At 44.1% G+C, this 140042-nt stretch overlaps 10 protein-coding genes across 22 annotated transcripts; 6 read left to right on the forward strand and 4 right to left on the reverse strand.

The window, feature by feature from the left end:
- Positions 1–1053: 1053 nt before the first annotated feature.
- On the forward strand, positions 1054–4738 carry ubxn1 (UBX domain protein 1). Of its 2 annotated transcripts, none has more exons than XM_024383299.2 (10): positions 1054–1176; positions 1798–1860; positions 1942–1995; positions 2139–2278; positions 2438–2522; positions 2756–2947; positions 3320–3371; positions 3473–3592; positions 3738–3921; positions 4160–4738. In XM_024383299.2, the coding sequence occupies exons 2-10, from the start codon at positions 1802–1804 to the stop codon at positions 4198–4200; spliced, it is 927 nt and encodes a 308-aa protein (XP_024239067.1). In that variant the 5' UTR covers positions 1054–1176; positions 1798–1801; the 3' UTR covers positions 4201–4738. The 2 variants fall into 2 exon arrangements, with proteins under 2 accessions (XP_024239067.1, XP_024239068.1); XM_024383300.2 differs by having other exon boundaries at positions 1102–1176; positions 1802–1860.
- A 506-nt stretch (positions 4739–5244) lies between these two features.
- Positions 5245–20873, reverse strand: LOC112221158 (pre-mRNA-processing factor 39-like). Of its 3 annotated transcripts, XR_006079578.1 has the most exons (15): positions 20792–20873; positions 15449–15699; positions 15163–15288; positions 14880–14998; positions 12854–13021; positions 12096–12258; positions 11786–11890; positions 8507–8782; positions 8295–8421; positions 7899–8170; positions 7253–7437; positions 6358–6432; positions 6009–6186; positions 5737–5817; positions 5245–5640 (listed from the first exon to the last, which is right to left on the reverse strand). XR_006079578.1 is itself a non-coding variant. In XM_042303277.1 (14 exons), the coding sequence occupies exons 1-14, from the start codon at positions 20853–20855 to the stop codon at positions 5566–5568; spliced, it is 2184 nt and encodes a 727-aa protein (XP_042159211.1). In that variant the 5' UTR covers positions 20856–20873; the 3' UTR covers positions 5245–5565. The 3 variants fall into 3 exon arrangements, 2 of the variants coding, with proteins under 2 accessions (XP_042159211.1, XP_042159212.1); XM_042303277.1 differs by lacking the exon at positions 5737–5817; XM_042303278.1 differs by lacking the exons at positions 5245–5640; positions 5737–5817; positions 6009–6186; positions 6358–6432 and adding an exon at positions 6993–7024.
- A 265-nt stretch (positions 20874–21138) lies between these two features.
- ganabb (glucosidase II alpha subunit b) lies at positions 21139–41397 on the reverse strand. 3 transcript variants are annotated; one of them, XM_024383296.2, is made up of 22 exons: positions 41245–41397; positions 40088–40189; positions 38333–38441; positions 38056–38183; positions 35778–35957; positions 31425–31494; positions 31123–31186; positions 30813–30909; positions 30397–30577; positions 30078–30231; positions 29703–29938; positions 28205–28331; positions 28033–28112; positions 25632–25772; positions 25287–25485; positions 24747–25055; positions 24539–24615; positions 24353–24427; positions 24074–24187; positions 23851–23963; positions 23658–23758; positions 21139–22722 (listed from the first exon to the last, which is right to left on the reverse strand). In XM_024383296.2, the coding sequence occupies exons 1-22, from the start codon at positions 41262–41264 to the stop codon at positions 22613–22615; spliced, it is 2787 nt and encodes a 928-aa protein (XP_024239064.1). In that variant the 5' UTR covers positions 41265–41397; the 3' UTR covers positions 21139–22612. The 3 variants fall into 3 exon arrangements, with proteins under 3 accessions (XP_024239064.1, XP_024239066.1, XP_024239065.1); XM_024383298.2 differs by lacking the exon at positions 41245–41397 and adding an exon at positions 40750–40865; XM_024383297.2 differs by lacking the exon at positions 41245–41397 and adding an exon at positions 40338–40357.
- Positions 41398–46322: 4925 nt separating this feature from the next.
- Positions 46323–50059, reverse strand: ints5 (integrator complex subunit 5). Its single transcript, XM_024383294.2, has 2 exons — positions 49805–50059; positions 46323–49554 (listed from the first exon to the last, which is right to left on the reverse strand). Exons 1-2 carry the CDS (start codon positions 49882–49884, stop codon positions 46593–46595), a joined length of 3042 nt encoding a protein of 1013 aa, XP_024239062.1. The 5' UTR covers positions 49885–50059; the 3' UTR covers positions 46323–46592.
- Positions 50060–50153: 94 nt separating this feature from the next.
- On the forward strand, positions 50154–52923 carry LOC112221156 (phospholipase A and acyltransferase 4). The gene is made up of 6 exons (XM_024383295.2): positions 50154–50254; positions 50592–50666; positions 50889–50997; positions 51151–51287; positions 51562–51693; positions 51914–52923. Exons 2-6 carry the CDS (start codon positions 50652–50654, stop codon positions 52046–52048), a joined length of 528 nt encoding a protein of 175 aa, XP_024239063.1. The 5' UTR covers positions 50154–50254; positions 50592–50651; the 3' UTR covers positions 52049–52923.
- Positions 52924–58960: 6037 nt separating this feature from the next.
- rarres3l (retinoic acid receptor responder 3-like) lies at positions 58961–63979 on the forward strand. Of its 4 annotated transcripts, none has more exons than XM_024383291.2 (7): positions 58961–59035; positions 60219–60400; positions 60726–60800; positions 61634–61742; positions 61896–62032; positions 62324–62455; positions 62672–63979. In XM_024383291.2, the coding sequence occupies exons 3-7, from the start codon at positions 60786–60788 to the stop codon at positions 62792–62794; spliced, it is 516 nt and encodes a 171-aa protein (XP_024239059.2). In that variant the 5' UTR covers positions 58961–59035; positions 60219–60400; positions 60726–60785; the 3' UTR covers positions 62795–63979. The 4 variants fall into 4 exon arrangements, with proteins under 4 accessions (XP_024239059.2, XP_024239061.2, XP_024239060.2 ...); XM_024383293.2 differs by having other exon boundaries at positions 59021–59035; positions 60216–60400; XM_024383292.2 differs by lacking the exon at positions 58961–59035 and adding an exon at positions 59055–59275.
- Positions 63980–64024: 45 nt separating this feature from the next.
- On the reverse strand, positions 64025–82160 carry scyl1 (SCY1-like, kinase-like 1). 4 transcript variants are annotated; one of them, XM_024383288.2, is made up of 18 exons: positions 81770–82160; positions 80273–80413; positions 79817–79939; positions 79032–79252; positions 78551–78641; positions 78236–78391; positions 77913–78071; positions 72314–72421; positions 72085–72198; positions 71752–71907; positions 71381–71569; positions 68829–68904; positions 67528–67734; positions 67181–67326; positions 65498–65593; positions 64869–65174; positions 64593–64668; positions 64025–64459 (listed from the first exon to the last, which is right to left on the reverse strand). In XM_024383288.2, the coding sequence occupies exons 1-18, from the start codon at positions 81875–81877 to the stop codon at positions 64335–64337; spliced, it is 2598 nt and encodes an 865-aa protein (XP_024239056.1). In that variant the 5' UTR covers positions 81878–82160; the 3' UTR covers positions 64025–64334. The 4 variants fall into 4 exon arrangements, with proteins under 4 accessions (XP_024239056.1, XP_042159213.1, XP_024239055.1 ...); XM_042303279.1 differs by having other exon boundaries at positions 64025–64462; positions 80259–80413; XM_024383287.2 differs by having other exon boundaries at positions 64025–64462; positions 81770–82159.
- An 18518-nt stretch (positions 82161–100678) lies between these two features.
- LOC112221150 lies at positions 100679–108774 on the forward strand. Its single transcript, XM_024383286.2, has 7 exons — positions 100679–102633; positions 102774–104346; positions 105791–105819; positions 106176–106304; positions 106438–106504; positions 107038–107145; positions 107353–108774. The coding sequence occupies exons 1-7, from the start codon at positions 102338–102340 to the stop codon at positions 108016–108018; spliced, it is 2868 nt and encodes a 955-aa protein (XP_024239054.1). The 5' UTR covers positions 100679–102337; the 3' UTR covers positions 108019–108774.
- Positions 108775–109449: 675 nt separating this feature from the next.
- Positions 109450–115216, forward strand: LOC112220550 (RDS/peripherin-like protein xRDS35). The gene is made up of 6 exons (XM_042303286.1): positions 109450–110305; positions 111902–112144; positions 112445–112632; positions 113304–113550; positions 113693–113854; positions 114437–115216. The coding sequence occupies exons 1-6, from the start codon at positions 110156–110158 to the stop codon at positions 114497–114499; spliced, it is 1053 nt and encodes a 350-aa protein (XP_042159220.1). The 5' UTR covers positions 109450–110155; the 3' UTR covers positions 114500–115216.
- An 890-nt stretch (positions 115217–116106) lies between these two features.
- On the forward strand, positions 116107–138084 carry ccdc88b (coiled-coil domain containing 88B). Of its 2 annotated transcripts, none has more exons than XM_042303284.1 (28): positions 116107–116404; positions 119795–119943; positions 120194–120302; positions 120992–121061; positions 121169–121227; positions 121557–121640; positions 121770–121910; positions 122162–122310; positions 122568–122649; positions 122749–122907; positions 124035–124181; positions 124306–124498; positions 124687–124817; positions 125022–125093; positions 128353–129069; positions 129605–129784; positions 129911–130251; positions 130541–130700; positions 130770–131105; positions 131602–131763; positions 131895–132172; positions 132592–132735; positions 134628–134814; positions 135175–135320; positions 135613–135717; positions 136078–136235; positions 136426–136740; positions 137032–138084. In XM_042303284.1, exons 1-28 carry the CDS (start codon positions 116345–116347, stop codon positions 137109–137111), a joined length of 4914 nt encoding a protein of 1637 aa, XP_042159218.1. In that variant the 5' UTR covers positions 116107–116344; the 3' UTR covers positions 137112–138084. The 2 variants fall into 2 exon arrangements, with proteins under 2 accessions (XP_042159218.1, XP_042159217.1); XM_042303283.1 differs by having other exon boundaries at positions 116108–116404; positions 136426–136755.
- The last annotated feature ends 1958 nt before the right edge of the window (positions 138085–140042 follow it).

A 140042-nucleotide genomic window follows, 5' to 3' on the forward strand; every position in this document is an offset into this window, starting at 1 on the left:
ATGTGATTCACATGCATTTATGTGCCAGACCACGCCGGCATGAACGTTTATTGGCCAATACCAGCCATGTTGTTTTAGGTTCTAGTCTGAAAAATATTGCTTTGAGAGACCTTTGACCATAGATATCACATATCAAGTTTGGTGCAGATCGGTCATTAGGTGCCAGAAGACTATCATCAAAGATATTTATAGGTTTCCACTTCTGTCTGTGTTAGCGTTTTAATCGTTTTTTCACAAAATTCAAAATGCCAGAAAATCCATAATGAAAGACGTGTCCCAGAGGCAAATTTGTTTCATGTGGGGGGAGGGACCGTTCTTTATATACCTGAGGGACCTACAGTATATACGAATTTCAGGACTTTAGGTCAAACGGGCTGAGGGGCGTATCTTTTTATTGCACCACCATCTGCCCAATCAGTAACAATTTTGTAAATGCATCATTCACCTAAATTGAGTCCAAATCGGGCCAGTGCTGTCTGATATATCAAGTGTGAATAACGTAAGAAAGAACATCCTAACGGACAGAGACAGACCCACAGTCTCCTCACAGATTTTATCTTCGGGGACGAGCAATAATGTATACAAACCCTGGACTGCTGTTGCAATGTATTGGCCATTGAGAGTCTTTGAAGCCACCGGTTGGTCATATTGGAACTCCAGTAGGATCAGTCCTCCATAGGAATGAATGGAATTCTACAGTACTTCAATTAAATGTTTCTAGAACAAAATTACATGTATTTAAGTATGTTTTGTTGTAGTGGGGAAAGTAACATTAGTACTCAAATAAAATACTTAAAGGAAAATGTTTTAATTTATTTTTTATTTGTATGTTTGGCTCACATAATGTCATTTAAAAGTATGCAATAAGGTTTTCTGTAATATAATAAACATGTCAAAAACGAATGAATAAATGCATTTATGTAGCGTTCAAGATGGCTGCGCGGTGGCATCATTACAGCACCCCCTGTCAGTCATCCAGGGTTTATACACACGACTGGGGACAACTATAATGCAAACTGTTATACGCAATACTGCTAGTGTAAGGTCCACTAGATGGCAGCAATTTTCTGTGAATGAGAATGTTTGGAAAATGCGGTCATTTTGTATCCTATTGGGCCTCCATACATGCTCGCATGTGACAAGATTGGAAGCGGTGTTTGTTGACTGATTCCGAATGTGAGTTGCTAATGTTTCTCAAACAAATAATGCTATTTAGTAAAATAACGTTTATGAAATTGTTGATCTCTATCATTTTCGCAAGTGTAATGCAATAGTCACCCTCTATTGTACAGAGCATCATCAATTTACTTTGCAAACAGTTTTTCTTGTTACAGCTAGCAGGAGAGGCTAACTGAAATGAGCCATCTCATTCGTCCATCAAGCTAACGTTAGTTAGCTGGCTAACAATAGCTAGTCCATATGTAAACATAGATAATACGGCAAAGTTACTAGGCAATTCGTCTTTGGTTTATGAATGATATTCATGTGGTGGTCTGTGTAGATACTAAAATGTTTCCTGCGGGACGTTACCTAAGGGATGCTGCTTTGTTATCTTCATAGCCAGTTCAATCCAGTCAAATAACTACACAGCGAGCACATTATGGAACTATGTCATAACAACCCATGTAACTAGCTCACGAGTTATTCGGGTAACATGTAATTGGTTCAACCTGATTCTAAATCATTTACACTAGTATAGTTAATACCTGTTTAGGGCTACTTTACATGCTCACCTCCTTGCCTACAGTATCTGACTCCAAAGTGAAACTTGTCTTCTTAACTTCCATGTTCTCTCAGCAAGATGGCAGAACAAACGACGTTGGACAGCCTGCTGGAAATGGGCTTTGACAGAAACAGAGCGTAAGTAGCTAACTTAATTCATGTGGCTATTTTTCGACACACTAAATATCAACTCTGGTCCTGTTTTTCTACTGCTTTCAGGGAAAAGGCTGTGGCACACACAGGAAACCAGGGCATAGAGCGGGCCATGGACTGGTAAGTCAGCTGGCAGAGGCTTTGGTGAGCTGGCCTCAGAGGCTTCTAAATCCACAGCTGAATTTTACAGATGGTCAGTTGAGTAATTCACATGGAATAACTGATTTGTCATTTCTTTCTTCCATTATGGCTTCCTTCCACAGGCTAATGGAACATGAGGGTGACCCAGACATTGACGAGCCCTATGTGCCTCCTGTGGGGAACGTGCTTGGTAGAACTGGAGGAAGTGACCCACAACAGCCCAGCCCAGCAGCCCAAACTGCAGCAGAAGGAACAGACCCTGGTAAGTGGTCAATGGTCATGGCAGCATATTGTATTGTTATTACTCATATTGTTATAACCTCATAACTATGGCTTGTACTTCCCATTACTGGTTAACATGGTTGTTGGTTTACATTGTTTTCTTGTCCCCTACCTCTTCTATGTCAACTCTACCTTTTAGCTACAGACGGTAGTGACCAGATGATCCATGACGGGGATACCAAACGACCAATGACAGAGGAGGAGAAACGTGAGCAGATAAAGAGGTCAGATAATTCACCTCTACTGAGGTTCTGTTTACACACTTGTTTTATTCTGTCAGTGGGGAAATGTCAGGTTTGGTCAATAATGATACTCAATGAGATTATCAAGTGTCAGCAAAAGCTTTCAGTAGAAAATGCAATGAGACAGCATACAATGAAGCCTGTGTTTGTGTCTGTTTCTTTGTGTGTGTGTCTATTTCTTTGTCTACTTCCATGTGTGTTTCTGTGTGTACCAGGCTAGAGGAGCTGATGCGGGTGAAGCAGGAGGAGCGGAGAGAGAGGGAACGAGCAGAGGAAGTAGACAGAGAGAAGCAGAGGAGGAGGCAGGGCCAGGAGCTGCTGCAGGTCAAACAGAAACTGCAGGAAGATGAGATGAAAAAAATGGTCGACCTGCGCCAGAGAGAGAAGAACGATGACAAAATGGCCAAGTAAGCCATGAAGTCAATAGGCTTGTTTGACATTGCAGGCGACTGCCGATTAACTGATTTACAAAATACCTTACATATAAGTATTATTATTTGTAGATCAGCTAGGCAGTCACAATTTACCCACAATGCATCACGGATGGATTTGATGCTCTCGAAATTGGCCAATGGTTGTTGTCGCAAAGAACATTGGAGGAGAGGATCCTTGAACAACCTCCTTCAATGAGCTTTGAGAGGAATTGAGGAAACAAGAATAGCTAGTAAGGTTTTCATACACAGCCAATAGTTAGTTTTTGTAAATGTCTTCGTGCAAATAAAGTCTATTCCCATTCTACAACTCTTCTCTTTGTCCAATGGATACCTTCTCTTTCTCAGGCAGCGGGTGCGAGACAAGATAGCACGCGACAGAGAGGAGAGAGCACTTAAGGTACTGACTACACCTACAGCATCTGACTCGTATGCTAAATAATGTCTCCATGTCTTTCATAGAAAGAGTTGAACTCACTAACCCCTTCTACTCCTCTCCAGTTTGGAGGCGGTTCTTCCAGTACAGCTCTAACCTCCCCTTCAGCAGAGGGCCCTCCCTCCTCTCCGCCCAGTCAGGGCCCGCCTCCTGCCAAGAAGGACTATAACGAGTGCAGAATCCAGGTAAGGGGCCATGGATGTCTACAGCCTAGTTCACATTCTGTTCATACTCACAACTGATGTACAACTCATTTTGACACAACAGATATTTTTGATGAGTTTGTCTCAACAGTCAATGTAGTTTATTTATTTATCCTCCTGTCCTCAGGTGCGTATGCTGGACGGCTCGGCGCTGACCTCCGTGTTCAAGGCACAGGAGCCGCTAGCTGCTGTGCGTGTCTACGTCCAGATGAACGGCAACGCCCCCGAAGGCCAGGACTTCACGCTGCTGTCCCCGTACCCCCGCCGCGTCTACACAGAACTGGACATGGAGAAACCCCTGCAGGAGCTGGGTGAGCAGACAGGATGCCCATCTTACTGGGCTTGAACAGGGAGAATCGCAATGGTCTAAAGGAGCTTCCTCTCCTTCATCTGCACTAATCTGAAAGGACGAGACGTCAAAACCAGCCAAAGACGTGCTACTTTCATCTATCCTGTGTTGTCAGATCAGTTTTAGAGGAATCTAATCTGATATTTAGGTGTGTTGTAGTTTGTGTCGTACTGTCTTAACTGTTTTGTGTCATTGTTCAGGTTTGGTGCCTTCAGCTGTGCTGGTCGTTGCCAAGAAATAAGGACCCTGAAGTAAAAACATGCTTTATGAGCCAACTTCAATTCCACACATCATTTATCACAACAGGACAATGACCAGGATGTCAACTATGGATTGATTCTCCTTCAACAAACATTGAGCTTTAATCTTAAATAGCAACACAAGATGGATGACCATTGATTCTCAAGGGGCCTAAAGTGTAAGACATGGCTGGTGTTGAGACACTGCGACTTTCCACTGTATTGAAGTTGTAGTTTTTATAAGTTAAACAATTTGACAGTGGTGTTATTGCATAATCATTTGGAGTTACATGGTGGACTGAACATACTTTAAAACTTCACATAATGTACTTTTACGAGAAAGCTGCAAAACTTGATGACCTAAGTCAGCTTTGTATCTCACTGACTGGTGAGAGTTGCTTATATGTGCATGACAGTTAAGAAAGATACACTCTTAAGAAATCACGTGTCATATCAAGAGTCCCAAAAATGCATTGTGCTTCACTCAAATGTTTTATTGAACAATGTAAAAGTGAAGATTAAAAGTTACATTGTCATACATTTGCAGTGTATTTGTGCATGCCTTTTTTGAGTACAATTGATTGGATGCACTAAAACAACAGAAATGGAATGGTATTTAAAAAACTGAGTGATTAAAAAAGGCTAAAGTTGTGTGGTGGATTTTGCCAAACATTTAACAGTTTTCTACTCGGAAGTTTGACCAAACATGACTGATGCTGTTGGTTTTAGACATGTCCACTAGGTACAGCACAGCGTACCTATTCAGTTATTATTCTTTACTTGACCTCCGAGTCCAGAGGCACTGGTACACCTGCATACAACATGGCTTCCCTATCTTCTGTCTGGAGGACTCGAATGGGCAGAAACTTGAATGAAGGACACAATAGATTGATCTTAACCTGCTCGTTGATGAAAAGAGCTTTAACTTCACAACTATAAAACACCATTATGTACATTAGAAAAAATTACTAGCCTATACTTCTGGAATGACAATAATACAGGAGGTATGGAGAGACGGTTTTGCTTAAAATGAAAGGGGCTGCATGTAGAAGAGAATACAAAAATAGTTTATCATTAAAACAATGTACAAGAGCACATTTTCAAAGACCAAACGAGTAGTAGACGTCACAGGTCCCACCCCTGTTCCTGATAAAAGATATGAGTTTGCACCCTATTCCCTACAAAGTTCACTACTTTTGACCAGAACTCTATGGGCCCTTGTCAAAGGTAGTGCACTATATAGGGCATAATGTGCCATTTGGGGTGCATCCATGGAGTTTAAACACGTGAACACTGGGTCGTCAATGCTGAATCATCTCTGGTAACCCCTGCTGTCAGTTGGTGTGTCACAGGAGTTCTCTTCACCCTTAGCTAGGAGGGTAGTAACCCTGATTATAGTTCCAGGCTTGCTGGTAGCCTCCGTATCCCCCATACTGTGGTTGCTGAAAGAGGAGAAGAACACTAACTTTAAAAAAGGGCAAGTGAAGGAACACCCGCTCTCTAAACAACATTTTAGTGCAGGGCTATTCAGATCTTACCCTACGAGGTTCGGACTACTTCTGGTTTTCTGTTCTACCTGATAATTGCACCCACCTGGTGTCCCAGGTCTAAATCAGTCCCTGATTAAGAGGGGAAGAATAAAATAAAAAAAAGCAGTGGAACTGGCTTTGATGTTCAGATTTGAATTTGAGAGCTTCAGTGTCTCTCCTCTAGCTGGCTCAATTTCAAAAGAGGCACTGATCGTTTAAGACCGTATGTAGACGATATTTGGCTCGTATCAGTTTGTACAGCGTAACAATCCCTGTCATACCTGATGCCAGCTTCCATATCCTCCATAGCCTGCATGAACCGCACTCATGTCCCCACCCATCATGGGTGGAGGTGGTGTCGTTATGGGGACATGGGGCATTGTGGGAGGGGCCTGTGGTGGAGCGGGCACAGCAGATACATCTTCTCCTTTACTCATCTTCTCTGGGTCCTCACTGTCTCTGCAGATCAATCAATATAACAACTGCGTCAATAACCAATCCATGAACAGTTTACCCATTTGCTTCTCCATGAACAGCTTCAGATCAACAACAAAAAAATGTGTCACAACATCACACAATTTTACAGGTATAAACCCTTGCATGATATTGATAGATACGTTATAATCTCACCCGTTCTCAGCCACTCTCTTCTTGTTGCCGAGCTCTTTCAGTAGCTTCTGATGCTCCTCATAGACTGTTAGCACACTGCAGGCCAGAGAACAGCGACAGGACAGTCATTTAAAACATGGTAAAGTGATGCTCCTCAGACTGTTAGCACACTGCAGGCCAGAGAACAGCAACAGCACAGTCATTTAAAACATGGTAAAGTGATGCTCCTCAGACTGTTGGCACGCTGCAGGCCAGAGAACAGCAACAGCACAGTCATTTAAAACATGGTAAAGTGATGCTCCTCAGACTGTTAGCACACTGCAGGCCAGAGAACAGCAACAGCACAGTCATTTAAAACATGGTAAAGTGATGCTCCTCAGACTGTTGGCACGCTGCAGGCCAGAGAACAGCAACAGCACAGTCATTTAAAACATGGTAAAGTGATGCTCCTCAGACTGTTAGCACACTGCAGGCCAGAGAACAGCAACAGCACAGTCATTTAAAACATGGTAAAGTGATGCTCCTCAGACTGTTAGCACACTGCAGGCCAGAGAACAGCAACAGCACAGTCATTTAAAACATGGTAAAGTGATGCTCCTCAGACTGTTGGCACGCTGCAGGCCAGAGAACAGCAACAGCACAGTCATTTAAAACATGGTAAAGTGATGCTCCTCAGACTGTTAGCACACTGCAGGCCAGAGAACAGCAACAGTACAGTCATTTAAAACATGGTAAAGTGATGCTCCTCAGACTGTTGGCACACTGCAGGCCATAGGACAGCAACAGTACAGTCATTTCTCCTGGTTGGTTGATTTCATACCATTAAATCAAATATGGGCAGAATAAAATGCTTGTTTTATTTTCTCCAGGTTCCTGATTGTATCTAAAAACAACAAACAATCCTATGACCCCTGACCTTTGCACAGAGGTCCCATAGTCCTCAGCGTACTGCAGGCCCCTCTGGGAGAAGAGGATCTTGGTCTGTGGGGAGAGGGGTGCGGCCAGCGCCCGCGTCACACACTGCTGCACCCCCTCGGCCGACCCTCTGGGGTCACCGGACACCTCCAGCTCCAGCAGGTTCAGGTGCAGCTTACCGTCATCCTGGAAAACAGAGGGGACATTAAAGAGGGAACAACAAACAACGATAAATGATGCTGACAGGTTACATTTTCTATGAGGTTTAGATCTGGACTATTTTCCATGTTCTCCATCCCTGATATTCAATCCCAATTGCATCTTAAATGTGATCCTTCCTTTTTCAATCGATGCTTCGAGCGTTGGGCCAGTAACCGGAAGGTTGCTGGATTGAATCCCAGAGCTGACATGTTAAAAATCTGTCGTTCTACCCATGAGCAAGGCTGTTAACCCACTGTTCCCCGGGCACCGAAGACGTGGATGTTGATTATGGCAGCCCCCAGCACCTCTCTGATTCAGAGGGGTTGGGTTAAATGTGGAAGACACATTTCAGTTGAATACATTCAGTTGGACAACTGACTAGATATCCCCCTTTCCCTAAATCTTTTCATTTTCGCCTATCTTAGATCTATCTCCCCTCCTCTCACCGGGCTAATCTCCAGCGCCTCCTGCAGGACTCCCCGGGCCTTGCTGGGGTTCTTGCAGAGCTTCTGCAGCAGCCGGGCCAGTTTGATGGAGTAGAACGCATGGAGGTGAGGTGTCTCTTTGGCCTGGGCCACCGCGTCCCTGAGCAGAGCTTCTGATTCATCTAGCCGGCCCGCCCGTCTCTCTAGCCCCGCCCTGCGCAGCCGGACCATGGCCAATCCCGGCACTGAGGTTTCCAGAGCCTCCAACACTCGCCGTGCCTCTGTTAGGTCACCTGGGAGGAGATGGAGGGGAGGAGGGCGTGAGTGGGCTACAACACTGGGTAATGGTGTCCTGTGTATCACATTTGAGGTGAAAGTGAAAAGGTGAACAATGTGACGCGTCTCTTCCTCTCTCACCATGCCTCTCCTCGAAGGTGGCCCACTGCAGGTGCATGGTGTGTTTGTGGGCCAGGTGGATCTCACAGGCTCGCCGAAACACTCCCCGCGCCTCGTCCAGACTCTGAGGTTCCAGGTACTGAACATACTGAAAAACATGCATACAGTATACATTAGTCACACTGACATACAAACATGTTACTGACACACACACCCCTGCAGCCCCTCCTTACCTTGGTCCAGAACTCCTCGTAGAGAGCGCAGGCAATCAGACAGCGCTCAAACAGGATCCGTACCCTCCGGTCTCCCCCGGCAACGATCTCACTGCTCTTTGACCCCTCCTTTTCCTCCTTTTGCTCCTCTTCCTGGCCCTCCATGGCCTCTGGTTCGGACTCGGTCTTCACCTCCTTTTCACCCCCCAGCTCGGTGAGCTCCCAGTCCAGGTAGGAGTGCCAGGCCCTCAGCTGGGTCCGGTCCAGAGGCTTCACGTGGAAATATGGACGCTTGATCTGGAAAGAAGGGAGGAATGGGAACAGAAGAGAAGATAAGTAAATGTTTCCAGCCAATGAAAGTACACTACTTGACCAAAAGAGTGTGGACACCTGCTCGTCGAACATCTCATTCCAAAATCATGTTTACTAATATGGAGTTGGTCCCCCCTTTGCAGCAATAACAGTCTCCACTCTTCTGTGAAGGCTTTCCACTAGATGTTGGAACATTGCTGCGGGGACTTGCTTCCATTCAGCCACAAGATTATTAGTGAGGTCGGGCAATTAGGCCGGACTCGCATTCCAATTCATCCCAAAGGTGTTCAATGGGGTTGAGGACAGGGCTCTGTGCAAGCCAGTCAAGTTCTTCCACACTAATCTCAGCAAACCTTTTCTGTATGGACCTCGCTTTAAGCAAGGGGCATTGTCATGCTGAAACAGGAAAGGGCCTTCCCCAAACTGTTTCCACAAAGTTGGAAGCACAGCATCATCTAAAATGTCATTGTATGCTGTAGCATTAAGATTTCCCTTCAATGGAACTAAGGGGCCTAGCCCGAACCCTAAAAAACTGCCCAGACCATTATTCCTCCTCCACCAAACTTTACAGTTGGCACAATGCATTGTGGCAGGTAGCGTTCTACTGGAATCCTCCAAACCCAGATTCTTCCGTCGGACTGCCAGATGTTGAGGCGTGATTCATCACTCCAGAGAACACGTTTCCTCTGCTCCGGAGTCCAATAGCGGCAAGCTTTACACCACTCTAGCCAATGCTTGGCATTGCGCATGGTGATCTTAGGCTTGTGTGCAGCTGCTCAGGCATGGAATCCCATTTGACGAAGCTCCCGACAAACATTTCTTGTGCAGAGGCAGCTTGGAACTTGGTAGTGAGTGTTGCAACCAAGGACAGACCATTGTCACGCGCTACGCGCTTCAGCACTCGGTGGTCCCGTTCTGTGAGCTTGTGTGGTCTACCACTTTGTGGCTGAGCCGTTGTTGATCCGAGACGTTTCCAATGCACAATAACAGCACTTACAGTTGACCGGGGCAGCTCTAGCAGGGCAGACATTTTACAAACTGACTTGTTGGAAAGGCGTCATCATGAAGTGCTTTGAGAGACTAGTCAAGGACCATATCACCTCCACCCTACCTGACACCCTTGACCCACTCCAATTTGCTTACCGCCCAAATAGGTCCACAGACGATGCAATCTCAACCACACTGCACACTGCCCTAACCCATCTGGACAAGAGGAATACCTATGTGAGAATGCTGTTCATCGACTACAGCTCGGCATTCAACACCATAGTACCCTCCAAGCTCGTCATCAAGCTCGAGACCCTGGGTCTCGACCCCGCCCTGTGCAACTGGGTACTGGACTTCCTGACGGGCCGCCCCAGGTGGTGAGGGTAGGCAACAACATCTCCTCCCCGCTGATCCTCAACACTGGGGCCCCACAAGGGTGCGTTCTGAGCCCCCTCCTGTACTCCCTGTTCACCCACGACTGCGTGGCCATGCACGCCTCCAACTCAATCATCAAGTTTGCGGACGACACAACAGTGGTAGGCTTGATTACCAACAACGACGAGACGGCCTACAGGGAGGAGGTGAGGGCCCTCGGAGTGTGGTGTCAGGAAAATAACCTCACACTCAACGTCAACAAAACTAAGGAGATGATTGTGGACTTCAGGAAACAGCAGAGGGAACACCCCCCATCCACATCGATGGAACAGTAGTGGAGAGGGTAGCAAGTTTTAAGTTCCTCGGCATACACATCACAGACAAACTGAATTGGTCCACTCACACAGACAGCATCGTGAGGAAGGCGCAGCAGCGCCTCTTCAACCTCAGAAGGCTGAAGAAATTCGGCTTGTCACCAAAAGCACTCACAAACTTCTACAGATGCACAATCGAGAGCATCCTGGCGGGCTGTATCACCGCCTGGTATGGCAACTGCACCGCCCTCAACCGTAAGGCTCTCCAGAGGGTAGTGAGGTCTGCACAACGCATCACCGGGGGCAAACTACCTGCCCTCCAGGACACCTACACCACCCGATGCTACAGGAAGGCCATAAAGATCATCAAGGACATCAACCACCCGAGCCACTGCCTGTTCACCCCGCTGTCATCCAGAAGGCGAGGTCAGTACAGGTGCATCAAAGCTGGGACCGAGAGACTGAAAAACAGCTTCTATCTCAAGGCCATCAGACTGTTAAACAGCCACCACTAACATTGAGTGGCTACTGCCAACACACTGTCAATGACACTGACTCTACTCCAGCCACTTTAATCATGGGAATTGATGGGAAATGATGTAAATATATCACTAGCCACTTTAAACAATGCTACCTTATATAATGTTACTTACCCTACATTGTTCATCTCATATGCATACGTTGATACTGTACTCTATATCATCGACTGCATCCTTATGTAATACATGTATCACTAGCCACTTTAACTATGCCACTTGGTTTACATACTTATCTCATATGTATATACTGTACTCGATATCATCTACTGTATCTTGCCTATGCTGCTCTGTACCATCACTCATTCATATATCCTTATGTACATATTCTTTATCCCCTTACACTGTGTATAAGACAGTAGTTTTTTTTTTTTTTTTTGGAATTGTTAGTTAGATTACTTGCTCGTTATTACTGCATTGTCGGAACTAGAAGCACAAGCATTTCGCTACACTCGCATTAACATCTGCTAACCATGTGTATGTGACAAATAAAATTTGATTTGATTTGATTTGATTTGATCCTATGACGGTACCATGTTGAAAGTTACTGAGCTCTTCAGTAAGGTCAGTCTACTGCCAATGTTAGTCTATGAAGATTACATGGCTGTGTGCTCGATTTTATACACCTGTCAGCAACAGGTGTGGCTGAAATAGCCAAATCCACTCATTTGAATGGGTGTCCACATACTTTTGTATATATAGCGTATCATGCTTCAATCATTGCTTCTGAGTTGCACATAGAAGGGATGTGTGTGTGTGTTCCAGGGGTAACTCACAGCTTCCTCAAAGTTCCACCTCTTCCTGACCTCTCCCTCCAGGTCTTGGTACACCTTCTCTCTGCGAGCCAATAGGAGCTCTCGCATTTTCGGAATCAGTTCTTCCTGATTGGGTGAAACATAACATGACAGTTATGATGGCAGACTGTTAAATCAGTGTAAAATCAAAGTTAAGATCCTATACCATAGCCTTACTCCATAGCTTGAAATGTCTCCCCTTTATGCTATTTTGGCAGCATCTGACACTCATGTTAAATGTCATGTTAAATCTTAATCCAACACTACTAGGGATTTGTCATTTGTAATCCACCTCTGTAGGTTCCTTCTCTTCCCCAGGTGGTAACTCCTCTTCCCCCTCAGCCAACTCAGACTTCTCAGTCTTGTGGCTCTGTTTAGATTCCTCAAGCAACCCCTCATACTCCACTGCTGAGAGGACGTCCTTGGGCGCATGGGCATTAAGATGAGTCTTGAATCTGTAAGAGAGAGATAGGAGGGACGGAGAAAGTGGATCAGATTCACCAGGTCAGCAAATATGAGGTCCATAATGGGAAGTGAGTTTGATAATTATTAAAATCTATCATTTAATAAAAGGTTACGATTTTATACTTTAGATATATTTTTTACCCCCTTTTTCGATCTTGTCTCATCGCTGCAGGAGGCGAAGGCTGAGTCATGCGTCCTTCCCGAAACATGACCCGCCAAACCATGCTTCTTAACACCCGCCCGCTTAACCCGGAAGCCAGCCGCATCAATGTGTCGGAGGAAACACTGTTCACCTGACGACCGAGGTCAGCCTGCAGGCGCCCGGCCCGCCACAACAAGTTTCTAGAGCGAGATGAGCCAAACCCTCCCGACGCTGGGCCAATTGTGCACCGCCCTATGATAATCCCGGTTACGGCCGGTTGTGATACAGTCCGGAAACGAACCCGGGTCCGTAGTGACACCTCAAGCGCCTTTGACCGCTGCGCCACTCGGGAGGCCCTATAGTTTAGAGTTTTGACTGATTTCAAGCTCTACTGTTTTTCTTAGTAGACAGAGTGTACTGTTTGTGAATGTGTATAGTCTCACTTCTCATAGTGGCTGCTGTACAGCTGAGTGGGGACTCTGAGGACTCTGTCGTAGACTCCAGTGGCAGCCTTCATGTCTCCCTGCTCCTTCTCCCACTCGATGTACAGCTCCCACAGACGGTCAGAGTGGAAGTCCAGTCCTGCTGCCGTCACCGCCTCCTCAAATGCACTGGGGAGAAGTGACAAGAGACAGGGATCAGGCTGACATCTATCTATCTGACATCTATTAAAAAAGAGTTAGGGCTCCGTATCTTTATTTGAACATTCATTCTGTGAATGAGAATAAATACTGAATTAAAACATTTGGAGTGTTCAGGCTAATATTGAAAGTAAAGGCTGGCTAGTGTTGAATGTATATACAGTGCCTTGCGAAAGTATTCGACCCCCTTGAACTTTGTGACCTTTTGCCACATTTCAGGCTTCAAACATAAAGATATAAAACTGTATTTTTTTGTGAAGAATCAACAACAAGTGGGACAAATCATGAAGTGGAACAACATTTATTGGATATTTCTAACTTTTTTAACAAATCAAAAACTGAAAAATTGGGCGTGCAAAATTATTCAGCCCCCTTAAGTTAATACTTTGTAGCGCCACCTTTTGCTGCGATTACAGCTGTAAGTCGCTTGGGGTATGTCTCTATCAGTTTTGCACATCGAGAGACTGAAATGTTTTCCCATTCCTCCTTGCAAAACAGCTCGAGCTCAGTGAGGTTGGATGGAGAGCATTTGTGAACAGCAGTTTTCAGTTCTTTCCACAGATTCTCGATTGGATTCAGGTCTGGACTTTGACTTGGCCATTCTAACACCTGGATATGTTTATTTTTGAACCATTCCATTGTAGATTTTACTTTATGTTTTGGATCATTGTCTTGTTGGAAGACAAATCTCCGTCCCAGTCTCAGGTCTTTTGCAGACTCCATCAGGTTTTCATCAAGAATGGTCCTGTATTTGGCTCCATCCATCTTCCCATCAATTTTAACCATCTTCCCTGTCCCTGCTGAAGAAAAGCAGGCCCAAACCATGATGCTGCCACCACCATGTTTGACGGTGGGGATGGTGTGTTCAGGGTGATGAGCTGTGTTGCTTTTACGCCAAACATAACGTTTTGCATTGTTGCCAAAAAGTTCAATTTTGGTTTCATCTGACCAGAGCACCTTCTTCCACATGTTTGGTGTGTCTCCCAGGTGGCTTGTGGCAAACTTTAAACAACACTTTTTATGGATATCTTTAAGAAATGGCTTTCTTCTTGCCACTCTTCCATAAAGGCCAGATTTGTGCAATATACGACTGATTGTTGTCCTATGGACAGAGTCTCCCACCTCAGCTGTAGATCTCTGCAGTTCATCCAGAGTGATCATGGGCCTCTTGGCTGCATCTCTGAACAGTCTTCTCCTTGTATGAGCTGAAAGTTTAGAGGGACGGCCAGGTCTTGGTAGATTTGCAGTGGTCTGATACTCCTTCCATTTCAATATTATCGCTTGCACAGTGCTCCTTGGGATGTTTAAAGCTTGGGAAATCTTTTTGTATCCAAATCCGGCTTTAAACTTCTTCACAACAGTATCTCGGACCTGCCTGGTGTGTTCCTTGTTCTTCATGATGCTCTCTGCGCTTTTAACGGACCTCTGAGACTATCACAGTGCAGGTGCATTTATACGGAGACTTGATTACACACAGGTGGATTGTATTTATCATCATTAGTCATTTAGGTCAACATTGGATCATTCAGAGATCCTCACTGAACTTCTGGAGAGTTTGCTGCACTGAAAGTAAAGGGGCTGAATAATTTTACACACCCAATTTTTCAGTTTTTGATTTGTTAAAAAAGTTTGAAATATCCAATAAATGTCGTTCCACTTCATGATTGTGTCCCACTTGTTGTTGATTCTTCACAAAAAAATACAGTTTTATATCTTTATGTTTGAAGCCTGAAATGTGGCAAAAGGTCGCAAAGTTCAAGGGGGACGAATACTTTCGCAAGGCACTGTAAGTGTGGTACTGTGTGTTTAAGAGTATAGGAGTGTGTACCTGCGAATGCGCTGAGAGGACTCTGGCAGGTTCATGTTGAGCGTGCCCAGTAGCAGGTTAATGTAGTGGATCCACAGATCTACACTCAGGGGAATGGCCTTCAGACCCTGAACACACACCTGGAACAACAAAACAACATGACACATGAATGTTATGGAACTAAAGCCATTACATACTCTGAGAGAGAAGAATGTGCCTTTTTGTCAATAAAAAATGTCAGTCAGCAGACCACATAACAAGACACACATCCATGTGCCAAACACACTCCACCTCATCCTCATACCTCCTGAGCTTTGTTGGTGTAGCCAGCACGTCGCTCCAGGTCGGCAAACTTCTTCCAGTATCCGTAGCACAGTGGGTACCGTGCCAGAAAGGCTACCAGCGCCCGACGTGACGCTGTCATGTGACTCTGGGGACAATTAGAAATCTGGTTAGCTGCAAATTCCACTTCAACAGTGCATATCTGAACAACAGTGGTATAGTTAGCTATGCATTATTAATGCAGAAGAGCTTTAGGCGTATGACAAAATGGCAATAGGAGTCTTGTCTGTCTCCTCAGCTCTTTTCACCTCTTGCTCACAGTACTGCAGTAGGTCAGTCCAGCTAGAGAAGTCCTGTGGATTGTCATGGGCCAGCTTCCAGAGTCGGTCAAAGTCCGCAGGGAACTCTCCGTCTTCTTCCTCCTCATTCTCTGCCAGAGGCATGTTGTATGATGTCGCAGCTGCTGCTTCTGGAGCCTCAGAGGCTCCTCCTCCACCATTCTCCTCTGATGCCTCTTCCTTCTCTGTTGGAAGTTGGACAGCCTCCATGGCTTCCAGAGCTATTCAATGAGAAATTTAGAAAGTTACACATGGAAGAATTTGTTTTATCTATAACACAAAGAAATGGCTGGCCTGCTCAATGACGCATAGTCCTAATCAAATGTAATTTACAGATTAAATGTAGATTACTGCCATTATAAGGGGAATTCCAATCACTGATGGTGTTTTTAGCCAATCATTCATGAGTATTTCTAGGTACTACACACAAATCACTACACTCATAACAATGGCCGGGGACGGAGCAGCAGGGGGCATGATGCGACTAATGTCTGCATCTACACTGGTTAGATCAGCTTACTATACCCTAATAAAAGACTCGGCCTGGCAAGTACTAGCTAGTGCAGGGATGGGTAACTGGCGACTCAGTCGGGGTCTCAACCTACTGTTGAGAGTTAAAATCGTAGAATACACAAGGCAATTTCAAAATGTGGTTGTGCATCAGCAGTTTTTCTTGTTATGTCAGTCACTCAATTAGCCCATTTTAGCTAACATTTTTTAGATTGGTAAATTAGTCTAGTGGCAAGCTATCTAAATTTGTAGTAAACGTGCCTGAAGACTCAACGTTGAATTGCATAGAATTCTATGTAGGGCAAAAATTTGCATTTGAATCAGAAAAGTTCTCTCTCACGACCTCTACAAGTCAGAATGCTGAATACAATGATACTCCCGGTTGTCCGTGTGGTTGGTCCTTTTGCAGGTAGACAAAATATGTTAGACAAAATATCCAGAGTAGTATTATCAACCCCACCTTGGGTGGTCTGTTTATCATTTGTATATCTGGTTCATATTTTCAATACTGATGCAATTCACGGGTGACCAACACTTGCATAATATGGCCAAGACTAACCGAACAGCAAACACTTCAAGCTTATTGCGAGGAAACGTGCTTTTGTTTACATATTGTGCATCACGTGCAATGCGTCAACAGATTGAAAATACAAGTAATAACCTACTGGCACCGCAAAGTTTTCCTGTGGACAGCCTATCTCCACCTCCTACCGCCAAAAGGATCAACAGCATGTACAACCGGTAAAGTAAGTGGAAATATCATTTTATTCAACATTCTGTCTTGTAGAGACTATTGCGTCTTTTTTTACAGCGACTTATTTCAGACTGATATTCATGGGATAACCATGGTAACGGGCTGATGTTTAGGCAAGTAGTAATCATGGTCAAATTATCGACCCGGGGCCCCAATTGAATTTGGTTAGTCACTTGCACTCAGATATCATATTAAAAACTGCAAACATTTTCTCACTACCCCATGGCAAAATGTGTAGATTTGCAGCAAAGTTGCTTTACAACTGCAACACTTTCTATATGCCCCCATGGCAAAATGTATAGAATTTAGGGCTGACCCCAAATAGTCGACTGGTCGATAGGCTGTTGGTCGACCAAAATATTTTTAGTCGAGCAGTAGCAAATATACAGTATACATTTCCTACATTGTAGAATAATAATGAAGACATCAAAACTATGAAATAACACATATGGAATCATGTAGTAAACATAAGTGTTAAACAAATCAAAATATATTTTAGATTCTTCAAAGTAGCCACCCTTTGCGTTGCTGACAGCTTTGTACACTCTTGGCATCCTCTCAACCAGCTTCATGGGGTAGTCACCTGGATTGCATTTCAATTAACAGGTGTGCCTTGTTAAAAGTTAATTTGTGGAATTTCTTTCCTTCTTAATGCATTTCAGCTAATCAGTTGTGTTGTGACAAGGTAGAGGTGGTATACAGAAGAGAGCCCTATTTGGTAAAAGACCAAGTCCATGTTATGGCAAGAACAGCTTGAATACGGAAAGAGAAACGACAGTCCATCATTACTTTATAACATGAAGGTCAGTCAATGCGGAAAATTTCAAGAACTTTGAAAGTTTCTTCAAGTGCAGTCTCAAAAACCATCAAGCGCTATGATGAAACTGTCTCTCATGAGGACCGCCACAGGAAAGGAAGACCCAGAGTTACCTCTGCTGCAGAGGATAAGTTCATTAGAGTTACCACCCTCAGAAATCGGCAATTAACTGCACCTCAGATAACAGCCCAAAAAATGCTTCACAGAGTTCAAGTAACAGACACATCTCAACAGCAGCTGCTCAGAGGAGACTACGTCAATCAGGCCTTCATGGTTGAATTGCTGCAAAGAAACTTCTACTAAAGGACACCAATAAGAAGAGACTTGCTTGGACCAAGAAACACGAGCAATGGGCATAAGACTGGGGGAAATCTGTCCTTTTGTCCTACCCGCTGTGTCTTTGTGAGACTCATGGAGGAAGAGGTGTGATGGTGCTTTGCTGGTGACACTGTGATTTATTTAGAATTCAAGGCACACTTAACCAGCATGGCTACCACAGCATTCTGCAGCGATACGTCATCCCAACTGGTTTGCGCATAGTGGCACTATCATTTGTTTTTCAACAGGACAATGACCCAACACACCTCCAGGCTGTGTAAGGGCTATTTGACCAAGGAGAGTGATGGAGTGCTGCATCAGATGACCTGGCCTCCACAATCACCCAACCTCAACCCAATTGAGATGGTTTGGGATTAGTTGGACCACAGAGTGAAGGTAAAGCAGCCAACAAGTGCTCAGCATAAGTGGGAACCCCTTCAAGACTGTGGAAAAGCATTTCAGTGACTACCTCATGAAGCCAGTTGAGAATGGACAGTGTGTGCAAAGCTGTCATCAAAGGCAAAGGGTGGCTACTTTAAAGAATATTAAATATATTTTGATTGAACTATTTTTTGGTTACTACATGATTCCATAAGTGTTATTGTATAGTTTTGATGTTCTACAATGTAGAAAATAGTCAAAATAAAGAAAAGCTCTTGAATGAGTAGGTTGAATGACTGCTACATATATATGGTGTGTGTGTGTGGGGGCGGCACATCCTGTATAAACACAAACTCACTCCCTTGACAACAGAACTGCACTGCTCAGCGAAGCACAAGAAGTATGAATACCCAGTCTTTTGCTGAGGCCGTATCACCGTAAACGCTGCATGGCCAATGCAGACGTCAGATTGACCATGCGCCCAGATGCACTTCTATCTCCAGAATGTGCTCACTCCCACCAATTTGTGAACATTCATTGTTTCATAACTTCATTGTGTGAATTGTTTGCATTTGATTGTTAGTGTCTGTCAATTCCCCATCATATATCACCAGTAATACATTTCTCTGTAATTCCTAATCTACAATGTTTCTTACTTTCGTTATGGTAATTTCTGTTAACGCATTCAATATTATTCCAGTCCTACAGTTCATTGTCAGAGTTGACACTGTAGAGCGCACAACCTATGCTACACATGTGAAGTGAACAACACAATTTAGTCATTGCCTTGTTTGGAGTGCTCATGTCAATGTTGAGTAAGGACACGCATGCATAGAAGTAGGCCGATAGGCTACCTGGCCTGCGCACAAATGTAGGCATATAAATGGGGTATAGTATTTTTGATTGGCTTCAAGCACCACCACTAATGAGCTGTGGAGCTTCTCAAAGTAATATTTTCACATAGTAAGCAAACGAAGACTGTTTTTACATCCATTGAGCATTACACTACTTCCTCAATGTATTTGAAAAAATCTTTCCAGCCCTCTCCCTTTCGATAACCACTCAGCGTGTAAGGGGGAAAAAAAGGTCATGCTCTGATCCAGTGGAAACGTCATAAAATAGGTCTACCTGATTACTTATCAGTGCTTGTCATGGACTGAAATAGGTTCAGGTACACATTTTGGGTGCTGGTATTGTTTATATGTAGTTGCAGGATCTCCACAAAACTTTTGAGCTAATATTCTAGAAGAGGAACAGGAGCTCAAGCAGTAAAACAGTTGAGGTGCTGGTCGTCAGCTACGGTGAGCCTACAACTGTGTCCGTCTTGAGCTCACTGGTGGGAAACTGAGGGCCCAGAATATTTTATACAATGTTACAGGTTCGCTAGTGCAAGCTACAGGCCAGACCCAAGGTGATGCAATGTTTCAAGTTTGTTGCAGACAGGCCAATATGATTTATAGGATATGTATTTTTAAAATCAGGATATTTTCTATTTTCTATCTGCAGGATGTACTGTTTTTATTTGTTGGCTTTATGTAGGCTATTTTACATAGTTGGAAATGGCAATAGAAGTTACTTTTTAGGTTATTTTCATTTGGATAGAATGAAATGATTTAGAAATATGAAGACGTTATTATAAATTAAATTTAACAGTTCAATGAAAATGTGCATATGAAAACCATAACTGGCATGCAGATCGGTAGAAATTGTAAGAAATTGCCATTCCACATGAGAAATGGTTGCCGACTCCTTGTGTAGCCTATTACCGGAAACTTCAGGAGAGTAATGGCAGAATCGGCGAAAGCCAGCAGGAACAGAAAGAAAGAGTTGGCTCAGCTTAAGGTTACCTACATCTCTGGTTCCCTCAAGGCATTGGTGTCTTATTTCATCAAAAGCTTAAAGCATCAGACAAGCTCAACACATATAGTTGTTATTTAAAACATATGGAAAAATGTTCAAAATTTACTTATCAATTGATCTTAAAAGATTGATGACTTTCGCTGGACCAATATTTTTTTTAGCAGGGGCCAGCCCTGGTAGAATTGCAGGAAATGTATTTAAAAACGTCCTTTTCTCCCCCTCTATCCACTGTCTGATGGAAAAAGTTAAAATATTTTGCTCACAAGGTGGGGGTAACAAAATGTAGCTTAGGGCCCCCAAAAGGCTAGGACCGGCTCTGACTACATGTGTAGGTATGGATGTGTGTATGCAGACCCGCGAGCCACTGGGGCCCCCCATAATGAGTTCAGATTTATTGTGGACCCCCACCCCCAATCAAAGTTGCCCAACCCTGTGCTAGTGCATTAACTCTGGTACTTGCTAGGGGGAGGCAACTTTCGGTTTCTCCAGTTGGCGCAACGTAAACTCATATTAGCCATGTCAGCTAGTTAACGTTAGCTAGCCAGCCATCTTTTCACAGGCGTAGTTGCAAATGTTAGCTGACAGTAAAGATACAAACGACTATACATATGAACCCCGCGTAACCATTGAATAACTTCGTGAATATATTTAGATTATTTCATGTTTTTACAACCTGAAGGAGCCTCCATTAGCCCGTTGGTGTTCAGGTCTTCTGAATCCGAGCCTTCTGCCGCCATGACAAAAAAAAATACGTCACTTCCATGCGACAAGTACTGTCTGCAAGATAACCGAATAAAAATTTTGCTGAGCGTTGATTCACGGTATTTTCGGCCAAATATGTATTCCATTGACAGTATTCATATGGAAATGGGTACGCGGATCCTTGATCAATGACTTTACTTTAAAATGGCTGGCATTATTGTAGGCCAAATTCGTAATCTGTATACACACACATTGCAAAGGAAAGCTTTGGGTTAACATATCTTTGGTACAATAAGAACAAAACAAGGACTCATTAGATTGGGAATATAGTTATTTTATTAACATTCCCATCTACGTAAACCGCATTAATTCATAATTAAAAACAACAATGCCCTCTCACATTTGGTCAGGTTTATTTTCACTTGGTCCGTCATCTTATCACATACAGCTGGCCTCCTTGGTTCCCAGTTCCAACACTCATCCTGAGAATGCTGCAGTAAGTTTTTGAATTCAACCACAAAATAATGAAGAAAAACTCTTCAAAATGCTTGATTACCAACGACAGTAGGGAATACAACCGCTTAACGATGCTTTGACCAACCAGGACCGGTCGCTTGTCTCCAGAGAGCTCACTGCATCTTAGTAAACATATCTTTCCTAAGTCACATTTAGACTATTAAATCAACACTATAAAGATCATATGACACTCTGAAGACAGTGGACCATGACCCTGTACCCCAACTGACAATCTAATCCCAATGCATGGCCCGAACTGCTATTAGGATGAGCATCCACCAAGTCAAGTAGTTTTAGAATAATTCCCAAATATGACCCAACTTATAAAGCCAAATCCTCGCCATTCATTAGTTCAGTCGACCATACTTTGTGTCTTTTCTCCAGCACATTTTTAAAAATGTCATAATAATGACTGAGGTAAGCGCGCACATTCTTGTCAGAAACTAAATTAGGGGCAAAATAAAAAGGAATGACTAACCTTAAATTAGGAATATCAGAGATAAGACTCAATACACCTTATGGCAATTAGAGAGATGCACATGACATTTACAGATCTTGATCAGTGCAGCATTCTTGATTGGGGGAGAGTTTCTACCCCCCCCCCCCTAATAAAACCTGAATAGAATGTGGCACATAAGCTGAAAGCAAAGGGAGCGGTTTGGCTTTCCTGTCAATTTCTCTTCAGTAATTACAGGGGGAATATGTAATGGAATAAAAACATGAAAAATATAAGAATTTAAAGTCATAAGAGATGGCCAGATATGTAATTAAACAGATACTAACTAGTCTGAATGAGTGTCTTAATTTTGTTGTCAGCAAACTTATTCAATGATCTTTTACATCTCCAGCATACTTGATGGAAAACCTAAAATAATCATCCATCAGACTTGAATGTCCGAGTACTCCCAAAACATTAACGACAATGATACCCTGATTTGAATTGAAGAATTTTGCCCTAAATGCCACTAACAAAGAACAATCTACCTAGTAACCAGTTCAGATCTACAGAGCAAATCCCTGTCCACGTGTGTTTGTGTGTACAAAATTGTTATGACAGTGTGTGTATGTGTGTGTGTGTGTGTGTGTGTGTGTGTGTGTGTGTGAGAGAGAGAATAGTACTGTATCACCTGTCCAGTCTGAGTACCACAGAGCAATCGTTCCAATATCTTGCTTGGTGCGTTACGATTGCAGCCCGTGTCCACTCAGTTCCTCCATCTCTCCCATCCTTTTCTGTTCAGTCAGGTTCAGCGCCCCCCTCCATTTCTCATCTCCATGGTTACTGAAGCACCACAGTCCAGTCCACCCCTGCGTTGACTCCTGGCTTACGAAGGGTTAACACAGACATGGAGGCATCAAACTCAAACTCCAGCAGATTCTCCTTGCCATCTACAGAGAAAAAGACATCAGAACATAGCAATAACAGTCATTTGAGTATGACCTGCCATTATACACACAGTGAAAGATACACAAAAAATGACAACAAAAATATAAATAACAAGTGTTGGTCCCATGTTTCATGAGCTGAAATAAAAGATCCCATACATTTTCCATATGCTCAAATTTCTGTGCATTCATTTGTTTACATCCCTGTTAGTGAGCATTTCTCCTTGCCAAGATAATCCATCCACCTGCCAGGTATGGCATATCAAGAAGCTTATTAAACAGCATGACCATTATACAGGTGCACCTTGTGCTGGGGACAAAAAGGCCACTCAAATGTGCAGTTGTCACATAACAATGCCACAGATATCTTAAGTTTTGAGGGAGTGTGCAATTGGCATGCTGACAGCAGGAATGTCCACCAGAGCTGTTGCCAGATAGAGAAATGCACATTAATTTACCATTAGTCACATTCGTCGTTTTAGAGAAATTTGCAGTATGTCATCCGGCCTCAAAACCACAGACTATGTGTAACCATGCCAGCCCAGGACCTCCACATCCGGTTTCTTCACCTGCAGGATCGTCAGACCTGCCAGCTGATGAAACTGAGGAGTATTAGTCTGGAATAAAGCCCTTTAGTGTGGAACAACTCATCCTGGATTGGCTGGGCCTGGCTCCCCAGTCATGAGAAATCCATAGATTAGGCCTTAATTTATTTAAATTGACTAATTTCGTGATATGAACTGTAACTCAGTAAAATCGTTGAAATTGCTGCATGTTGCATTTATATTTTTGTTCAGTGTAGTTTATTCCCAAACTGTTTCCGTCTCAAATGCCTACTTGGGTGTGAAAACCAGAAACATTCGAACACACAATGACTTACTGGCAAATTAATTTGGCACAGTAATCCATAGTATGAATAAGACATTGGAAAAACTCACCAGGAGTCTTCAGAGTGGCCTTGCTGGGCTTACTGGCCCCCAATATGACTATCTTCTCAATCCAGGAGGGAGTGATAAACTGTGAACCAGGGGCCAGGTTTCTGCAGGGAGAGAAAGGGAAATCTGCATTAGACAAAAAGCAAGGAGTAATAATGACTAAACAATTTGGAGAGAGAAAAATGATCTGACAGACCTGGAGGACAGGGCCTTATTGGCAAAGGAAAGTCTTCTGTGGATGAACTGCTTCTGTTTGTCAAAGTTAAAGGTGTGGCCGTCGTCTATGTAGAGCTCGCCCTGGGCAAATCTCTAATGGACGTAAAAAAGGTCAAATCCCGAATCCCACTTCTCCTGCTTCAGAAATCCATCTAAATGGGGAACATTTAGTGTATAAGTGATAATGTCTGTGTTTGTTTTACCTTGGGGCTAAGCGCAACAAATAAGGTGTAGGGGTCATGTTCCATGCAGGATGATGACCTTCGAACCCGGGCCTTCCTGGGAATAATTGAACCACCACGCTGGAATACCGGAATCTGGTAACGAGAGAGCGAGTCAAACAGGGAGTGTCTTTCCAAGCTTACACAATTCTCTCAACAGCACATACAGGATGTAATCTTAACTGTATGTGACTGTTTAACTAAGCATGTAGCCACCTGGTCATGACAGACTGTTTGTGAGTGTGTTGTAGAGTTTCTTACAGAGCTGATGGTGACAGGGATGTAGAGGTTCTGGGCTCCGTTGTGTTTCTGGAACGTGTGGACGTCAAACCAGACCTGAAGGACACAGAACAGAGCAGCTAGGAGAGGGTTTCAATTAGACGGCTGACATATAACCTACACAAGACATAAGTGACAATGTTATGACAGTTCCTGAGATGGACTCGCCTCTCCTTTTCCAGGCAGGTAGGCAGTAACACCCCTGCCCCCCTCCTCAGTCACAGGGTGCACCAGCAGATCTCTCCCTGAAACAGCAGGATAGATGGAATGTGACTCAGTCATGGCATCAGTCATAACGGATAAGCAAAGACAGGAATATCTATTGACAGAGTTATACTAGGGAATAACAGATAAATATAAACATGATCTCACTCACCAAGCAGGAACTGGTCATCCATGGAGAACGTGGCCGTATCCTGAGGATACTCCACCCACAGAGGTCTCATGACGGGCTGGCCAGAGTGGTGGGCGTGGTAGAACAGCTGGTACCAGTAGGGCAGGAGGGCGTAACGCTGGCGGACAGCCTCCCTGATCAGAGCAGTGTTCTCTGGGCCAAACAGCCAGGGCTCCCTGCGTGGGGTGTCCAGATGGGCATGGGCCCGGAAGAAGGGCTGGTAAGCCCCTGTCTGGTACCAACGCACCAGGAGCTCAGTACTGGGAGACTTGAAGAAACCACCCACATCAGCTAGGAGAGGGAGAAACAAGGATAGGAGTGGTACATAGATTTAACAGAGGGAGAATAACCAATAACAATGTGGTGGGGTTTAAAGAAACAGGCAACAAACCATCATAAATGTAATGTAAACAAGTCGATAACGGCAACATAAAATTGTGCAAAATATTTCCGATGTATTAATTGCTTAGTTGTGACTTTTAGTGGAGAGGAAAATAGAGGTTCTCACTAAGCCTGACTCACCTCCACAGAAAGAAACACCAACCAGGCCCAGACTGAGACACATGGGGATGGATATCTTCAGATGTTCCCACTCAGCAGTGTTATCGCCTGTCCACACAGCACCGTAGCGCTGGGAGCCAGCGAAGAAGGCTCTGGTCAGGACAAATGGCCTCTCCACTCCCCCTGAACGCTCAATCAGACCCTCTGCTGTGGCCATTTGCTGAGGGAGAGAAGAGAGGGTGGTTACTGCAAGTTCAAGCAGCAAAACTCAAACAGTCCAACAGTCATTTCTTCAAGAAAAAGTCTACCATTGCAATTGTAAGTCCCAGTTCTACTAGTGAAGATGGGCACATACAACACACTCACCACATAGAGTCCGTAGAGGTTGTGGAGGTCACGGTTCTCCCAGTTCCCGTGCAGGGCGTCTTTATGCATGGTGACCTCTGGTCCGTTAAACACTGACGGCTCGTTCATGTCGTTCCATGTATACATGTTCTCCATGGATCCCTGAGATCAGAGATGGGGGAAGAGATATTTCAGCAAAAGAACGACACAGGGAATGAGACGACATGGCAAAAGTCAAACCCGGGCAGAAGGGACTAGGGCTATTACGGTGACCACCCCACACTTTACGTAGGGCTGTTGCGGTGACCACCCCACACTTCACGTAGGGCTGTTGCGGTGACCACCCCACACTTCACGTAGGGCTGTTGCGGTGACCACCCCACACTTCACGTAGGGCTGTTGCGGTGACCACCCCACACTTCACGTAGGGCTGTTGCGGTGACCACCCCACACTTCACGTAGGGCTGTTGCGGTGACCATATTACCGCCACACCGGCGGTCACGAGTCATGAAGGGAGTCAAATGCCACGTGACCGCGTGAAAAAACAGTGATGGCCACTAATAAAAAGAGGTGCCCAACAGCTTTCTATAGGCTAGGCATACTATATTTGTTTCTCAACTTTCCTCATATTAAGCACATTGCTTCTCTTTACAACAGGAGTATAGCCTACCTGTCTGGCATTAAAATTAAACTATTTAAGTGCAGAGATGTAGTATTTCCCCTGTGCCCATTTCAAGAGGTGCATGATAATGGTCTATTCTAAATCAAAACGAATGTCACACATTATTTAGTATATGTAAAGACAAAACTAAATTAACAAGTCTGATGGGTGACAATATTAGCTTATCACTTGTGAATGATGGCCAGTTTAAGGAAAGGAACAATGCCTTGTGACTTTTTCAAATCATCATCCAACAGTCATTTCTTCAACAACTCATGTAGCCTAGCCCATAGAACTATGTTTTGATGGCTTGTATCACAACTAAAGTGTCCAAATAACTTAAAATTAAGCACATTAATCCGCTTTACAAAGGGTGTAGAGCCAAACTGGCACAAATACTGTACGCATGAGTTTCAAGTTTGGGGAAGATAATTTTCACCATAAAAATGCACCTTCATAAAAGCATTACATGCATAATTGCATTTGCAGTTACTTTTGTTAAATGGTGTTTTGCGCTAATGGAACATTCACGCTTATAGCTTACTATCATGTGTGCATTACTGTGCTTATAATGTGAAGAAATAGCATTTTAAAAATTAAGCTAAACGTTCTGATCTGTTGTGTCAGCCTCATTGCATAATTTATTTTTTGATGATGCTAGTCGTTGTATTAATTTTGGATCTATAGCATCCCACCACTGTCCCAGACTGTTTGAAATATTTATTTTTCGCACAAAATAGGTCAACTTTTGTACTGTGGGGGATAGTATATTGACATAGGCTAGTTATTTTGCTGTTCATTAGGCCTACTCATCTTGTTGGCTGATACAAAATAAATGTGGACAGTTCTTCCAATATCTTCAATATGCACCAGAGAATTAGATGAGGACGCGTGCAATTGCGTCACAGATGTGTCTGTCTTCACTTGCAGCCTATGAGAAAGACCTGATCACCTGATGGAGAGCTGTGTGAGTGAGGTGAGGTGCTTCGGAGCAGGCAGCACTCAGGGAGGAGGGCTGCAAAAGGCATGGATTATTTTAGGGTGCAATATGGCCACAAAGGGGATGCTGCCGGGAAATTCTAGGCATTATCAAGTGCTTCTCAAATTGTGAATGAGAGACTGACGTAGTGTGTAGAGGCTGTGTAAAAAACAAAGCAGAGCTCATGCCTTTCAAGCTACTTTTCTTCAAATCAGAGTCGCATCATATAGCTTTACAATGCATTTAAAATCAAAACATATAGCCCAACGTTTGGAGAACAACTAAAGTTACATTGATAACTCTAAATTTAGCATATAGGAGTACATATTTCTTTGTTAACCGCATTCCCTCAAATAATAAACGTTCTATTTTATTCAGCTTTGTTCAATTGTATTCGTCATACTATAAAATAATGCCACGGAATTCTAAGCAAATCTTGCCTGCTAAATGTGTAGCCCACAGCCATATGGCAACTCCGAGTATGCTACTGTTCTTCTGAAATAGACAATATTTCCTTCATATCATGTTTCTTTAGACCTGTCTAAAATAAATAATGGATTTATTGTTATGGTGTAGGCTATATTACATGGATTTATTAGACTTTTAAAATGTAGATGTTCCAAAAGGTCTGCATCAGTGACTTGTAAGCTATGTGTGGAAGCCAGGAGATGCTAAATGTGTTTGTTAATTAACAGTCAATTACCTTGAGACTGACCGTTATTTGCTTGACTATCAACGGCTAACGAAATTTTGTAAGCGCCACAGCCTAAAAGGAACTTACCGCATACTGATCGTAGGCAAACATACTGGCCCACCAAGCTCTCATCTCAGGATTGGTAAAGTCTGGGTAACCAGAATTACCTAGATTAGAGAAGGGAAAGCTTAGAGAGAGATGTTGAGTAACTGCAATGTGTTCTTTGATTGTGGGTCAGACTCATTTCCCAGTTTCTTACCAGGCCAGCACCAGCCCTCGTAGTCTCCACCATCTTTGTTTTTGACGTAGAAGCCTTTGGAGCGGATCTCATTGTGGATCTTGTAGCTGCTGTCCACCTTGATGTGAGGGTCCACAATGGTCACCATCTAATGGTAGAGGGGGATAATGAGGGAGAAGGAAAACAGCAAAATTGAGATTAGATGACTTGTCAACCTGTCTCAGAAACTTTGTTTTTTTTCATTCTTCAACCATTTAAACCAGTGGTCACCAACCTTTTCTGAGTCAAGATCACCGAGTCAAAATGCATGCAGAGATCTACCCTAGATTTTTTTTTTATTAACATGACTTTAAAAAAAATGTAAGCCTATGCAACATTAACCAATTAAAAACAGTCCTGTAGCAATGAGGTTTGTGCAGTAAGCTATAGGCCCAATATATTATCACTGCATACTGGCTTTGCTTGAATTGCCCTACCAATACATTGTTGTTCGAGACATGTTTTAAAATTATATTTCAACATTTGAGGTGGACAAAATGATCCCACCGGTAATAAATCCATTGTTGTATTACTTGTGAGGCACAGCTGAGTGAGCATACATTTAAAGAATTAGCTTTTTATTTTACTGGGCTGATGGCACCTGCATCTGATGGTCAGTCTCGGCGGAGGGAGAGCAGCAGACTGAGGGTCCGTCTCTCAACATCCCTCCGCTCTCTCTTTCCTCCACTGACCAAAAAGGGACATCTTACAGCTGATGGTGAAACTCAAGTCGCACCGCATTATTTCTGCCTCATGCACCAATTCATGTTGTTACTCCAATGAACAGAGAAAGTGAAATATTCCGATATTAAAAAAAGACCCAAGCTGCTAATATTAACAAGGCAAGCATATAAATACACTTTCCTACTCATTCATTACAGCTGCACTGCTTGTTGTAGTGCTGAGTAGAAACAGGAAGAACTAGCATTTTATGGTTTATAAATAAGAGTTGAATACTACAAAGTGTTGAATACTACAAAGTGTTGACAGTGCTGAGTAAGAACTGAAACATTAACTCACCCAAAAACAGCAGCTCTTTGCTGTATTCGTTGACAGTCTCTTTCTAGTCAAGGTTTAAAAAGTTTCGAAATCTCACAGTATCAACTTAACCGTAGCTTTATTTTATGCCTGCTACTTTACTGCAGACTCAGTCATCTGAGCAATCAGATTGGCCAGGAAAGGCATAGTGCACTTGATTTCCTCTCCAGGCCCACCGGGAAGGCAAAGCTTGTACCTACAGACACATGAAATGGCAACAGTTTGCCTACCCGGCACGCAGGGCAGCTGAATTGGCTGGACCAACCACCAACAGAAATGTTTGGCGATCCACTAGAAATGCCTTGGAGATGGACAAGTCGATCACTATCAACCGGTTTTGTGACCACCGATTTAAACATTTGAGTCCCAATAAGACAGAACCCAAAAATGTCTACTACAAGGGAGCCCTGGCCAGACAGCTGTAATACATGCATGTGCTCACCTTGCGTCTCTTGTCCATCAGGCCCTGCAGCATGTCTTTGGGCTGGGGGAACTTGTGAGGGTCCCAGGTGAAGTAGCGCTTGCCGTCCGTGTGCTCTATGTCCAGCCAGATAAAGTCGTAGGGGATGTCGTGCTCATCGAAGCCCTGGTCCACAGCCGCCACATCCTCCTGGTCATTGTAGTTCCAGCGGCACTGGTGGTAGGCCAGTGCAGACAGGGGAGGGAAGGCCTGGGTACCTGGAGCAGTGTGTGAGGGTGATATGAGGGAAGTAGCACGATCTGCGACACTAACCCCCACAGGGACTTAGAAAATAGACTGGTGAACTGGCAAAGTGCACAGGGAATATGAACTGGGTTTCTGTAGTGAGAGTCTGACCTGTGAGTGATGCGTACTGGGAGAAGACATCAGTGGGAGTGGGTCCCAGCATGATGAAGACGTCAATGATGCCGCTCTCTGAGATCCAACGCACGTCTGTCTGTGGCGTCTCACTGGAGCCCTGAACATAGTCTAGCATCTGGCCAAACACAGTCTAAACAACCAGAGAGAACCAGAGTAGGGGTAAGAAGGTGTGTTTGGTTTCTCTCTGACTGTACCCTTCCATGTCTATACACAGGGTGGTTGAGAGGTGTCTCACTGGGAACCATGGAGAAAAGGATTTACTGACTAAGTGTGTGTGTGTGTGTGTGTGTCTTACCTTTCCAGCGGTGTTGGAGCTGATGTCCACCCAGGTCTCAGCAGCGTTGAGCCAGAAGATGCCCATGGTGCGTTGTGCACTGTGGGACAGCATGACAGGGATGGCACCGTACAGGGCCATGGGGTTGAACAGCTCATACTGGAACACGTCTAGGTTAAACAACCGGTATGGATCCCCTCCACTGGAAAACACATGCGCATTTATTATTGTATAAGTCATATAGTCTAATTTCATCTTAATTAAAAATCTTCAACCTACAACGTTGAAAATAAAATAAAATGCATAAACAAACAGAACTAATTAGGATGTCCTGCACCGTCAGAAAATACATACAGTGGAAAGCCATGTGAAAACATGTCTTAATTAACTACAGTCTCAATGAACCAATATAAGGGGCCAATGTCAGTATCACTCACTCAGTGGTTTTGAGTTTAAGACTGTCTGCGTGTTCCGGGATGCCATAGACATGCTCTACCCCTGGCAGAGAGAAGTCCAGACTAATGGAGGAAGGGCCTGTGGGAGAAAACAGCCAACCAGGACACACTACATTCAAAACCCATTCAGCACTGGTCACTGTGCCTAAAGCAAGTCATAAAACTCATCCAATCAGAAAATAATATCTCCAGGAGATGAGGACCCAGGATCAGAATACCAAGTATTTGATTGCAAGCCTCCTCTTTCACCTCTCCATTTATCTGAAACAGGTCCACAGAGATGTATCCGTACCATTGGGTTTGTTGTCTGTGTGCGACTTGAACGTCTCCTCCCACATTCCATCCTCCTTTGCAGTCTAGGAAGGAACAAAATAACCAACATGGAGACCGATGGAAAGAGCAGGAGAGAAAGAAAATGGGAAAAGCAACGAAAAGGGGGTTGATGTGCGTTTCAGTCCGTTGGCAAGGGCAGTAAGCAGTGCTACAAAACATTTAACTGCATCTCTCGTTCTGTTTACTGATCCCAATCAAAAGACTGGGGGCAACCTTCGTTCTGCTGTTACTTCTCTTCATCCCCCCCCCCCACACACACACCTCTCCTTCTGCCGGTTCGTTGGCAGCATCAGTTTCTTCTTTCTTCTCAGCTCCTTCTGGGTCTACCTGACTGTGGGAGAGAGAAACATCCCCAAAAGACACAACTTCCTGACAACTGAGTGATTAAGCATCTAAATTAGGTACAAGAAGCACACAGGGAAGAGGGAACACACACCGGAGCACCAAGTCTGGGTCCAAAAGGCTCCTTAACAGCTTCTTCCCCCCCAAGCCATAAGTCTGCTGAAAAATTAATCAAAATGGCCACCCAGAGTATTTACATTGACCCCCCTTTCTTTTGACACTGCTGCTACTTACTGTTAATTATCTATGCATAGTCACTTTACCTCTCCTACATGTACAAATTACCACAACCTGTACCCCCACACATTTACTCATTAACTTGTGTTAAATAGTTTAACTATTTCTTGAACAGAAGTCTTGGTTAAGGTCTTATAAGTAAGCATTTCACACCACAGTCCACACCAGTTGTATTTGGTTCATGTGACAAATACAATTTGATTTGAAATAAGGAAAATCATGATGACCCCCCACACACACACAGCCTTCTCACTAGTATCAAAATACAGCTAGTGTCAAACTACTTAACCCTCTAAGATTTCACTCTAATGACAAAGGGGAGCAACTCCCTACCTTGTGGTTATTTTTTTAGCTGAACACCCCAAGGGACTAACCCCCAAGTGACAACCAGTACCCTGCCTTACACACAGACCTCCTCCGAGAACACACACTACCCCAGTGGAAGCACACACTGACTGGAACAAACAAGCCTTGAGGATATTGTTGTCTACTCAGTGCTATGGGATTAGACTAGGCAGCCACTACATATAGTGCCTTTGGAAAGTATTCAGACCCCTTGATTTTCCCACATTTTGTTACAGCCTTATTCTAAAATTGATTGAATTGTTTCTTTCCCCCTCATCAAATCAGTACACAATACCCCATAATGACAAAGCAAAACGGGTTGAGATTTGGATGCCATTTTATTTAAAAAATAAACTGAAATAAACTCAACAAAAAAGAAAATGTCCACTCACTGTCGACTGCATTTATTTATTTTCAGCAAACTTAACATGTTTGTATGAACATAAGATTCAACAACAGACATAAACTGAACAAGTTCCACAGACATGTGACTAACAGAAATGGAATAATGTGTCCCTGAACAAAGGGGGGGGGGGAATCAAAATCTAAAGTAACAGTCAGTATCTGGTATGGCAACCAACTGCATTAAGTACTTCAATGCATCTCCACCTCATGGACTGCACCAGATTTGCCAGTTCTTGCTGTGAGATGTTACCCCACTCTTCAACCAAGGTACCTGCAAATTCACAGACATTTATGGGGGTCCCAGATGTGCGCAATAGGATTGAGATTCGGGCACTTCGCTGGCCATGGCAGAACACTGACATTCCTGTCTTGCAGGAATCACACACAGAACGAGCAGTATGGCTTGTGGCATTGTCATGCTGGAGGGTCATGTCAGGATTAGCCTGCAGGAAGGGTACCACATAAGGGAGGAGGATGACATCCCTGTAATGCACAGCATTGAGATTGCCTGCAACGACAACAAGCTCAATCCAATGATGCTGTGACACCGCCCCAGACCATGACGGACCCTCCACCTCCAAATCGTTCCCGCTCCAGAGTACAGGTCTCAGTGTAACACTCATTCCTTCGACGATAAACGCAAATCCGACCATCACCCCTGTTGAAACAAAACCGCGACTCGTCAGTGAAGAGCACTTTTTGCCACTCCTGTTCAGTGACGTTGGGTTTGTGCCCATAGGCGACGTTGTTGCCGGTGATGACCTGCCTTACAACAGGCCTACAAGCCCTCAGTCCAGCCTCTCTCAGCCTATTGCAGACAGTCTGAGCACTGATGGAGGGATTGTGCGTTCTTGGTGTAACTCTGGCAGTTGTTTTGCCATCCTGTACCTGTCCGGTAGGTGTGATGTTCGGATGTACCGATCCTGTGCAGGTGTTGTTACACGTGGTCTGCCACTGCGAGGACGATCAGCTGTCTGTCCTGTCTCCCTGTAGCGCTGTCTTAGGCGTCTCACAGTACGGACATTGCAATTTATTGCCCTGGCCACATCTGCAGTCCTCATGCCTCCTTGCAACATGCCTAAGGCACGTTCACGCAGATGAGCAGGGACCCTGGGCATCTTTCTTTTGGTGTTTTTCAGAGTCAGTAGAAAGGCCTCTATTGTGTCCTACATTTTCATAACTGTGACCCTTATTGCCTACCGTCTGTAAGCTGTTAGTGTCTTAACGACGATTCCAAAGATACATGTTCATTAATTGTTTATGGTTCATTGAACAAGCATGTGAAACAGTGTTTAAACCCTTTACAATGATGATCTGTCAAGTTATTTGGACAGGGTCCTGAAAAAGGGCAGTTTCTTTTTTTGCTGAATTTACATTTACATAAGTATTCAGACACTTTACACAGTACTTTGCAGAAGTACCTTTGGCAACAATTACAGCCTCGAGTCTTCTTGGGTATGACGCTACAAGCTTGGCACACCTGGATTTGGGGAGTCTCCCATTCTTCTCTGCAGATCCTCTCACTTTCTGCCAGGTTGGTTGGGGAGCGTTGCTGCAGCTATTTTCAAGTCCGGGCACTGGCTGGGCCACACTAGGACATTCAGAGACTTGTCTCGAAGCCACTCCTGTGTTGTCTTGGCTGTGTGCTTAGGGTCATTGTCCTGTTGTAAGGTGAACCTTCACCCCAGTCTGTGGTCCTGAGCACTCTGTAGCAGGTTTTCATCAAGGATTGCTCTGTACTTTGCTCTGTTCATCTTTGCCTCGATCCCGACTAGTCTCCCAGTCCCTGCCGCTGAAAAACATCCCCAGAGCATGATGCTGCCACCACCACCATGCTTCACTGTAGGGATGGTGCCAGGTTTCCTCCAGACGTGACGCTTGGCATTCAGGCCAAATAATTCAATCTTGGTTTCAGACCAGAGGATCGCTTCTCATGGTCAGAGTTTTTAGGTGCCTTTTGGCAAACTCCAAGCGGGATGTCATGTGCCTTATTACTGAGGTGTAGCTTCTGTCAGGCCACTCTACCATAAAGACCTGATTGGTGGAGTGCTGCAAAGATGGTTGTCCTTCTGGAAGTATCTCCCATCTCCACAGAGGAACTCTGGAGCTCCGTCAGAGTGACCATCGGGTTGTTGGTCACCTCCCTGACCAAGGCCCTTCTCCCCCGATTACTCAGTTCAGCCAGATGTCCATCATTCTTAAATGGAAGATGTTTGGAACCACCAAGACACTTCCTAAAGCTGGCCACCACTGTGTTCTTGGGGACCTTCAAAATGGCAAAAATGTTTTGGTACCCTTCCCCAGATGTGTGCCTCGACACAATCCTGTTTCGGAGCTCTATGGACAATTCCTTCAACCTCATGGCTTGGTTTTTGCTCTGACATGCACTGTCAACTGTGGGATATTACATAGACAAGTGTGTGTCTTTCCAAATCATCTCCAATAAATTGAATTTATCACAGGTGGACTCAAATCAAGCTGTAGAAACATCTCAAGGATGACGAATGGGAACAGGAGGCACCGGAGCTCAATTTTAAGTCTCATAGCAAAGGGTCTGAATACTTACCTAAATGGGATATTTCAGTTTTTTTATACATTTGCAAACATTTCTAAAAACCTGTTCACGCTTTGGCATTATGGGGTATTGTGTGTAGATTAAAATCCTCAATCTGCTTAATCCATTTTAGAATAAGGCTGTAGCGTAACAAAACGTGGATGAAGTCAAGGGGTCTGAATACTTTCCAAAGGCACTGTATAACATGAATGTGTTGGGTCAACAGTGTGGTGAAATGACTATCATGAAGACGTTTGAAGTCAAAAGAGAAGTATGGGAGGAAAAAGGCTTGTGAACATCTCCACTGAAGACAGGTAGAGAGCTTAGAACTGGTTTTCATGCCTAGACAAGAAATGATTTAAGAAAAAGCTACCAAGCCAAGTCACCACATCCTTGAGCCATTTGGGCATGTCATTTTTGGATGACTATCTAAAATTTTACACTCGACTCCATACTCCTACTCAGCACAGACAAATACAAACCTACAAAGCTGAAGGAATTTACCTAGAGAATACCCACTTGATATTTTCCCACGCGCTATAAACTTTGTTTTTTATCTTATAGGAGATGCTGAGACATTGAACAGAACAGAATGGAGAGAAATTATTTCATGGATTAACAGAACACCAAGCAGTGAAAAAGCAAGAATAACAAAGAAACATGTATACTGTGAGAACATGAATAGGAACTTGCATTGTGGCGGGATATGTGGGTGCATTGCTGTCACTTACGTATCCTTGCGGATCCGGAGGTGCTCGAAGGCCAGCAGACCACGGGAGTTAAGTGACAGAAGAACCTCCCGCCCCTCCATGATGTCCAATCGGAACGGTTTAGCACTGACGATGAGCCACTGAGAGTCTGCCCCCAAAGACAGAACCACCCCATTCTCATCCTGCGACAGGAGAGACAGACTGAGGAAGGAGAGACGAGTGTGAGAGAAAATGGGTGGAATCAATACACAAATCATTGAGAGATGACATTATTCTGTGCCATCTTGTCTCCGTTGTCTATTCATACAGATGCATTCTCTCTTGGTGCTGGTGGCTATAACATTATCAACAGATCTACACTTCCTGAAGGCCAGGTCATTCATCTTCTGCATGTCCTCAGGTAGTATTTCACTGCGTCCTCCACTAGCCTACACTAACTATATTTCATTTTAACTCCCTTGCTGGTCTCTGTCCTAACCAATTCATTCATCCTCCCCATTTAATTTGATTCTCCTCAAGGGTTTTTACATGACATGTTCTACTCTGCTTTAGCCACCATTTCCTGTATTCCTGACACAGAGTTCGCTCTAGAACATTTCTCCTCCATATCCATTCTTCTGGCAGTTACACACGCCCCTTTTAAAAGTCAGACGAGTCAAAGATAACTCTGAAGAAAATCAAAAGGTTAGATCTATCTGAGCTCATTCAGATGAGAAATCAGGCCTGGGCCAAAGCAAGGAAAACTGACCCTGTAGTGGACTGGCAATCTTTCAGACAATTGAGAAACCCATGTACTATCTTGACTAAGAATCTAAATCAAGCTACTTTTTAAGCTCCCTCTGACTCTGCTGGGGATTCTTCCAATTTTGGAAAACAGGTAATGCACTAAAGCGTACAAATTCCTCCTCTTCCCTGCCTATGCACATTCTGTCTGACTCTGGCATAATAACTGCAAAGAATGGAAGTGCTTTTAATCATCATTTTATCTCAGCAGGCTCTCGGTGGTTTAATTGACCCTGGCCAGTCAATCGACTGCTCTTCCCTCTGCCAGGCTCTAGCGGACTCAAAGGTTAATCCGTCAACTTCTAGTCAATCTGTTTTCATTTCAACAATTTACTATCTATGATGTGCTAGATGCCTTGCTTAGGATATGTAAAATCCACTGGGGCTGAGTTGCTTGATCCATTTTTACTTCAGCTCTCCAACCCCCTGATTGCTGAATCATTAACCCATATTTTTAACCTGAATGATTGCATCTGGTACTATCCCCAAGGTTTGGAAGTCAGCCCATGTACTCCCCCTTCACAAAGGTGGATATAAATGTGGTTAACTATGGATAAAAGGAAACATTGTGCAGCCGTCTTTATTGACCTGTCAAAGGCTTTCAATACTGTTGATCACTCACTACTAATTCAGAGGCTTTCCTCAAATTGGCCTACACCAGGCTGCATGTAACTGGTCTAAAAGTTACTTGACATATAGAACTCAATGTGTATCTACTGATGATGTTAAAACCGGTTTCCTGGATATTACGAAAGGTGTCCCGCAAGGGTCGATTCTAGGTACCTTTACGGTTTACATTAAGAATATCGACTGGTCCGTAAAAAACTAACCTGCAATTGTATGCCGATGATACTGTTGTGTATGCTATTGCCCCCATGGTTGACCAGGCTGCCTTCATTGCATTACGATCATATTGATCGTGTCCCTGCTTACAAATATCTGGGGATTTGGGTAGATAAAGCTGTATTTTAAAAAGCATATTGATGTGTTAGTTCAGAAGCTGAGAATAAAAATGGTCTTCTTCTATAGAAACAGAAAGTTGGTTGGCCCTCTGATGTCACAGATTGATACATTGCTTTTTTCATTTATAAAAGCCCTTTTACAAAAAGTCCCACTGTACCTAACATCTTTACAAAATTTTAGACAAACAGGTTAACTCCTTTGGTCTCTACTGAGTTAACTAAAAGGTGATTTACCTTTTTTGCACCTTATTTGTGGAGCAATCTTCAAAATGTTCTTAAATGGGATGTTTTGGTGCCTCTAAGGCAATTCAGATGGCTGATTGAGGACCGTGTCGTTGATGAATGTGTGGTTGTTTTATGACCATGTTGTTCTTTCCACTTGCATTTGTAGTGATGTGTGCATTTTCTGTAATTCAGGGCTCATCTGTAAAAGAGACCTTGGTCTCAGTACAACTCCCTGATAAAATAAAGGTTAAATAATAAAAAATAAAATCCACATGGCTCAGTGTCACCCATCACCCACCCACTACTGCAGATGGCTCTCTGAGACTTACGGCTCTGTAGGAGGGTCGTTGATGAGCACATCGGGGACCTCAAAGCGAGGCTTCAGCGGCTTCAACTCATTTATCTTCACCCTGGTCATGTTGCCCTGGAGACGATAGAGCTCGAGCAGCAGACGCACCTGCGGGGGAAGAGAGAGGGGTAAAAGAATATAAAAAAATTAACAAGAGACCAGATCCCATAGGGGTTTCTAGCACACCTGTTAATACATGTATGGACATATAATAACATCATATTACATCTGTGGATTGAAGTGCGAGTGTACCAGACCTTGTTGTTGTCATTGATGAGCTGCAGTGTGAGTTTAGTGTTGGTGAGCTCCAGGGTCTCCAGCAGGGCTCTGTACGGGGACTGGCCAGGTTTCAACGCTCGCTGACGCCTGAGTGCACAAACACAAACCCTGATAAACATGTTCTATTTGCACATAGAAGTACATATTGTGAACATTCTGGATCATAAGTGAGGAGAGACTTGAAGGCTCACGCATTACCGTCAGTCACTTACTGAACTAAAATATTTTTAAAACGCAACATGCAACAATTTAGGATTTTACTGAGTTACAGTTCATAAGGAAATCAGTCAATTGAAATAAATTAGACCCTAATCTGTGGATGTCACATGACTGGGAATTCACATATGCATCTGTTGGTCACAGATACCATAAAAAAGGAAGGGGCCGAGAAAAACATTTTTTAACTCAGTATCTGATGCGACCACCATTTGCTCATGCAGCATGACATCTCCTTTGCATAGAGTTGATCAGGCATGTGGAATGTTGTCCCACTCCTCTTCAATGGCTGTGTGAAGTTGCTGGATATTGGTGGGAACTGGAACACATGTACATGTCGTACACGTCGATACAGAGCATCCCAAACATGCTTAAATGGGTGACATGTCTGGTGAGTGAATATGCAGGCCATGGAAGAACTGGGACATTTTCAGCTTCCAGGAATTGTGTACAGATCCTTGCGACATGGAGCCGTGTATTTGCATGCTGAAACATGTGGTGACGGCAGCCGATGAATAGCATGATAATGGGCCTCTGGATCTCGTCACGGTATCTCGGTGCATTCAAATTGCCATCGATACAATGCAATCGTGTTCATTGTCTGTAGCTTATTTCTGGCCATAACATAACCCCACAACCACGGTGCACTCTTCACAATGTTGACATCAGCAAATCGCTCGCTCACACAAAGTCATACACTGTCGGCCATCAGCCCAGTAGAGTTGAAACTGGGATTAATCTGTGTAGAGCACACTATTCCAGCATGCCAGTTGCTATCAAAGGTGAGCATTTTCCCACAAAGTCGGTTATGACGCAGCACTGCAGTCAAGTCAAGACCCTGCTTAGGACACGAGCACGAATATGAGCTTCCCTGAGACGGTTTCTGACAATTTGTGTGGAAATTCTTCGGTTGTGCAAACCCAGTTTCATTAGCTTTCCAGGTGGCTGGTCTCAGAAGATCCCGTACGTGAAGAAGACAGATGTAGAGGTCCTGGGCAGGCGTGGCTACACGTGGTCCGCAGTTGTGAGGCCGGTTGGAAGTAGTGGAAAATTCTCTAAAATGACAGAGGCAGCTTATGGAAGAGAAATTAACATTTAAATTCTCTGTCAACAGTTCTTGTGGCCATTCCTACAGTCAGCATGCCAAGTGTACACACCCTCAACTTGAGACATTTGAGGCATTGTATTGTTTGACAAAAGTTAACATTTTAGTGGTCCTTTATTGTCCCCAGCACAAGGTGCACCTGTGTAACAACCATGCTGTTTAATCAGCTTCTTGATATGCCACACCTGTCAGGTGGATTGGTTATCTTGGCAAAGGAGAAATGCTCACAAATTTGTATTAGAGAAATACATTTGTGCATATGGAACCTGTTATTTCAGCTCATGAAACATAGGACCAACACTTTAGGTGTTTATATTTTTGTTCAGTATAAATACGTAGTCTACTTTCATTAATTGTGTTTCATCTTCATCAAGGTGCTAAGTGGTGTAGCTGTGTATCATCCAGGACTTACTTGCAGAAGGCACTCTGGTCACAGGTTTTGAAGTTCCCACGGTCCACCGCCCAGGTCCCACTGAGGAAGACAGCCAGCCACAACACTAACAGAGGCCCCATCCTGAGAGGGCAGAAGAAAGAAACAGAAAATGGAAAGCAAAGGTTAAAGGGAGAATGAAATACTACATACATTAAGCCATTGTTGACCAACCCTGGTCCTCGAGTACCCCCAACAGTACACATTTTTGTTGTAGCCCTGAAAAACACACCTCATTCAGCTCATCAAAGGCTTGATGATTAGTTGACAAGTTGAATCAGGTGTGCTTGTCCATGGTTAAAATACAAATGTGTACTGTTGGGGCTACTCGAGGACCAGGGTTAAGAAACACTGCATTAAACTTGGCTAAGTTAGTGATAGATAATGATGCTGACAAGTCAAATGCCTAGACCGGTGTTAACCAATGTCGGTTCTCGAGTATACCCAACAGTACATATGTATGTTGTGGCTCCAGACAATCATAACGGATTATATTTGTCAACTAATCATCAAGCCCTTGAATCATGCGTTTTTGTCCGGGGCTACAACAAAAGTGTGCTGTTGGTACGCAAGGACCGGAGTAGGGAAATACTGGCCTAGACGGTGAAATGCATGTGTGAATTTACACTACAATGGACTTTAACCTAGTTATGCATCATCAAAGGTTGATACAATTGCCACTTGCTGATAGGCTGTTCCTGTTTCCAAATCCTGTTGATTAAGTTCATCTAAACGTGTATAATGACTCTAACGCTATAACTTAACTAGCCAAAACCATACCCCAACTAGCTAAATCCTCGTCGTAATACAACTAGGACAGAGAGACAAGACAGACACGCACGTTATGACACTTCACCGATCAGAGTTAGTTAAACGTATGTAGAAAATTATATAATTAGAGATCATCTTGAAACGTTAATTTAGCTGCATAGAGGGCTCAAGCCGCTAACTTATTTCAATTCAAGGGGGCTCGAGCTTCTTCCTGTGACTGCTACTAGCTAGAGACAGTAAAAAGATAAGAGAGTGGACTGGTCGAGGTACGGCGAGCGAAAGTCCCTGGATCACCGTATATGCGAAATATTTCTCGAAATCAATAGCTAGCTAAATGCATACTTAACCGCCGAATTGGTTTGTCTTACCTTACTATGAAGGCGGCCATCTTGGTTTAGTTCCAACCTTGGCCCAGCCCCCGTTTCACATTGAACTAACAAAGACCGCGGAGAAAAACAAGATACCCGAAAAAGCTGAGTGAGAGTTTTTGGAGTCTTTAAATATGTAGGACCTCATTCGATATTGGTGGATTCTGTTCAATATTTATAATTATCAATTATCATAGGCAATTAGATTCGAAACTATTTAGTCTTCTGAAATGTGTCCACACGGTTTATCCCGCTCCTTGTATTTATTTATCCTCTCAGACACGGACACATCAGCATGAATTTGTAGTCAGTTCTGGAGCAATCCACTGATTTATTTGTACTACTCTGGTTGCAATGTGCTTGCTGAATTTCCCTTCAGGGACAAACACACTTACAGGCTCTACCAATATAAAAACACTTTGTGAAACATCTACACAGAGCACGTATGGTGGTTCAAACAAATGGTCCTGTTTGTAATCACACACAGCATATTTGAGTGATACCTCATGATGTACCTGTGGGATGTGTTTGCTGGTGTGAAATTACAATATAATCAATGTACCTTTCCCAAAAAATATAAATATATTTATTTGTCAGTTCAGAAAATCAAGGACACAGACCTGCAGAAGGTAGAAACTTAGCCAAGTTCAAAGGTCAAATATTTGAATTAAAAATGTGCTCAGATCTCTTTTTCTGGTTATTTATTGTATACTACATGTTTTTATCCCTCTACAGTAACAGCTACAAAATCCTACTCAGTCTAGAAAATGACACAAAACAGGAGATTAACAGTAGATGTAACATTCTCAGCATTTGGTGAACTAAGGTGCCTTCAGAAAGTATTCACACCCCTTCACCTTTTCCACATTTTGTTGTGTTAGCATGAATTTAAAATGGATTCTATTTCGATGTTGGGTCCCTGGCCTACACACAATACTGCACAATGTTAAAGTGAAATATTTTTGGGGACATTTTTACAAATGAATCATTTTTAAAAAGCTGAAATCTTTTGAGTCAGTAAGTATTCAACCCCATTGTTATGACAAGCCTAAATAAGTTCAGGACCAGAAATTTGCTAAACAACTAAAATAATAAATTGCATGGACTCACTCGATGTGCAATAATAGTGTTTGACATGTTTTTTTGTTTTTTGTACTCTACACATAGAATTATCTGTGAGGTCCCTCAGTCGAGCAGTGAATTTCAAACAGATTCAACCACAAAGAACTGGGACGTTTTCCAATGCCTTGAAAAGAAGGGCACCTATTGGTAGATGGGTAATACATTTTAAAAAACAGATATTGAATATCCCTTTGAGCATGGTGAAGTTATTACAGTTTTTTCCAATTGCTAACACACAAAAATGACATGCACAGCACAATTATTTAAACTGACACACAGAGAGCAAAACCTCTTCTCAAGTCTCCAAAAGTCTAAACACATTTTCTGTTTTACACACATTTTGCAATTCAAAATGGCACTTTTTAAATGCACTGCACACGGTTCTCTGCATGAGACACAACAATCTGACATAAAGTCACGTTTGCCATTTCAAAACACTGCCATTCAAAATGACACTACATGAGCTAATTGGCCAATACATGTGCCACCTGGCCAAACACCTCTGGTTAAATATTACCACTTCAATCAGGAAGTAAGCACTATGAAAAGACCACAGGTGAGCACCTTTTATTTTACAACAACAATGGAAGCAATTACAGAGAGAGGAAGAGGGAGGTTGAGAATGAGAGGGGGAGGAAGAGTGAGAGGTAGGGGTAGAGCTGGTAAAGGAGTTCATGGCCAAAGAAGACAACTTTCAAATGAAATCAGAGCAACCTTAGTTGATCATGTCATCAACCATGGGCTGACAATGCGAGAGGCTGGACAGAGAGTGCAGCCCAACTTGAGCCGTTTTACTGTCGCCTGTGTCATCCGGACATTTAGACTGGAGTACAGGTATGTAACCAACATTTCTTTCACACTATGTAGTACACCCCATGTCATAGTGTATCAGTTGGGTGACACCTGTTTACTTCATGAATGGCTGACGTCATACACTAACTGCACAAATTTCCTGTAGAATTTACTCTACTGTGGGGGAAATATCTTTAGGCTGCATTGCCCAAGCCCTATATTTTTGTTTTTCTGTTTTTCTAAAGGACTGAGAGACGCAACCATGGTGGAGGAAGGGGCCAAATGTTCACCGGAGTACAGGAAGCTGCCATTGTAAACTTGGTTTTGGAAAATGAAATCAGATTACGATAAATTCAAAGCCACATCATCCAAGACAACACCATATTCAACAACATTCAACGAGTCAGTGTGTCCACCCACATTGGCTCGCATTCTCAAGCGAAACAAAATGAGAATGAAACAACTTTATAAGGTGCCGTTTGAGAGAAACTCTCAAAGAAACAAAGAGGTCAGACGAGCATATGTGGATGTAAGTACAATATTGACTGCAGTACACTACACGCAACATTGTTTCCCAGTGTACTGGATAACACCATATTAACTGCTTTTGTTCTTTGTTTTCAGGGAGTACTGGAAATGGATGCTCATGCAATCCCACATGAGTTCATCTTTATAGATGAGGCTGGGTTCAACCTAGCGAAGGCCAGAAGAAGGGGGAGAAACGTCATTGGCCACAGAGCCATTATAGATGTTCCTGGCCAACGCGGTGGGAACATCACAATGTGCGCTGCCATCTCCAATACGCATGGTGTCCTCCACCGTCATGCCAACCTTGGACCATACAACACAGCCCATATTCTCACATTTCTGGACAGACTCCACAACATTCTCATACCACCAGAGCTGAATGATGCAGACCATCAAAGAACCCGCTACGTTGTAGTATGGGACAACATGAGCTTTCATCGTGCAGCCCCAGTCCAAAACTGGTTTGTTGACCACCCACCATTTCTCGTGCAATACCTCCCACCATACTCACCATTTCTGAACCCCATAGAAAAGTTATTTTCGGCATGGCGGTGGAAGGTATACGACCGGCAGCCCTTTGTGAGCATGCCTCTTGTGCAGGCTATGGAAGAGGCATGTGATGAGATTGATGTGGGTGCGATTCAGGGATGGATAAGGCACTCTAGGCGCTTCTTCCCTCGATGTCTGGCAAGGGAAGATATTGCCTGTGATGTGGATGAGGCGTTGTGGCCAGAACCAGCTGTGATGTGGACGAGGCGTTGTGGCCAGAACCAGCTGTGATGTGGACGAGGCGTTATGGCCAGAACTAGCTGTGATGTGGACGAGGCGTTGTGGCCAGAACTAGCTGTGAACCATGATGTGGACGAGGCGTTGTGGCCAGAACCAGCTGTGATGTGGACGAGGCGTTGTGGCCAGAACCAGCTGTGATGTGGACGAGGCGTTGTGGCCAGAACCAGCTGTGATGTGGACGAGGCGTTGTGGCCAGAACCAGCTGTGCGGCAAGATGCTGCCTTATTATTTTTCTTGCCTTTTCTTTTTCAGTTTACTGTTTTTTTGTGATCATATTTTGGTTCAGTCCAATGTAAATATATCTGCTGTGCATATGTTGCACTGACTTGTTTGGTGAAAAATAAAAATAAATGTTTCAACAGCATGTGTGTGTATCTACAAATATTTCTGTGCATCTGAAGAATTTTCAATCAATTTGAACTATTTTAGTATTATGGCAAAGCATACTAAAGATGAGAGTGCTTTTCATTATGCCCAACAGTGTGCAGTTGGTTAGACAAAAAACGTTTGATTTCGATAATGCTATATGTAGTTTTGGTTGCAGGGCTTCATTTTGCAGGATATATGAGGTTTTTTGCAGTTTGGGTGTGTGGTTTTGTGAATTGTGTTAAGTATTTTGATAAAACCAGCCTAGTTAGCAAAATTGTGTTTTAGCAATTGGGAAAAAAATGTAATTACACTTTGGATGGTGTATCAATACACCCTGTCACTACAAAGACAGGGGTCCTTCTTAACTCAGTTGCCGGAGAAGAAAGAAACCACTTAGGGATTTCACGAGGCCAATGGTGACTTTAAAACAGTTAGAGTTGAATGGCTGTGATAAGAGAACTGAGGATGTATCAACATTGTAGTTACTCCACAATGCTAACCTAATTGGCAGAGTGAAAAGAAGGAAGCCTGTACAGAATATGCATCCTGTTTGCAATAAGGCACTAAAGTAAAACTGCAAAAAAATGTTGCAGAAAAATTAATTTCATGTCCTGAATGCAAAGTGTTATGTTTGGGGCAAATCCAACATAACACATCACTGAATACCACTCTTCGTATTTTAAAGCATGGTGGTGGCTGCATCATGTTATGGATATGCTTTAAAATAATAATGTGCAAATATTGTACAATCCAGATGTGCGAAGCTCTTAGAGTCTTAACCAGAAAGACTCAGCTGTAAAAACTGCCAAAGTTGATTCTAACACGTATTGATTCAGGGGGTTGAATACTTATCCAATCAAGATATAGTGTTTCATTCTTATAAATATAATTTTTCTTCCACTTTGCCATTACACAGTGGCATAAAATACTTAAGTAAAAAATGCTTTAAAGTACTACTTAGGTAGTTTTTGGGGGTATCTGTACATTACTATTTATATGACTTTTACTCCATACATTTTCCCTGACAACCAAAAGTACTCATTATATTTTGACATGAAAATGGTCCAATTCACACATTTATCAAGAGAACATCCCTGATCATCCCTACTGCCTCTGATCTGGCAGATTCACTAAACACAAATGCTTTGTTTGTAAATTATGTCTGAGTATTGGAGTGTGCCCCTGGCTATACATCAATCATTTTTTAAAATAATTGTGACGTCTGGTTTGCTTAATATAAGGAATTTTAAATGGTTTAAACTTTTACTTTTGATACTTAAGTACATTAACAATTCCATTTACTTCTGATACATAAGTATATTTAAAACCAAATACATTTAGACTTTTACTCAAGTAGTATTTTAGTGGGTGACTTTAACTTGAGTAATTTTCTATTAAGGCATCTTTTACTTTTACTCAAGTATGACAATTGAGTACTTTTTCCACCACTAACATTAAAGAGTATTTTGTGTAGACCGTTGACAATTACATCCATTTTAATATCTCACATTGTAACACAACAAAATGTGGAAAAAGTCTAGGGGTATGAATACTTCCTGAAGGCACTGTATGCTTCAGAGTGCATACAGAACTAGATGACAGTGATAGAGCAAAAACCAAACTTAGAAAACGGCAAAGCAACATCTCCACAATGACCTATAACCACACATTCCTCATCTTTCACAATCGTCCCCTTCTTGCATCCTCTTCATCCATCCATCCCTCCTTCAGTTCTCTCCTTCCCTTGTTCAGAGCTGGAAACGCCAGCATAGATGCCCCAGCCGGTCAATGTTCTTATGCAGGACACTGTGGATGGGCGCTACGTATCTCGCCACGTCCCCGTCCCGTGCAAAATCCCGGCAGAACAGGCCCTTCTCGGCACTGAAGACAAACTTCTGTGGCATGGGGCCATTGCCCCTCACATACTCCCACACAGCCAGGAGGAGAAGCCTCACCTCGAAGGGCGTCAGGTAGGGGAAGGCCTCGTGGACGTTGCCCAGCACCGGGGGCAGCAGCTGGCCCTCGCCCATACATGACACCAGCATGCAAGAGGCCTGGAGGTGCCAGGGGGAGTCTACTGCCAAAGGCTCCCTCGAAGCCTCCCAGTGGGCTAGCAGAGTGGCCAGCAGGCCCCGGAGCACCGCAGAACAGTAACAGAGAGCAGGATGCCCGGCAGCCACAACATGGAGTAAAGGGAAGAGGACAGGGTGGGCCTCGAAGCAGCGGCGGATGTGTATGTCACGTTCTACAGTTGTGCGTGCATGTTCCTCTGGCGGCCATGACAGTTCCCCGTTGGCCACGTCGGGGCAGATATACTCCACCAGCGTCACCGCCATCATTTTGGCCGCCTCAGCGTTGATGGGCGGCGGCTCGTCGGGAACGACGGTGGATTGGTGTCGGGTGCCTCCACTGTTGCCACCATTCCCAGATGGCGCGCTGCAGCACTGGACGGTGACAGCCAGCAGAGTCTGGACGTTCTGTATGACACTGGCAGCGTCTGGGTGAGGCGTAGCGCTGCGCTGCTTCAGACCCTTCCCTATCACCCCAGCATGGAACACAGACCACACACTGCCAGAGAAGTTGACCGTAGTGCCAAACCTGCAGTTGATGTCCAGCAGGAAGCCCCCCCGGTCAGGGGCCAAGGACGGGGAGATTGGGGTGTCCCCTCTAATGTCCTCGCTCTGCCCTCCGAACAGGTCAGCGTTTCCTTTATGTAGAGCTCCCTCCACCAGCTGCAGCAGGACACATTTGAGGGTTAGAGGGGAGTAACCTGCCAGACGGGACAGGAGGAGCACCGAACAGTTCACCGCCTCTCCTCCCTGCCCTCCGTCTCTCCCCTTCCCTGCCTGTACTCTCCTCCGCAGCGCCAGGAAGAAGTGTGTGACGGCGGCCCGACAGACGAGCAGCAGGTGCGAAGGCAGGGTGGCACGGGGGAGGAGGCTGCGGGACAGGAGCCGCACGGCAGCGTGGGATACCGCCTGGTCACCGTGGAGGAGCAGAGGGCAGAAATCATGGAGGTGTCCCGAGACCGCTGCTCCAACCTGCAATGCCATGGAGGACTGAGGACTAGCACCTCCTCCCATGCCTCCAGGACCCCTCCTCTCCTCCTCCTGTACACTCTGCATGGCAGAGGCCAGGTTGAGGAGGAGCTGGCAGAGCTGCTTGGGTCCCAGGGTGTGTGTGTGGATCTGGGCCACGCAGCGGGTCACTGCTGCAGGGATGAGGCCTGGCAGGCAGGTGGACAGCGGGGTGTGGAGCTGCCAGGCCAGGGCCAGCTGGTCTGGGTTCCGTGCCAGGGTGAGCAGCTGACAGAGGGCCTCCGTGGCCACACTGGGGCCCCTGTACACAGACAGCAGACACAGCAGCTGGTGCAGCCAGAGATGGCGCTTCCTTTCCAGCCTCAATGTCTCGGCACACAGCTCTCCCACGTGTGACTGCATCTCCTCCAGGAAGGGGACTACCCGGGGGGCCTGGGAGGAGGGAGAGTGGGGGCGGCTGTAGTAGCTGTCGTCCCCCTCTGAGCAGGTGTAGACCAGCTTGTGGAGATGCAGCAGGAGCATCTGGAGGAGGCGGTCACAGGCCTCCCGGACCCCCTCGTGAGGGGAAGGCGTTGGGCCGGAGATAATGACGGATGCAGGGGTGGCCGTGTCAGCGAGGAAACGGAGGATGCGTGCCCCTCCAGCAGGGCTCTGGGCGATGAGGTGAACAACCAGCCCCATCATGTTGTCCAGCTCGTCCCTGGGAAGCCCTTGTAGAACAGCCTGGAGCTGGAGCAAGACTGGAGGCCGTAGAGACTCCACCAGCTCAGCAGACACGGCGCCCAGCAGAGAGGGTGACAGCGCCGCCAGCTGGAGGAGGAAGGGCACTGCGCCTCGGCATAGCTGAGTTGAGTGCTCCCAGGAGGTGGAACCAGAGCTGGGGGGTATAGTCGGGGGACTGAGGCTCTCCTGGAACATCCTCAGCAGCTCCTGCCGGATGCTGTCAGAGTGCCGCGCCGCCAGGTGGCCCAGGATCCCCACCACAGAGCCGATCTTAGGCACTCGGTTGCTCTTGTCTCCCTGACCCTTGTCAGCCGTTCCGTGGGAGCAGAAGTCTTTAAGGCCACAGGCCAGGACGCGGCTGATGATGGTGCCCGGGAAGGAGGATCCGATGTGGGCCACCACCCAGTCAAAGTGGGGGGAGTGCTGCACGGAGGTGTCCAGGAGAGCGTCCACACATTGATCAGGACACCAGGCTATCATGGCCGCCAGGCACTGGGTATAGGCCTCCATGAGGGAGCGGGTAGCTGCACAGGACATCCACAGCTGCAGCAGCTCGTTGAGGCTGGAGGATTGGGGAGCTGCCCTGCGACCAGCATGCTTGGAGCTCAGCTGCCCCAGCAGGTCTACAGCCCAGGTGGAGACGAGGGGAGCCCAGGCTCGGGGGTTGAGCCTGATGAACTCTGCCAGGACGCCATGGACCTCCATGATGACGTCCTCCAGGTTGGAGTCCCCATCGCCCTCGCCGTCCGCCTCCAGATTGTGAAGAAAGGTTGAGACGTGCTCGTTGTACACGCCCCTTAGGTGCTCAAGCACCGCCCCACGACAGGCAGGCACGGATCGTAGCAGACGCACTGCACAGCGGGCATGCTCACGGACGCTGAGTTTACGACCCTGGGTCTGGTCCACGCCACTGATGAAGGATTTGATCTCCTGGGACAGCTCCTGGGGGCTACACAAAACACACACACACTCACAATAAAAGTTCACTGTTGCAAAAAATATAAACTAACAAATGTGATTCTAATTGGTTGAATTTTTCTATTCTCTGACTAGAATATTTCATAAATATAATTGAAAAATGCTAACCACAATACCGTTAGCATAACAACAGCCTTATAACTTTCTGGTACAGTAGGGAATCAGCCACATACTGTAGCTACTACTACTGGTTGGATAGCTAGCTATGCTAAGCAACAAACCTAAGTGCATTCTGCGGTGAGTGAGCGAGAGAGGTCTGCATGGAGACTGTCAGGAGAGTTCCGTCAAAAAAGCCAGACATCGTTCAACTTCCCAAACTGAAAATAGAACATTAACTCTCCCCTAGTAACAAGCTACGAATAACCAACTCTACACCTGAAATATTATGATATTTTTTAAGTAATGTTCGGTCTAAATATCAAAAGGGCGCTCCAAAACCGGAAGTCTTTATTTTATTATTCTATCATGTTTACGGAGCGGCAATGCAGAAAATATATTTACTGCCATCTACTGGCCTGACACAGTACTTCGAAACCAACGTCAGCGCGCACGCTTCCAACAGAGACGCCGCTCTGATTTGTTTTATTTTTTTGAGTCAGCTGATAGCTGACGCTTCTGACTTCTGTGTTCGAGGTGAAAGCAAGCAACATCCGCACGACACCGAATTTACTGTAAGTATAATAATTGTAATGTATTTCAATTATTATCTTTACAGAAATACTTGTGAGGAAGATTACAAATAACTAGGTAGCTAACTGGGATCGAACATCATACCATGACTCTTGACTGCACGCAAAGACTGTCTCTGTTTTGTGCTGTCTGTGGTCAGTGAACGTATAGCTACGCAAGCTATCTATTTCGTTGCATAATGTTTTATTATAGACACCAAAACACAGTGAAATCAGTTTCTAATTTATTTGTCAATAGATTGCATAATATTTTGTGAGCTCGTGTGTTATGGTAACAGGCTCCCTAAATATAACCCATTGGTTTCATTTTGACATAAAGGGTTTTGATCGAAGCTCAGTGAAGGGAAATCAAAGCTGTGTAAAGGAAATAACAGTTACCATGGCTCCAACATTGGTAAGTAAAGTCCAGTCTTTTTGTTGTCCTATATTTACATTGTGTTTGTACAATGCATGAGTCATGACTGAAGAACTTTTTATAGTTCCCTGATCTGAGAACTTTCCCTTTCAGAACTGCATACTTGGCACTTTAACAAGATGGTGTCTAGCAACATTGTGCCAATACACAGATTGCTAAATCATTCTTAATGGTTTCATCATTTTATTTTATTTTTCACAGTATGATAAGAAGCCGGAGCCAGGGGATCTGATAGAGATATTCAGAGGGAACTACCAGCACTGGGCTTTGTACGTTGGTGACGGCTTTGTTGTTCACCTGGCCCCACCCTGTGAGTAATACTCTTGATATAGTGTACTCAACAATTGATATACTGTAGATATAGAGTACATTCAACTCAACTTTGACACTGATGATGTCTTGTCTGTGCACCCCCTCCCTTGGACCTTTCCCTCTCCCTCACCCATGTCTCTTTGCTCCCCAGCCGAGGGACCTGGGGCCAGGGCCAACAGCATGATGTCTGTGCTCAGTGACAAGGCTAAGGTGAAGAAGGAAGAGATCTGGGACGTGGTGGGGCATGATCAGTGGTGCGTAAACAACCAGCTGGATGAGAAGTACCAGGTCAGTAGCAGTAAGTACAGTAAGGCTGTGTCCCAAATGGCACCCCATGGGCCTCTGGTCAAACGTAATGAACTATGTAGAGAATAAGGTGCCATGTGGGACACAGCCTGTGTGATCCTGTGTGGCTCAGTTGATAGAGCATGGTGCTTGCAATGCCAGGATAGTGTTTTCCATTCCCACTGGGGCCACCCTTATAAAAATGTATGCATGCAATTTCGCTTAGGATAAAAGCATCTGCTAAATGGCATGTAGTATTATTATATTATCATTATAGGTCAGACCCATACATGAGATACTGAGGGAAGCCCAGGCCTATGTGGACCAGGAGATGCCCTACTGTGTCTTCAGGGGGAACTGTGAGCACTTTGTCACAGATCTGAGATATGGGAAGGCTGAGTCTCGACAGGTAGGTACAGTGGACTGGTGCTCAACTAGTTGTACTGTGCTCAGCGTAGTATTTTTGTGAGTCGTAATAACATTCTCAACTTGGTCAAGACATACGTGAGTGTAGAGTAACTGGTGTACTTGTTGTTATACATTCAAAGCATCTATGCTGTGATACTGTTTCTGAATCAGTCAGTCAGTCATTCATTCATTCAAATTAATGTTAGTCTTTTTCTGCCCAGGTTCGTCAGGCTGTGGAAACTGTGGGAATGGCTGCAATGGTGGGCTTCGGAGTCCTTGCTGTTGCAGGTATCGCAGTGGCCATCTTTGGAGGTGGAAGCAAGAAGAAGAATGAAGAAGAAGAAGAATATAAGTGACCAACTGTATAATAGCTTCCTGAGCAGCCAGTCACCAATAAGCCTAATAGATTATTTTTTTAACTACAGTACTGCCATCGTCACTTGTATAATTCTGGGGCTTTCAGAAGGAAGGGTTGAGTATTTCCATAATATTTTTATTTTTTACAGTTAAACAGACATGAATTGAAAGCACAAAAGGAGGAAAGGTGTCTGGTTATAATTCCAAGGTATACAGCCTTGGAGGGGCCATAACCTTGCAGGCTGCTAGACTAAGCTAGCTGTTTAAAAAATGTTGACAGTTACTTATAAGCTATGAAGTTTCCCTACTAAAGTTTTAACATATTTATGTAGACTCTCTTTATAATGGGATAAAATGGTATTCCACTGAAGTTCTAATGTTTCTATCATGAAGCAAATTGTCTAAAGGACCCAGGGCTTTCGAGTGGCACAGCATCTCAGTGCTAGAGACATCACTACTAACCCTGGTTCGATTCCAGGCTGTATCATAACTGGCGCACAATTGGCCCAGCGTCGTTAGGGTTTGGCTAAATAAGAGTTTGTTCTTAACTGACTTGCCTAGTTAAATAACAAAATAAAAGGACCCACAGAACTACTCCTGGTTAGGGTTGAAGTGGATCCATCTAATGCTGCTTGTATCGCTTCGTAATGACTGACAGCATTATGAACAGGTGCATCAAAGCAGTGACCAAGAGACTGAAAAACAGCTTCTATCTCAAGTCCATCAGACCGTTAAATAGCCATCAGTAGCACCTTAGAAGCTGCTGCCCTATAAATGGTTTAATTTGGAAGTTTACATACACCTTAGCCAAATACATTTCCACAATTCCTGACATTTAATCCAAGTAAAAATTCCCTGTCTTAGGTCAGTTAGGATCACCACTTTATTTTAAGAACATGAAATGTCAGAATAATAGTAGAGAGATTTATTTCAGCTTTTATTTCTTTCATCACATTCCCAGTGGGCCAGAAGTTTACATACACTCTTTCCGAGGTCTTGGCTGATTTATTTTGATTGTCCCATAATGTCAAGCAAAGAGGCACTGAGTTTGACGGAAGGCCTTGAAATACATCCACAGGTACACCTCCAATTGACTCAAAGGATGTCAATTAGCCTATCAGCAGCTTCTAAAGCCATGACATCATTTTCTGGAACTTTCCAAGCTGTTTAAAGGCACAGTCAACTTAGTGTATATAAACTGTCCCACTGGAATTGTGATACAGTCAATTATAAGTGAAATGATCTGTCTGTAAACAATTGTTGGAAAAATGACTGCATGCACAAAGTAGATGTCCTAACCGACTTGCCAAAACTATAGTTTGTTAACAAGAAATTTGTGGAGTGGTTGAAAAACTAGTTTTAATGATTCCAATCTAAGTGTAGGTAAACTTCCGACTTCAACTGTACATAGACTTGAAATCGCTGTCCACTTTAATAATGGAACACTGGTCACTTTAATAATGTTACATATTTTGCATTACTCATCTCATATGTGTGTACTGTATTCTATTCTATTACACTGTATCTTAGTCTATTCCTCTCTGACATTGCTCGTCAAATATTTATATATTCTTAATTCCATTCCTTTACTTTGGATTTGTGTCTATTGTGAGTATTTTTGTTAGATGTTACTGCACTGTTGCATCTGGAAACACAAGCATTTTGCTCCACCCGCAATAACATCTGCTAAACACGAGTATGTGACCAATAAAATTTGATTTGAACAAATTCTTACTTTATTTAAATGTTTGATTGAAAATATTTGAAATCATAACTGGTGTTTCATCTTTAAAAAAGAGTTTGAAGAGTTTGTTTTTTAAATATTAATTAACTGAATCTTATTAGCATTTTATCTTAGTAGATTTAGTCTTGACATACTCTTTGGTTTATATTTGTAAATGTCTACTTAACTTATACTTGTCTTAGTAAACAAAAGAAACACCTCCGTTGGCCCACTGCAAGTCCCAGAAGGAACTTTAGTGGATTTGGATGTTGACTCTTGGCAGAAGTAGAACTTGTTCTGAATATCTTTGTAAAACAGTGCACACCCTTTCACATAAAACACACACTGTGTATTTTATTGTCATGGTTTTGTTTTGGAATTGTTCACATGGTACACAAGATTCCGCCTTTATAAAACAATGCATCTGATTTTACTGTCTTCTTCCATATGAACTTCCCTCCCTCCCCATCCACAACATATTTAAAAATCACAGCACAGCTCATCTGACCACATAACACCAGTAAATAGTGCTGCCATCCAACAAAGGCACAAACAGAACCTTCCCTTTCCCTTGACCCAGCCAACTCTAACAAGATAGTTGATGGACAGAATTATTTTGCACTTTATGATTTGATATTAAATAACTCAGTGACTCCATAAATATACAGGAAGAATCTACAATTTGACTTGAGCCCGTTTGAATCTGTTTATAATTGTATAATAAGCCTAACAGTAGTAATTATCGTGTTATGGGTCAGTTGGAATGATTGATGTGCATTGTATTTGGGCACAGGTAAAGTACAAAGGCTGAGTACCAGAATGATTCCATGAGGGTTGAATAGGAGCCATGTGTCTGGGGTTAAGGCTGATGGATCCTAATATCTGTTCTAGAGCACTGTCTAATATCGTTACAGTTTTATATCATTATATACTCTTAATATGAATATATAGATCTTTTATATTCTTAGAGAATGAAGGTAGTGTTAAGTTTCAGCTCTTTGTGTATGAGAAGTGTAATTATCTAGTGGACTGCAGTCGACTGTAGGAATGTGTACTCCCAATAACTAAGGCACGGAGGAGCAGGAAGGTTCCGGACTCAGGCTGGGACACGAGAACACCAAGAGGAGGAACAGACTCAGTTCCTGTCCGGAAACAGAGACTGATTATTTATATTAGAAATACAAGGAAGGGGACTCCGCCTAGTCGGAAGGTGTACAGTGCATTCAAAAGTATTCAGACCCCTTGACTTAAAAAAAGAAAAAGAACTTGACATTACAGCCTTATTCTAAAATTGAATAAATTGTTTTCCCCCCCTCAATCTACGCACACTGCCCCATAATGATAAAGCAAAAACAGGTTTTTAGACATTTTTGCAAATGTATTTACAATAAACAACTGAAATATGACGTTTACATAAGTATTCAGACCCTTTACTCAGTACTTTGTTGAAGCTCTTTGGCAACGATTACATCCTCGAGTCTTCTTTGGTATGACGCTACAAGCTTGTGTCGTGATGTTGTATTAGTTAATGTGAAGACTGTTGCTCATCGAATGATTAAAGTTTCTAATTGTGTTTCTAATTATTAATTCATTAACCTGGGGCACCATGGGAAAACAAGTTTTTATTGAGTTTCTATTTCCCAAATTAACTCAAAGAATATCAGAATATCGATTTTACAACAGCCGCTAATTAACCAGTTACCTCAACAATCTCGTTCTGAACATCGTATAGTCCGTGAATATGCACGGACCCGGGTCTCACCAATGAGTTCGTACCACACCAATCTTAGGTGAATATTTATTGATTAGAAAGCTAAAATGATGATAAAAGATACACATAGACAAAACACATTATAGGCTATTGATTAGAACTTAGTATAACGGGCCAACACACTATGGGGCGTGTTACCCAAAATGGGGATTTCAAAGAGAGAGAGAAAAAAAAGAAAGTACACAAGAGAAATATACATTTGGGTGAATTTGTCAGCTATGCTATTCGAACCCTAGTCTTGCCTCAAACTGCCGCTCTTATGGGTCAGAATATAATGATGTAATTACGTGGGGAAGACCTCCGAGGATTCTCTGTGTGGACCGTTCAGGGGACAGTTCAGACTACTCGATGACGCACTTCTCCTGCGCACCTTTCTGGTCGTCCTCATGATGTCAGTGTCCTTTTTGGCTTAGGAGTCTTGTTCCTGTCACGCCCTGACCTGAGTATTCTTTGTTTTTTAAAATATATTTTGGTTAGGTCAGGGTGTGACATGGGTGATGTATGTGTTTTAGTACTGTCTAGGGGTTTTGTAGGTTTATGGGGTTGTTTACCATCTAGGTGTTTATGTATGTCTATGGTTGCCTAGATTGGTTCTCAATTAGAGGCAGCTGTTTATCGTTGTCTCTGATTGGGAACCATATTTAGGCAGCCATCTTCTTTGGGTATTTCGTGGGTTATTGTCTCTGTCTAGTTGCCTGTGTCTGCACATTTGTAGTATAGCTTCACGTTCGTGTTGTTGTTTTTGTAGTTTGTTTAGTGTCCGTCTTCATTCAAATATAACATGTATTCAATTCACGCTGCGCCTTGGTCTTCTCACTACGACGAACGTGACAGAATAACCCACCAACAATGGACCAAGCAGCGTGGTAAAAGGCAGCAGCAGCGATCGCAGGACTCATGGACTTGGGAGGAAATTCTGGACGGCGGAGGACCCTGGGCACAACCAGGGGAATAACGCCGACCCAAGGCAGAGCTGGAGGCAGCGAAAGCAGAGAGGCGCTGGTATGAGGAGGCAGCACGGCAGCGCGGCTGGGAGCCCGAGCCCAGTCCAGAGCATCCGGCTACAGTACCCAGTCCAGAGCGTCCGGCAACAGTACAGTACCCAGTCCAGAGCGTCCGGCAACAGTACCTACTCCAGAGCGTCTGGCAACAGTCTACAGACCGGAACCTCCTACGACGGACCGCAGACCGGAACCTCCTAGGACGGGTCACAGTCTGGAACCTACCACGACGGGTCACAGTCCGGAACCTACCACGACGGGTCACAGTCCGGAACCTACCACAAGGGGTCACAGTCCGGAACCTACCACGACGGGTCGCAGTCCGTAACCTACCAGTCCGGATCCGCCAGTCTCCCTCCAGTCCGGATCCGCCAGAGTCTCCCTCCAGTCCGGATCCGCCAGAGTCTCCCTCCAGTCCGGATCCGCCAGAGTCTCCCTCCAGTCCGGATCCGCCAGAGTCTCCCTCCAGTCCGGATCCGCCAGAGTCTCCCTCCAGTCCGGATCCGCCAGAGTCTCCCTCCAGTCCTGAACCGCCAGAGCCGCCAGTCAGCCAGGAGCTGCCAGAGCCGCCAGTCAGCCAGGAGCCGCCAGAGCCGCCAGTCAGCCAGGATTCGCCATAGCCGTCAGCCAGCCAGGAGCCGCCAGTCAGCCAGGATTCGCCATAGCCGTCAGCCAGCCAGGAGCCGCCAGAGCCGTCAGCCAGCCAGGAGCCGCCAGAGCCGTCAGCCAACCAGGAGCTGCCAGAGCCGCCTGTCACGCCGGCGATGCAGGAATCTCGCTCCTGTCCGGAGCCCCACATCTTCAGAACCCTAGATCTCTCCTCCTCTGTTGGGGTTGAGAGATAATCTGTAGGGTTGTGGTCTCCTGTAACCTGACCTGATCAGGACAGTCATGACACTTGGCACACCTGGATTAGGGGAGTTCCTCCCATTCTTCTCTGCAGACCTTCACAAGCTCTGTCAGAATGGATGGTGAGCGTCGCTGCACAGCTATATTCAGGTCTCTCTAGAGATGTTCGATCGGGTTCAAGTCCGGGCTCTGGCTGGGCAACTCAAGGACATTCTGAGACTTGACTCCTGTGTTGTCTTGGCTGTGTGCTTAGGGTCGTTGTCCTGTTGTCAGGTGAACCTTCACCCCAGTCTGTGGTCCTGAGTGCTCTGTAGCAGGTTTTCATCAAGGATAGCTCTGTACTTTGCTCTGTTCATCTTTGCCTCGATCCTGACTAGTCTCCCAGTCCCTGCCATTGAAAAACATCCCCACACCATGATGCTGCCACCACCATGCTTCACCGTAGGGATGGTGCCAGGTTTCCTCCAGACGTGACGCTTGGCATTCAGGCCAAAGAGTTCAATCTTGGTTTCATCAGACCAGAGAATCTTGTTTGGTTTTTGCTCTGACATGGACTGTCAATTGGGGAACCTTATATAGACAGATGTATCAAATGTAAATGGAATTGCTCAATGTACTTAAGTATCAAAAGTAAAAGCATAAACCATTTAAAATTCTTCCTATTAAGCAATTCTCTTGTTTCTTTTTGTTGACAGATAGCCAGGGGCACACCCCTACAAACTAAGCATTTGTGTTTAGTGAGTCCGCCAGATCAGAGGCAGTACGGATGACCAGGGTCGTTCTCATGATAAGTGTGTGAATTGGACCATTTTTGTGTCAAAATGTAACGAGTACTTTTGGGTGTCAGGGAGAATGTATGGAGTAAAAAGTACATTATTTTCCTTAGGAATGTAGTTAGGTTAAAGTTGGAAAAATATAAATAATAAAGTTGTTGTAATGTGTGTGCTGAGAGTCGGGAAGCAAGTATTGGGAGTGAATATTTCATAAATAAACAGAGTATTATACCAAACACAAGCAACGCAGAGACATGAAACAGAAACACCTGGAGACGGGACCAAAGGGAGTGACATATATAGGGCAGGTAAATCAAGGAGATGATGGGAGTCCAGGTGAGTCTGATGATGCGCAAGTGCGCATAACGATGGTGACAGGTGTGTGCCATAACGAGCAGCCTGATGACCTAGAGGCTGGAGAGGTGCACACGTGACAGTAGTAAAGTACAGATACCCCAAGAGTTCCATCAAACAAGGCAGACATCTTTCAATTTCCCAAACTGAAAATAGAACATGAGCAACTCTCCCCTAGCAACAAGCTACGAATAATCAACTCTAGAACTGGAATATTATGATATTTTTTAAGTAACGTTCAGGAAAAATATCAAAAGGACACTCCAAAAGCGGAAGACTTTATTTTCTTCTTCTATCCTGTCTTTCGAGGGGTAATGCAGAAAAATATATTTACTGCCATCTACTGGCCTGACGGAGTACTTTGAAACCTACGTCATTGCGCAGGCTCCCAGCAGAGACGCCCCTCGAATTTGTTTTCTTTTTTTTTTCTTTCAGTTGATCGTTGACGCCTGATGCCTTTTGGCTGATCCATTTGTGGTTTCAGGGTGAAAACAGAGTTGGGTGCTGTGGAATAGGTGAGGTTAACCAGAAGTGGTCTTGTGTTAATTGTTTGTGTTTCCGACTGGTCAGGGGGAGCAAGCGCTCCGCGTTACACGAATGAGGGCAAGAGATGTGAATTGTTTGACTCTCAAGAAAATGCGCCATTGAAAGGAGTGGTAACTGGGGTAGCGGTAAATGTAAAAGTTGACCAACTGAAAGGGAAGATTCCCGGTGTTTGTGATACTCGTTGTTTGGTACGTCGCAAACAGGGTGGGGTGAGTGCTGAAACAGAAGAGTCGTTGTCTGTTTTTTAAAATGTTGATGTTGAGTCTTTGCCCGACAAAGTGATGTTAGGATATATAAGTTATCGCATACAAGCTTTTGTACCGAATACATTACGTTTTTACAGGTGTCGAACTTTTGGTAAAGTAATGGTATGTGTACATTTTAGGGGTGCCCATGGGGCTGGGGGTCAAAAATGTCGCATGTGAGAGAAGCAGGTTGAGGTTTCCAGGATTAGAGTAGTGAGGAAGTTGTCATATGCTGAGGCAGTGAAGAAAGTAGAGGAAGATGGGTCAAGGAGGTGAGATCCTGAGAGGAGTGGTGTGAGTAGTAGATCTGTACCAGTACAGAGGGATAGGCCAACAAATTATATAAACTCAGCAAAAAAAGAAACGTCCTCTCACTGTCAAGTGTGTTTTTTATTTTCAGCAAATTTAACATGTGTAAATATTTGTATGAACATAACAAGATTCAACAACTAAGACATAAACTGAACAAGTTCCACAGACATGTGAGTAACAGAAATTGAATAATGTGTATTTGGGTGTGCAAGACTTGACGTCAGCATACCACCCTGCATCCCACTGCTGGTTTGCTTCTGAAGCTACACAGGGTTGGTCTTGGTCGGTCCCTAGATGGGAGATCAGATGCTGCTGGAAGTGGTGTTGGAGGGCCAGTAGGAGGCACTCTTTCCTCTGGTCTAAAAAAATATCCCAATACCCCAGGGCAGTGATTGCCCTGTGTCGCGTGCTGTCTTTCGGCTGGGACGTTAAAACGGGTGTCCTGACTCTCTGGGGTCACAAAATTACTATTATTATTTTTTATTACTATGTTATTTATTTTTTTAAATTGTGAGTGTAGTGTTAGATGGTAGGGTAATAGTTTATTTATTTATGTTTTCAAGCAAAGTATAAGGGTTGTACTCTGGTCTAGTAGGTGGCGTAAATGAAACATTTATTGGATGCCAACCGCCAACCAACCTCATCGAGGAAGAAGTTAAACCTCATCGAGGAAGAAGTTAAACCTCATCGAGGAAGAAAAATAAGTTGACGTCTGATTTATACTTCTGTGTTCTAAGTGAAAGTAAGCAACATCGAGGCCACGACACCGAACTTACTGTAAGTTATATGAATTTAAATGTTTTTAAATTATCTGGACAGAAATACGTGTGTGAGGAAGATTACAAATAGCTAGGTAGCTAACTGGGATCGAAAGTCATACCATGACTCTTGACAGCACGCAAACACTGTCTCTGTTGTGTGCTGTCTGTGGTCAGTTAGCTAGCGATCTATTTCGTTGCATAATTCATGTTTTTATAGACACCAAAACACAGTGAAATCAGTTTCTAATTTATTTGCCAATAGATTGCCTAATATTCTGTGAGCTCCTGTAATGGTAACAGGCCCCCTAAATATAACCCATTGGTTTCATTTTGACATAAAGGGTTGAGATCGAAGCTCAGTGAAGGGAAATCAAAGCTGTGTAAAGGAAATAACAGTAACCATGGCTCCAACATTGGTAAGTAAAGTCCAGTTCTTTTGTTGTCCTCTGTCTCTATGTAGTCTTACCTGTTTGTTTAGAACAAATTCCCATTTTGTTTGTACAATGCATGAGTCATTGTCATGAGAATTTTCAATCACAATGACAATAACTCATAATCAATAAGCTTTGACCAATCCCAGAGGTTTGTAAGACCTTGGGTTTAATAATAATTAGGCAAAGACTAGTACAGTTTATTCACGAGAACGTTCTAAAGTCAAGAATACAAACCCAGTCTTTATGACACAGACACACAAACAAGTTCAAATCTTAAGCTACGCCTTGCTCAGACAGTCAGTGTTTTTCCATGACACAGATACATTGTTTCTTTAATCTGCAACATGTTTCATAATCTTCTGCAAACCTAACAGTTTCTCCCCTCCACGGGTGGGGACAGAATGTCCTGTAAGAACACAGTAGTACAACTTGTCTGTCGATAGCTCCTCTTATCATTTGTTTCACACTTGCACCCTGCTTACATACTAAAAAGGAACAAAAGGTCCTTGTTCTAATTCTGACTAAAACTACACACACCATCAGATTATAGATGAGTGATTCTTATAAATTTCATACAATTATATGGTTTCAGGGTGGAATATTTGAATCATTACCTTTAAGCATATAATTCCCTTATCAGTCATGACTGAATAACTTTTTATAGTTTTGTTTCCTGATCAGAGCACTTTCCCTTTAAGAACTGCATACTTGTCACTTCAACAAGATGGTGTCTAGCAACACCCTTGTATGTATAACCATGGCAATACACACATTGCTAAGTCATACTTAATTGTTTTATATATATTTTTTGACAGTATGATAAGAAGCCGGAGCCAGGGGATCTGATAGAGATATTCAGAGGGAACTACCAGCACTGGGCTTTGTACGTTGGTGACGGCTTTGTTGTTCACCTGGCCCCACCCTGTGAGTAATACTCTTGATATAGTGTACTCAACAATTGATATACTGTAGATATAGAGTACATTCAACTCAACTTTGACACTGATGATGTCTTGTCTGTGCACCCCCTCCCTTGGACCTTTCCCTCTCCCTCACCCATGTCTCTTTGCTCCCCAGCCGAGGGACCTGGGGCCAGGGCCAACAGCATGATGTCTGTGCTCAGTGACAAGGCTAAGGTGAAGAAGGAAGAGATCTGGGACGTGGTGGGGCATGATCAGTGGTGCGTAAACAACCAGCTGGATGAGAAGTACCAGGTCAGTAGCAGTAAGTACAGTAAGGCTGTGTCCCAAATGGCACCCCATGGGCCTCTGGTCAAACGTAATGAACTATGTAGAGAATAAGGTGCCATGTGGGACACAGCCTGTGTGATCCTGTGTGGCTCAGTTGATAGAGCATGGTGCTTGCAATGCCAGGATAGTGTTTTCCATTCCTACTGGGGCCACCCTTATAAAAATGTATGCATGCAAGTTCGCTTAGGATAAAAGGGTCTGCAAAACGGCTTAAGTTGTTTTGCTAAATGGCATGTAATTATATTATCATTATAGGTCAGACCCATACATGAGATACTGAGGGAAGCCCAGGCCTATGTGGACCAGGAGATGCCCTACTGTGTCTTCAGGGGGAACTGTGAGCACTTTGTCACAGATCTGAGATATGGGAAGGCTGAGTCTCGACAGGTAGGTACAGTGGACTGGTGCTCAACTAGTTGCACTGTGCTCAGCGTAGTATTTTTGTGAGTCGTAATAACATTCTCAACTTGGTCAAGACATACGTGAGTGTAGAGTAACTGGTGTACTTGTTGTTATACATTCAAAGCATCTATGCTGTGATACTGTTTCTGAATCAGTCAGTCATTCATTCATTCAAATTAATGTTAGTCTTTTTCTGCCCAGGTTCGTCAGGCTGTGGAAACTGTGGGAATGGCTGCAATGGTGGGCTTCGGAGTCCTTGCTGTTGCAGGTATCGCAGCGGCCATCTTTGGAGGTGGAAGCAAGAAGAAGAATGAAGAAAAATAAGTGACCTACTGTATAATAGCTTCCTGAGCAGCCAGTCACCAATAAGCCTAATAGATTATTTTTTTAACTACAGTACTGCCATCGTCACTTGTATAATTCTGGGGCTTTCAGAAGGAAGGGTTGAGTATTTCCATAATATTTTTATTTTTTACAGTTAAACAGACATGAATTGAAAGCACAAAAGGAGGTAAAGTGGCTGGTTATAATTCCAAGGTATACAGCCTTAGAGGGGCCATAACCTTGCAGGCTGCTAGACTAAGCTAGCTGTTTTTTTATTTTATTTTGTCAGTTATAAGCAGTGGTGGAAAAAGTACCCAGTTGTCATACTTGAGTAAAAGTTAAGATAACTTAATAGAAAATGACTCAAGTGAAAGTCACCCGGTAAAATACTACTTTAGTAAATGTTTTAAAGTATTTGGCTTTAAATATACTGAAGTAAAAGAAAACCGGACTGCATCATTACCCTATGTCGTTTGGTAGGTAAGTCACATTTCTGCAGTGTGACAGCTCATATAAAACATTCATAACCCATTTATATGTCAAATAAACATTCAGCATATACACACATTATAGTTTTTTTAGACAATTTGAATCTGTTTATAATTGTATAATCCTAACAGTAGTAATTATCGTGTTATGGGTCAGTTGGAATGATTGATGTGCATTGTATTTGGGCACAGGTAAAGTACAAAGGCTGAGTGCCAGAATGATTCCATGAGGGTTGAATAGGAGCCATGTGTCTGGGGTTAAGGCTGATGGATCCTAATATCTGTTCTAGAGCACTGTCTAATATCGTTACAGTTTTATATCATTATATACTCTTAATATGAATATCTAGATCTTTTATATTCTTAGAGAATGAAGGTAGTGTTAAGTTTCAGCTCTTTGTGTATGAGAAGTGTAATTATCTAGTGGACTGCAGTCGACTGTAGGAATGTGTACTCCCAATAACTAAGGCACGGAGGAGCAGGAAGGTTCCGGACTCAGGCTGGGACACGAGAACACCAAGAGGAGGAACAGACTCAGTTCCTGTCCGGAAACAGACTGATTATTTATCTTAGAAATACAAGAGGTGACGCCACCTAGTCGGAAGGTATACATATACAGTATGTCCTTGTGTGACCTCTAGGTGTGCTGTGCAGCTGCAACACCCACTGTGGTGAATAAATCTAGCTTGAGTTTTTCTCACTGAGTATGTCTGGATTATTGTACACAGAAAATACAACCTAACAACATTGATATCATTTATTTATAAAAACATGTTCAGATTTTTTTTGTCAGTCCTTTTCAGACAAATACACAAATTAAATATGTGATGTTTAAACCCCAGAATAGTCTGGATGAGTCCTGTCTCTTATCCCTTTCTCAAACAATAAGCAGCTTGCACCGTCGTCCAGTTCACAGTTTCTCTTGTTATTTTGATTATGGAATGTTGATCCTTCCATACAGTCCACCCTCTCTGTGGGAGTCAGGGAAAAGTTATCACAGCACACGGTCTGCTTTGCTTCCCGTCTTCCGCCAGCCCTCCTTTTCTTTCCAGTCAGTCCAGTTTCCGAGCGCCCAGTTTGAGAGGACCCTTAGCTGCCTTGCGTTCTGCCCGTTTGGCCTCCAGTTCTTTCCTCCTCTCCTCACGCTTCTTCTTGGCCAGCTCTGTCTTGCTTAGGCCTGCTTAGGAAATAGAGAGAGACATCTGTTATCATCTGTCTTGAGGCTTATAGCATCTTGTTAAATGACTCCCTGGTTTCAGATCATTGAGATAAATAATGGAGTAGAGATGTTAGAGCAGGTTGAGACTCACCTGGACTTCCGCCCACAGACTCCCAGCTCTCCTCGGCTCCCCAGTCTCCAGCAGGCTCTGCACTCCAGCCATCAACCTAGCATGAACCAGAAAACACATGCAAAATGCACATTCATTAAAACACACGTGCCGTCCTTCCATTTCCACATCAAAACCATTCCCCACTTAGCATCAACACCAAACTTTTCAATTTTGACAAACCTGCTTGTCAGTTCTTCAAAACAAAAAGCCTACTCCTGTCAAAGTATTTTATTTATAAAGCCCCCCTCTCCTCACCATAGCAGTGGGGGTGGGCGTTGCTCTCTGAGACACATTGGCGAGGAAGTCAGTCTGCATGTCTCCCTTAATGTCCCAGTCATACTCGCTGGCTAACCGAACCCCCTCCGGCAAAGCAGCACTCTTAGTGGCTGGCGCAGTCCTACCCTCCTCCTCCCAGTCATTGTCCCACCCATCCTCTCCCGGTGAACTCTGACCCTGGATGTCAGCCTCCTTCTCATTGGACCAGCTGTCGTCGGCATCCCAACCCGAGCTGCTCCAATCAGAGCTCTGCTTTTTTACTGCCTCAGAGGAGGCTAGAGACACCTAGACAGAGACAGCAATGAATGAAGTTTCAGCACTATAACGGTTTTAGATCATGGACCACTGTTCAGTAGGTTGGAACTTTCAGCACTTTGCAGAGGAATATGTAAATACATTCCTGTCATTTAGCAGACACAGCCAGAGAGAATACAGTTTGTACAATCATCTTAAGATAGCTAGGTGAGACAACCACACATCACAGTAAGTACATTTTTTCTCAAAAAGTGTGAGTGGTAGTTACTTTACAGTGCCATTATCTTTGACTTTTTTTCAAACACTCTGCCTCCCTGAATAACCCTTAGGTCTAAATAAAACCAGATACGTACTCCTCTGACACTGGCCTTCTTTTTGACTGATGACATTCCTGACCAATCAGAGGAGTTCCAGTCATCTGGGTCAGCTGCCTGTACCTTCTCTGCGTCCTTGGGGGGGGGAGCGAGAGAAAGACAGACTTTAATAACTTAACTGATCAAACAGAACACTATTTCCGTGTTTCCCATGTTCAGTGACAGTTGACGTCCCTCGGTCCCAGCTGTCAAATCCCACCCCAAATCCCATTCATGTCAATTACAGTTGAAGTCAGAAGTTTAAATAAACCTTATCTAAATACATTTAAACTCAGTTTTTCACAATTCCTGACATTTAATCCAAGTAAAAATTCCCTGTTTTAGGTCAGTTAGGATCACCACTTTATTGCAAGAATGTGAAATGTCAGAATAATAGAGAAAATTGTTTTATTTCAGATTTGATTTCTTTCGTCACATTCCCAGCAGGTCAGAAGTTTACATACTCTCAATTAGTAGTTGGTAGCATTGCCTTTAAATTGTTTAACTTGGGTCAAACGTTTCAGGTAGCCTTCCACAAGCTTCCCACAATATGTTGGGTGAATTTTGGCCCATTCCTCCTGACAGAGCTGGTGTAACTGAGTCAGGTTTGTAGGCCTCTTTGCTCACACAGGTATTTTCAGTTCTGCCCACAAATTTTCCATGGGATTGAGGTCAGGGCTTTGTGATGGCCACTCTAATACCTTGACTTGGTTGTCCTTAAGCCATTTTGCCACAACTTTGGAAGTATGCTTGGGGTCATTGTCCATTTGGAAGACCCGTTTGCAACCAAACTTTAACTTCCTGACTGATGTCTTGAGATGTTGCTTCAATATATCTAGATAATTTCCATCCTCATGATGCCATCTATTTTGTGAAGTGCATCAGACCCTCTTGCAGCAAAGCACCACCACAACATGATGCTGCCACCCCCGTACTTTACGGTTGGATTGGTTTTCTTCGGCTTGTAAGCCTCCCCTTTTTCCTCCAAACATAACGATGGTCATTATGGCCAAACAGTTCTATTTTTATTTCATCAGACCAGAGGACATTTCACCAAAAAGTATGATCTTTGTCCCCATGTGCAGTTGCAAACCGTAGTCTGGCTTTTTTAATGACGGTTTTGGGCAGTGGCATCTTCCTTGCTGAGCGGCCTTTCAGGTTATGTCGATATATGACTCGTTTTACTGTGAATATAGATACTTTTGTCCCTGTTTCCTCCAGCATTTTCACAAGGTTCTTTGCTGTTGTTCTGTGATTGATTCTCACTTTTCGCACCAAAGTACATTAATCTCTAGGAGACAGAACGTGTCTCCTTCCTTTCCTGAGTGGTATGACGGCTGCATGGTTCCATGGTGTTTATACTTGTGTACTATTGTTTGTATAGATGAATGTGGTACCTTCAGGCATTTGGAAATTGCTCCCAAGGATGAACCATACTTTTTTTCTGAATTCTTGGCTGATTTCTTTTGATTTTCCCATGATGTTAAGCAAAGAGGCACTACGTTTGAAGGTAGGCCTTGAAATATATCCACAGGTACACCTTCAATTGACTCAAATTATGTCAATTAGCCTATCAGAAGCTTCTAAAGCCATGACATTTTCTGGAATTTTCCAAGCTGTTGAAAGGCACAGTTAACAAACGAGTATTAATGACTCCATGTAAACTTCCGACTTCAACTGTACCTCTAAACTTCCCCAGTCCTCGTCATCCCAACGGTCTCCAATTGGCTCCTCGTCCTTCTCTGTCACCTTAGGGGAGTCTGATTGTATAGCAAGGCCAGAAGCAAAGGGTAGAGTCATGGAGGCCGTTGGTGGTTTAACTTCAGAGCCTGGAGGAAGGAGAGATGGAGGGATGAAAAGAACAGTGAGGTGAAAGGTGAATGTAAGTTGTGGACTGATGGGTACAGCTTTGCCAGTTCATCCTATGTTTCTGTGGGGGATGCCACCCTAATCTACACAATGACCTAAACAGAAACATATATAAGATCTGAGTGATTAAGAGGTATCATGTTCATAACTCAGTTCCTTACCCACGGGTACACCATCTGTCACAGGGTTCCCTGTGCGAGGAGAGGCAGTATTAGCAGCAACAGGTGTGTTGTTGGCCGGGCCGCCCACCTCTGCCCCCGGGCCGGTTCGGATGAGCTTGGAGGTCAGAGAGGACACCCCCGTCACTGCCCAGCCTGCCCAACTGGCTGCTGCCCCCGCCGGCTGGGCTGATGACATCACATCCTTTTCTAGGGTGAATGGGAGATAAATACACTCAAAGGCTGTATATTAGACACTCAAAGGGTGTATATTCCTAACGAGCATAGCGCAATGACTGAAAGTCTTCAGGTACAGCTAGCGCTAGTTAGTTTCATGAGTGAATGCTATCTAACTTCCTTCATACTGACTATCCTACCAATCCTTGACTTCGGCAATGTCATTTACAAAATAGCCTCCAACACTCTACTCAGCAAATTGGATGCAGCCCATCACAGTGCCATCCGTTTTGTCACCAAATCCCCATATACCACCCACCACTGCGACCTGTATGCTCTCGTTGGCTGGCCCTAGCTTCATATTTGTCGCCAAACCCACTGGCTCCAGGTCATCTATAAGTCTTTGCTAGGTAAAGACCTGCCTTAGCTCACTGGTCACCAGAGCAGCACCCACTCATAGCACTCGCTCCAGCAGGTATATTTCACTGGTCACCCCCAAAGCCAATTCCACCTTCGGCTGCCTTTCCTTCCAGTTCTCTGCTGCCAATGACTGGAACGACTGCAAAAATCACTGAAGCTGTAGACTCATATCTCCCTCACTAGCTTTAAAAACCAGCTGTCAGAGCAGCTCACAGATCACTGTACCTGTACATAGCCCATCTGTAAAAAGCCCATCCAACTACCGCATCCTCATACTGTTATTTATTTTGCTCCTTTGCACCCTAGTGTCTCTACTTGCACATTCATCTATCACTCCAGTGTTTAATTGCTATATTGTAATTATTTCGCCACTATGGCCTATTTATTGCCTTACCTCCCTTATCCTACCTCATTTACACACACTGTATATAGACTTCTCCTATTGTATTATTGACTGTATGTTTGTTTATTCCATGTGTAACTCTGTGTTGTTGTTTGTGTCGCACTGCTTTGCTTTAGCTTGGCCAGGTCACAGTTGTAAATGAGAACTTGTTCTCAACTGGTCTACCTGGGTAAATACAGATTAAATAAAATAAAAATAAAATACTGAACACAAAAAAAAAAGACAATGCAGATGCAGATAAAGGACTTCATAGCCAAAATCCTGCAGTATCCCTTTAATGTGAGAACAGTGCTTGTTTACAGACCTATTTCAGCCAGCTTGGTTGGATCTTCAGAAACAGTCTCCAGCTTTGTCAGGAAACTCTTGATGGCTTTGAACGCCTGAGGGAGGAAGGACAGAATTTTTTTTTCTTCATCCAATTGGTGACAGATTTTCATGCAAATATTCTAAAATATGCATAAATAAAATACGCAGATTTTCCCACTAGAGATGTGTTTCCATCAAATTAACTTGTTGTGGATAAAAGTGTGTGATGATGTAGTGCACATAAAAATGACCATGTACCATATAAAAAATATAAGTGAAATGGGTTTCCATCGCATTTAACTCTACTGATGGTTTTGTCACCAGAAATGTTGCGTTATATAGTGAATGTCACTCTGGTATTGGCATGTGCGCTAACGAACAGCTGGCAGATCCAGTGTGGGTATAGCCTACATGATGAGAGTCTCAACTACAGAACGAGATTATTTTTATTTGTCAAACAGCAGCCAAGCATAGATGATCATGTCACCAGAATACAACCTTCAATATTTATCAGAAAGAAGCATCAAGCTCATCACTGTGCACTTTCACCACCCTGTGAAGTTCATCAGAACTTATTTCATCTGTAACCTAATAAACTTCATGCTTTCCCGAGTCGTAGTGGGAGGAGCATACAACATGTCATCGCATGACTCCAAGTTTACTTCGATATGATGGTTATTATATCAATATTTGCACATAAAAGCGCATCCACTGACATTTCTAGCATAATTACATCTTACAGACAAAAACATCCCACCGTATCCAGTATATATTTTTGTGTCGACATTTGGAAAGTTCATTGCCAAATTTGCAGTTTCCATCAGGCCTGTCGTAACCTTTTCTTTTATACGACATACTTTACTTGTGTAAAAAGGTTGGATGGAAACCTGATAACAGATGGAATGTTGCAATGAGAGTGTAGGGAAAAATAGATTGTCACACACAATTGCAGATGGAATGTTGCAATGAGAGTGTAGGGAAAAATAGATTGTCACACACAATTGCAGATGGAATGTTGCAATGAGAGTGTAGGGAAAAATAGATTGTCACACACAATTGCAGATGGAATGTTGCAATGAGAGTGTAGGGAAAAATAGATTGTCACACACAATTGCAGATGGAATGTTGCAATGAGAGTGTAGGGAAAAATAGATTGTCACACACAATTGCAGATGGAATGTTGCAATGAGAGTGTAGGGAAAAATAGATTGTCACACACAATTGCAGATGGAATGTTGCAATGAGAGTGTAGGGAAAAATAGATTGTCACACACAATTGCAGATGGAATGTTGCAATGAGAGTGTAGGGAAAAATAGATTGCAACATTCCATCTGCAATTGTGTGTGACAATCTATTTTTCCCTACACTCTCATTGCAACATTCCATCTGCAATTGTGTGTGACAATCTATTTTTCCCTACACTCTCATTGCAACATTCCATCTGCAATTGTGTGTGACAATCTATTTTTCCCTACACTTCATTGCAACATTCCATCTGCAATTGTGTGTGACAATCTATTTTTCCCACACTCATTGCAACATTCCATCTCAATTGTGTGTGACAATCTATTTTTCCTCACACTCATTGCAACATTCCATCTGCATTGTGTGTGACAATCTATTTTTCCCACTCTCATTGCAACATTCCATCTGCAATTGTGTGTGACAATCTATTTTTCCCTACACTCTCATTGCAACATTCCATCTGCAATTGTGTGTGACAATCTATTTTTCCCTACACTCTCATTGCAACATTCCATCTGCAATTGTGTGTGACAATGAGAGTGTAGGGAAAAATAGATTGTCACACACAATTGCAGATGGAATGTTGCAATGAGAGTGTAGGGAAAAATAGATTGTCACACACAATTGCAGATGGAATGTTGCAATGAGAGTGTAGGGAAAAATAGATTGTCACACACAATTGCAGATGGAATGTTGCAATGAGAGTGTAGGGAAAAATAGATTGTCACACACAATTGCAGATGGAAGGTTGCAATGAGAGTGTAGGGAAAAATAGATTGTCACACACAATTGCAGATGGAAGGTGGCAATGAGAGTGTAGGGAAAAATAGATTGTCACACACAATTGCAGATGGAATGTTGGAGGGTGAAATCACAGAGTTTCTAAATCCAGAGGTGCAACATTGTGAGACTTCCGGGAACGCTTGTGATCAAGATCAGGGCGTGGTTTGGGGTTTGAGAAGTCAATTTTGTTCATTTTCTCGAAATCTAAAAAGGCACAACTTTAACTTTGTGAGTGACACGTTTTCATTTGTCATAAACAACACCAAAGGAGTGCTTTTGATTTGACGACCTGTACAGGAGCAACTCGGTGCAAGACAACTGCTAGAGCTGACGATGCGTTTCTACGTATGAGCTTAGCTAGTCATCATTGCCATGACATCGCCTACAAGTGTGATCGGGATTTCTATTGGAGAAGCAGCTTTAGCCTGTGTTTTTGTGAAATATTTCTAAACAGAATGTTAAATGTCCCAGTCCTGTGGTTCAATGTGTGAGGGGTGTAAGGTGTTTGTAGTGCTTCTCACCTGATCTCTAACATTCTTGTCAGGGTCAACAGTGAGGGTACAGAGCGTTGGCAGTACTCGTGCTGCACTCTCCGTCACACTGTAGTAGTTGTGCGTTGCTGCGAAGCCCAGAACCCCGGCCGCCCGAGAAGCGGGAAACGGGTCCTTAGTGGCCCGAGAGAACGCAGAGATCAACACTCGCTGCCGCGTCTGTGGAGGAAAGGAGAAGGGCATGAATAAGAGGGTCAGGCAGAGGGAGGGAGAGAAGAAATGGTCAGGCAAAGGGAGGGAGGGAGAGAAGAAATGGTCAGGCAGAGGGAGGGAGGGAGAGAAGAAATGGGCATGCAGAGGGAGAGAAAAGGGGAGATGGGTAAAGATAGAAAGTGAGTTACCCCAGCGTTGAGGTAGGGGGCGATCTTTCCCAGGCACACGGTGGTGTTGCAGCGGATTGGTCCCTGCTCGTCTCTCGCCTGCAGTCGTGCAAAGTGCCTCATCAGCTCCTGATTCACATTACTCTCATTCAGCTTGGGGGCCAGCAGCAGCATGGACTGGGAGACGAAAAGAAAGACAGAGGCATAAAAAAAAACAAGAACAGAGCGTTGGGAACACCATTAACCACAGGGAAGGAACCCTGTCAGTTCCACTTGAATGAAGAAGTGAGTGAAGCCATCAGGTCGTGTGAGTATGTTAATCACAGTCTGACAGACTGGGTGAGCCAGTTATACCTTGACAGTCTGTTCTCTGATGGCTGGGTTTGTGTCTGTGAAACCGTGAACAACATGAGGGAAGATCTGCGAGTTCACCGCTGCATCATTTAGATACTGAATAAACTGCTCCATCTAAAGGAAAGAGATGAGGATGGGGTTGGAAAGAGGAATAAAACAAGAGATCTGTAGCAAACACTCATTCTGGTGTAATGGCCGTCTCTGTACTCTGATGTGTGGTACTCTGTACCTGTTGAAGCAGTCGTATCCTCATGGCCCGGTCTGTAGAAGAGAACATCTTCACAATGACAGGAATGATCTTCTGCTGGTACTCCTCCGCAGACAGGAACTTACCCACCTGACAGACACAGAAAGAACAGGGAGAGATGGAAGAAGGAACCTTCTGCTAAACACCAGTCTGAAAGTCAACAGTGAAGAGGCGATTCCGGGATGCAGGCCTTCTAGGCAGATTTCCTCTGTCCTCTGTCTCAGTGTTTTTGTTCTTTTGCCCATCTTAATCTTTTCTTTTTATTGGCCAGTCTGAGATATGACTCCGGGCCAGCATCCCAGAGTCGCCTCTTCAGAGATTGGTGTTTTGCGTGTACTATTTAATGAAGCTGCCAGTTGAGGACTTGTGAGGCGTCCGTTTCTCAAACTAGACACTCTAATGTACTTGTCCTCTTGCTCAGTTGTGCACCGGGGCCTCCAACTCCTCTTTCTATTCTAGTTAGTGCCAGTTTGCGCTGTCCTATGAAGGGAGTAGTACACAGCCCTGTACGATATCGTCAGTTTCTTGGCAATTTCCCGCATGGAATAGCCTTCATTTCTCAGAACACGAATAGACTGACGAGTTTCAGAAGAAAGTTCTTTGTTTCTGGCCATTTTCAGCCAGTAATCGAACCCACAAATGCCGATTCTCCGGATACTCAACTAGTCTAAAGAAGGGCAGTTTTATTGCTTTTATTACAGTTTTCAGCTGTGCTAACATAATTGCAAAAGGGTTTTCTAATGATCAATTAGCCTTTTAAAATGCTAAACGTGGATTAGCTAACACAACATGCCATTGGAACACAGGAGTGATGGTTGCTGATAATGGGCCTCTGTACACATATGTTGGTAGATATTCCATTAAAAATCCATCATTTCCAGCTACAATAGTAATTACAACATAAACATTTCTGATCAATTTGATGTTATTTTAATTGCACAAAAAATGTGCTTTTCTTTCAAAAACAAGGACATTTCGAAGTGACCTCAAACTTTTCAATGGTAGTGTGTGTGTGTATACAGTTGGAGTCGGAAGTTTACATACACTTAGTTTGGAGTCTTTAAAACTCGTTTTTCAACCACTCCACAGATTTCTTGTTAACAAACTATAGTTTTGGCATGTCAGTTAGGACATCTACTTTGTACATGACATAAGTCATTTTTCCAACAATTGTTTACAGACAGATTATTTCCCTGTATCACAATTCCAGTGGGTCAGAAGTTTACATACACCAAGTTGACTGTGCCTTTAAACAGATTGGAAAATTATAGAAAATGTTGTCATGGCTTTAGAAGCTTCTGATAGGTTAATTGACATCAATTGAGTCAATTGGAGGTGTACATGTTGATGTATTTCAAGGCCTACCTTCAAAACGTACCTCCAAACACCTGAAGATACCACGTTCATCTGTACAAACAATAGAATTCAAGTGTAGTCACCATTGGACCACTCAGCCGTCATACCGCTCAGGAAGGAGATGCGTTCTGTCTCCTAGAGATGAACGTACTTTGGTGCGAAAAGTGCAAATCAATCCCAGAACAACAGCAGAGGACCAGGTGAAGATGCTAGAGGAAACAGGTACAAAAGTATCTATATCCACAGTAAAACGAGTCTTTAGACATAACCTGAAAGGCCACTCAGCAAGGAAGAAGCCACTGCTCCAAAACCTCCATATAAAAGCCAGACTACGGTTTGCAACTGCACATGGGGAAAAAGAACGTACTTTTTGTAGAAATGTCCTCTGGTCTGATGAAACAAAAATAGAACTGTTTGGCCATAATGACCATTGTTATGTTTGGAGGAAAAAAGGGGGAGGCTTACAAGAACACCATTCCAACCGTAAAGCACAGGGGTGGCAGCATCATGCTGTGGGGGTGTTTTGCTGCAGGAGGGACTGGTGCACTTCACAAAATAGATGGCATCATGAGGGAGGAAAATTATGTGGATATATTGAAGCAACATCTTAAGACATCAGTCAGAAAGTTAAAGCTTGGTCGCAAATTAGTCTTCCAAAAGGACAATGACCCCAAGCATACATCCAAAGTTGTGGCAAAATGGCTTAAGGACAACAAAGTCAAGGTATTAGAGTGGCCATCAGAAAGCCCAGACCTCAATCCCATAGAAAAGTTTTGGGCAGAACTGAAAAAGCGTGTGTGAGCAAGGAGGCCTACAAACCTGACTCAGTTACACCAGCTCTGTCAGGAGGAACTTATTGTGGGAAATTGTTTGACCCAAGTTAAACAATTTAAAGGCAATGCTACCAAATACTAATTGAGTGTATGTAAACTTCGGACCCACTGGGAATGTGATGAAAGAAATAAAATCTGAAATAAATCATTCTCTCTACTATTATTCTGACATTTCACATTCTTAAAATAAAGTGGTGATCCTAACTGACCTAAGACAGGGAATTTTTACTTGGATTAAATGTCAGGAATTGTGAAACTGAGTTTAAATGCTATTTAAATGCTAAGTTGTATGTAAACTTCCGACTTCAACTGTGTGCGTGTGATATATATATATATATATATATATATATATACACACATATACACACACACAGTCTTCTTCAGACATATTACATATTCTATCCATCATGTCTATACATCCCATCATGTGAACAAAAATATTAATGCAACATGTAAAGTGTTGGTCCCATGTTTCATGAGCTGAAATAAAAGATCCCAGAATCTTTCTATACGCATAAAAAGCTTATTTCTCTCAAATTTGGTGCACAAATTTGTTTACATCTCTGTTAGAGAACATTTATCCCAAGAAAATCCTTCTACCTAACAGGTGTGGCATTTCCACGAAGCTGATTTAAACAGCATGAACATTACAAAGTTACACCTTGTGCTGGAGACAATAAAAGGCTACTCTAAAATGTGCAGTTTTGTCATACAACACAATGCCACAGATGTCTAAAGTTGAGGGAGAATACAATTGGCATGCTGACTGCAGGTATGTCCACCAGAGCTGTTGCCAGAGATTGAATGTTAATTTCTCTTCCATAAGACAACTCTGTCGTTTTAGAGAATTTAACAGTATGTCCAACTGGCCTCACAACCACGTGTAACCACACCAGCCCAGGACCTCCACATTCCATTTCTTCACCTGCGGGATCTTCGGAGACCAGCCACCTGGACAGCTGATGAAACTGAGGAGTATTTGTGTCTGTAATAAAGCCAATTCTGATTGGCTGGGCCTGGCTCCCCAGTGGGTGGGCCTATGCCCTCCGAGGCCCAACCATGGCTACGCTCCTGCCCAGTCATGTGAAATCCATAGATTAGGGCCTAATGAATTCATTTCAATTGACTGACTTCCTTATATGAACTGTAACCCAGTAAAATTGTGGAAATTGTTGCATGTTTCATTTATATTTTTTAAGCTGATCATGAGAATGCCAAGAGTGTGCAAAGCTGTCATCAAGGTAGAGGGTGGCAACTTTGAAGAGTCTAAAATACACTGCTCCAAAAAATAAAGGGAACACTAAAATAACACATCCTAGATCTGAATGAAATATTCATATTAAATACTTTTTTCTTTACATAGTTGAATGTGCTGACAAAAATCACACAAAAACTATCAATGGAAATCAAATTTATCAACCCATGGAGGTCTGGAGTCACACTCACACTGGAAAACCACACTACAGGCTGATCCAACTTTGATGTAATGTCCTTAAAACAAGTCAAAATGAGGCTCAGTAGTGTGTGTGGCCTCCACGTGCCTGTATGACCTCCCTACAACGCCTGGGCATGCTCCTGATGAGGTGGCGGATGGTCTCCTGAGGGATCTCCTCCCAGACCTGGACTAAAGCATCCTCCAACTCCTGGACAGTCTGTGGTGCAACGTGGCGTTGGTGGATGGAGAGAGACATTATGTCCCAGATGTGCTTAATTGGATTCAGGTCTGGGGAACGGGCGGGCCATTCCATAGCATCAATGCCTTCCTCTTGCAGGAACTGCTGACACACTCCAGCCACATGAGGTCTAGCATTGTCTTGCATTAGGAGGAACCCAGGGCCAACCGCACCAGCATATGTCTCACAAGGGGTCTGAGGATCTCATCTCGGTACCTAATGGTAGTCAGGCTACCTCTGGCGGGCACATGGAGGGCTGTGCGGCCCCCCAAAGAAAGACTGACCCACCGCCAAACCGGTCATGCTGGAGGATGTTGCAGGCAGCAGAACGTTCTCCACGGCGTCTCCAGACTGTCACATGTGCTCAGTGTGAACCTGCTTTCATCTGTGAAGAGCACAGGGCGCCAGTGGCGAATTTGCCAAGCTTGGTGTTCTCTGGCAAATGCCAAACGTCTTGCACGGTGTTGGGCTGTAAGCACAACCCCCACCTGTGGACGTCGGGCCCTGATACCACCCTCATGGAGTCTGTTTCTGACCGTTTGAGCAGACACATGCACATTTGTGGCCTGCTGGAGGTCATTTTGCAGGGCTCTGGCAGTGCTCCTCCTGCTCCTCCTTGCACAAAGGCAGAGGTAGCGGTCCTGCTGCTGGGTTGTTGCCCTCCTACGGCCTCCTCCACGTCTCCTGATGTACTGGCCTGTCTCCTGGTAGCGCCTCCATGCTCTGGACACTACGGTGACAGACACAGCAAACCTTCTTGCCACAGCTCGCATTGATGTGTCATCCTGGATGAGCTGCACTACCTGAGCCACTTATGTGGGTTGTAGACTCCGTCTCATGCCACCACTAGAGTGAAAGCACCGCCAGCATTCAAGTGACCAAAACATCAGCCAGGAAGCATAGGAATTGAGAAGTGGTCTGTGGTCACCACCTGCAGAACCACTCCTTTATTGGGGGTGTCTTGCTAATTGCCTATAATTTCCACCTGTTGTCTATTCCATTTGCACAACAGCATGTGAAATTTATTGTCAATCAGTGTTGCTTCCTAAGTGGACAGTTTGATTCCACAGAAGTGTGATTGACTTAGAGTTACATTGTGTTGTTTAAGTGTTCCCTTTATTTTTTTGAGCAGTGCATATTTTGATTTGTTTAACACTTTTTTGGTTACTACATGATTCCATGTGTGTTATTCCATAGTTTTGATGCCTTCACTGTTATTCTACAATGTAGAAAATAGTAAAAATAAAGGAAAATCCTTGAATTTGTACGTGTGTCCAAACTTTTGACTGGTACTATATCTATCTATCTATATACACACACGGATTCTGACATTACTCGTTCTAATATTTCCTAGTTACATTCTTTTACTTTTTAGATGTGTGAATTGTTCGATATTACTGCACTGTTGGAGCTAGGAACACAAGCATTTCGCTACACCCACAATAACATCTACTAAATATGTGTATGCGACCAATAACATTTTATTTGTAAAAAGGGCTTAATAAAATATTTTTGACTGATTGAGGAATGGCGGGAAATCATTAGTTGCCGAAAGCTTTCCCCCTGAAGAAATGGCTTTCACTCAAACCACTTCCAATGATTATGCTTCACATAGATATTACATAGTTTTCCCACTTCTGCATAAAACAGAGGAGCAATTCAATGCCAGGCCGGTGATTCCTTCTGAATCCCTCCTCGCTGCCTCCACAGCACACATACCTTAAACAGAGGTGTGAGGACGACAGCACCAGCATTGCCAAACTCAAAGGCGGTGAGTAGCTGTGGCAGCACCTTGTGCTTACAGAAGTCCTCTGGGAATGAGTCCAGGTTCTCACTCAGGTCCTGAAAAAACTGATGCTTCTCTGCTGGGTCTTTGATCTGGATCACATAGATATATGTTAGATAGACATAAGATACATAGATATTTCACACTTCACAGAATAAAACATTTTATCGAAAAGCCAACACATTTCAATGAAAGCTGTGTCATCTCTATCGTGTCAAGCTTTTTCTATAGCGGAGATGGAGGTTAGGAATTGTACCTGGATCTCCTCAAGGAAAAGGTTGCTCTCCACAAAGCTGTTGCTAAGGAAACCTCCAGGAGCTCTGCAGTTCTGGAGGAAGCGAGCTGGGTTTGGCCGGGCCCTGGCATTGGCCCCTACCAACTCACAGTAGTGTGGCACCAATGCTTTAGGGATCTGAGGGACAACATACCATAATACATTTCAAATCACTTGCAATTCATTCATGACCTTTGATATTTTGACAGGATGATATTAGAATCACTTTAGGATTTCCTTAAAATGTGTGATGCTCTGGTAAAATGTTAGAAGGTAAAGGGTGGGGGAGGAGGGTACCTTTCCGAGGGAGCGTAGGGAGGAGGTTCGGGGCAGTGGACCATTGAACACTTCCCAGATCAGACAGCCCAGCCGCCACACATCCCCAGCCCTGGAACACGAGATATTTTTTTTATTTAACTAGGCAAGTCAGTTAAGAACAAATTCTTATTTACAATGACGGCCTACCCAGTCCAAACCCAGACAACGCTGGGCCAATTGTGAGCCGCCCTATGGGACTCCCAATCACGGCCGGATGTGATTCAGCCTGGATTCGAACCAAGGACTGTAGTGTCACCTCTTGCACTGAGATGCAGTGTCTTAGACCGCTGTGCCACTCGGGAGCCCAAGAGATATACTTCATACTACAAATATTAAGTATCTTCAGAATACATCAAGCATTGATCTAAAACCTTTGTATGTGAGATACCAGCAATACAATTTGCAATGAAATCAGTATTTTACACCCTCTCATTCTTAACTGATTGTCTGTCAGTCTCACCATTTCTCTCCACCGTTTGGTGACTCAGGGGGGTCGTATTTGTCCATGTCAGAGTGAACAGCTTTAGCAGAGGGTAGTGATGTGGAGGCGTCCTCATTCTCTGGGGTCATGTGGTCCAGACCGCCAAGCTTCCATTCTCCGGCTCGGTCCACAAACACAGACCAGATACCCAGGTTGTTGTGAAGGAGGTGGCAGTCATTCACCAGGAAACTAAGGGCTTTCTACAGGGGGAGAATAGTGTGTGTGAGCAATTATTTTATTTTATTTACTGTTGATATGGATTGCTATGTATTAAACATGATTTTAGGTATGGGAAGACGTAGACAGAAGTATTCCCTTGGGGGAAGTTAGTCTACAATCATCTGTTGTCACGGAGTACTTATGTTTCTACCTTCGACCTGTTTAACTGCCAGTATCAACTGTCTGCCAGTGTTGAATGTTATGGTTACATTTTGGCTCCATTCTGGGCCTGGGACACACTGATAATGTATCTGTGAGACTGTTATTCTGTAGCAGCTGATGTTGTGACTTCCTATGAGCCTTTCGGGCTGGTGTTTAGAGAACATTCAGTACTGCATGATTAACATAGAAAAGGGCCTTCTCAGAGAAGATGGAGAGTCACCTTTCCATTGAAAAAGAGATCGATAGAGAGAAAGAGAGAGACAGAGGAAGGGAGAAGGATAATGGAGTAGAGGTGGAAGAGGCTTGATAAAGGACAAGCAGAACTAAACATACAGAAACACATGAGGAAATCAGAGCACTCATCTCTCCTCCAGTCTACTGACCACAATCTGATGAAAGCCCCAGGACATCTCCAGATCCCCAGAGCCCCCCCGGTCTGACTGGGCCTTCAGGTGGGCTGCCAGGGGGGTGACCTGCTCTGTGACCAGGTACAGGCTCTTCTCTGTCTGCAAGGCACCAGAAAGAGACAACATTAATGCATTCATGACTTGGTTAAAATGTGCATTCCAGTCTTGTAAGTATTTTTCTATTATATGGTGAGTACACCAACGACTAGCACACTAGCTACTGTTTCTCTATAGAACTGGTAGACAGGGGAACTAATTGATTCAGTCGATACTCACCACAGTCTGCATGAAAAACAATGAAAATAAAAACAGATACAAAAGAATGCGACAATGGTGACAGAAAAAAAGAGTGTTGTTTGCCTTTTAAATATCAACTATATTGTGATGTTACACTATATGCATTTGGGGTGAAACACACCGACAGACACACACCTCCAATCCATCTACGTAGGCCAGGATGTTGGGATGTCGAAGGGTCTTCATGCGTTTGAACGCTGCCTTTGCTAGCTGGGTCTGTTCCTCTGTCCCGGTTGACACCTCGTACACAAACACTGATACTGGCTCCCCACCTGTCTGAAGAGAGAGATGTCAAAATGTGATAATGTCATGTTTCATCATTGGTATGAGGAGAGATGTTATTGTGGTTTAGGAGAGATGAAGTTACAGTCTCCTTGGTGAGGCCAGAGGCCTCAACCACACTCACAGGAGAGGTGTTGTTTGGTTCTGTACCTTGCAATAAGTGTTGTTGTCATGTCAAGACACAGTTTGTCTCAGTCTAGTAGCTATTTCAGGAGAAACACAGAACGACACCTAGGCATGTCTGCCATCAAAGGTTCTACCATTGCATTCCCATGGCTTTGAACAATAAGTAAAGGAAACAATGCAACCTTTGATGACGAACGAACTAGATAATGTCAGCATCTAGTTAGTTAGCTACCAGTCAAAACAAGACCTACACTGTGCAAACATCATTATTAGTCATGATATCAGTGGTGGAGAGTACCCTATTGTCATACTTGAGTAAAAGTAACGATAATTTAATAGAAAATGACTCAAGTAAAAGTGAAAAACATCCAGTAAAATATTACTTGAGTAAAAGTCTAAAAGTATTTGGTTTTAAAATATACTTAAGTATCAACAGTAAATGTAATTGCTAAAATATACTTAAATATCAAAAGCAAAAATAATGTCAAATTCTTTATATTTAAGCAAACCAGACGTCAACATTTTCTTGTTTTTGTATTTATTTATGCATAGTCAGGGGTACACTCAGACATAATTTACAAACGAAGCGTGTAAATCAGTAGCAGTAGGCATGTTCTCTTGATATGTGCGTAAATGGACCATTTTCCTGTCCTGCTAAAGTATTCAAAATGTAACGAGTACTTTTTGGTGTCAGGGAAAATGTATGGAATAAAAAGTATATTATTTTCTTTAGGAATGTAGAAGTAAACGTTAAAGTTGTCAAAAATATAAAAACAAAAAACGACTTAAGTAACGCTAGTACTTGAAATTATTATTTACACCACTCCATGAAATTAGTTGGTCGAAATACATTTCGCATGTAACTAGCTGACGTTGTTAGCTCGTTAGGTTACAACAGTGACTGGCTAGCCAACGTTAGTTAGCGGAGATTGTCGTGGCCCTTCATAAACAAAATCTACTAGTTTAGGTATCTATACTAGCCTAGCAGTAACGTTAGCTAACAGTGCTGTTTTAGCTTCTATAGGCGATAAATATCCTGACAATGTTATATATATATATATATATATAATAGTGATAATCTTGTATGGAAATTACATACAATTTCATCCCAAAAATAACTAGCTAGCGAGACCTTGTCTTGTATCAGCTAACCGCTACGTTGCCTAGCTAACAAGACATAATTATTCTGTTAAAATATATTTCTGCCCCCACAATTTGATTTACCTTTCGTTTGCCCCGATGTAGTGTCCATATTCCGGACGTTTCTTGAGTTTCCGGTAAAATGTCATAATTAAAGTCTTTGACTGGATCCCGAGCGAAAAAGGCCCACATCTCTGATATCTTCCAGCCTACATCAAGTAAACAACAACTATGGCGAACCGCAGCCTGCTAGCAAGCTGGCCACCCCAGAGAAATCAGATCCTTACGTTCCACACCTTGGGAAAAACAGAGTGAGCGGTGACTCAAATGTTGACTTCTTTCTTCCAGAATTAATATTTTAATACCAACAAATAAAATATATTTGTCTCCGTGGTAATGGGACCACATTGACCCTGTCGTTTTACAGCAATGAGGAGGTCCAACTCGGTTGGAAATATGTCTCCAACCAGTAGGTTGCGTTGTTTCGACTACCAGGAAACGTTTTTGTATGGAGGTCAGTGTCGAATTTAGTCAACCTCAAAACATGAATGGCTTATTTGCTACGTGAGGTTTATTTGATCGAATATACATTTCGTAATGGTTAAGTTGTTACGAGTGTAATGATATATGTAGGACACGTGACATTCCGTCAACTATGAGAAAACACACTTTATATCAGTTGTCTCGGATGGATATTCATCAAATGGGCTAGTAGCATAGCATCGCTGCAACCTATTTAATACAGGCGCTTGACGTCAACACAGAATATTCTACAAATAATTACAATATGTATGTGTAACCGATGTGAAATGGCTAGCTAGTTAGCGGTGGTGCGCGCTAATGGCGTTTCAATCGGTGACGTCACTTGCTCTGAGATCTTGAAGTAGTGGTTCCCCTTATCTGCAAGGGCCGCAATGGGTAACGATGCTTCGAGCGTCCCTGGTTCGCGCCCAGGTCGGGGCGAGGGGACGGACGTAAAGTTTATACTGTTACATTGATGCTGTTGACCCGGATCACTGTTTGCTGCGGAAAAAGGGGGCTTAGTTTTTACTGGTTCTCCATGGAAATTGTACCCACAAACCTGACATTGCAAGCCCCATGCTCTACCAATTGAGCCAGACAGAACCGGTTTGTATATTTAGTAAAACATGAGATTCAGTAAATGAGACATGCTGAATGCAGTGCGATTGTACTTGACATGCACCATTGCCTCTGGTACTTGCTGATCAATCCTGTCAGAGCAGTTCACTGATCACTGTACACAGCCAATCTGTAAACCTCACACCCAACCACCTGTTACTTATCCTCTTGCATCCCAGTAGCGCTACTTGGTTAGAGCATTGGACTAGTAACCGAAAGGTTGCAAGTTCATATCCCCGAGCTGACAAGGTACAAATCTGTCGTTCTGCCACTGTTCCTAGGCCGTCATTGAAAATAATCTGTTAAAGGTAAAATAAAAAAATTAAATACTTGCACATCTAACACCAGTGTTGATGCTCAATTTTAATTGTTTAGCCTCCATGGCCTATTCATCGCCTTAGCTCCCCACATTCGCACATTATATATTTCTATTATGTTGACAGTACATTTGTCACTGTCACACTGCTTTGCTTCATCTCATCGAATTTCTATGCTTTATCTTGGCCAGGTCCGCAGTTGCAAATGAAAACTTGGTCAACTGACCTACCTGGTTAATTAAGTGATAACCAAGGAATGGGGGTGTATTAATTTATGTAGGCTTATTCTACTCCATAATGAAAATACACTTCAGGCCACAAATTGAATTAGTCAAATATGAAAAGCACATGTCATGTCAAAAAAAATTGTAATGTACAACCCAAATAAATCCAGGGAATTAAGTCAATATTGAAGACATTGTAATGAGGTATGACAGCACAATTTTGTACAGTTCATAGACTTTATTCATAAAATACAGTAAATTACACTCATTTCTTGAACTGCAAGTCATGTCTCAACCAATGACTAAACAAAATAAATTCCAGTAGAAACCAGTTTCTTGACATTTATGGGTTGGAAACAAGCCTAAGTAGAAACATTTTTGGAACAGTTCATATTTGGTTGCAATTGAGAATTTTATTGACGGAGACAGTTTCCACAAGGGGCACATTACTAAACAGCCTCAAACTATGGCAACTGTCAATATTTTAAGAGGTAATACTTGAATGATTAAAAAAATAAATTCACAATATGACCCTAGAACGTACTTTAACTACCTAGGTTCCCGTTTCCACTGGCTTTCCCAACTAAGCAGCAGGTTGAGAAAAGCAAAGACACCGCAGGGAATTGAACCCCATCCTGAGGACTATCAGGAGTGCCACCACCGGAGTCTTTTGCTTTTTTTGCACAAGGACAAAAAGCAAAACCTGGAAGAACAAAAACCAGAGGGTTTGTTCCCCCAGGAAAAGAAAAACCCTTGCACCTGCTGCTCTACACGAACCCGAGGACTTTAGCATCGTCGCAAGCCTGAAACTAGAGGAAAAGACAACTGGTTTCCCCATCCCCAGCAAACCCATAGACATTTAATGCCATTAGAGCAATTCCACATTTTATCCATGATACCAGTAAGACAAAGTCACAATGTAAGTGTAGATCTTATCACTGACATTGGTCCAGATTCAGAGGTCAGTAAAACTCAAGGATTGGGCTGTTAGATTTGAAGCTGTAAAGACAAGAGGAACAATTACACACCACCCCCCCACCCCAAAACAGATCACTGAAATTGAAAATATTTTAAGCTGTCATTTACTTTGACTGATAGAAACAGTACAAACCACAACCAACCGGTTTCTCTACACTGTTGCTCTCAACTTCCTAGAACTGGATCAAACCAAGACACTTCCCGTGACTCCCTGCAGCTGCAAGCACCCAGTAATGACAAGTTCACGCAAGAGGTATCTGAAAGGAAGGAAGAAAGCGTTGCACCCACCCACCCATCATCATCATCATACACTGGAATGTGCCTATTTTACACATTACCTATATGAAAGTTATGTTGCGCATTTTGAAGTTCAAAATGTTATGCCGAGCTGATATGCATGCAGTCAAAAGGTTGTGTTAAAACATAGCCATGATGTGTTCAAAATCAAAAGGGAACCAAAACGACTTAACTTAGTAACCAAGAAACTGAAGTGATGCTCAATTTTCAGCAAGACAAGCTTGTGGCTCTTGATCTGAAAGTGACTGGGTTCTCAGTGTTCCATCACGCAGTTAGAGGCAGAACAGTTGCCAATTCATGACTATTTTACATCGGATGAGAAATTGTCACCTGAGAAACCAAAAGGGAGAAAGGAAAGGAGCACAGATAGCACAGAGGGAGAGTCTGAAGACCGTCGAGTGTGGGGTTTGACTAAGCTCAAGCGCGGAGGGGGTAGATGGTAGGTAAGTCATTCAGGGGACACATTCATTTGCCGAGTTTCCTGCGACGGCGGTACATTCAGATGGAGGCGCAGTCAGCGGACAGTGAGACAAGATAATGATCTGAAACAGAGGTTTCTACACAAACCACCACAGTACTCACATAACATACATGACGTTTTACTCAACTTACTTTAAAGATGCAAAGCAGTAGGGCTCGGAGCCTAAGAAAAGGGCATATGCCAGTGAAAGCATGGCTTGATGATGGTTATTAACGATAGGAGGTTAACAGAAGGCCAGTTCAAGATGTACATTGAACCAAACTAAAACATGGCAGGGGTCTGGAGTTCGATTTGAAATGAAGACTGAAAAGGTACACCAACACCTTACTACGTGCGCCAGGTCAGAAGACTTCATTCGTGCTTCACCAAGACGCACTCAGATTTCTGTTGAGAAAAAGTGCAGAATTCCCCCCCCAACTATCAATCCAAAAGCAAAACAATTGCACAGTCCAAATTACAGCTGCACAGTTGCGCAGTGTTCCTCAGCTACGATAATTTGGGAGCGCTGTCAGTTGCACGACAGCTGCAAAGGAAAACCAAATATGAAGTTGAAGAGGAATGGAAGGCTACTACGATACAAGACTGCTTGCTCCTTGCACAGTTGCACAAGTGTTGGTAGCTGAGGAGAGTCAAAAGCTAACTAGAAATAGTCTAATGTAATGAAGGTGTTCAAACGGTCCTGCCTGTGTAGAGTTCAAAGGAGGGGCGATTCCTGTGGTCATGTCACGGGTAGATGGCAGTCTTCTTTTGGGCTTTTGTCATTCTGAAAGATCAAAAACAAACAGCCCTATACCCACCCTCACAGCACTGATGTGTTACCCGTAGACAAAATATGCTTTATAATTAGCATAAGTTTGAGTTGAAAAGTCTCCACCAGAAGATATTTGCACTCAGTGAAAGCACAGCAGTGCAAATTCTACATACAAGTAGCGGCAGAGTCGTTGTATCGCTAAGTAGATTATTCTCTATTGAAGACAAATCAACTACGGCAGCAATAGGGCCCCTTCAGACAACCAGGTGCCATGTCATAAATTCCCACATTTGGACATACAAGCTGGATTGAACTTATCTGAAACAGTCACTTTCCACCTTGTAAGAGCTGCCATCAAGCCCAGGTCACTTCCGTGATCTAAAAGCACCAAGCTAAGGCATACCTGAAAAAGCACAAGAAAAGCCCCCACACAAGAGTCCCCCAGAATAACAAATGCATACCAAAACTGTCTTCAATCACAAAAAGCTATGCATTTATTACCAATTATAATTCCTTGACAATGTTCAGTTGCATCAATACAAAACATTTAACTAATTTGCAAAGGCGTGCAATTAAGGCAAGGTGCCAAATGTCATTAATGAAATATAAAATGTGAAAACATTTGTAAGGGACCTTACTTGAGACCTAATGAGGTGTTTTGAAGCAATAGTAAACCTTGACATACAATGAGTTAGGGGCGTTCCTGTTGATCTTCAGTACTGAAAGCGTAGGACACAGCACACTGGAAAACGCAAAAGGGAAAACAAGACTTCCACCATTCCCACCCATACAGTAACCAACCCACTATCAAAATTGTATTAACAGTTGCTAAAATACAATTAAAATACACAAATTCACGTACATAATAACTTTACACAAGAAACAGTTAAATACCACTGGCCTCAAGGCATCAGCTGTTCTCCTTAAGGGGGAGATGTAGACCTCCAGTCTCTTTCATTGAGGGGTGGGTCATAATCTGGAAGAGTCACAGTTAAGCCCTCCCCTGACCCCAGAAACCCCAAATGCAAATTTCAACTCCAGGATATAAAATGCATCAGCCTAAAAGTTAAGTTACCACACTCCCTGGGAGAACACCGCAAGTTCACATCCCAAAAGGTGGCCCGCCTCCTGCTACATCATTGTAGACACCAAGGAATATCCACACCACAAGGCAAAAGGAACCCCGAAAGACGTGGACCACTGGGTTGACTCCTTGCTCCTCAAACATCAACGCTAATCATTTGGATCTTTAAAATGCTGCTCTACACGAAGCTGTGTGAAAAAAAAATTCTAGGAAAATATTTGATTAACACCCCCACAACCCTCCCAGAACCCAAGTGTGTATCCCTACAAAATATTGGAAGAAAAACAGTATATGCAAATGAATAACTCACTACAGAAAACCAGTACAAAATACCTTCCTACATGACTTTAACACCAGAGATGTCCCTTGATCCATCCTTAGAATTATCTGTTTCGGAACGTGCTCAACCGTTTTCATTAATGTGGTGGGCAGTACTAAAGAGGGACTCCCTTGGATGGTCAGGTTTGCTTTTAAGGTGCGAGCCTGTGAAAAGAAGAACTTGGAAAGTCTCCCCCCCCCCCACCATCCACAAATGCACCAGTTTGACTAATACTACAAATGAAATGCAGGGCTAATCCCTTTCAGTTACCATTACAAAGAGGCAAATAGAAATTTGATATCAATATTTGAGGGAAATAGTTACTCCCCACATGATCATCGCATGCATTTAAACTCACTGCTCACTTTAACCAGCAGATGTAGCTGCTCAGCACCAAAGCAGCACGATCGTACAGAAGAATTTCGACTCGCAACACTCCCATGTAGACCACTTCTCAGGGGAGTAGACCTATTGAACTCAATGAAGAAACTCCTCCGCCCAGGGGGGTTACTACATCTGCGCTGCAGGAGGGTGAAATCCTTTAAGACAGTCCTCTCGCCAGTGCACTCTACCAAGTAGGCCAAGGGGGACTCATCACAGCAGACATCACACAGGAAGAGGCCACAACCAGGAAAATTAAACACTTTACCTGAAAGAGGAAGAAAACGTCGCGAGAAAACGTGTTGACAGATTTAATATGGACTAATTTCAAAGATGTTGGCCTAGTTAAACATTACTCGATACCGCTACCCATCATACAAACACTTGTCACTTGCGAAGCTAGTTGACCCTTTTACTCGTCTGCCTCATTTCTGCTGGGACCCACTGGCTGCATTGGGGCAACGCTCGACCTGGGACTGCTCCGCTCTCAGCTCGCTACCCTGCCATCTGGCACGCTCCCGCTGATGAAAACTGCTGCTTTCCGCTCACTCAACTGGGTCCCATCTGCTCCTCCCGCGATCCACCTGGTCCTCCCAGTTTCCCTCTGCCTGGTTCTTGCCTGATCCTGAAGTCGTCCTTCCTCATCTGATCAAACTGCATACTAGCTAAGTGCCCCCCCACCCTTTAAAAAAAACCAAACTCAGTCCATTCTTCTACAGCAAAATCTTCTTTTCTTCACCAACTAGAGCCAGTTGTGTTTAGATAAAGTTTATCAAATCTGAAGCGTGACAAAGCAACATCACGAGCCTGCACCTCCTTGACCTACCGCTAGTGCTAGCAAAGCAACTGATGTACTTGGAAATGTAACCGGCAGCACATTTGTTCATTTTAGGCTCATAAACATTTGTACTTTTTGAAGCAGCTTAAATGACTGACAAACAGGCACTGTTGGCCTAAATTATCTTCCAATATTTCGTTTGCTATTGAAATAAAGTTTGACAACATAAGCACATACTGTACTTAACATCAAGTAAAAAATTGTTTTTTAAATCAATAAATATAACTCAAATGATCAAAAGGCCACTACAGCACAACTTACAATATTCAGTTGGCTATTCAAGAGGCTTCACAACTTCTCATATGATTCAAGACGGGTAACTTGGTTATTTCACATGTTGCCTATACTGATTTGAGACAAACTACCAGTACTTAATCAGTTTAGATAAAACATGTTTTTTCTGGCTAGAATCAAAGCGTAAATTTTGAAAGGATAGTCTTGTACCTTGGTTCCCTTTTCACTATAAAATTGTTTTTCCTGATGCGCAACCAACTAAAAGCAACACTTCTAACGCACTGAAGTATATCAACTGCCTCGGATATAAGGGACCTAAGCTCAACTTGATCTTCAAATATTTAGCTGGCCATTCTCCGTGTCTTCACAAGATGGTAGTCTTGTAAGTGCTATATTTTACTGACCATTCACAAGGGCTGAAATTTATCATGTGAGCTATTCATTTTAGGTTAAGAAAATAGTATACGCATTGAAGTAGCTATACTGCCCCGGACAAGTGGGACCTACGCTCAATTTCTATTCAAATATTTAGCTGACTATTCGAACGGCTTCACTCCCTTCATAAGGTTCTGGTCTTGTAACTTGGTTATTTCAACTACACAACCTGATTCTTTCACGAGCTTTAAAACATTTTGACTTCAGATAGCTGCACCAGCACTGAGTCACCCGGGCAGCCATTTCTCCACTAAATCGTCAAACGCAGCGATTTTTAAAAAATCAGGCCTACAACTGCGCCACAACACGCGCATTTTGCCTGGTAAATAAGCCTTCTTGGCTAGGTACCGTAGTTAACAAATGTGACATTTTCGCTGTTACTTAGCGTAGAGATGCCAACTCAGCTGAAATAACCATTCTTCTGTGTAACTGACGAGGACAACAACAATACCCTGCCACCTAACGATAACCTTGTTGTGGCTTTCATCTTTTAGAACGGACACGTCAGCTTGGTCGTTTCTTATAGCTATGTTAATCTTATTGCATACGAATCGTAAGTAATTCAGTACTCAAGTAAAAGCAACCATCGCAAAAAAGCTGAGGCAACAAATAATGTAGGCGTCGAAAGACAAGCTAGCAGGTAACGTTAGATAGCTACTTTATCTGATCACTTTAAACTACCATACTACAGTCACACGAGACCTGTTACATATTAGTCTTAGCTATCATTCGTCACTTCTAAAATTTTAAGTAAACTAATAAGATATTCAGGAAAAAATACTTCTTGACGAAAACGAACCGTCAGTCGCAGCAGAAACACTTAAACAGCATCAATAAAGAGTTTTGAGTTGGAAGGGGGTTGCGGGTGTTATTTATACACGAGTTGTGATGCGGCAAACGTCACAATGAGAATACCTCCGACCTAGTGATTCACGAAATAGGGCCACATTTGTCGCGATTTATAAAATGGCTGCGTACTTTTACTTACACCCTTTTTACTTCACCGTGAAACATAAGCGAACAAATCTACTAATTTTAATGTATGGTCATGAAAAAGGGTTTTGGTAAATGTGGGAGTCTATCAAAATGTACTTACTTGCATTGCTTTCATCTCAACCATGAACCAACCTATCTATGTACATAAAATGTACTGTACATTTTTTCAAAAACAGCGTCAAACTTGCCAATCATAATACAGCACTGTAAATATTACCATTATGTATTATGACGTGTTCTCATTTGGCGGGTTACAAAGACTGCTGTTGTAAGAGGGAGTCATTCGACATACTTTTTGAATAACAACAGCTGACGTCAACGCATTTGGTGCTCGGATAAATACATAGCAAGATGTGAACAGTCCATACAACCCGGATTAAACTGGAATTCACTGGTTCATTCTACCGGGTCTACTTCCCATATACTGCATTGCTGAATTTGAATTTGCTTAATGTCGAACACTATGTAGCCTACCAACCAATAAATCACACCCGTTTTTTAAACAATGTAACAACTAGACATTTGTAGAAGCGCTAGTTGATAACTGTGGGAGAGCAAACCAGTTTCATTTTACTTTAACAAAAATAAGCTGTAAACTGTAAAATGACTCATCATTGGCATTCCAAATATAACATCATCAGAAAAAAAACTCAAGATGGCTACAGTAGCCCATAACAAACCTGATATGCTGTAAAAGAAAAGTGATGATAATTAATGTAGCCTACATCAGCAACCAAACCACTATCTATCTTATTCATCAGCAGGATTGTTTGTGTTTTGTAATGAGCTTTTCCATTAGATATCTTGGCACAACAAAATGTTTGAATTATCTAGGTCAATCTGTCTTTTTAGACACCCAATTATCAATATCAGCTCACCAAGGACATTTTTTGTCTCTCAAATCTAGAAGATTCTACAAAAGAATCTTGAGAATCTAACAAAAGTCTCAGTATGTGATTGTGAATCTGTGTGGAAAAGTACAGACTGCACTCTGGAGGGCATAGGAATGAGTTTGCCTTCACCACCAGATGGCACAAAGCTACTTCACAGAATTCCTGCATCACTCGCTAGTTAGATGTCGTGATGGCGATCAAACTAGGAATTAATCATCTCTCAAAGCAATGCAGGAGGCCCCAAAGCCTATTATTGGATCTGAGTAGGCTGTCCCGAGTGGCGCAACGGTCTAAGGCTTGTGGTGTCACTACAGACACCCTGGTTCGATTCCAGGCTGTATCACAACCGGCCGTGATTGGGAGTACCATAGGGCGGCACACAATTGGCCCATAGTCATCTGGGTTTGGCCTGTGTAGGTCGTCATTGTAAATAAGAATTTGTTCTTAACTGGCTTGCCTAGTTAAATAAAGGTTCAATTTTTTTAAAAATACATCACAATGAAATCATAAGGGACAAGCACAGACTAGTCTAGCAGGTTGATGAAGGAGAGTACAGTCTTAGAATAAAAGGTGCTATAGGAGAACCATTTTTGGTTACAGGTAGAACCTTTTTGAGTTCCATGTAGAACCCTGTCCACAAGATGTTTCTACAGTGCCTTCAGAAAGTATTCACGCCCCTTGACTTTTTCCACATTTTGTTGTGTTACAGCGTGAATTTAAAATGGATTAAATAGAGATTTTGTGTTACTGGTCTACACACAATACCCCACAACGTCAAAATGGAATTGTTTTTTGATACAATTTTACCAATTAATAAAAAATGAAAAGCTGTAATGTCTTGAGTCAATAAGTATTCAACCCCTTTGTTATGGTAAGCCTAAATAAATTCAGGAGTAAAAATGTGCTTAACAAGTCACGTAATAAGTGGCATGGACTCACTCTGTGTATAATAATAGTGTTTAACATGATTTTCGAATGACCACCTCATCTCTGTACCCCACACATACGATTATTTGTAAGGTCCCTCAGTCAAGCAGTGAATTTCAAACACAGATTCAACCACAAAGGTCTGGGAGATTTTCCAATGCCTCGCAAAGAAGGGCACATATTGGTAGATGAGTAAAAAAACTAAAAAAACAGACATTGAATATTCTTTTGAGCATGGTGAGGTTATTGGGGATCTGAATACTGACTGTTTTTCATCATGCTGTCCACTCAAGAGGAAGCATCTCACTGTAACCAGTGCCTGTAAACTGGTTCAGATTATTAATCAACCTACCAAGGTGTTTACAAACACTGCAGGAACAAGATCATCCACATCTATTGATCACATTTTTACTAATACTGTAGAACTTTGTTCTAAAGCTGTATCCGTACCCACTGGATGCAGTGATCTCAAAATAGTGGCTATTTCCAGAAAAGCCTAATTTCCGAAAACTGGGCCTAAAATAGTGTATGAGAGATCATACAAAATATTTTGCTGTGACTCTTATGTGGATTATGTTACAAACATTTGTTGGAACTGATGTGATTAATAAGGAGCATCCAGGTGCTGCACTTGATGAATTTATGAAATGGTTGATAAACATGCACCTGTTAAGAAACTGATTGTTAGAACTGTTAAGGCTCCATAGTTTGATGAGGAATTGAAAAACTGTTTTGTTGAAAGAGATGGGGCAAAAGGAGTGGCAATAAGTTTGGCTGCGCATCTGACTGGCTGACCTACTGCAAATTGAGAAATGATGTGACTAAACTCAACAAAAAGAAGAAGAAACTCTATTATGAAGCCAAGATCAATGATACAAAGAATGATGGGAAAAAAATTGGAATACTTTAAATTAAAGTTATGGGCAGAAATGAAATTCAACTCCATCTTTCATCAAATCAGATGGCGTAGTCATCCCAAAATCATTTGATGTTGCCAATTAGTGGGCAAACTTACGCAGGAAATTCCAACAACAAACAGCGAGCCATTGTTCTCATGCATAAAAAAGAAAAGTATTGCAAGTTTACATTTTGTAAAGTTTGTGTGGGAGAGGTGGAAAAATATCGTTATCAATCAATAATAACAAACCTCGTGGCATTTACAACTAAGATGGAAAGCTACTAAGGATGGTAGCTAACTCTATAGCCAATCTCATCTGTCATATCTTTAATCTGATCCTAGAGAAAAGTCTTTGTTCTCAGGCCTGGAGGGAAGCCAAAGTCATTTCCGCTACCCAAGAGTTGTAATGCAGCGTTTACTAGTTCTAACAGCAGACCGATCCGTTTGCTACCAGCTCTTAGCAAACTGTTGGAAAAAATTGTTTGACCAAATACAATGTTATTTCTCTGTAAACAAATTAACAACATATTTTCAGCATGCTTATAGAGAAAGGCACTCAACATCTACTGCATTGACACGAATGTCTGATGATTGGTTGAAAGAAATTGATAATAAGTAGATTGTGGGAGCTGTACTATTACATTTCAGTGCAGCTGTTTGACATTATTGACCATGACTTGTTGTTGACAAAACGTACTGTATGTGTTATGGCTTTTCAACCTCTGCCAAATCGTTGATTCAGAGCTGTCTATCTAATAGAACGCAGGGGGTTTTCTTATGTCAAATGTAAAGCATGGTGTACCACAGGGCAGCTCTCTAGGTCCTTTACTCTTTTCTATTTTTACCAATGACCTGCCACTGGCATTAAACAAAGCATGTGTGTCCATGTATGCTGATGATTCAACCATATACGCAAAAGCAACCACAGCCAATGAAGTCACTGAAACCATTAACAAAGAGTTGCAGTCTGTTTTGGAATGGGTGGCCAGTTATAAACTGGTCCTGAACATCTCCAAAAAAAGAAGAGCATTGTATTTGGTAACACTCATTCCCTAAGTTCTAGACCTCAGCTGAATCTGGTAATGAATGGTGTGGCTGTTGAACAAGTTGAGGAGACTAAATTACTTGGTGTTACCTTAGATTGTAAACTGTCATGGTCGAGAACATATACAGTGCCTTGCGAAAGTATTCAGCCCCCTTGAACTTTGCGACCTTTTGCCACATTTCAGGCTTCAAACATAAAGATATTAAACTGTATTTTTTTTGTGAAGAATCAACAACAAGTGGGACACAATCATGAAGTGGAATGACATCTATTGGATATTTCAAACTTTTTTAACAAATCAAAAACTGAAAAATTGGGCGTGCAAAATTATTCAGCCCCTTTGCTTTCAGTGCAGCAAACTCTCTCCAGAAATTTAGTGAGGATCTCTTAATGATCCAATGTTGACCTAAATGACTAATGATGATAAATACAATCCACCTGTGTGCAACTCTCCGTATAAATGCACCTGCACTGTGATAGTCTCAGAGGTCCGTTAAAAGCGCAGAGAGCATCATGAAGAACAAGGAACACACCAGGCAGGTCCGAGATACTGTTGTGAAGAAGTTTAAAGCCGGATTTGGATACAAAAAGATTTCCCAAGTTTAAACATCCCAAGGAGCACTGTGCAAGCGATAATATTGAAATGGAAGGAGTATCAGACCACTGCAAATCTACCAAGACCTGGCCATCCCTCTAACCTTTCAGCTCATACAAGGAGAAGACTGATCAGAGATGCAGCCAAGAGGCCCATGATCACTCTGGATGAACTGCGGAGATCTACAGCTGAGGTGGGAGACTCTGTCCATAGGACAACAATCAGTCGTATATTGCACAAATCTGGCCTTTATGGAAGAGTGGCAAGAAGAAAGCCATTTCTTAAAGATATCCATAAAAGGTGTCGTTTAAAGTTTGCCACAAGCCACCTGGGAGACACACCAAACATGTGGAAGAAGGTGCTCTGGTCAGATGAAACCAAAATTGAACTTTTTGGCAACAATGCAAAACGTTATGTTTGGCGTAAAAGCAACACAGCTCATCACCCTGAACACACCATCCCCACTGTCAAACATGGTGGTGGCAGCATCATGGTTTGGGCCTGCTTTTCTTCAGCAGGGACAGGGAAGATGGTTAAAATTGATGGGAAGATGGATGGAGCCAAATACAGGACCATTCTGGAAGACTCCTGATGGAGTCTGTAAAAGACCTGAGACTGGGATGGAGATTTGTCTTTCGACAAGACAATGATCCAAAACATAAAGCAAAATCTACAATGGAATGGTTCAAAAATAAACATATCCAGGTGTTAGAATGGCCAAGTCAAAGTCCAGACCTGAATCCAATCGAGAATCTGTGGAAAGAACTGAAAACTGCTGTTCACAAATGCTCTCCATCCAACCTCACTGAGCTCGAGCTGTTTTGCAAGGAGGAATGGGAAAAATCTCGATGTGCAAAACTGATAGAGACATACCCCAAGCGACTTACAGCTGTAATCGCAGCAAAAGGTGGCGCTACAAAGTATTAACTTAAGGGGGCTGAATCATTTTGCACGCCCAATTTTTCAGTTTTTGATTTGTTAAAAAAGTTTGAAATATCCAATAAATGTCGTTCCACTTCATGATTGTGTCCCACTTGTTGTTGATTCTTCACAAAAAATACAGTTTTATATCTTTATGTTTGAAGCCTTGAAATGTGGCAAAAGGTCGCAAAGTTCAAGGGGGCCGAATACTTTCGCAAGGCACTGTAGATTCAATGGTTGTAAAGATGGGGAGAGGTCTCTCCGTCTAAGGAGATGCTCTGCTTTTTTGACCCAACAGATTCAAAAAGCAAGTCTTACAGGTTCTAGTTTTGTTTGATCTTGATTATTGTCCAGTGGTGTGGTCGAGTGCTGCAAGGAAAGACCTAGTTAAGCTGCCCACACAACGCCATACACGTGGTCTGTGGTTGTGAGGCCGGTTGGATGTACTGCCAAATTCTCTAAACATGCTTATGGTAGAGAAATGAGCATTAAATGGTCTGGCAACAGTTCTGGTGGACATTCCTGCAGTTAGCATGCCAATTGCATGCTCCCTCAAAACTTGAGACATCTGTGGCATTGTGTTGTGTGGCAAAACTGAACTTTAGAGGGGCCATTAATTGTCTCTAGCACAAGGTGCACCCGTGTAATGATTATTCTGTTTAATCTGTGTAATCATTCTCTCAGGTAGATGGATTATCTTGGCATATGAGAAATGCTAACTAACAGGGATGTAAACAAAGTTGTGCACAAAATTAGAGAGAAATATCCTTTTTGTGCATATTTTATATATTTGTGTTCAGTGTAAGTACACTTTGGATGGTGTATCAATACACCCAGTCACTACAAAGATACAGGCGTCCTTTCTAACTCAATTGCCAGAGAGGTAGGGAACCGCTCAGGGATTTCACCATGAAGCCAGTTACAGTTACAGAGTTTAATGGCTGTGATAGGAGAAAATTGAGGATGGATCAACAACATTGTGTTACTCCACAATACTAACCCAAATGACAGAGTGAAAAGAAGGAAGCCTGTACAGAATAAAATATTCCAAAACATTCATCCTGTTTGCAATAAGGCACTAAAGTAAAACTGCAAAAAATGAGGCAAGAAATTAACTTTATGTCCGGAATACAACGCATTATGTTTAGAGCAAATCCAACACAACACATCACTGAGTACCACTCTTCATATTTTTAAGCATTGTGGTGGCTGCATCATGTTATGGGTATGCTTGTCATCGGCAAGGACTAGGGAGTTTTTTGGGAGATAATTAGAAACGGAATAGAACTCAACACAGGCAAAATCCTAGAGGAAAATCGGGTTAGTCTGCTTACCAACATACACTGGGAGACAAATTCACCTTTCAGCAGGACAATAACATAAAACACAAGGCCAAATATACACTGGAGTTGCTTACCAAGACAACATTGAATGTTCCTGAGTGGCCTAGTTACGGTTTTGACTTAAATCAGCTTAGATGGCTGTCTAGCACTGATCAACAACCAACTTGACAGAGCTTAAAGAATTTTTAAAAATTGTATTGTGCAAATATTGTACAATCCAGATGACCCAGGTCATCTTAGGTTTCATTACATACAGCCGAGAAGAACTACTGAATATAAGATCAGCGTCAACTCACCATCAGTACGACCAAGAATATGTTTTCGCGATGCGGATCCTGTGTTCTGCCTTACAACCAGTGTAACCGAGTGGATCACATGCAGCGACCAAAAAAAAAAAACGACTCAGAAAAAGAGGGAAACGAAGCGGTCTTCTGGTCAGACTCCGGAGACGGGCACATCGTGCACCACTCCCTAGCATTCTTCTTGCCAATGTCCAGTCTCTTGACAACAAGGTTGATGAAATCCGAGCAAGGGTAGCATTCCAGAGGGACATCAGAGACTGTAACGTTCTCTGCTTCACGGAAACATGGCTAACTGGAGAGACGCAATCCGAAGCGGTGCAGCCAGTGGGTTTCTCCACGCATCGCGCCGACAGAAACAAACATCTTTCTGGTAAGAAGACGGGCGGGGGCGTATGCCTTATGGCCAACGTGACATGGTGTGATGAAAGAAACATACAGGAACTCAAATCCTTCTGTTCACCTGATTTAGAATTCCTCACAATCAAATGTAGACCGCATTATCTACCAAGAGAATTATCTTCGATTATAATCACAGCCGTATATATCCCCCCCAAGCAGACACATCGATGGCTCTGAACGAACTTTATTTAACTCTCTGCAAACTGGAAACGATTTATCCGGAGGCTGCATTCATTGTAGCTGGGGATTTTAACAAGGCTAATCTGAAAACAAGACTCCCTAAATTTTATCAGCATATCGATTGCGCAACCAGGGGTGGAAAGACCCTGGATCATTGTTACTCTAACTTCCGCGACGCATATAAGGCCCTGCCCCGCCCCCCTTTCGGAAAAGCTGACCACGACTCCATTTTGTTGATCCCTGCCTACAGACAGAAACTAAAACAAGAAGCTCCCACGCTGAGGTCTGTCCAACGCTGGTCCGACCAAGCTGACTCCACACTCCAAGACTGCTTCCATCACGTGGACTGGGAGATGTTTCGTATTGCGTCAGACAACAACATTGACGAATACGCTGATATGGTGTGCGAGTTCATTAGAACGTGCGTTGAAGATGTCGTTCCCATAGCAACGATTAAAACATTCCCTAACCAGAAACCGTGGATTGATGGCAGCATTCGTGTGAAACTGAAGGCACGAACCACTGCTTTTAATCAGGGCAAGGTGTCTGGTAACATGACTGAATACAAACAGTGCAGCTATTCCCTCCGCAAGGCTATCAAACAAGCTAAGCGCCAGTACAGAGACAAAGTAGAATCTCAATTCAACGGCTCAGACACAAGAGGCATGTGGCAGGGTCTACAGTCAATCACGGACTACAGGAAGAAACCCAGCCCAGTCACGGACCAGGATGTCTTGCTCCCAGGCAGACTAAATAACTTTTTGCCCGCTTTGAGGACAATACAGTGCCACTGACACGGCCTGCAACGGAAACATGCGGTCTCTCCTTCACTGCAGCCGAAGTGAGTAAGACATTTAAACGTGTTAACCCTCGCAAGGCTGCAGGCCCAGACGGCATCCCCAGCCGCGCCCTCAGAACGCATGCGCAGACCAGCTGGCCGGTGTGTTTACGGACATATTCAATCAATCCCTATACCAGTCTGCTGTTCCCACATGCTTCAAGAGGGCCACCATTGTTCCTGTTCCCAAGAAAGCTAAGGTAACTGAGCTAAACGACTACCGCCCGTAGCACTCACATCCGTCATCATGAAGTGCTTTGAGAGACTAGTCAAGGACCATATCACCTCCACCCTACCTGACACCCTTGACCCACTCCAATTTGCTTACCGCCCAAATAGGTCCACAGACGATGCAATCTCAACCACACTGCACACTGCCCTAACCCATCTGGACAAGAGGAATACCTATGTGAGAATGCTGTTCATCGACTACAGCTCGGCATTCAACACCATAGTACCCTCCAAGCTCGTCATCAAGCTCGAGACCCTGGGTCTCGACCCCGCCCTGTGCAACTGGGTACTGGACTTCCTGACGGGCCGCCCCCAGGTGGTGAGGGTAGGCAACAACATCTCCTCCCCGCTGATCCTCAACACTGGGGCCCCACAAGGGTGCGTTCTGAGCCCTCTCCTGTACTCCCTGTTCACCCACGACTGCGTGGCCATGCACGCCTCCAACTCAATCATCAAGTTTGCGGACGACACAACAGTGGTAGGCTTGATTACCAACAACGACGAGACAGCCTACAGGGAGGAGGTGAGGGCCCTCGGAGTGTGGTGTCAGGAAAATAACCTCACACTCAACGTCAACAAAACTAAGGAGATGATTGTGGACTTCAGGAAACAGCAGAGGGAACACCCCCATCCACATCGATGGAAGAGTAGTGGAGAGGGTAGCAAGTTTTAAGTTCCTCGGCATACACATCACAGACAAACTGAATTGGTCCACTCACACAGACAGCATCGTGAGGAAGGCGCAGCAGCGCCTCTTCAACCTCAGGAGGCTGAAGAAATTTGGCTTGTCACCAAAAGCACTCACAAACTTCTACAGATGCACAATCGAGAGCATCCTGGCGGGCTGTATCACCGCCTGGTATGGCAACTGCACCGCCCTCAACCGCAAGGCTCTCCAGAGGGTAGTGAGGTCTGCACAACGCATCACCGGGGGCAAACTACCTGCCCTCCAGGACACCTACACCACCCGATGCTACAGGAAGGCCATAAAGATCATCAAGGACATCAACCTCCCGAGCCACTGCCTGTTCACCCCGCTGTCATCCAGAAGGCGAGGTCAGTACAGGTGCATCAAAGCTGGGACCGAGAGACTGAAAAACAGCTTCTATCTCAAGGCCATCAGACTGTTAAACAGCCACCACTAACATTGAGTGGCTACTGCCAACACACTGTCAATGACACTGACTCTACTCCAGCCACTTTAATCATGGGAATTGATGGGAAATGATGTAAATATATCACTAGCCACTTTAAACAATGCTACCTTATATAATGTTACTTACCCTACATTGTTCATCTCATATGCATACGTTGATACTGTACTCTATATCATCGACTGCATCCTTATGTAATACATGTATCACTAGCCACTTTAACTATGCCACTTGGTTTACATACTTATCTCATATGTATATACTGTACTCGATATCATCTACTGTATCTTGCCTACGCTGCTCTGTACCATCACTCATTCATATATCCTTATGTACATATTCTTTATCCCCTTACACTGTGTATAAGACAGTAGTTTTTTTGGAATTGTTAGTTAGATTACTTGCTCGTTATTACTGCATTGTCGGAACTAGAAGCACAAGCATTTCGCTACACTCGCATTAACATCTGCTAACCATGTGTATGTGACAAATAAAATTTGATTTGATTTGATTTGATTTGCAAAGCTCTTGGAGATTTACCCAGAAAGACTCACAGCTGTGATCGCTGCCAAAGGTGATTCTAACATGTATTGACTCAGGGGTGTAAATAATTATGTAACTGTATTTCTGTATTTAATTTTCAATACATTTGCAAACATTTCTAAAAACAAGTGTTCACTTTATCATTATGGGGTTTTGAAAAATCATCCATTTAGAATTCAGGCTGTAACACAACAATATGTGGAGTAAGTCAAGGGGTATGAATACTTTCTGAAGGCACTGTACATGGAACCAAAAAGAGTTCCACCTGGAACCAAAAAGGCTTCTCTTCTCCTAAGGGGACAGCCAAAGAACCTTTTGGGAACCTTTTTTTCTAAGAGTGTAGCCTACATAGAAAAGAACAACGGCCTAGCCTATTATAGCACATGTTGAACAAGACATACATCACACAATCTAGTACACCCAAATATAAAAAGCACCCACGCACGCACACACACACACACACACACACACACACACACACACACACACACACACACACACACACACACACACACACACACACACACACACACACAATACAACAGACTGGGTTGTGTCTGAACATGTACATTTTTAATGACACAATCTATCAGTCGCTCCAGGCGAAAAACACTATCAGTCATTGTGTTTTCATTTTTAGAGGACTGGGCAGCCTGCTCTCTTAGGCAACTAATCTATTGATCGGGGAGAGTAGGGAGGGTAGTTCTGTCCTCTGGATGTTGGTAGTTTAAGCATCTCATCATAAACTGAAAAGATTCAATGTAACCATGTCTTGTTTGGTGGGGGTTTAAACAGGATATATTTTTGACTTTTTAAAGCTTTTGTTTAGGCTTTGTTTAGTTAACAAATGTGGTAAATAAGCTGTTTCAGTTTCCACCTTATTTGCATATAGATAATGACTAGTCCCTGTTAGGCATGGGTGTGAGTCACACAAACAAACAATTGTTACCGCAAATTTGCATTGAATGGTCATTGATGATGCGTGAGTTTTAAATTGATAGGTCTGACATCAAGGGTGTCAAAGTAATTTGGGGGGCCATTTTGTAAACATAATGGTCTGTAGGGCCAAACATTGGCAAACAAAAAGTTGATTTACATGCCTCTATTTACAGTAGCCTATTGTCACGGTATAGTGTCGGCCTCAACAGAATTACATGTGAATTCACTTCAATTAGGCAGCTGGAGTTGGGAGTACAAGTCTGGGCCCACATTCAACCAGATGGCAGGCTACAAAATGGACCCTAGGCTGCATGTGTTTCATGTTTGACAAGCCCTACCTTAATCTCAGACTGACTGTAGTGAAACTGGGGGACAAGGCCTACATATAATCCATAATCATCAATGATAATAGGCCTGTAAGTGCGCCGCTAGAGGCCAAGGGTAACCCCAAATTTATATCAATAATCCAGAGCAATAGGCTAAATGAACTGCACTAATGTTCTTGTTCCAGCTGTGTCGGTTCGATCCGGTTCTGCATTCACAAGGACAATTGTCTGTCTCGCGCTTTCAACTGGTTCGATGAAACACCACTACATCAGGATTCGATGCAGTTTGACTGATGTTGGGTCAGGGATGTGGCATATTTCTTCCACTGTCACGCAGCTATTCTAGAGTTGGAGGGTGAGGGAGACAGATGGATAGCACCAAGATGAGAGGCTAATAAACTGTCCAGAATAACTTAACAGCTGGATACTTCATTGAGATAATTACTTTCCCCTTTCAGCAGAAACAGCGTTGGGTTAGATATTTGGAAACATTTCAGATTTTCTTTTAAATTAGACCCATTTTGGAAATTTAGGCATTTGTGGTGCACATATCTTGAAGGATTTCGAATAGCTCATTCATACAGAACATAAGAAATACCGGTAACCAGCTGACAAGAGTGATGGTTGTTCATCTTCTGGAGCTATGATCTCTGAGGCTGACAGACAGGGAGCAGTTAGACCCAAGAGGTTACCATCAGACGGGCACAGGGACAGGGACCGCAGCCCCAGACAGAGAGCAGAAGCTGATCAACACTATGTTTTACAGGAGAGACATCAGGAGGGCATCGACGACCTCCCTGCAGGGAAGAGACAAATGATGGAGAAGTTTTTCACTCCTGTTCATAGTCCTTCTCCAGGTGGGATGAAACCAGGGAAGCACTGCCATCACAACCCCGATCATTACCACCAGCACCGGGATCAAGAAAGGGAGACACACAGGTAGGATCACCATTGAGTTTCTCTTTTATTAAAGTTTCCTTTTTTAAACAGTTATGAGGAATGCACATTTGATGAAGACTATAATTGAGTGTGGTTATTGAATGAATACATCATTACTACTTAATCTCTCTCAATATCAGCTACAGCAGGTTACGGGACAATGATAGACGCAGCAGTGAAAGCCACGGTCACCACCATACCCATGGTAACCATCTCCAAGATGACCAGGAGCAACCCCTTAGACGCCACCATCACCATCCTCAGCACCTTCATCACGATGACGAGATGTCGGACCACCACACCACCGTTACCCTCTCCAGAGCATCTTCCTCCTCCCTCTCATCTTCCCCCTCCGACTCTTCCACCGAATGGTCCTCTGAGGCCGGCATTGACGACAAGTTCTCCATGAAGCACGTCAGCCGGCCGCAGCATACCATGTCCTGCTCCAACATTGCGGGAGGACGACAGTTCCGTGAGGACGACAGCGAGCTGCAGGTGTATGCCACTGTCAAACAGGGGCGAATTCACAGAGGAGGCAGTCCTGGGACCCATCCTCGGGCCCAGGAGAGGGGAGGACGAGAGCCCAACTACTCCGAGCTAAACCGAGGCCACAGCCGCAGTGAAGAGGGGCTGCTGCAGAACACAGGAACTGACAAAGGGAAAGTACGGACACCCCCACACCTGAAGCACGGATCCCTCTACAAGACAGCCAGCCTGGGCCGGAGCCTGGCCTTCAGTGAAGAGGTCTTGGCTGGGCCGAAGAGGGCGGTGTCTTTTATCCAGCTCCCCAGTAAAGGCATCCTGAAAAACAAGGAGGCGCCACGGGACATCCGCAAGGCCAAGTCCATGGAGGTGCTGTCCCCCCGGGTGGCAGGCAAGGCGACAGGGCCCAAGGGGAAGCAGGATGTGGATGTTCTGAAGGATGCAGCCAGGCAGAGCATGGTGAAGGGGAAGATACAGTTCTCTGCCTTCCTGGATGAGATCACTAAACAGGTCATCAGCCCCGCCCGTCTCAATACTCTGGGGGTCCCTATCGAGACCGTAGGACCGGGTCCAACCAAAGCCCTAGCTTCCCCCAAATCTCAACCGAAAAGTCAGCCCCAGCTTCCCTCGAAAAAGCAGGGAGATGGGCAGGGGGAGGAGAGGGAGCCGGTTACTAAACCGCAGGCTCTGCCTAGGAAACTGAGGAATGCCTCTGACGCACGGTCACGGAAAATATCTCTCCCTGCAAAGTTTGGGTATGAAAGCAAGAACCACACTCCTCGTCTAGGCAGCCCCCCAACCCTCCATTCCAGCCAACCCTACCCGCCCCACCCACCAGCTGGCTATGAAGACGAACCAGCTTCCCTGCCGGACTTCCAGGGTCCTGTCGGTAATAGGCATGGGCGGTATGGCCCGCTTCTTACAGATGGCACTGTCAGCTCCAGCCCTGAGCCCAGCCATCACAAACACCGGAGCTACAAACACCTTGATCAGAGCCACAGGCCCAGCCATAGCCCACCTTCATCTCCACACACCCAGCAGACCCAGCTACCCCATCACACCCTGATCCACACACATTCCCCTCCTCCAGTACAAGGGCCAGAGTCGGAGTCTCCCTCCAGCAAGTCGGACTCGTCCCGGAACAGAGAACAAGACGCGGCCAGCCCCAACTCCGAGCAGAACGACCGCCACAGCCAGTCAACCTACCGCTGGTGTCCTACTTCATATAGGGTGAAAAATAACGGATGTCAACTACAGATGTAGGATCTTAATTTGTACAAGTTTGCTACAGGAGAAAAATAATCCTGCAGTAAATGGAAATGTATGGAAATTAATGGACATTTTTGTAAGGGTTGATAAATTTTTCGTTAGGGCAAATCATGTCTGAAATTTCAAAGTGAAAATGTCTAACTTTAGAAGCCTTTTAAAAACTTGAATACACCACAAGTTTGTATTTCCTGCTCTGCAGGAAAATTCTCAGCAACAAAAGAGTGATCAAATTAAGATCCTACATCTGTATGCCGATGGAGTCAGAGAGTCTAAATACATACTATAGATAGTAGGTCCTAACTGTGGAGTTAGGTAAATCATACTATAGATAGTAGGTCCTAACTGTGGAGTTAGGTAAATCATACTATAGATAGTAGGTCCTAACTGAGTTAGGTAAATCATGCATTGATGTCGTTGTGATACCCAAGTAGGATTTGTGCCAATGTTCTTTAATTCTTTAATGGGGTGGCAGGGTAGCCTAGTGGTTAGAGCGCTGGGCTAATAACCGGAAAGATTGCAAGTTCAAATCCCCGAGCTGACAAGGTACAAATCTGTCGTTCTGCCCCTGAACAGGCAGTTAACCCACTAATCCTTGGCCGTCATTGAAAATAAGAATTTGTTCTTAACTGACTTGCCTAGTTAAATAAAGGTAAAATAAATGAAATAAAAAATGTTCTCAAAGTGATTCAAACCACACAGGGAGTGTCAGTTAGTGTCCTAAACCACAAAGTAGCAGTTATATAAGGAGAACTCAAGCGTCATCCTCTGTCTGTGACGCTTGTCCACATAAAGTAACCTTTATAGGCGTTGTGTTGCATTTGGAATAACACGCTACCCAATGCAAAAGGGCCAGGTAGCACAGAGAGGGACAGCTAGCACAGAAAGGGACAGTTAGCACAGAGAGGGCCAGCTAGCACAGGGAGGGCCAGCTAGCACAGGGAGGACCAGCTAGCACAGGGAGGACCAACTAGCACAGAGAGGACCAGCTAGCACAGAGAGGGCCACAGTAACCCTGCTCTGGCGCTATTAACGTCACTGATCCATATCTGACACACAATCCATAGCTTTTCTTGGAGCGTATGAACTCAAGTTCAATAAACAATCCCTTTCGCCCTGTTATGTCCTTATTATTCTCTCTGTCATTTTCATCTCGGTCCAAAAAACATTCAATTCAGTTTATGAAACTTTATTAGCAAGTGAAGAAACTGCACTGTACATTGTCAAAGCTTATAGTAACAATATCCAAAGTGAATGATGTGTATAGTAATGAGTCAAATAATAGTCAAAGAAAAGAAAAGTTGATAATAACATTACTAATACAACTAATAGAACTGTATTAAAAGTTATTAAAATAGAAAATCAATGAGTTATCTTTAATCTTCTCTTTTGCTGTCTCTCTCCACAGGCCTTGACGGATGACACAGGCGAACTCCAGTGAGTGTGATTTTTTCCTTCTTCTCCTCCTCTCCTCTCTGTTTATCGATGCACTCTAAAGAGCATGCTTTTTGATTGTGAAATGTCACTGGATATGGATTGCACTAATGGCTTCCAGAGCTCTCTCATCACCTCCATCAGTAAAGATGGATGAAGAACATGTTCAGATAAACTGTATGAAAAATGTGTGTAACAATGGTACAACGCACAGCGTTCAGTCTGGATTGCCTCGGCTATGTGAAATCTCTAGAAGCTGACATGAGCTGCATCTAATGTGCTAAAATGGCCTCCTCAGGAAATGTGACTGCATTTAAAAAGAAAACTACATCTCCCATGATCCTCCTGTTTGTAAATAGGACACTGCAGGAGGAGAATGCTGAGCTGCACCAGAACCTGATGCAAACAGTGGTCTGCATCGAGAGCCTGGAGGCGGAGCTAGCCAGGGCCAGGGAGGAGCTTAGCCACATGAAGGAGAAGTTCAAGAGGTCAGGGCTCATGATAATATGATGACGGCAGTGGAGGCTGGCATTGGAGGAGCTATAGGAGGACGGGCATACAAAATAGGCCCAGAATTCATAGCCAGACCCCTGCTTATGATGCTGTCTCTCTCTGCTGCAGGCTCCAGGACACACACACAGGTACCCAGCACACCAACAGCCTTCTGGGGGAGAAACTGCACTCAGCGGTAAGAATCAGGTCAAACATGAAAGATGGAGAGTGAAAAGAGAGCGAGAGAGTGGCCTCCCGAGTGGTGCAAGACACTGCATCGCAGTGCTAGCGTGCCACTAGAGATTCTGGGTTTGAGTCCAGGCTCTGTAGCAGCCGACCGCGACCGGGAGACCCGCACAAGGGGAGGGTTTGGCCGGATATCCTTGTCCCATCACGCACTAGCAACTCCTGTGGCTGGCTGGGGGCAGTGCGCGCTGACATGTTTTCTACAACACATTGGTGCGGCTGGCTTAAGTGGGCATTGTGGCTTGGCTGGGTTGTGTTTCGGAAGGGCGCATGGCTCTTGACCTTTGCCTCTCCCAAGTCCATGAGAGAGAGAGACATAGAAACATACACTGTTCTGAATATCCTTCTCCCGCTCTGTTACCTCTACAACAAACAGTGTTGTATTGACTGATGTCCTCTGTTCAGTTGTTGAAGACTTAGAGCACAATTAGTACTACTGTTATACCATCTGTAGTGAACATGTACTCTGTTCTATCCCTGCAGACTGAGAGCCTTAGCTCTGAGAGGAAGTATATGGTGCAGCGTATCGCCAATCTCAGCACAGAGCTGGAGCAGGCCAATGCCACCATTGCCTCTCTGGAGAACATCAATGTGAGCACAGCACCATCTACTGTGCAAAACCCACACTTTCTTTGTAAAGTTGATAGTGGCCTTACATTAAAACACTGTATCCATAATCTCCTAAACTTGTGTTCAGCTCATTGCTACCTACATGATCATTTCTTGTAACTCCTCTACTGGTTTCTCTGTGTCTGTTGTAATTGTATGAACTGAGAGGATGTCTGTGCTGTCCTCCAGGTTCCCTGTCTGATCAAGGAGCTCCTAGAGAAGCACTTTGACTCTGGAGACGCTGTCAAGCAGTTCCTGAAGAACGCCTTGAAAACCGGCCAATCTACGGGAGACATCGAATCACCGGCTCCAAAACTGGAGCAGAAGCCGTCTGATTGGTCAAGCATAGGACTGAGGGAGTTTGAGGCGGGTCCACAAAAGGTCACTGCTTTTATGCCCTGGAAGCAGGAGGAGGGGTTTGGGGTGATAGGTCAGACAGGAAATGAGGATTCTGGCTCGACGAGTCCCCCTTTCTCAATCGCTGACATCAGTATGGTTATATATAAGAAGCTAGCTGCCAGCCAAGCAGCAAGACAGCCCCGGCCTTCCAACTACCAACCTCACACTGACACCCCTCCCAACTCCTACCCTCTGGTGGAGTTGGGTACAGGGGGTGAGGGTTACCGTGTGCCTGCTGTCAAGGGGTGTGTGGCAGAGGCAGGGAGAGCAGCTGAGAGTAAGCAGGGTGCTGTTGTTGATGTGTCCTATCTGACGGCCCAGAGGGTTTTAGATGACTTCCTGCACCAGCTGACTCACCCAGAGGATGGGAGTGGAGGTGGGGGGAGGGGGCACAAGGCCAACGGGGAGGAGGAGGAGGAATTGACGAGAGGGGGGCGGAGTGAAAGGAACCTGTGAACTTCTGTAATTGTATTCTAATCGTGCATAGGCTAGGATTGTTCAAATTGTGACGGTTTCTTTGTGATGGTTTCAGGCCTGTAGTTCTGCATTTATTTGACTCACTAAATGTCACTATACATTTGAGTGATGGCATTGTAAGTATTACATTTTTCCTTCCCAAATGTCTTGTTGTGCAGTGGTAAAGAAAGTATTAGACTTAAACAACTCATTTGCATACTCACAGAATATAATAATTGATTAAAGTTTACAATGTGGTACAGTTCCTTCTTTCCCTTATGAAGTGATGCAGAATTGAAAGAGTTTTTGGTTCGTGTCTAGACAGTGAGTAGAATTTTCTATTTTATAACAATGACTGCTATTTTGTAAGCTCCAGTAAGCCAATGAAGTAACCTTCATATCTGAAAAACATCAACCCAGCTGCTACCCACTGTGTTTTGGGCTATCATGTCACATGACCTAGATTTGAACCTTTATTTGAAGCCTTATCCAGAGATATTAATTACACCAACAATGAAAGTAATTGTCTGAGGATGCTGCTGGACCATCTGACATAAAAAGTGGACAGTTTGATGAAAATGCTTTAAATAAAGGTTCAAATCCAGGTCATGTGACATGATTGTCCAAAACACAGGGCCCTACTTATGAATGCTATGCTGTACATCCTAATAAACTCTCTTAGCTAAAACTGAATAAAGTTGCTGTCATCCTCCCCAAATACATTTCATGTTGTAGATCAATAAAAGGACTGATTCTAAAGATGTCTGACAAGGTTTCTTAATTTGTCTTTACTGAACATTACCCACTTCTGGTGTTAAGCCACCACTCTCTCTCCTATTCTAGCCTACGCTGAACAAAAATATAAACGCAACATGCAACAATTTCAAAGAGTTTACTAAATTACAGGTCATATAAGGAAATTAGTCAATTTAAAGAAATTCATTAGGCCCTAATCTATGGCATTCACATGACTGGGCAGAGGTGCAGCCACACCCACTGGGGAGCCAGGCCCAGGCCCAGCCAATCAGAATGAGTTTTTTCCTAGAAAAGGGCTTTATTATAGACAGAAATACTCCTCAGCACAACATTTGAGAGAAATAAGCCTTTTGTGCATATGGAACATTTCAGGGATGTTTTTTCTTCAGCTCATGAAACACTTTACATGTTGTGTTTGTAATTTTGTTCAGTGTATGTATATCGCTCTCCCCCAGTCCCTCGGCCTGTAAGCGTTTATCCATCTCTCTCTATCTACCTGTATAAAATATAGCCCTGCCCCCCCTCCCAATCCTCTGTCTCAACTCCCTGTGAGTCTACCTGTCAAATCCAACCTGTAGGCCCAGAACAGGTTTGCTGATCAGACACTGGCCTGCTTTCCTATTGGTGCTCCTCTCCTAATAGGATCCCAAGGACTATGATGGGGGATTACCATATCCATACTGTACAATCGACATTGGCCAGTTCGTGTCCTCCACCATGGCCACAGCAGGAATTTAAGGATGCACCTTGACCACTCACAGACCACACCAGAGGGGTTCCATCCAAAACAAACTGGGGTTGTCATCGTCAGTTATTGTGTGAATCGAAGAGTCACTGTCGTGGTGCAACCATAACCTGATGATTTGAAGGATTATAGTTTTGCTGTCAAAAAAGGACGTGGATTATCAAATATCTATTAGATTCATTATTTTCTTGGCCTTCAGTTTTTGTCTCACAACTTCAATTGGATTACTACGGAGATTCCTAATATTTTCCTTTCTACGTGAAAGTTTTGGATTATCGTCCCAACCTGAACCTGTCCTTCAACATCAGACAGGTCTCCCTTCTTATCTCAGCCCACAGGAACAACTTACAGGAGATCAACCTGATAATAACTCACCAACGCACCCTGGAAAGGCCAAGCCGTACCTGTCTGTCTAATACAACAACCTTCGCATAACCTACTCCTATGAATTGCAGTAGTCCATCTTATTTTTTTGCCCAGAACTTTCCTTCTTTGAACCTACCAATATTCTTTCCTCATCCTTCACTGCTATCTCTCTCTACTTGATTATCTCAACATCTCCTCCTTCAGTCCTTTTCTCTATCCTCTCGCGCTTTCTCTCTCTGTGTGCTGTGTTGGTTGTTGTGAGCACCAGCCATGGTGCTGCTGAAGCTGCAGTTCCCCCTGCAGAGGCGTGTGCGTCTGGCCCAGGGTCTGTGGCTGCTGTCCTGGCTGGCCGTGCTGGCTGGGGCCTTCACCTTCTCCCTGGGAGTATACCTCAAGACCGAGCTGCTCCGCAGGGCAGAGGTACTGGCTGGAACTATAACACACACACACACACAAACTATAACACACACACACACCTGTTCACACATGGCAAATTACACACACAACTGTTGTATTTCACACGGCACACACACACGTGTCATGCTCACACATGACACACACACACACACGTTTCTGGCACTCGGCACACACACCACACACAACTGTCTGTGTCACTACTGTTTCTGTGGTCTATCCTGGCTGGTTCCACTGTGTTATCTCTTAGTGTGGCGTCTGTCTCACACACCTTCACCTATCAAAGCTTCATTCACACTCGGCTGTCATTATGCAGTTGGCTTGAATTCGGACAAGCTTTGTGTGTATGTGTGGGGAAGGGGGGTGTATTGGTGTGTGGCTGTGTGTATGTGGGGGAAGGGGGCGTATTAGTGTGTGGCAGTGTGTGGGGGGAAGGGGGCATATTAGTGTGTGGCTGTGTGTGGGGAAGGGGGTGTATTGGTGTGTGGCTGTGTGTGTGTGGGGGGAAGGGGGCGTATTAGTGTGTGGCTGTGTGTGGGGGGAAGGGGGCGTATTAGTGTGTGGCTGTGTGTGGGGGGAAGGGGGCGTATTGGTGTGTGGCTGTGTGTATGTGGGGGAAGGGGGCGTATTAGTGTGTGGCTGTGTGTGGGGGGGGAGGGGGCGTATTAGTCTGTGGCTGTGTGTGGGGGGAAGGGGGTGTATTGGTGTATGTGGGGGAGAGGGGCGTATTGTTGTGTGGCTGTGTGTGGGGGGGAAGGGGGCGTATTAGTGTGTGGCTGTGTGTGGGGGGAAGGGGGTGTATTGGTGTGTGTGGGGGGAGGGGGCGTATTGTTGAGTGGCTGTGTGTGGGGGGAAGGGGGCGTATTGGTGGGTGGCTGTGCGTGTGTGTGTGGGGGGGGGGGGCACATTGGTGTGTAGTTGTGTGTATGTATGTGGCTGTGTTCATGACTCATGCTGTGTATGGATTGTATGTATGAAGGGAGGGAGGGGGAGGGAGGGAGAGGGGTTGGTCGAAGCTTCACACTTGTGACATTTTGGAAGCCGTAACCTATCACTCAGATATGTAGGGTGCACCAGTACAGTGTATCTCCAATGAACCATTGACTACGGGTGGCTTCAATCTGGGGCTTTTCAAAAAGGAAACATTGTTTTTCGGTGCCTCCGCTGGTGACAGACGCCGAGCTTCAACGCTCATTGATTGTCTGGATCTGACAAGTTGTTACATGTTACATGAATGTTACTGAAAAAGAACAACAACATTCCTGAACTCACTAACACCAAAACAACAGAAAAAACAGACAAATGATGTAGTTGATTGCACTTTACCTACAGTGTCATAGTACTGAAGTGGATATAGCGGAGCACTAGAAGTAGTTATGTAGGGTGCTGACTCTGACTCATATTGCCTTAGATGAAGGGTACATAAATGGAAACATCATCATGGAATGGTACATAGCAGAACATATCTTCTGGTGCTTAGCTCTGTAATGTAACATAGATAGATTGTTTAGATGTAGTTTATTACTGCGTTGTAACTAGTATATTGCCTTTGTTATAACTGGTATAGTAAAGTGACCCTAGGTTTGACCTTTGACCCTCCAGGTGATGGACAACACAGAGATCCACGTGGTGCCTAACATCTTGATGCTGGTGGGCTTGGTAACTATGGGGATCAACCTGTTTGCTGGGCGGGTGTGTCAGGACTCCCTGGACTCTGCCCGATTCCCTCCCTGGAAGCCCTTCCTGCTGCCCTGGTATGGCCTGGCCTGGATGGTGTGTGTCTGGTTGCTGTCTGCTGTGGTGCTCAGCTATGCCCTGCAGGGACACCTCGAGGAGTCACTCAAGGTAAGGGCCTCTGGGATGGGATGAAGAAGGATGAGACAGTAAATGCCGAATAACATAATGACAACACTCGGGTCCTATCTCAGTTAGTCTTTCTGTGATTCCTCGCATCCTATCTCCTCGCCTGCGCCACAACCGCATTGGAGGAAAAGGTCACGGTCCCCCCAACCCTCTTCAATTCGTTTTGAGAAGAAGGCAAGGACATAAGAACTGAGGAATCCAGGAAAGATTAATTGAGAACAAGCCTTGGCTCCCATGAGTACTTCCTGGTCTTTTTATGACATCATCTCTGTCCAATCCCAGGTGGGCCTGAGGAACGGTATCCGGTTCTACCGGGACACGGACGTCCCGGGCCGCTGTTTCCAGAAGGAGACCATCGACAGGCTGCAAATGGAACTGCGTTGCTGCGGCAACACCAACTACAGGGACTGGTTCGAGGTGCAGTGGATCAGCAACAGATACCTGGACTTCACCTCTAAAGAAGTCAAAGAGTGAGAGATGGAGGAGGGGGAGAGGGGGATAGAAGGGGGAGAGAGGGGGTGGAATGGAGGGGGAGAGAGTGGGATGGAAGGGGGAGAGAGGGGAATGGAGTTGGAGAGAGGGGGATGGAGGGGGGTTGGAGGAGGATGGAAGGAGGAGAGAGGGGGATGAAGGGGGAGAGAGGGGAATGGAGGGAGAGAAAGGGGGATGGAGGGGGAGGATAAGGAGTGAGGAACGAGGGGGAGGAGGAGAGGGAGTAAGGGGAGGTGGAGGGGAGAAGGGGGTGGAGGGGGACAGAAGGGGTGGAGGAGAGGGAGTGAGAGAGAGGTGGGATGGATGGAGGGGGACGGGGAGGAGGTGAGGGAGAGGGGGAGTGCGAGAGGGGACGTGGGGGGAGGAAAGGGAGTGCGAGAGGGGGACAGAGAGAGTGCGAGGGGGACAGAGGGATGGAAGGGGGAGGAGGAGTGAGAAAGAGAGGGGGGGGGTGGAGAGGTGAAGCCCACTAACCATTGTTGTCTGACTTATCTGAGGTGATGATGACTCACATGTGATTTCCATACACCATGTCTCCAAGTGCCATCTCATAGATGTGTCATCCATCATTAAAGCCAGTGTCATTTATGTAAGGTAAAAATGTACAAGGAAAACGCTCAATCAAACCGTTAACCTATCTCCTCTCCAGTCGTGTGCGTAGCAACGTGGACGGTCGTTACCTGATGGATGGAGTTCCCTTCAGCTGCTGTAACCCCGGCTCCCCTCGGCCCTGTCTCCAGAACCACCTGACTGACAACACTGCCCACTACAACTATGAGCACCAGAGTGAGGAGCTGAACCTGTACAACCGCGGCTGCAGACAGGCGCTGGTCGACTACTACATGGGCCTCATGAACACCATCGGCCCCGGGATTCTGTCGGTCATCTCCGTGCAGGTATACATATGCACAAACAGTAGTTTTCATTGGTGATTTTGTTACCATCAACTTCTACCCCTGTGATAAGGTGGCTTTAGATATACATTTTGTAACCTTGGCTTTGAGTTGAACCTTGACCCCTGTAACATCATCTCCACAGATATCAGTGTTAGTGAGCCTGCGGTACCTGCACACGTCTCTGGAGGGCGTGGACCCGGAGAACCCCGAAGCTGACAGCGAGGGCTACATCCTGGCGAAGGGGGTTAAGGAGACCCTGATGGATGTCAAGACCACTGTGTTCAAACTGCTGCAGTTCGGACAGGTAGTGAACTACAGTACCCATAATGCTCTGTGAAACATGTCAGGGGTGTGCTCAGGGATGTGGAACACTCTAAATGTTGCAGATAGAAGGAGAATAAACAGAGATGAAAAAAATGCCCCTATTGGATCTGACTGACCAATCATACAGATTTAGGATCTAAATTTGAGCCAGTTTGCTACAGCAGGAGAATAATCCTGCAGCAATAGGAAATGTGAATTATTATGTAGATTATAATTAATGGACATTTTTTTGTGGGGGTTGATACATTTTTCGTTAGTGCAAATCAAGTCTGAAATTTCAAAGTGGAAATTACAAACTTTAGAAGCCTTTTTAAAACTCAAATACACCACAAGGTTGCATTTCCTGCTGTGCAGGAAAAATCTCAGCAACAAAAGAGTAATAAAATGAAGATCCTACATCTGTAACTGTCCTACACAAAACATTTATATCTTAACATTCTGTAACAATACATCCTCCTGATCAGACCGTCAGTGTTGTATGATGTACTACAGTACCCGCAATGCTTTGGGTAATGCATTTGGTTGTATCTCACTAACGTGTCCCGTCTCTTTATCAATACAGGTGGAGGCAGGTGACGAGGCAGAAGCTGGGGAAGATGGCGAGAAGGCAGCCACGTCCAGCTAGATGAAAGATCATATGTAACAATATATGGGTTTGAGAAGGGGAGTGAGGCTGTATTGTCATGTGACCTCATGATGGTCTTGCCTGTGACCAGGCTAATGTTTGGCTAGCTAGCGCTCTGTGTTGGGTTTGACACAGGTACTGATCTTTTTGGCTTGATTTATACTGCAACAATGGATGAGCACTAAAATACATAGGGAATCTTATCTTTTCATTAATCTTATTTTATCATGCTCCGCACAGACTAGACATGACAAGATCTAACAATCCATATTTTTTTTTAACTTGACAGAATTTGTAATGATAATCTTTGAGACAATGCTGTGTCCTGTTGCTCCTGATGCATCATACATCAAGTATTGAGGGGGAGGGTGATGTTTCATGTGGTCAAGAACAAACAAAGTCAAACTACTGAAAAGCACCCAAGAACACACACATACATTTTGTAAATATTCAAAAACAATATTCACATACTGGTACACGAGTAAATGAAACATCACACACACGGAAGTAAACTGATGTTCTGATCTTTGATTTGGATCAGACAAAATCTAAATCACACAGGTAATAACATAATAATACAAACATTCACCCAGCGTGAAGAAGGCCTACAGTCAATTGAATACTGGCCTGGATATAGAGTTTGTTAACGCACTGCTAAGTAACATGTGAAGTTGGCATCTGGCATTGAATATATTAAAGTTAGTTGCTTTTAATGGATTTGCAGAGTTGAGTCTTTTTGTACTAGATAAGCATTCAACTGAATTGGGTTATTTCAGTTCACCCAGAGGTATAGGATGATGGTGTGTGTAATGACTGAAAGTGATGCCAGTGATACAGTAGGCCTAGGCTACTGTAGGTTTATGACGGTATGGAGAGGAGTGACTGTATAATGTAATCTGGGCTGCTAGGTATACTAGGACAGCTCTCATAACACTTTCCTAATCCTATATAGCTAATCCATATGCTACTGCTACAACAGTTCTCTGCACAGCAACAGGAACACTCGGATGTATGACTATCAAACATACCACAACAATGGACAGGGTTAGGAGAAAGTTCACGTCAAAGTGTGGTCATGTAGAAAGTTGTAATTACATTTTCCATTGTGTTTTGACAAAAAAAGAAAGAAATGTCGCTTGTATTATAAACGTGCACTATCTTACACATAGCAAACATGTTTTAATTTGTAGTGGCTGTTTATTTTTGTTTCTTTGTCAAATGGTTAATTCACTCTGATCTGTGTTTTACGACAATGTTCATTCAACAGCTTTATTTTACAAGTAGGATGTTCATAGATAGTAGACTACCGACCTTTCACCATAATTCCACCAGGGTTCGCCATTGCATTACACCTGAAAGCGCAACGAACGCCCGTCCTACTGAATTGACCATTTCTAACTTGTTTATAGTATATCTTGATCAATCGGATGCATAGGCTACAAACAACTGAATAAGTGAATTGTAATATAAACATTGTTACAAACGTCTAGGCAAGGAACCCCAGTGCGCACAAAGTAGTCTAATATTTTCCATCCATCTCAAACCACCTACTCATTTGTCATTGAGCGACTTTCTTTTCTGGAAACAAACTCACTGGTAAAGGTGGTGATTGTTCCGGGTAGGCCTAAAGCACTAATGAAATGTGTTCGTTAAGAAATTCCGGTGTGGTTTTGCAATGTGCTTACCACCAGCACTAACTGAAAAAGTGAGATAGAGGAAGAGAGAGGGAGGGGAACTGAAATGACGAACACAATGGATTCAGTATTTAGTAAAATTGCTTTAATAATGTAGGATATATTTTATTTATATTTTTTATAGAAGTTTGTAAATTATTTATGCGACACCATGGACTCTAACATAATGGACATTCTAGAAGAATTCATGGAAAGTGCGTTGGTGACTTGGGTATGTGTCAAAGCTTATTTAAATCCCTTTCAGATGCTATAGTAGTAGACCTAGATATACGTGATGATGATAGTCTTTTATAACATATAAAAACACATAGCCTATTGCTGTTGTTTTGCTTTTATGAAGTATCAATACATACAAATCCTGTAAATAAACGACGTGTACATTTAAAAACACATGAGATTATGCATTTTGTAAATAATGTATAACTCTTCATTTACAAAACGTATAACAACACGAATGGGTTGAACTTGAATCAGATGTAAATGCTTGTCATAACTTTTGTCATACCAGCAAACAACACTTAGTTCTCAAACTTCTCCTTTTCACAGCTTTCTCTACAATGGCTCATAGAATGTATCTTGTTGTTTTACCTTTATATCTGTGACTTCCTATTCCCTTTCTTATTTATTTCTCAGTAAAATATGACCATCTCGGGTTTCATTGATCTACACCACAGATTCCATATAGCAGTTTTCTCTGTTTGCAGTGATCCCCATGTGGTCTCCATATACATTATTTAGGTTGTACAGTGCCTTCGGAATGTGTTCAGTCCCCTTGACTGTTACCGCATTTTGTTACGTTACAGCCTTATTCTAAAATGGAATAAGTTGTTTTCCCCCCCTCATCAATCTACTCACAATACCCCACAATGACAAAGCAAAAACAGGTTTTTAGAAATTCTTACTAATTTATTCAAAATCCAAAACCCATTTACGTAAGTATTCAGACCGAGTCTTCTTGGGTATGACACTACAAGCTTGGCACATCTGTATTTGGGGAGTTTCTCCCATTCTTCTCTGCAGACCTTCTCAGCTCTGTCAGGTTGGACGGGGAGCGTTGCTGCACAGCTATTTCCAGGTCTCTCCAGAGATGTTCGATCGGGTTTAAGTCATGGCTCTAGCTGGGCCACTCAAGGACATTCAGAGACTTGTCCCGAAGCCACTTGTGTGTTGTCTTGGCTGTGTGCTTAGGGTCGTTGTCCTGTTGGAAGGTGAACCTTTGCCCCAATCTGAGGTCCTGAGCGCTCTGGAGTAGGTTTTTATCAAGGATCTCTCTGTACTTTGCTCCGTTCATCTTTGCCTCGACACTGACTAGTCTCCCTGCCACTAAAAAACATCCCCACACCATGATGCTGCCACCACCATGCTTCACCGTAGGGATGGTGCCAGGTTTCCTCCAGACGTGACGCTTGGCATTCAGGCCAAAGAGTTCAATCTTGGTTTCAGACCAGAGGATCTTGCTTCTCATGGTCAGAGTTTTTAGGTGCCTTTTGGCAAACTCCAAGCGGGCTGTCATGTGCCTTTTTACTGAGGTGTAGCTTCTGTCTGGCCACTCTACCATAAAGGCCTGATTGGTGGAGTGCTGCAGAGATAGTTGTCCTTCTGGAAAGTTCTTCCATCTCCACAGAGGAACTCTGGAGCTCTGTCAGAGTGACCATTAGGTTCTTAGTCACCTCCCTGACCAAGGCCCTTCTCCCCCGATTGCTCAGTTTGGCCGGGCAGCCAGCTTTAGGAAGAGTAAAACATCTTCCATTAAGAATGATGGACACCACTGTTTTCTTGGGGACCTTCAGAAATGTTTTGGAACCCTTCCCCAGATCTGTGCCTCGACACATTCCTGTCTCTGAGCTCTATGGACAATTCCTTTGCCCTCATTGCTTGGTTTTTGCTCTGACATCCACTGTCAATTGTGGGACCTTATATAGACAGGTGTGTGCCTTTCCAAATCATGTCCAATTAATTGAATTCACCACAGTTGGACTCCAATCAAATTGAATAAACGAATCTCAAGGGCGATCAATGGAAACAGGATGCACATGAGCTCAATTTCGAGTCTCAAAGCAAAGGGTCTGAATACTTATTTAAATAAGGTATCTGTTTTTAATTTTTAATATATTTGTAAACATTTCAAAATACCTTTTTTCGTTTATCATTATGTTGTATTGTGTGTAGATTGATGAGGATATTTATTTATTTAATCCACTTTAGAATAAGGCTGTAACGTAACAAAATGTGGAAAAAGTCAAGGGATCTGAATATTTTCCGAAGGCACTGTTTATTATGTTTCGATAGAATTTAGGGCTCGATTCAATCCGTAGCGCAGAATATCTGTGTTGTGGCGCGGTTCACATTTAAAGGTCATTTCCGATTGAGCCAACATACACTACATGACCAAAAGTATGCTCGTCAAACATCTCATTCCAAAATCATGTTTATTAATATGGAGTTGGTCCCCCCTTTGCTGCTATAACAGCCTCCACTCTTCTGGGAAGGCTTTCCACTAGATGTTGGAACATTGCTGTGAGGTCGAGCACTGATGTTGGGCGATTAGGCCTGGCTCGCAGTCTAGTCTGCGTTCCAATTCATCCCCAAGGTGTTCGATGGGGTTGAGGTCAGGGCTCTGTGCAAGCCAGTCAAGTTCGTCCACACCAATCTTGACAAACTGTTACCATAAAGTTGTAAGCACAGAATCGTCTAGAATGTCATTGTAGGCCGTAACATTAAGATTTCCCTTCACTGGAACTAAGGGGCCTAGACCGAAGCATGAAAAACAGCCCCAGGCCATTATTCCTCCTCCTCCAAACTTTACAGCATTGGGGCACATAGTGTTTTCCTGGCATCCGACAAACCCAGATTCTTCCGTCAGACTGCCAGATGGGGAAGTCATGATTCATTACTCCAGAGAACGTGTTCCCACTGCTCCAGAGTCCAATGTCGTGGAGATTTACACCACTCCAGCTGACACTTGGCATTGCGCATGGTGATCTTAGGCTTGTGTGCAGTGCGGCTGCTCAGCCATGGAAACCCATTTCATGAAGCTCCCGACGAACAGTTCTTGTCCTGACGTTGCTTCCAGAGACAGTTTAGAACTCTGTAGTGAGTGTTGCAACCGAGGACAGACCATTTCTACGTGCTTCAGCACTCGGCGGTTCCATTCTGTGAGCTTGTGTGGTCTACCACTTTGCGGCTGAGCCGTTGTTGCGCCTAGACGTTTCCACTTCACAATAACAGCACTTGCAGTTGACCGGGGCAGCTCTAGCAGGGCAGACATTTTACAAACTGACTTTTTGGAAAGATAGCTTCTGATGACGGTGCAATGTTAAAAGTCACTGAGCTCTTCAGTAAGGCCATTCTACTGCCAATGTTTGTCTATGAAGATTGCATGGCTGTGTGCTCAATTTTATACACCTGTCAGCAATGGGTGTGGCTAAAATAGCCAAAACCACTAATTTGAAGGGGCGTCCACATACTTTTGTATATATAGTGTATACAGCGTTTACTGTGAATGCAGTCTCCGCGACATTAATTGTTGATCGCGCTATAAAACGGATCTTCACCGCTACGGATTGAATTAAAGGCCCTAATAGGATGCCCCCTCCCTCAGGTACAGCTCTTTGATGGTGTTGTGGACAGGGAGGAGAATGTCATGCTCTTCAACCAGTACATGGAGGTGAACTCCAAGTCCCAGAATTCCCATGACCGCTACCTGAGGCTGACCAATGGGATCTTTCTCAACGAGGTCATGAGGGTCATGTAAGTTCACACCTTTGCACAGGCCTCAAATGTCACAAGCAGGAAGTACACATTCCATAGCATGTAGTGTATACTGAAGGATTCAATGTAATACATTTATTTTACTTTACCTGATCAAAAGTATTATAGCTGGTGAAATACTGGGCTGGGATAGTTACCTCTGCCAAGAGGTGAGAGCTTTTATGGCACAAGTAGACGTGCACACTGGCACACTGGCTCAATCCCCACTCTGTCTGTCTGTCATTCCCAGAGACCCCAACCCCAAGCTGGAGCATTTGTACCGCAGTGGGAGAGATGACCAGATGCTCCGAGTCCAGAACTTCTCCATCCTCAACCGACACCTCAGGGCCTTCTACCAGGTATTGGTATTTGTGTCATGATTTTGTTTGATACACAATCACATCTCAGAGTAATTTACCCACACAAGGTCCAGACTTGAGCCTAGGGAGACATCCAGGAAAATCTCTGCGAGAAATGAACTTTAGTCCAATACAATGTACAAAATACACAAAAACATGAGTCTTCACTGTTTGAGTTCAAGTCATTCAAACCCTCTGAACAGTGGAGTATCATGGGAGGGACACCAGCAAGTTTCAAATAATATTCTGGGATTTATTTAGAAATGTTTTGGATACAATCTATTGACAGGACTGTTTGTCATGACAACAATTCCGTCTTGTCTGATGTTGCTACGATGTCATTTGGTTTTTTGTGGTTTCACTTCTTGCTTCGTGTTTCCTGGTCACACTGGCAGGGCTGTGAAACCTTAAACCACCAGCAGCATGTGGTCACTGCAGCCTAATTTCTCTCTACCAGGGCTTGTGTCTGAGAACTAAATATAGTCATCGTACTACGTAGAAACATACATGAACAAATTGGCCTACTTTCCCCTCTGATGTCATCTGTGTTTATATTCTAAACTGAACTAAACTGGAAGGTTTTGTCATTTCAATGTTGATTTGAATACAGTAACTGCAATGTGGTTAGGGAAATTTCAATAAATAAATCTTTGAATCCTTTCAAGCTCTCCCTCTGATTCTGTCTACAGGAAGACCTACGGCAGCTGATTCTGATGCCTCTCCCGAACATTGCCATTTTGGGGCAAGACCCCCTAACAGGTAAAAAGAGCCAGTTGAAAGTACAGAATCTCTGATTGGGCTTCTATTTTGTCTATGAGAGTATGATGGGAAAAAGAGAGTCATATGAGTGGTATCTGTGTCTTCAGAGGCAGCAGTGGAGGAGTTGAGGAGATTGCTCCTGCTTTTACTGGGATGTGCTGTACAGGTGATTTCTCTCTCTCTCACACACACACAAATACACACGCACACAAATACACACGCACACGCTCACACACACAAATACACACAAATACACACGCACACGCTCACACACACACACAAATACACACGCACATGCTCACACACACAAATACACACGCACACGCTCACACACACAAATACACATGCACACACACAAATACACATGCACACGCTCACACACGCACAAATACACACGCACGCTCACACACAAATACACACACCACACACCACACACACACACACATACACACACTGAGCCAACTTAACTGACTACTCTTTGTTGATCAACAACAGTGTGAGAGGAAGGAAACATTCATACAGCAAATCCAGTCGCTGGACATCGAGACTCAAACTGCCATTGCCAACTGTATCCAGGAGGTCAGTTCAGTTCCCTACTCATTTATTCATATCCACTATTAACGTTCACCACGTCAGCCATTTTGTGCTGGAAGGCTCAGTCACATACTGTTATTACCATAGAGGGGTAAGAAACTGTTGTTCCTGCAGGTGACCCAGGACCCCAGAGCGGTGCTGCCGCTGCAGTGGGAGGAGCTGGGAGGGCTGGAGGGGGTGGAGCTACAGGTGTTGTTTGGCTCCATGGCCAGACAGATCCAAGGCCTGCTGGCACAGAGGGACACACACCTGGAGGTACACAGACAAATACTCACAAATAGGTCCAGAACAACAAAGAGGAATCGAATGATGAAACCAGGCCTTTCAGCTTCTATAGGAGTGTATTCCAAATGAAAGTATCACTGTGTCAAACCTGATTTAAAAAGCTCTGAGTGTTTCTTCCTCTCCGAGATTCACACAGAACCTGATCCTGATTTCATCACCTTCCTATCATCTCTCTCCGTCTCTCTTTTTCCTTCTGTCTCTCCCTCCGCCCTCTCTCTCAGACGATAGCAGAGTTGTGTTGGAAGAGTGAGGTCCAGCAGGCTGAGTCTGTCATGGCAACCCGAGGTGGTCACGTTGACGAGCAGCCCCAGGGTCTGGCTGTCCAGCTAGCAGACAGCAGGGCCAAACTACGACGCCTCAAACAAGAACTGTAAGACGTGTGTGTATGCTTGTGTGTGTGAGACCGTCATGTCAGTGTGTGCATCAAAACGTTTTTAAGTTGGAGGAAGACTTTTCTTTGAGAGATGTCTGGTAACTGTTAGAACTACATACAGTGTTGTCCATTTCTAGGGAATACAAAGACAAGTGTGTGTTTAAGGTTTTTAAATTGGAAGAGGACTATTCTGTAAGAGGTGTCTGTAGTTTAGTAGTACAATACTATTGCAATAATGACGTCTGTTTCTAAAGAGAAGACAAAGGGGATCAACTATTGGATCACAAGCAGGAAGTACAAACTATGGACGAGCAGCTGAAGAAACTTCAGAAAGAGGTAAGATTTTCTCTGGTATCACTACCAGTAACTGGACCAGAACTTTCTGCTACTTTTGTCCTCCTCTAACCTCACCTCTATCTTGTGTGTGTTGGGCAGAACCGCAGTCTTCAGGGTGAGGTGCGGGGAATGCGAGCGTTGCGTGACGAGCTGGACTGTCTTCGTGACCGTGCAGGCAGAGCCGAGCAGCTGCAGACAGAAGTACAGAGCTGCACTCATAGACTACGCAGCCTGGAAGTCACTCGCACACAACTGAAGGTATCCCCTACACCACCAATACACTGTTTAGTACACAGAGACACTATTGAGGGTTTCTATACCTATATACCACACACTGTTTAGTACACACACTGTTTAGTACACAGAGACTCTACTGAAGGTATCGCCACCAATACACCACACACTGTTGCCACACACAGGCATAATTGAAGGTACCACACCACCTCTACCGTCAACCACACTCAGCTGATGGTTGGCCCATTCCCAAAACAACCCTCAGCCCCTTCCCCCTAGCTACTTCCCTCTGTGTTTGCAGATGGGCTTACAGTAGGTGAGCTCCCTCAATAGTGATAATACTTTGCAGTTTCTTCAGATCTGTACATACCTGTAGTGTTGGTGCTAGGTATTGTAGGTGCTATGCCTTGTTTTTCTACTGGGACATTGAATGCTGTTACCTGTCTCTGTCCCCTGTCTGTCTCTGTCCCTATCTCCTGTTTCTGTCTCTATCCCCGGTTTCTATTCCCTGTCCCTGTCTCTTTCTCTGTCTCTATCCCCTGTCCCTGTCTCTTTCTCTCTCTCGGTCTCTATCCCCTGTCCCTGTCTCTGACTCTTTCTCTCTCTCTGTTCTATCCCCTGTCCCCGTCTCTCTCTGTTTCTATCCCCTGTCCCTGTCTCTTTCTCTCTCTCTGTTTCTATTCCCTGTCCCTGTCTCTGACTCTTTCTCTCTCTCGGTCTCTATCCCCTGTCCCTGTCTCTGACTCTTTCTCTCTCTCTGTCTCTATCCCCTGTCCCCGTCTCTCTCTGTCTCTATCCCCGGTCTCTGTTTCTATTCCCTGTCCCTGTCTCTTTCTCTGTCTCTATCCCCTGTCCCTGTCTCTTTCTCTCTCTCTGTTTCTATTCCCTATCCCTGTCTCTTTCTCTCTCTCGGTCTCTATCCCCTGTCCCCGTCTCTCTCTGTTTCTATTCCCTGTCCCTGTCTCTGACTCTTTCTCTCTCTCTGTCTCTATCCCCTGTCCCCGTCTCTCTCTGTTTCTATTCCCTGTCCCTGTCTCTGACTCTTTCTCTCTCTCTGTCTCTATCCCCTGTCCCCGTCTCTCTCTGTCTCTATCCCCTGTCCCGTCTCTCTCTGCGTCTCTGTCCCGTCTCTGTATGGCGCCCCCCCATAGGAGCAGCAGCAGCTGTGTGTGGCACTGCAGGAGACCCGGGTCCTGCTGGAGGAGCAGCTGGCGGACACACGACAACGCTGCTCGAGCCTACGTGAGCTGGAGAGGGACAATCTACTGCTGCGACGAAGACTCATAGACCTGGAGGGGGTAGGTAATGATGGTAATGTGTGTGTGGTAATGTGTTTCTGAATCACAAGTAAGAAATTTGGTATCTGCTGGTCGGGCTCACGTAGATATTTCCCCTAATTTGTTGGTGTCTGTGTGTGTGTAGGAGCGGGATACTGAGAGGCAGAGGGTCGATGAGCTGTTAGAGATGAATATGGGCCTGGAGGCGGAGCTTAGACAGGAGCTTAGACATAACAACAACAATACAGGCACGATGACAGCGGCTCCACATTTCCACCAATTGGAGGTGGAGTCTGACGAGGAGGCTGGGCTAAGAGTGGAGCTAAGAGAAGAGATTGGTCAGTCAGTCTGCCTGTCCGTTGTGTGTCTTTTCAGTTAAATTAATTTTATTATTGTCAACGACCCCTCCTCTCTAATTCAAATTCAAATAAGCTTTAATGGCATGAATGGTACCACTGTTGCCAAAGCAATGAAATATATATCCCTCCCTCTCCACTCCCTCTCTCTCTCATTCTCTCTCTCTCAGATCTGAAGCCTCTGAGTGTGGAGGTGGGCGAGGCATCGTCACTGAGGCTTCTGGGAGCTGAGAATGAGAACGCTGAGCTGAGGAGACGCCTGGAGGACCTGCAGTCCGAACAGGAGTTCAGGGGTCAGAGGGTAAGGGTCACGAGAGTCGATCTATCAAAATGGATTGAGTCTAGGTTAAACCTCCAGGGGGCAGGCAAAGGCAACAATAGCAAGGAACAGTAAAGAAGAATGAGACTCTACACAGGGAGCCTTGTGGCTTGCCAAGTACTTGTATTAGTGTCCAGGCTAAGGGCACTGCTATTGGAGGATCCAACTGTCTGCTATATTTTGCAGCAAGCTGATTTGCCGGAGGTGAGGGAGGAGCTGGCCTGTCTGGATGCAGAACATCAGAATACGCTAAGAGAGGTGAGCTGATGTGACCGACTGTGTTAACCCTCTGAGCTAAAGCCTAGGCATTAGGAGGCTAACAAAAGTATTTAGGTCTAAGAGAACGCTATTCATCATGTGGGTCACTAAACCATTACAGTGACGTTTACAGTGCATTCAGAAAGTATTCAGATCCCTTCACTTTTGCCACATTCTGTTACAGCCTTATTCTAAAATGAATTAAATTTTTAAAAAAATGTCCTCATCAATCTACACACAATACCCCATAATGACAAAGCGAAAACAGGTTTTTAGAAATGTTTGCAAAAAAAAAATAAAAAAATAAACAGAAATACCTTATTTACATAAGTATTCAGACCCTACGAGACTCGAAATTGAGCTCAGGTGCATCCTGTTTCCATTGATCATCCTTGAGAGGTTTATACATCTTGATTGGAGATGGGAGAGGCAGGGCATGCAGCGCGATATTTGTCAGAAATAGAACTGACTTCTATTTTACCCCTTGGCAACGCAGACGCTCGTTGGCGGGCACGAGCAGTGTGGGTGCAATAATTGAATAACAGATTTCTACATTTATTTTGCGACACGAGTGCAGGCACAGGCGACGCAAGCGATGTAGTCAGCCTGTCAGACCATGAGAAACAAGAATCAAGCGTCACGTCTGGAGGAAACCTGGCACCATCCGTACAGTGAAGCATGGTGGTGGCGGCATCATGCTGTGGGGATGTTTTTCAGCGGCAGGGATTGGGAGACTAGTCAGGATCGAGGGAAAGATGAACGGAGCAAAGTACAGAGAGATCCTTAATGAAACCTGCTCCAGAGCTCTCAGGACCTCAGACTGGGGCGAAGGTTCACCTTCCAACAGGACAACGACCCTAAGCACACAGCCAAGACAACACAGGAGTGGATTCGGGACAAGTCCCTGAATGTCCTTGAGTGGCCCAGCCAAAGTCTGGACTTGAACCCATTCGAACATTTCTGGCATCATACCCAAGGAGACTCAAGGCTGCAATCACTACCAAAGGTTCTTCAACAAAGCACTGAGTAAAGGGTCTTAATACTTCTATAAATGTGGTATTTCAGTTTTTATTTTTAATACATTTGCAAAAATATCAAAACACCTGTTTTTTCTTTGTCATTATGGGGTATTGTGTGTAGATTTATGAGGGGGAAAAAGTATTCAATCCATTTTAGAATAAGGCTGTAATGTAACAAAATGTGGAAAAAGTCAAGGGGTCTGAATACTTTCCGAAGGCACTGTATCTAGATGTGACCTCACTGTGTCGTCCGACATGTATCTAGATGTGACCTCACTGTGTCGTCCGACATGTATCTAGATGTGACCTCACTGTGTCGTCCAACATGTATCTAGATGTGACCTCACTGTGTCGTCCGACATGTATCTAGATGTGACCTCACTGTCGTCCGACATGTATCTAGATGTGACCTCACTGTGTCGTCCGACATGTATCTAGATGTGACCTCACTGTCGTCCGACATGTATCTAGATGTGACCTCACTGTGTCGTCCGACATGTATCTAGATGTGACCTCACTGTGTCGTCTGACATGTACAGTGCCTTGCGAAAGTATTCGGCCCCCTTGAACTTTGCGACCTTTTGCCACATTTCAGGCTTCAAACATAAAGATATAAAACTGTATTTTTTTGTGAAGAACCAACAACAAGTGGGACACAATCATGAAGTGGAACGACATTTATTGGATATTTCAAACTTTTTTAACAAATCAAAAACTGAAAAATTGGGCGTGCAAAATTATTCAGCCCCCTTAAGTTAATACTTTGTAGCGCCACCTTTTGCTGCGATTACAGCTGTAAGTTGCTTGGGGTATGTCTCTATCAGTTTTGCACATCGAGAGATTGAAATTTTTTCCCATTCCTCCTTGCAAAACAGCTCAAGCTCAGTGAGGTTGGATGGAGAGCATTTGTGAACAGCAGTTTTCAGTTCTTTCCACAGATTCTCGATTGGATTCAGGTCTGGACTTTGACTTGGCCATTCTAACACCTGGATATGTTTATTTTTGAACCATTCCATTGTAGATTTTGCTTTATGTTTTGGATCATTGTCTTGTTGGAAGACAAATCTCCGTCCCAGTCTCAGGTCTTTTGCAGACTCCATCAGGTTTTCTTCCAGAATGGTCCTGTATTTGGCTCCATCCATCTTCCCATCAATTTGAACCATCTTCCCTGTCCCTGCTGAAGAAAAGCAGGCCCAAACCATGATGCTGCCACCACCATGTTTGACAGTGGGGATGATGTGTTCAGGGTGATGAGCTGTGTTGCTTTTACGCCAAACATAACGTTTTGCATTGTTGCCAAAAAGTTCAATTTTGGTTTCATCTGACCAGAGCACCTTCTTCCATATGTTTGGTGTGTCTCCCAGGTGGCTTGTGGCAAACTTTAAACGACACCTTTTATGGATATCTTTAAGAAATGGCTTTCTTCTTGCCACTCTTCCATAAAGGCCAGATTTGTGCAATATACGACTGATTGTTGTCCTATGGACAGAGTCTCCCACCTCAGCTGTAGATCTCTGCAGTTCATCCAGAGTGATCATGGGCCTCTTGGCTGCATCTCTGATCAGTCTTCTCCTTGCATGAGCTGAAAGTTTAGAGGGACGGCCAGGTCTTGGTAGATTTGCAGTGGTCTGATACTCCTTCCATTTCAATATTATCGCTTGCACAGTGCTCCTTGGGATGTTTAAAGCTTGGGAAATCTTTTTGTATCCAAATCCGGCTTTAAACTTCTTCACAACAGTATCTCGGACCTGCCTGGTGTGTTCCTTGTTCTTCATGATGCTCTCTGCGCTTTTAACGGACCTCTGAGACTATCACAGTGCAGGTGCATTTATACGGAGACTTGATTACACACAGGTGGATTGTATTTATCATCATTAGTCATTTAGGTCAACATTGGATCATTCAGAGATCCTCACTGAACTTCTGGAGAGAGTTTGCTGCACTGAAAGTAAAGGGGCTGAATAATTTTGCACGCCCAATTTTTCAGTTTTTGATTTGTTAAAAAAGTTTGAAATATCCAATAAATGTCGTTCCACTTCATGATTGTGTCCCACTTGTTGTTGATTCCGAGGCCGAATACTTTCGCAAGGCACTGTATCTAGATGTGACCTCACTGTGTCGTCCGACATGTATCTAGATGTGACCTCACTGTCGTCCGACATGTATCTAGATGTGATCTCACTGTGTCGTCTGACACATTAACTGTTCTCGTCATTGTCTACCTTCCTCTCCACTCTCAGTTTCAGAACGTCAAGAATGAAAATGCCACTTTGAAAAAGAGCCTGGAACTGCTGTTGACAAAGCGTCAAAGTATTGAGGAAGAAGGAGAGAAGGAGGAGAGGGGAGAGAAGGAGGAGAGGGGAGTCCAAGGTTCTGAGTCCTCAAGAGGAGAAGGGGAGGGTACTGCCCGGAGAGGGTTGGACAGTGAAAGGGGAGCCAACATCATTAGAACCCAAAGAGAAGCTGGAGTTGGGGCAGAGCTGCTCCATCCTGAAGAGAGAGAGGTGGAAGCAGAGGATCAGGTGCTGAAACCCAAAAAGAGAGAAGAAGAAGCAGAATGTGAGAAGATAGAGAGAGAGATAAAATATGTTACAAATGAGAAGGAAGATGATCTTGGGAAGGCAGATATTGACAGGAAAGAGATACAAGCCCCCAGCCCAGCCACTGAAGAAGAGAAACTACCAAAAACAAAGGAGAGAGAAGACAAAGTGGAACTCAGTGAAAAAGACGTGTGTGTGTTCCCTGGGCCTGAAGTGGAGCGCCTGGCCTCTGAGCTCCAGCAGGCCCTGGAGGAGGCTGACAAGCAGGTGTCTGTAGCCCAGGACCTGCGCTCCAAGCTGGGGGAGCAGAGCAGGAAAGCCTGGGAGGCTGAGCAGAGACTGGTGCTACTGGAGGCCGAGGGTCAGAGACTGAGGAAGGCTTCAGAGAGCCTGGCGGAGGCTAGGAGACAGATAGAGGTATGGAACCAATCACGAAAAAATCATTACTCTGCCAGTAGTTTCATGTACCAGACTCATAGGGCTTTCTTCCTTCACATTGCAGCTGTCATAGACAGTTACTCAATCCCTTGTCCATCCATCCATAGTCTTCCATAGAGCACCATAGTCTTCCATAGAGTACCATAGTCTTCCATAGAGTACCATAGTCTTCCATAGAGTACCATAGTCTTCCACAGAGTACCATAGTCTTCCATAGAGCACCATAGTCTTCCATAGAGTACCATAGTCTTCCATAGAGCACCATAGTCTTCCATAGAGTACCATAGTCTTCCATAGAGTACCATAGTCTTCCATAGAGTACCATAGTCTTCCATAGAGTACCATAGTCTTCCATAGAGTACCATAGTCTTCCATAGAGTACCATAGTCTTCCATAGAGTACCATAGTCTTCCATAGAGTACCATAGTCTTCCTAGTCCTCCTTACTGTAGTCTGTCTGTCAGATGGTCCGTCCCTCTGTCCCTTCCACATCATTCCTCTCTGGTGTGTGTTAGGTGCTACAGGGGGAGCGCCTGGAGATGGAGGAGGAGCTATGTCGTCTGCGGAGCCAGGCTGAGCTGCAGCGGATGCAGGCCTCGGTCATCGCTACTCTGGAGGGGGAGCGAGCCACGCTGGAGAGAGAGAGAGAGACCCTCCGTAGCTCTGTGGACACCCTACGCACTGCCCAACGCAAGGTGCCACTGCTGCAGTACACACACTATGCACTGCAAAACACACACATTACTACCAACAGAAAGATCAGGACTAGATTACACAATGTCACTGAATACTGTGATCCTGAACGCTACCTTGTTTGACAGGGTGACCAATTGGAGCTGACGACCCAAGCTCTGAGGGCGGAGCTAGAGCGCCAGGGGAGGAGTTTGGAATCCTCACGGCGCAATGAGGAGGAGCTAGAGGCGGAGCTTCGTGAGGTAGCACTAGAGGTGGAGTCTCTGACCCGGGGGCGGGACCAGGCTCTGCTGGAGGCCTTGCGATTGGAGCAGGAGAAGGAGGCGTGCCAGGGCGAGCTGGACAGCCAACGAAAGGAGCAGAGGCAGAGGGAGAGGGAGGCGGCCAGGCTGAGGCAGCAGCTACAGAGTACAGCATCAGCCCTGGAACACAGCAACCAGAGGGCCTGCAGTCTGGAGACAGAGCACAGGTGATACACAAACACCTGAAGCTGCGTGCTCACACACACACACACACACACACACACACACACACACACACACACACACACACACACACACACACACACACACACACACACACACACACACACACACACACACACACACACACACACACACACACACACACACACACACACACACACACACACAATAGCAGAAGAGGTAGCAGAACAGTCCCCTCCATGTACATACAGTGTGTTTCTGTACTATTACCATATTATGGGTCTGACCTTGTTGATCTCTCTGTCTCTGTAGGCATGTGTGTCAGGAGCTGTCTCAATCCAAGGAGCTCTGTGCTCAACTACAGGACCTGGAGCAGGAGGTCGGTACTCGGCTACAGGGTCTGGAGAAGGAGAGCCAGGAGCTTAAAGAGCTGAACACAGAAGCCCAGGATAAAATCAGATCTCTGACTCAGGTGTGTGTATGTGTGTGTGTGTGTGCCTTGAGCCTAGAAACAAGTTTTCATCCTCTCCTTTTCCCACAGGAGCTAGCCAATGAGAAGGTGCAGTCTCAAAAACTGTCCAATGAGGCTGCACGGCTGAAGCAGGAGTTGGAGAGGGCAGAGGCGGAACTGAAGACAGTTACCGCTGACCTTCTTCTTTCAGAGAAGCGGGAGAGAGATGCCGTCCCTGCTAATATCCCACCAGAAAGCCCTGCTAACACACAGCAGGCTACATCCTCAGACACACTCACATTAGAGCACCCAGAGGCTAAAGATGCCCAATCAAAGGAGGGCCACGACCTCCCTACGACCCCAAAAGCTGGAGTAGAGAAGACGGACTGGTCTCTGAGTGAACGACTGATAGACCTGGAGAGAGAGGTGTGTGTTCACCTTTCGTTATTATTTGATTTTTTTAAATATTTGCTGTGCCATATCATATGTCCTAGATAACAGAAGCTAGCTACAGTGGACCGTACCCTGTCCGCCAGTGTACCTCTCTAGGAAGAATATTCTGCTTATACCCTCATCACATATTTGTAATCAACTCACCTCCCTCTCAGAATGCAGCAGTGGGTTAGGAGAGGGAGGTGTGTGTCTGTGTGTGTTCACCTCTCAGAATGCAGCAGTGGGTTAGGAGAGGGAGGTGTGTGTCTGTGTGTGTTCACCTCTCAGAATGCAGCAGTGGGTTAGGAGAGGGAGGTGTGTGTCTGTGTGTGTTCACCTCTCAGAATGCAGCAGTGGGTTAGGAGAGGGAGGTGTGTGTCTGTGTGTGTTCACCTGACAGATTCTAATCTGCTGAGATATGCTGTGACAACTAGTCATGTGATTGTCAACATTCTCTAGTCAAATCATCTCTTTCTCACCTCCCCCTCAGAATGCAGCGGTGGGCGCAGAGCGGGAGGTGTTGCTATGCCAGCTGTCTCAGTCCCAGTCAGTCGGTAGCCACCTGAGGGAGCAGATAGACACCCTGCATCATCACTCCATCAGCCTGCAGGAGACCTGCACCAAGCTGCAGACACTCAACACTCAGCTACAGGTATCATACAGCTACTATTGTTTTATATAGTTATTATACTGAAACTGTTACCTCTCGCCACTTCAGACTGTAGTACTGTCAACTGTCTCAGAGTCACAGTGTTTGGTTTCCAACACCCCCTCCCCCCCCAGGTGGACCAGGCGGCCCTGAGCTTCCAGCATGCAGCAGTGTTGGCGAGGTGCAGCGAGAGCGAAGCCAGGTGTGCTGCTCTGGAGGCGGAGTCTAAGGTGTGGGCCAGGGAGCATGAGGAGTCATTGGCCAGGATGGAGGGGCTGAGGAGGGACCAGGAGCGAATGACAATGTTGCAGCAGAGGCAGGAGGTGGAGCTAGAGGAGCTGCTGGATAGACACTCTGACCTGAGGAGCAACAACCGTAACCTGGAGACACAGTACAGGGAGCTGGAGGGAAGGTAGGGAGCCGGAGGGAAGGTAGGGAGCCGGAGGGAAGGTAGGGAGCCGGAGGGAAGGTAGGGAGCCGGAGGGAAGGTAGGGAACCGGAGGGAAGGTAGGGATCTGGAGGGAAGGTAGGGAGCCGGAGGGAAGGTAAGGAGCTGGAGGGAAGGTAGGGAGTAGGGAGCCGGAGGGAAGGTAGGGAGCTAGAAGGAAGGTAGTGAACACAAAGTAACACTTTATGTAAAGAAGTATACATAAGGCATTCTTAACTTTATGAAACCAGTCTGATTGTAATTTCATATGCCATTGAATATATTGTAAACTGACTTGTGAGAAAAACCCTGATAAAATAACGTTTATGAAATTAGTAATGACACCTTAATGAGTGTTTAAGTGTAAGTCATAGCAATGTTCATAACTCCTTCATGTTCTCCAGGTATCAGGAGCTCCTGGGCCTCAAATCCCATCTGGAGGAGAAAGAAACAGAGATGAAGATGGAAAGAGAGAAGATGGAGGGAGAGGTGCAGAAGAAAGCGGAGAGAGAAAGAGAACTAGAGAGACTGAAAGAGGATTATGAGAGGTAAAAAAAACACCCTCTCAGTCAAACAACTAACTGCTCCATCATCACTATTCTCTTCAACTTGTTTCATGTAATATAACTTCTTGTTCTATTCAGTTCATCCCTGATCTATTCAGTTCATTCCTGATCTATTCAGTTCATCCCCGATCTATTCAGTTCAGCCCTGATCTATTCAGTTCATCCCTGATCTATTCAGTTCATCCCTGATCTATTCAGTTCATTCCTGATCTATTCAGTTCATTCCCGATCTATTCAGTTCATCCCCAATCTATTCAGTTCATTCCCGATCTATTCAGTTCATCCCTGATCTATTCAGTTCATTCCTGATCTATTCAGTTTGTCCTTGTTCTATTCATTTCATTTCATCCCTGATCTATTCAGTTAATTCCTGATCTATTTAGTTAGTCCCTGATCTATTCAGTTCATCCCTGATCTATTCAGTTCATCTCTGATCTATTCAGTTAATTCCTGATCTATTCAGTTTGTTCTTGTTCTATTCATTTCATCCCTGATCTATTCAGTTAATTCCTGATCTATTCAGTTAATTCCTGATCTATTCAGTTCATCCCTGATCTATTCAGTTAATTCCTGATATATTCAGTTAATTCCTGATCTATTCAGTTTGTCCTTGTTCTATTCATTTCATTTCATCCCTGATCTATTCAGTTCATCCCTGATCTATTCAGTTCATCCCTGATCTATTCAGTTCATCCCTGATCCATTCAGTTCATCCCTGATCCATTCAGTTCATCCCTGATCTATTCAGTTCATCCCTGATCTATTCAGTTCATTCCTGATCTATTCAGTTCATTCCTGATCTATTCAGTTCATTCCTGATCTATTCAGTTCATCCCTGATCTATTCAGTTCATCCCTGATCTATTCAGTTCATCCCATATATATTCAGTTCATTCCTGATCTATTCAGTTAATTCCTGATCTATTCAGTTAATTCCTGATCTATTCAGTTCATCCCTGATCTATTCAGTTCATCCCATATATATTCAGTTCATTCCTGATCTATTCAGTTAATTCCTGATCTATTCAGTTAATTCCTGATATATTCAGTTAATTCCTGATCTATTCAGTTTGTCCTTGTTCTATTCATTTAATTTCATCCCTGATCTATTCAGTTCATCCCTGATCTATTCAGTTCATTCCTGATCTATTCAGTTCATCCCTGATCTATTCAGTTAATTCCTGATCTATTCAGTTCATCCCTTATCTATTCCGTTAATTCCTGATCTATTCAGTTTGTCCTTGTTCTATTCAGTTCTTTCCTGATCTATTCAGTTTGTCCTTGTTCTATTCAGTTCATCCCCGATCTATTCAGTTAATTCCTGATGTATTCAGTTAATTCCTGATCTATTCAGTTTGTCCTTGTTCTATTCATTTCATTTCATCCCTGATCTCTTCAGTTAATTCCTGATCTATTTAGTTAGTCCCTGATCTATTCAGTTAATTCCTGATCAATTTAGTTAGTCCCTGATCTATTCAGTTAATTCCTGATCTATTCAGTTCATCCCTGATCTATTCAGTTTATCCCTGATCTATTCAGTTCATCCCTGATCTATTCAGTTAATTCCTGATCTATTCAGTTTGTCCTTGTTCTATTCATTTCATTTCATCCCTGATCTATTCAGTTCATCCCTTATCTATTCCGTTAATTCCTGATCTATTCAGTTCATCCCTGATCTATTCAGTTCATCCCTGATCTATTCAGTTCATTCCTGATCTATTCAGTCCAACACCAAGCAGTTGGTTGTATGACTGACAAATAGCCCGAGTTGCTGTATCACTGTCTTATTTTGTCAAGTAATTCCTTGGTTTTCTGTCTCTGTCTGTCGGTCTGTCTGATCTGATCCTATCTGGTTGTGTTGTTCTGTTCTCCCAGGCTGCAGGGCGTGCAGAGGGAGTCAGCTCAGGTACAGAGTGAGCTGCTGGCTCAGGGCTCGATGCTGCGGGGTGAGCTGAGTGCTGCCCAGCTGGAGAGGACCAGGCTGGAGGGAGAGATCAACTCTCTGAGGGAGAACAACCAGAGACTGGAGCTCTGCACTGACCGCCTCACCAACCAGTACCAGGTCAGGAGGAAGGAGTTTTTATTTTATTTCCTCTAACCCTAACCCTAAAACTAACCCTAACCCTAAAACTAACCCTAACCCTAAAACTAACCCTAACCCTAAAACTAACCCTAACCCTAAAACTAACCCTAAAACTAACCCGAACCCTAACCCTACCCTAAAACTAACCCTAACCCTACCCTAAACCCTGAGCACAAAATAGCATTGTTGCTTTTAGGGACCGGCGAAATGTCCACATTGTCAAATTGTCCTTGTTTTACTATCCTTGTGATGACTTTTGGAACACAAAAGTATATTTAAGTTAGACCACACACACACCTTACCTTGTTTACTATAAATAATTCTGAAACCGGTGTGTAGCTGCTGACCCAGCTGAAGGGGAACATGGAGGAGGAGAACCGTCATCTGTTGGAGCAGAACCAGAGTCTGACCAATCACAACAGAGACCTGATGGAGCAGAGCCTGGAGCGCAAGGACCAGCACCACTCACAGCAGAGAGAATACCAGTCAGTGCACACACACAGAGCAGAGAGAGTACCAGTCAGTACACACACACACAGCAGAGAGAGTACCGGTCAGTACACACACACACACACTCACAGCAGAGAGAGTACCAGTCAGTGCACACACACACAGCAGAGAGAGTACCAGTCAGTACACACACATACACACACAGCAGAGAGTACCAGTCAGCACACACACACACACAGCAGAGAGAGTACCAGTCAGTACACACACAAATGTAAATATCATTCTATTTTCACCTAACTTCTCATCTCTCTTCTTTCTCCTCTCCAGGGAGAAGATGGGTGAACTGCGTAGAGAGAAACAGAAGCTGGTGGAGAAGATCATGGATCAGTACAGAGTCCTGGACCCCAGCATGCCTACATCCATCAAGGCCAAGTAAAGACACACACACACACACACACACACACACACACACACACACACACACACACACACACACACACACACACACACACAGGTTGTCCATTGAAGTCAATGATGTGTCGTTAAGATTGGGGCTGTGGAGGCTGATGCCCCGCTGTAAAGATGCTGTCATGGACAGGTGGACTTGACGAGAGAGGTTCCAGTGTTTCTTCTGGACTCCTGCAATTCGTTTGGATGCAGACACAGATCAAGGCCAAATCCCTCTTTTTGTCATCATCCCCTCCACCCACTCTCTCCACCTCCCTCACTTCTTATTGATCTTGATCTCCTTCACTATGTCTCCTTCCTTCCTTTCCTCCTCCATCTCTGTAGGAAGTCCAACTGGATAGCAGACAGGATGAAGAAGCTGATTAAGCCTAAAGGAGGAGGAGGGAGAGAGGGACGTGCTCTGTTCTACGCTGCTGGCAGTATAGAAAACCTGGCTGACAGTGCAGACTACCCACCAGACACACAGACTGCTGCTGGTTCTGGTGAGACTATACAAGACAGACAGACAGAACAACAACTCGTGAGAGACCACAGACACTATTATACACAAATCCCTACATGAGTCATTTGTACTGATACTACTACTCATACGTCTCTTTCTCTCCCTCACTGTCCCCTCTATTCTATCTCCGTTACATCGTTCCCATCTGTTCTCTTTCTTCTCTCCTCCAGACCCCCGCAGTGCCCCCGTCTCCCCCTCCCCCCTGCGACATGCCACCTCTCTGGGTGACTCTGACCAGGCGGTGGGGCTGTGTGGGCTGCCGCTGCGTTCAGGTTTGGGGGGCCGTCGAAAGCTGGGCTCCCATCGAAAGCTGGGCTCCCAGTCCTTCAGTCCCGGAGACCAGAAGACTTCACCCCTCCAGCGTCTCCAATCTGCAGACAGAGTGATCTGGGAAGGGCAGAGCAGCCCTACAGACACACCCAAAACCACACTCATGACCTCAGCCAACAACAGCCAGGAGAATGTGATGGAGGAGGAAGGAAGAGGTGAGGAGGATAAAGGTGAGATGGATGAAGAGGGAGGGAGTGGGGGGAAACGGGGGAGGGAGAGGTGAGAAGGGATAACAAGGGAGGGAGGTAGTGGAAGGAAATGGGGAGAGAGGTAAGGAGGGATCAGAGGAAGGAGTGGGGGGAGAGGCGAACATGCAGGTGTGGACTATAGGGGAGAGGTGGAGGGAGGGGTTAGACATGAGCTGGCACTGATGTCCCTGACCAACCCTGACAAATTGAAGTGAAGTGACTGGTTTTGACAGGACCTCTGTGTGTGTTTGGTTTTAGCCGTGAGTGGGGACAACATTGAAGGACATCTCAACTCAGACCCCTGCTGTCAGTCCAGTAAGGATAAACCGGAAAACTAAAAGAGAATTACTACCTTTCTGCTTCAACTGGAGTTAACATGATCCTTTGCACACATCCGACCTCTGCATACAGATCTGATCTAAATCCAGATAGGGACTCAAATTAAAAAAGTGTCAAATTCAAATGTTTTGTCTGATTTTTGTAAAAGGTGCCAGAAAATACAGTATTTCCGATTCCATAGACTGTAAACAAAATGTTTTTCTACCAGCTAGTACTGTATTTGTATATATCATTGAAGAGATGCCTCTGTTCTTCTGGGGTGATAAGCAGCAGTTTCTTCTCTGTGGCCAACAGGTGTCAGTGTAGAGCTAGTTAGACACCAATACAGATCAGATGCGGGAGAATCTTTGAAATGAGAAACATGGCATGTAGGTCCATCACGACTGTAGGGCCTCTCTGGTTCCCTGCATCCCACACCAAGGAAGTAACACCTCAGCATTTCAGCTGGGGAGGGTGAGGGGGATGGAGGGATTAAGGGGAGAGAAGACTGACACTAAAGGATAAAAGCAGAGAGAGAGGCTCTCCACTGAAGCCCCGGTGAATTACGATTCAGAAAAAGACAAATGGAAGGCTAATACAATTCATGAATTATGTAGTTGTCATGGCAACATTAATCAAAATGAGGCCCCAGCCTCTGAACATTTTGTTTATGAAATTGAGATGCATCCAGCGTGAGTGAGTGTGAGTGTGGAGGATGATATTGGGCCTGCCACTCAGTCAGACATCTCCATCTGACACCTGCAGACAGACAGCAACCACAAGGTGAAAAAAGCAGTGACATAAAAACCCAGAACAAAGACAATGAAACTCCTTCTCATTCCTTACATTCAATAAAACTAAATGCATTGTACATCTGTGCCAGTAGTCATTAACATGTACGTTTGAAGAGTAGGGGTGTAAAAAAAAAGAGACATTTCTGATTCCTTTCAGCCAATAGACTAGAATAAAAGTCAAATGACATAATGTACACAGCCCAGTGGTCATCTTAACTTGTCAGTATGTGTCTGTAGTGGTGGTTCAACACAGTGCCTTCAGAAAGTATTCACACCCCTTGACTTTTTCAACATTTTGTTGTGTTACAGTGTGAATTTTAGATTTTGTGTCACTGGTCTATAAAAAATACCCCATAATATCAGTGGAAATACAGTGGGGCAAAAAAGTATTTAGTCAGCCACCAATTGTGCAAGTTCTCCCACTTAAAAATATGAGAGAGGCCTGTAATTTTCATCATAGGTACACTTCAACTATGACAGACAAAATGAGAGAGAAAAAAATCCAGAAATTCACATTGTAGGATTTTTGTGAATTTATTTGCAAATTATGGTGGAAAATAAGTATTTGGTCACCTACAAACAAGCTCTCACAGACCTGTAACTTCTTCTTTAAGAGGCTCCTCTGTCCTCCACTCATTACCTGTATTAATGGCACCTGTTTGAACTTGTTATCAGTATAAAAGACACCTGTCCACAACCTCAAACAGTCACACTCCAAACTCCACTATGGCCAAGACCAAAGAGCTGTCAAAGGACACCAGAAACAAAATTGTAGACCTGCACCAGGCTGGGAAGACTGAATCTGCAATAGGTAAGCAGCTTGGTTTGAAGAAATCAACTGTGGGAGCAATTATTAGGAAATGGAAGACATACAAGACCACTGATAATCTCCCTCGATCTGGGGCTCCACGCAAGATCTCACCCCGTGGGGTCAAAATGATCACAAGAACGGTGAGCAAAAATCCCAGAAACACACGGGGGGACCTAGTGAATGACCTGCAGAGAGCTGGGACCAAAGTAACAAAGCCTACCATCAGTAACACACTACGCCGCCAGGGACTCAAATCCCAAATGTCCAGGCCCGTCTGAAGTTTGCTAGAGAGCATTTGGATGATCCAGAAGAAGATTGTGAGAATGTCATATGGTCAGATGAAACCAAAATAGAACTTTTTGGTAAAAACTCAACTCGTCGTGTTTGGAGGACAAAGAATGCTGAGTTGCATTCAAAGAACACCATACCTACTGTGAAGCATGGGGGTGGAAACATCATGCTTCGGGGCTGTTTTTCTGCAAAGGGACGACTGATTCGTGTAAAGGAAAGAATGAATGGGGCCATCTATTGTGAGATTTTGAGTGAAAACCTCCTTCCATCAGCAAGGGCATTGAAGATGAAACGTGGCTGGGTCTTTCAGCATGACAATGATCCCAAACACACCGCCCGGGCAACGAAGGAGTGGCTTCGTAAGAAGCATTTCAAGGTCCTGGAGTGGCCCAGCCAGTCTCCAGATCTCAACCGCATAGAAAATCTTTGGAGGGAGTTGAAAGTCCATGTTGCCCAGCAACAGCCCCAAAACATCACTGCTCTAGAGGAGATCTGCATGGAGGAATGGGCCAAAATACCAGCAACAGTGTGTGAAAACCTTGTGAAGACTTACAGAAAACGTTTGACCTCTGTCATTGCCAACAAAGGGTATAGAACAAAGTATTGAGATAAACTTTTGTTATTGACCAAATACTTATTTTCCACCATAATTTGCAAATACATTCATAAAAAAATCCTACAATGTGATTTTCTGGATTTTTTCTCTCTCATTTTGTCTGTCATAGTTGAAGTGTACCTATGATGAAAATTACAGGCCTCTCTTATCTTTTTAAGTGGGAGAACTTGCACAATTGGTGGCTGACTAAATACTTTTTTGCCCCACTGTATGTTTGTCATTTTTTAAACAAATTAATTAAAAATAAAAAGCTGAAAAGTCTTGAGTCAATAAGTATTCAGCCTCATTGTTATGGCAAGCCTAAATAAGTTCAGGAGTAAACATTTGCTGAACAAGTCACATAATAAGTTGCATTGACTCACTGTGTGCGATAATAGTGTTTAACATGATTTTTTAAGTACCTAATTTCTCTACACGACACACAATTATCTGTAAGGTC

Source organism: Oncorhynchus tshawytscha, linkage group LG21 (assembly GCF_018296145.1).
Source record: "Oncorhynchus tshawytscha isolate Ot180627B linkage group LG21, Otsh_v2.0, whole genome shotgun sequence".
Lineage (NCBI taxonomy): Eukaryota > Metazoa > Chordata > Actinopteri > Salmoniformes > Salmonidae > Oncorhynchus > Oncorhynchus tshawytscha.

What these genes read in the sequence shown, in the direction of transcription:
- ubxn1 (XM_024383299.2), top strand. Translation starts at nt 1,802, where the DNA reads ATGGCAGAACAAACGACGTTGGACAGCCTGCTGGAAATGGGCTTTGAC. An exon ending in AAACGTGAGCAGATAAAGAG is followed by an intron (nt 2,523 to 2,755) that starts GTCAGATAATTC and finishes TGTGTGTACCAG; the next exon opens with GCTAGAGGAGCTGATGCGGG. An exon ending in GAGAGGAGAGAGCACTTAAG is followed by an intron (nt 3,372 to 3,472) that starts GTACTGACTACA and finishes ACTCCTCTCCAG; the next exon opens with TTTGGAGGCGGTTCTTCCAG.
- LOC112221158 (XM_042303277.1), bottom strand. Translation starts at nt 20,855, where the DNA reads ATGGCGGCAGAAGGCTCGGATTCAGAAGACCTGAACACCAACGGGCTA. An exon ending in TACAGCAGCCACTATGAGAA is followed by an intron (nt 12,259 to 12,853) that starts GTGAGACTATAC and finishes TCTCTCTTACAG; the next exon opens with ATTCAAGACTCATCTTAATG. An exon ending in GGTGGAACTTTGAGGAAGCT is followed by an intron (nt 8,783 to 11,785) that starts GTGAGTTACCCC and finishes CCTTCTTTCCAG; the next exon opens with ATCAAGCGTCCATATTTCCA.
- ganabb (XM_024383296.2), bottom strand. Translation starts at nt 41,264, where the DNA reads ATGGCCGCCTTCATAGTAAG. An exon ending in TGATGGACAAGAGACGCAAG is followed by an intron (nt 28,332 to 29,702) that starts GTGAGCACATGC and finishes CTCTACCATTAG; the next exon opens with ATGGTGACCATTGTGGACCC. An exon ending in TCCCTGTCACCATCAGCTCT is followed by an intron (nt 24,188 to 24,352) that starts GTAAGAAACTCT and finishes TCTCGTTACCAG; the next exon opens with ATTCCGGTATTCCAGCGTGG.
- ints5 (XM_024383294.2), bottom strand. Translation starts at nt 49,884, where the DNA reads ATGTCTGGCTTTTTTGACGGAACTCTCCTGACAGTCTCCATGCAGACC. An exon ending in TCACCGCAGAATGCACTTAG is followed by an intron (nt 49,555 to 49,804) that starts GTTTGTTGCTTA and finishes TGTTTTGTGTAG; the next exon opens with CCCCCAGGAGCTGTCCCAGG.
- LOC112221156 (XM_024383295.2), top strand. An exon ending in TGTTCACCTGGCCCCACCCT is followed by an intron (nt 50,998 to 51,150) that starts GTGAGTAATACT and finishes TTTGCTCCCCAG; the next exon opens with CCGAGGGACCTGGGGCCAGG. An exon ending in GGAAGGCTGAGTCTCGACAG is followed by an intron (nt 51,694 to 51,913) that starts GTAGGTACAGTG and finishes TTTTCTGCCCAG; the next exon opens with GTTCGTCAGGCTGTGGAAAC.
- rarres3l (XM_024383291.2), top strand. An exon ending in TGTTCACCTGGCCCCACCCT is followed by an intron (nt 61,743 to 61,895) that starts GTGAGTAATACT and finishes TTTGCTCCCCAG; the next exon opens with CCGAGGGACCTGGGGCCAGG. An exon ending in GGAAGGCTGAGTCTCGACAG is followed by an intron (nt 62,456 to 62,671) that starts GTAGGTACAGTG and finishes TTTTCTGCCCAG; the next exon opens with GTTCGTCAGGCTGTGGAAAC.
- scyl1 (XM_024383287.2), bottom strand. Translation starts at nt 81,877, where the DNA reads ATGTGGGCCTTTTTCGCTCGGGATCCAGTCAAAGACTTTAATTATGAC. An exon ending in TACATCGGGGCAAACGAAAG is followed by an intron (nt 80,414 to 81,769) that starts GTAAATCAAATT and finishes CTCTCTCTTCAG; the next exon opens with ACAGGTGGGGAGCCAGTATC. An exon ending in CCCCCTACCTCAACGCTGGG is followed by an intron (nt 71,570 to 71,751) that starts GTAACTCACTTT and finishes TTTCCTCCACAG; the next exon opens with ACGCGGCAGCGAGTGTTGAT.
- LOC112221150 (XM_024383286.2), top strand. Translation starts at nt 102,338, where the DNA reads ATGATCTCTGAGGCTGACAGACAGGGAGCAGTTAGACCCAAGAGGTTA. An exon ending in GGTGTCCTACTTCATATAGG is followed by an intron (nt 104,347 to 105,790) that starts GTGAAAAATAAC and finishes CTCTCTCCACAG; the next exon opens with GCCTTGACGGATGACACAGG. An exon ending in GGGAGAAACTGCACTCAGCG is followed by an intron (nt 106,505 to 107,037) that starts GTAAGAATCAGG and finishes CTATCCCTGCAG; the next exon opens with ACTGAGAGCCTTAGCTCTGA.
- LOC112220550 (XM_042303286.1), top strand. Translation starts at nt 110,156, where the DNA reads ATGGTGCTGCTGAAGCTGCAGTTCCCCCTGCAGAGGCGTGTGCGTCTG. An exon ending in ACCTCGAGGAGTCACTCAAG is followed by an intron (nt 112,145 to 112,444) that starts GTAAGGGCCTCT and finishes GTCCAATCCCAG; the next exon opens with GTGGGCCTGAGGAACGGTAT. An exon ending in AACTGCTGCAGTTCGGACAG is followed by an intron (nt 113,855 to 114,436) that starts GTAGTGAACTAC and finishes TTATCAATACAG; the next exon opens with GTGGAGGCAGGTGACGAGGC.
- ccdc88b (XM_042303283.1), top strand. Translation starts at nt 116,345, where the DNA reads ATGGACTCTAACATAATGGACATTCTAGAAGAATTCATGGAAAGTGCG. An exon ending in TCACTCGCACACAACTGAAG is followed by an intron (nt 122,908 to 124,034) that starts GTATCCCCTACA and finishes GCCCCCCCATAG; the next exon opens with GAGCAGCAGCAGCTGTGTGT. An exon ending in GACTCATAGACCTGGAGGGG is followed by an intron (nt 124,182 to 124,305) that starts GTAGGTAATGAT and finishes GTGTGTGTGTAG; the next exon opens with GAGCGGGATACTGAGAGGCA.